At 45.9% G+C, this 144,179-nt stretch overlaps 3 protein-coding genes across 3 annotated transcripts; 2 read left to right on the forward strand and 1 right to left on the reverse strand.

The window, feature by feature from the left end:
• Nucleotides 1-65,973: 65,973 nt before the first annotated feature.
• LOC109755074 (protein FAR1-RELATED SEQUENCE 5-like) lies at nucleotides 65,974-67,479 on the forward strand. The gene is made up of 3 exons (XM_020313959.3): nucleotides 65,974-66,784; nucleotides 67,052-67,148; nucleotides 67,467-67,479. Exons 1-3 carry the CDS (start codon nucleotides 65,974-65,976, stop codon nucleotides 67,477-67,479), a joined length of 921 nt encoding a protein of 306 aa, XP_020169548.3.
• Nucleotides 67,480-68,753: 1,274 nt separating this feature from the next.
• LOC109755073 (uncharacterized) lies at nucleotides 68,754-80,771 on the reverse strand. Its single transcript, XM_020313957.1, has 9 exons — nucleotides 80,298-80,771; nucleotides 71,813-71,920; nucleotides 70,961-71,096; nucleotides 69,981-70,559; nucleotides 69,691-69,896; nucleotides 69,404-69,604; nucleotides 69,202-69,333; nucleotides 69,011-69,123; nucleotides 68,754-68,940 (listed from the first exon to the last, which is right to left on the reverse strand). The coding sequence occupies exons 1-9, from the start codon at nucleotides 80,769-80,771 to the stop codon at nucleotides 68,754-68,756; spliced, it is 2,136 nt and encodes a 711-aa protein (XP_020169546.1).
• A 28,642-nt stretch (nucleotides 80,772-109,413) lies between these two features.
• LOC109755076 (probable galacturonosyltransferase-like 9) lies at nucleotides 109,414-111,064 on the forward strand. The gene has a single exon (XM_020313961.4). The coding sequence runs from the start codon at nucleotides 109,598-109,600 to the stop codon at nucleotides 110,663-110,665; it is 1,068 nt and encodes a 355-aa protein (XP_020169550.1). The 5' UTR covers nucleotides 109,414-109,597; the 3' UTR covers nucleotides 110,666-111,064.
• The last annotated feature ends 33,115 nt before the right edge of the window (nucleotides 111,065-144,179 follow it).

Here is a 144,179-nt window from a genome sequence, read left to right on the forward strand (position 1 = left end):
AGGTAGACTATGTCGGCGGCGGCTGCACATCGGGACTGGCGATCAGGAGGGTGCGGTGGCTTGCGTTGATGGGGACGACAGATCCAGAGTGGAGGCCAGCTCCGGACGCGGCGGATGGCGGGGTTCGTCGGTCGACGGGGTGCTGGACGCTGGTGCTATTGGCGACGAACACAACACAGAGCAGAGGAACTCAGGTACCAGCAGCACAGTCCGCCACCAGCTTCTCTCTTTCCATGTCGCGGACAGCCGCAGACTTTGCGGTTGGGCACGTACCGAGGACTGGAAGAGCGCACGCACGCTGCGGTCGTTTAGGACCCCACACCGGCACGTTGCCGGGACACTTGAGGAGCTGGCCTGCAAAGGCGCAGTACTGTGCGAGCACAGCCGCGCGGCCCTTCTCGATGGCGGCGGAGCCGGCGTTGGCGAAGGCGTACATGGTGGCCATCTGAATCAGGTAGTGGTATGTGATCCTGTTGACGATGGACAGGGGATGTACTGACGCCTGACAAGACATCGACGGCCAGCGTTGTATACGGTTTAACTCCATGCAATCAAGTTGAATCGTTGAATCGGTGACGAAGAGTTTGCTTGATAGCTGCTTGTGGATTCTCCCGATCAGAGAGAGTAGGCTGGTAGTACGAGTTACTCTGTATTTTCATTGGACGGAGCATACGCGGAATGTTGCGACGCCCGCCGGACAATGCGGCGTGTCCGCTTGAACCCGTTTGTGATGATGCAGTCAGCCCTGTGGCAGCTTTGCGGGTTTTTGTTTGACGGCAGAGCGGCGGGATGACCCGTCCATCTTGCAACCTGACGCAAGGGCGCGGCAGGCGCTGCTAGCCGGCGGTGCGGGACGCGGGAGGTGTGGCATGCGGTCGCTGCGCTGTTGAGACGTGGAGGTGGATTGGATTGGGTCTTCCCTCACGAAGACAATCTTCATGGTACCTGATGAAGACTGCCGCTATAGCTGCATGAGCGCGACCCCAAAAAAATGTAGATGTACATTTTTTTTTGCGGGAAGAAAAAATGTAGATGTACACGTACGCACAGGACGCTCTTGCTCTTAATGAAAAAACTAACTATACACATGAGTCTTTGTTTTGCCATAAAGATAATCCTATTTCGGGTACAATGACCAACCAAGATCATGTAAAAAATAGACTTTGTGTCAGAAAATTAAATAAACTCACAATGACAAAATAAATTTTCAATATCTCTAAGAAAAAGAATGAATTTGAGGTAACCTAAATTAATTATTAGGCTCCTTAGATTTCCCCAATTTAAAATTGTACCAGCAAAAATAAGGTTTGAAAATGCAAAAAATTTGTTGGAAATGTCATCAATGAGATTTTGTATAGTAAAAAACTCTCTTATTTTGTGCACAAAGACTACAATTAACATGCTAAAAATTGACACTAGCAGTAGATACACTATAGCTATAAATCTATGTATGAAATAATGCATGTCTTAGTAACTATTTTTGGCACTATTAAAGTTGAATTGTAAATTAAGCTTTCACTGCTTATGCTATTAGTGCTTCACCATATTGAAGTGATGGGCATGTACCCATGGAGTGTCTTAAACAATTATTATTACGCCAATGATTTTATTTCTCCCATTGCAACGCACGGGCATGTTGCAGTACAGCTCAAGGCAGATCGTAGATTACATGGCTAAGCAGCCCACCTGTTTTTTGTAATTGTTTGTTGTGTTATTTAAATTAAATTGGTTTATGTATTCTGCTCGAGCAGTCACATGTCATACTAATTTCAGAAGAACAATTTCTAATTTAATGGTTAATGTATTGTTGGTCTAAAATGAAAATCCCAAACAAAAACAGAGTCACAATTTGTATTTATGCGATGAATAATGAAAGTTTCAAATGCTAAATTTAAACTAAGATTTTTGGAATAAACTGTTGTCTCTAAAGCTTGTCTCATGTAAGCCATCAACTAAATGTATTATATTAGCATGAATAATTGTTAAGTGCAACCAGTGGTCAGTTTTATTTGATTTTGAATAAACAAGGTGGGCTATACATTATATGATCTCAGTAGCTTGATTTGAACCCCGTTGCAACGCACGGGCCCTTTTGCTAGTCTCTCCCTAATAATAAAGCATGGATTGACTTTATCGGGTTCACCGTCGTCCTCTTTTTTTTCACGTCTTCCGTACGTGGTCTCTCTGGGCGGTTCCGACGAGGTGGTACTATTGCCACGCTCGATTTCCTTGCGTTCGGTCTGTGTCACCAGCTCACGTGATCTCTTCATTGGGCCTTCACCCGGCCCACCAGTGCGTTAAATTAGTCCTTGCTCCAGTCCAATACGACTCGAAGTCCTGACTCCTGTTTTCTTTTCCTTTTTAAGCCCTCCACGACAGCCGGACACAAAAGAGAGGGGAGGGGCCTGATGCTTCTAAGATCGTCGTCTTCGTGCCCGCGGTTGGAGGCCATTACTCGGCGGCATCATCGATGGCACACATCTCGATCGTCGTCGCGCACGACGCGCTCTGCCCGGAGCTCTGTCCTCCCCTAAGGCGAGCGCGGGGTCGGACTTGCTTGTGCTCACGGTGTGCACAAGGACAGGGGAGATCCTGGCATTGGTCGCCGAAGCTGCTGAAGAACGACGAAGGAGGCGGGAGGCGCACTGGAGGTGGAGGCGGACGACGACGGGAACGTGACGGGGCAACTTCTTCGATTGAAGTTGGAATCGCCGGGGCGCAGCAGCGCTACCCGCGAGCGGAGGCAGAGACGAGCGGGAGGCAGAGCACGCTCCGAACTTGAAACGGAGGCTGTGCGCGCTAGACGACGAGCTTCGATGCGCTCCAGCCCTAGGCAGCTACGGCGTCAGGATCATCCAAGGCAGACGCGACTCCTTGAGCGGGTGCCCCTCGTGGCATGGCCCTCCATGGCGCACGGACGGAGGCCTCCGGCCAACAACGATCTCAGGATTGACCATCGGCGCCAGGGGCGCTCAGCACTAACCGACGTTCCACAACGAGTGGCAGAGGAGACGACGAAGCGCGCGAGCACGCCAGTATAACATTGTCCCTAAGCGGGGCAACAGCAGTCACTCAACCCAGGAACTGCACGATGCATACAAATCGAGACAATAGTTTAAGTTTGTCGGGTAGTGTACATGCATGATTTGCCTATTATTTTATTTGTACCATCACACCTCCTGTAAATCCTTATTGTTGTTGTATGTATGCCAGCTGCACCTTCATCATCTCCGTACTGGTGATAGAGCACAGTTTTTTTATTGGCGATGTTGCTGGTGTTGGCAAAGGCCGATTAATCTGAGAAAATTGGCAATATAACCGTATAAGGCAGTGTAAGACTTTTGGCAAAATTCCCATCAAGTCTCTGCTCTGCTGAAATTTTTTAGAATTCTGCCATCATGTCTTATTCTTCACTACTTACCTTTAGCTGATTTGCAATTTCCAGGTGGGTATCGGTTGATTCTGACCAGAAGTATCATGCTCGAAGAGATTTAGATGGTGTTGGTGCAAAAGCGTACAAGGTATGAAAGCTATTAAAATTAAATGATATTTTAACCTCAAGCCAATGCCATCTGTATTACACCAACTGTATGAGACCCTGCGGCTCCACATGATAGCATCTTCAACTGTATGCATGTGGATTTAACAACACAACATTTATCTAGAAATGCTAACAGGGAGTGATCGAGTGTGAATGTTTTTCTTTAGATATAATGTAACAAAGATAAAATATACCGTTTCAATCTAACTCATAATAACAAAAACATGAGAAAACATAATACTCCCTCCGTTCCTAAATATAAGTCTTTGTAGAGATTCCACTACAAACTACATACGGATGTATATAGACATATTTTAGAATGTATATTCACTCATTTTGCTCTGTATGTGGTCCATACTGGAATCTCTAAAAAGACTTATATTTAGGAATGGAAGGAGTATATTTTAGTATGGATATGTGGATTGCAAATAGGATACTAATCTTTATCTCGAACATATAAATGATTTTAATTACTGCCAATGTCGATATGGTCGCATTATTTATTGCAATGAAATTGGATCTGCTATTGTAGATTCGACTTGAGTCTCGACATATGTTAGTCATGTAATTGATTTGCCTGTTCGTAGGTTTTTTAGGTTTTTGAGTTTCTCCTTCGTTGCCACAAAATACATAATTTTTCAGCAAATCAATGTATAGCAACCGTGTATGCTTGAATCCTGTTTTTTTCTTTGAATTTTTAGAGTATGTTACTTCTTATGTTTTTATCGTTTGGGTAAATCACAACACCAACATTAACCTATTTTTTTACGACGGGGAGGAGGACAAGCAGCAACACGGGTGAGGTAACATGTTGAAATGGAGGACATGTGCCTATGTGTGTGCGCCCGGGGCGGGTGGATGGAGTGTTAGAGTCGTGTGATGTTTTCTTTTTGGAAAAGAGTCTTGCGTCATACTTCTGCGGATAGGAGCGTGTGATGTTTTTTCTCGTTGCAACACACATGCATGTTTCATATAGTTACTATGTTCTCATCAATGGCTTGATTTGAAGACCACGGTTTTGTTACCCGTTGCAACGCACGGGCCCTTTTTTGCTAGTAATAATAATATATATATATATAATAATAATAATAATAATAATAATAATAATAAAGCACGGATTGACTCCGTGGGTTCACCGTCACAATACGCTTCCGCCCAGTCGTAATACGCTTTTACGATTACGTTTTGGAATTAACCGATGTAGTACTAACGGAACAGTTCGTTTTTGCCTCCGTGGTACCAACATGGCAGACTTGGGCCTGCTTTAGTCCAGCCCATACATGATTATGTTATTCTCCGTGATCATCGTCCTAGGCCAGACATCTCGCTGGCTCCTCCGCAAGCCTAGCCCGGCCTCCCACGAAACAACCAGAAACAAACATTTGCCTGAAAAAACCTGCACGCACAAGACCCATTAGGGCTACCTCATAAAAAAAACACCTCACCTACGTGTCTCCGCACAATTTCAAAATCTCGTGTCGCCCGAGCTCGATCCCCCGTCCCTCTATAGCCTGTTTGATAAACACTTAGGCAGGGGAATGGGAGTTTGCACAAGGGTGTTTATGAAGGAATTAGTCATGGAAAGTAGATTTTTACTCTCATTCCCTTGTTTGGTATATGATGGGAATTAGCGTGGGATAAAACTCTGCTCACAGGGAAAGAAATAGGTGAGAATTGGCTTCCTCAACTCCCATTCCCCTTCCTACTTAAACTCTCATTCCCTCTAATCAAACAGTGGACTTTTAATCTCCTCACCCCTCAACTCTCATTCCCCATCTCGAATTCCCCCGAACCAAACACGCTGGGGAGGCACCGCCGCTGGCAGGGTCCCAACGGCTGCCGTGAGGCTCCCCGGTCAACGTAGCCGTCCGTCCGTGCTCCCAGCTCGACGATTCTCTGGCGGACCACCGTTCGTTCGTGCCTCCCCAGCGTTGCTCGCCGCCGCCCCAGATCGCCGCCGTACGCAGCGCCCCACCATGCCCCCGTCAGATCCCCTTCATCCTGATCACGCCAGCTGTTGCAGGTCCTATGCGTCATCGGCCCATGACGCTGCCCCAAGCTCCATGAACTATTTGCCGAGTGAGTGCTTGGAGCCAGAACGTCATCGAGTCCGACCTCGAACTCGACATTAACCATGGTCACTCACCCCATAAGGTTGCTTTATCCTCCTCCATTAAGGGTTGTGCTACGCCTGAAGAAGAAACATGATGCAAGTAATTGATTTGCCCAGTTGTATTACCTTGCAATGGCGCCTCTTCTGCCTCGCCTGCTCGGACAGCAATGTTCTGGGCGTCCTTGACCGTGGCAGAAAGTCTCAAAGGAGGACGCCGGCAAGCACAAGGCACTGTTGCCACAAGGGTCCAAGCTGCAGTCCCTTTCTCTCGGAAATAATCCGATGGTTTGCTCCTTTCAGTTTTGAGGGTGAGTTGATTGACAACAATAGGAAGGGGAGGTGAAGATGTGCGAGAAGCCGAGGATGATAACTCAGGAAGAGGACCTGGTATGCCATGTGAAACATTACGACAAGAGTCAAGTCATGACCTGCGAGAGAAAAAAAACGAAGAGGTGGGGACACCTAGCAATCAGCAGACATGAACAGTGGTAAACAAGTCCATGTAGTTAGTCACGTATTCCTTAATATTTAGGTTTGCTGTAGAAAGCTACCACGTCTATGTTTGTTAATGTTTTCTGTCCATTGGTGTTTCCCTCATTATCATCTTGCAGACTTTGTATCTATCAGTGCATGAATTCAGTTTCTACAATTTGTTTCATGGAAACTACAGACTTAATACTAGATCAAGAAATTGCATTTTATTCTGTCACCCAGAAGGTCTAGAAGACCAGAACTGATAGAAATATGACCTTTTGCACTTTGATCAACCTTGTGAAATAACCATTTAATGATTACTCTTTCTACTGCTACTAAAGATGCTTAGCATAAGATGATAACATAATACTAGGTAGTTCTGGTTATAAATTCGTCGCTGGCTTTGAATGATGTGGCTTCAGCAATGTTGTGAAGTAACCATTCAATGATTCATTTTTCTGCTGCTACCTAGATGTTTAGCATAATCTAGATAATAAAATACCGATTATGTAGGTAGTTCTGCAACCTCTCTTCCTCCCCAACTCCCTTTGGCTGATTGATTGTATCTCAATTTGAGCTGATCTGTTTTTATTTTACTACTTGGCATGTACTAATATCTCTTTGCATGTATTTATTGGCACTAATTAACCTTGATGCGATAGCAAGGTATCATGAATTCGTATGAGTGCAACAAATATGTACAGCAGATACAGATTTACAGAATATTTAACCAAAACACTTTGCCTCCTTTGTTCAGAATATGAAGCCATATTATAATAAAGATTTTTACGTCTTTTTATTTTCTTCATGCTAGAAATGACTCTTCTATTTTCACAAAGTCCCTAACTTATAGCTTTGTGGTTTACTTATCTTTTTACTGCAGTAACAATGTTTCAACACAATGCATATTTCCAAGTTTTTTCTTTCAAATAATTTGACGAGGAATGGATAGAAGAAGAACGTGAGTGCCATCAGGAATGGAGACCTCAAGCTACTGCAGTGACCAGATTTGAATATCTTCAAAGTTCACAAAGGTAGTTTTCAGAGATGGGGTTGAACAGTTGCTGTATATATATTGCAATGTTGGTCCGGTTTATCAGCCTCAGTCAGTACAAATTACTTGGTGTATTTGTGGGTCCACTTAGCATGAAGGTGCTTGAGCAAATTGAGAATCAAACAGAAATATCCCTCAGGCGTATCAGGTCAAGGAAGGTAGAAAACTTGTTACATAAGCTTCGGTTCAGCAGCTTCAGAACTTGTTCTGCTTCAGTTCAAGAACATGTATTAGTTTTAAATTCTCTTAGTGAAACCTCTTTACTTCAGAGCATCTGAATGGTGATGTATCCACTATAGTTAGGATTTAGCTCAACTTTTAAGGCTATTTTCTAGAGTTAGGCTAACTATATATGACAGTGTGTTTAGTGGTTCTGTCTTGCTTATGACAAAGCAGGATATTTTTGCAGAATAAAGTATTACTTGATGAGCTATTTGACCTCAGAAATACGGTAATGATGAATCAGGAACATCATTTAATCCTCACCCTAGATAACATGCTCTTTCTGTTACTATTGTTTATTTAATGGCTGACAAAATGAGCTGCAGGAGCAAGAATTGCAAGATCAAACAGAAAATCTGAGGAAGAAGAAAGTATCAATTGGCTTTGTTGTCAACGCCAATTCCCTACTCGAGTAGTGTGTGCAGCAAGAGATGGCATCACTTCATCACAGAAACATCTTGATCCTTCTCTTTTCTTCATGCGGTCAACCATTGACAGGTTCTACTATTCTATAGGGGTTGTTTGGTTTTTGCTGACACTGACCCTGCCAACGCCACGGGCGAGCCAAAATATTGGCGTAAAAATGAACTGATGATGCGAGGGCAGCGTTGGTGAGCCAAAACCTAGGCTACGATCCAAGCAACGCCCGAGCACTTGGTCAATGCCAAATATTTGGCGTGGCAGGCTGGGGCTCCCAACCAAACAGCCCCATAGTAAAAAAACAAACCATTCAGTTCCAAGGATATCTTGTTTTTGTGGTCAGTGAAGGAAGCCATTGTTTAAAGGATTATCAATTGTAGTTGAAAACCTGTACATCCTTTGCTGTTCTAGAAAATGGGTTTTAGCCTTGCAACGAAGAAGCAAAAAAAAATCTTTTCTTCCAGGCTATAAGCCATGCATGTTACGTATCCCTCGTGTCTTTACTAATGACCATCAGAATCATTCAGTGTAGTTACATAAGATACAATGATTTTTCACATCATGTCATGTACACAAAAAACATCTAGGCAACGGTTACTAACTTATTTACTGTTGGATTTTAATATTTATTTTACATTTCGTATCTATTTTGTTTGGAAAAAGTTGTTACTCATGGCAACATACGTTTGGGCCAAATAATATTCCAGAGTGGCCCTTAGGAACTCAAGCCATGATAACACCGTCATATTTTCAGTTTCCCAAACGGCCTTTTAAAAATGGAAATCCAATTTGGCTCTAGGGAGCATATCCTGCCCGCGAATTTTTTTTATTTTTTGCAAAAGTCAAAAAAAAAACATGTGTTCATTGTCACAACCAAATGCTAGCTACAAATATTTAGTGGGAAAGATTAAGCATTTTCATCTGTGCGAGAAGACAAATCAAACGTCAAATGTTACACTTAATTTTGGTTTTTTCATGAACGAAGCACTACTATCCCGTTGCGCATGAAAATTGTCAATCACTCTTGTAGTGTAATAGTGTTGCACTATCATGAACATATAAAAAATTCAGATTTTTTGAATTTTATTTTAAATTTACTGTTTATTCGGTAGCATATGCTCCTCGGAGCCAAAACAACTTCCTTTCAAAGTACTTATCTCATGCTAACATATGTTCCCGCAATAGATCCCAGAGATAGACCTCGTCAATGATTTCCACATAGGTTTGGAAGTTGGAACCAATCAAGAATTGTATCGCATGGATGCGCAAGGCAATCATCACGCTAGAGATCATGGCCACATCTGCATAACCAAATTTTGGCACATTGCGTGTTGTGTTCTTCCGTTGCAACGCACGGACATGTGTGCTAGTCTATCCCTAATAATAAAGCATGGATTGACTTTGTCGGGTTCACCGTCACAATACGCTTTCTTCTCATGTCATAATACGCTTTTACGATTTGTATAGACAAAATCATAATATAAACGAGGTGGTACTAATTTTAGCCGCAAAAAAAACGAGTTGGTACTAATTTACGTGATTGGGTCGAGATAACGTTTCGCGCGTTCTATTGGGCCTGGAGCTGCAGAATTGGGTCTTGGGCCTTGGGCTAAACAACAAGAGAACGCACGAGCTTAGAGCATCTCCAGCCGTTGGCCCCCCCAGGACGCATAAAAATTGCCCCCTGGGGGCGAGCCGGCGATTCGTTCGGCGCTGGTGGCGGTTTTGCACCCAGTCGTCGCCCCCAGCTCGCCCCCAGTCGCCGATTTTGGTCCAATTTTGAAGCCCCATTTCAGCGAAAAAGGTCCATATGGGCGAGAATAGGCCCATATTCGGCGTGGTTCGCCGTGGCTCGGCGTTCAATTATCAACATAAATATATTTTTTATTACATATTTCATCACAGAAAATTCAAATACTTCAACAAAATAGTACAACAACAAATAGTTCAATACAAATTATATAGTTCAACAAATAAAAACTAATATTTCATCACACGTCGCGCCCGGTGTCGCCCTTGAGCCTCCATAGGTGCTCTATCAGATCTTGCTGCAGTTGATGATGCACCTGTGGGTCTCGGATCTCCTGACGCATACTGAGGTAGGCAGTCCAGGTTGCCGGTAGCTAGTGATCAACTTGGGCAAGAGGACCCTGCCTGTGGTATGGTTCAGTGCCAAACACTGGCTCTTCCTGCTCGCTCTCAATGATCATGTTGTGCAAGATGACACAGCAGGTCATGATCTCCCGCATTTGATCTTTCGACCAGGTCTGAGCGGGGTACCGGACAACAGCAAATCGAGATTGGAGCACACCAAATGCCCGCTCGACATCCTTCCTGCAAGCCTCCTGAATCTTCGCAAACCAGGCATTCTTGCCTCCAGGCACAGGGTTTTTGATGGTCTTCACAAATGTCGACCATCTCGGATAGATGCCATCAGCTAGATAGTACCCCTTGTTGTAGTGCCGCCCATTGATCTCGAAGTTCACCGGAGGAGAATGACCTTCAACAAGCTTGGCAAAGACAGGAGAGCACTGCAGCACGTTGATGTCATTGTGAGTTCCTGGCATACCAAAGAAGGAGTGCCAAATCCAGAGGTCATGTGTGGCCACCGCCTCAAGTACCACACTGCAACCGCCTTTGGCGCCTTTGTACATCCCCTGCCAAGCAAATGGGCAATTCTTCCATTTCCAATGCATGCAGTCGATGCTTCCAAGCATCCCAGGAAATCCTCTTGCTGCATTCTGTGCTAGGATCCGAGCAGTGTCTTCCGCATTGGGTGTTCTCAAGTATTGCGGTCCAAACACTGCCACCACTGCCCGACAGAACTTGTAGAAACACTCTATACTGGTGGACTCGGCCATGTGCCCATAGTCGTCCTGTGAGTCACCGGGAGCTCCGTATGCAAGCATCCTCATCGCTGTCGTGCATTTCTGGATGGAGGTGAATCCAAGTTTGCCGGTGCAATCCATCTTGCATTTGAAGTAGTTGTCGAACTCCCGGATGGAATTCACAATCCTGAGGAAAAGCTTTCTGCTTATCCGATAACGGCGCCGAAATGTTCTGTCACCGTGAAGTGGAGCATCGGTGAAGTAGTCAGAGTAGAGCATGCAGTAGCCTTCGAGACGATGCCGGTTCTTTGCTTTCACCCGCCCCGGCGCCGAGCCACCTCGCCGCGGCTTTTCATTGCTCGCCAGCAGCTGGGCGAGGGCGGTGAGCACCATGAGATGCTCTTCTTCCTGGACGTCGGCCTCGGCTTCCTCCTCCAGCAGCGCGGTGAGCGCTTCCTCGTCATCCGAGTCCATCGCCGAGGCAGGCAAATCGCCGAACACCTTGCACCCGGTGGGCGTGCACCCGCCGCTAAACTGCCCCTACGCGGCCGGAAACGCCCAGCTGGTGTCGGAGGGGCTGCCGCGGCGAACCTCTGCTATTTTTCCGGCGGGGGATGGCTATCTACCGGTGAAGGGCGGCGGGGCGGCGCCGGGATATACCTAGTGGCGTCGAGAGCGCGGGGGGTGGGAGGCGAGTCCGGGAAGAAAATCTTGACTTTTCACCTGACGGCGTGGGCCAGCCGCGCTTTTCCCTTGCGCCGGAGCCCCCAAGCGCCCCCCAGCGCGCCGGGTTCGGCCTGCGGCCGCCGGGCGGAAAAAAGGGCCGAACCGGCGCTTTTCGTCGTCCTGGGGGCGCGACTGGGCCGTTTTTTTTGGCGCCAGCGCCGAAAAAGTTGCCTGAGGGGGCGTGTTGGGGGCGCGGCTGGAGATGCTCTTAGCCTTCAAAGAACAATGCACTGCCTGAATGCACAGGGACGCACGACGTACGGCGCAGCCGCCACGCGCTGCCGATCTTCATCTCCGACTTCTCTCCTGTGCCGTCCCCGCCGCTACCTTGTTCTCCTTCCCCTCCCCACCCAGCCCCAATCTTCCCCGGTGCCACCCTCAGCCTCCTCCACGTCCAACCTCCCTCCGGCGGCCGTGTCCGTTTTGGATCGGATCCGCGCAGGAGACCTACTCCAACACGTAGCCATGGGTGTCCGACCTGGACTCCACATAGAATTCGCTGGTATAAGATGAAAGCCTCGATTAGAAATCCAACTAAATTGCGTTGCAAGTCTGCAAGTTTGGAACTGTCCAATGTCGCCTCCGCCCACTTTGCCGGAAGACCACCCAATGTCGCCTCTGTCGACTTCGCCGGAAGACAATCCGCTGTCCAACAATGTTCCACAGTTCGCTGAAACTTCGTCGGCCAGTTCTCCACTTGAGGTATATGCCAAGGAGGATCAAAATCATGGTCTTTGGTTTTCTGCAACATGTTCATTGCTTCAAATATGTCTATGGTCTTATTTTACTACTGGTTGTGAATGTGGTGCATAACACTCTGATGTTGAAAACGTGGATCAGGTCATGTAGTATAAGTATAGAACATATAATGGTTATAGGATGGAAACTTTGTATTATTTTGCCGTCGTCTTTCGTTTCTGAAACTAGCTGCAGCAAGTAGCAATCTAAATTGATGCAAGCAAGTAATTAACGCCTTGATTAGAAAAGACAAGGTCAAGCTCGCCGATGTCTTCCATGGGTGCTGAGCAGGTAGCAAGCAGCACGTGTGGCATCATTGGCACGAGCGACACGCGTCTGCTAGCCACATCGGTTCGTTGCTTTGCGGCTGGAAGTACATTCACGGCTAGCGTTAGTGCATGTGGCTACTTGCAGCCCTGTCGCCGTCTGCGCTTACTGCACAGCGGTGCTCTTCCTCCGCTGTCGCGTGCTGCCACTCCAGCTCTGCATAACTCCTTCCTCTCCACTTCAATAGATGAGATGTCCGAACCTGTGGTAACCTGCTCCTTTTGCCCTTCCATGACGTGAGATCAAAATATTGTTGTTTTCTCTGGTGACTGCAGTTCGGGTCAAGCCAAAGAGGGGCTAATCTCTAACAATCTTTAGCAAGAACTCGACCCACTCATCTGGTCTAACTTCCACCGCTGAAATTTTGCATCCACATCTTTTGAAAGCCCTTGCTGAATTTGTATGGTAAGAGTGCTTCCTCCTGTTATATACATTCCATTGAGTACTAAATAAATTATTCTCCGGCTAATTCAATAGAATTTAATTAGGAGGGCAAGTAATTATGGGTGATAACTACTTAGTTTATTTTTGTACTCTTAGAGTCCTGTAGTATTTTGTAATTGGGCTCAGATTTGTTGTCTGAATCTAGATTTTTATTCTTAGAGTTTCTCCCCGTGAACACCATGTCGTCCGCCCATACTCCATACTTCGCCGGAACTCCGTCTGTCGGTTCTCCACTTGAGGTATGTATGAAGCTAACCTTGGAATTTCCGGATAGTCGTCTACACGCCCATGTTTTGTTTGCACCAGGTCAGGTCATACTCCTTTAGTACGGGTGTTTTTTACTTTTTTGCTGGGAGGCTTAGCGATGTAATATGACAATGTTCTTCAGTCAGCACTACTACAGCATGCTCCTCCCTTTACTTACTTGTATCTGTAGGGTGCCCAGTAGTTTGTTCTACTACTGAAAGTATTTTCTTCAGTTGCAGAAATGTAAGCTTGGGTACCAATTTTACACCAAATTTGTGTCGAACTATCGATAGTGAATGTCTAAACTTGAATGCTAGACCTACTTGTGGTTAATAGATCTTGTTGTTCAGGAGACTCAACTATGGATGTCGAAATGTAGATACTGGATGTCTAAACTTGAGTGCTAGACCTACTTATGATTAATAAATCCTGTTGTTCTCAAGAGTCAAGACATAACTATAGATGAACAATTTTGCAAACTTTGTCTATTGGCATAGACTCAAGCAAGCACCTCTTTGAGTTGTACTTGCCAGATTTAGGAGTTAGTTAATCCTCTTTGTTCCTATTGATGCACATGAATTTGGATATATGATTATTGGTTCATGTTTGATCTATGATATACACGTGAATAGGTCGAGAAGGTGGAGCTACAATTAAGCACTTGTTGTACTGGGTCGGTATATGACATATTATCTATTACCTGAGTCAACACACACTGCAGAGCATAGGGCTTGAACATGGGTAGCAGGCTGGGTGCACGCCCACGCATACACCTATAGCAAACTCGACGACCCATTTCTCAACTAATCATAATTCATAATGACATGACCTCTTCGAAGCATGCTATTTGCATAGTATCTTGAACGATGTTATGAAAGATAAAATCATAACTGTAAGAACTGAAGTTTGTTCAGTCCCTTTGTGCAACCAGTCATGCCATGGCTTTTCATAATTAGGTAACTAAATAGATTAATCATTAGGTAAAGATATATTGATATTTATTTGCAACGATTTCATCTTTCTTTTCACCTCCCTGTTCCTTGCTGGTGGTTTTGATTTTAATCAAGCAGTCCAAAAGTCTATTGGTAAACAATGTTGTGTTATGTTGCGTTTGTATAGCGGGTCTAATTAACAATTTGGGCTCTAGAAAAATGATAAAAATCATCGTGTTCCAATTCAATTAGAGGCTTATCTGATACCTATCATATTCTTCGTTCGTTATTCAGCTTGTTGTTGTGTGTATGTAGCAAAATCCCAGATGCTATAGCTGAAGCAGCTTTTGTTCGATCTTGCTCCTGTCCATTTTCTTCATTTTTATTATGACAACAACATTGTAGTTTAATTATGGCTGATGTGTACGCCAGAAATAGGTGGTCCGGAAATGGTTAATTAGATTAGAATGTAAAATTTTGTCATACCGTCACTATGCTTGTGCTGAAGTTCAATACATAGGGAATCAGCTGAGCTATTATTTGTCTTTCATTAGTTTATTTTTCTTCTTTCCATTGGATGAAGTGTAGATTCTTTTCCTGGTCTTTTGATGGTCTGCTAGAGTGTGTTTTGACAATGCTTTAGGCCATGTTTGGCTGCTCAGTTTTTTTAACCACGGTTTTAAATTCTTTGACGCGTTTGCCATCATGTAATGCAGTAGTTTCATAAACCGAAGTTCCAGTATCATGGTATTTTTGGAGTATTTGAAAAAGATCTCAACATCTCTTTTTTCTAAACCAAAACTAGAAAGCTTTGGTATTAGTAACTGAAGTATTCACAGCGCAGGCATTTGAATACTGATGTATTAAATTACTATAGTTTCAAAAAAATGTTGTATCTGTTTGGTTATGGCAAGTATCAATGTGAATTTTTTATTCTTGCAGTTGCTACACTGGTATTTTAAGTTATTTTTATTGCAGAAATAATATTCAATTTAGAGACACAGACATAGCAGAGGCGACCATGTTGTATCCAAGGTGGCATCCCCACATCATTCAAATTCCTTTTCTCTGTGATGCATAGATGAACTTAATTTGGCAGGTGTAGAGTGGTCGGCAGAGGATATTACTATTGTGGCATGGGTTCACTTCATATATACAAGTGCAGTGTTACCTTTAGAAATTTCATGGAAGTATTTGGTGGTGTTTTCTCGCTCCTGATTGTAGACAATCCTTACGAAGGATGGTGCATGGACCAGGCAGCCGTCACGTTCAACTCAACAAGATTATTTTTCGAAGTTTTAATCATTGCCTTGCGCAGGTGCGGTTCAATGATAACTCGTTTAAGGATTGACCACGTTTGAATGCACAGATGACGTGGATCTGTGGGGTCTTTAGCCATGTTTATGAGACTAGCAACGTGTGATTTTTTTTCTCCAATTGCAACGCACGGACCCTTTTGTTAGTTACCCTTACATATGTTCTCCTCCTATATTTTGGTCACGCTCCGCCACTGCACATGCGGATGGTCTCCTACGCTCGTCTAGAGAAAGTGATCACTCCCGGCCGGCGAGCGACGCCGTTTTTCCGGGCCAAAAGACGGCCATGCGTATCGCTTATACACCACCACACAGCTCCGCTTCCGATCCACACATCATCCTTCATCTGTTGCGACGCGGTTTCCATCCATTCGGTTCACCTGCGCGCCTCGACCTTCCAGTTTGAGCCAACGTTTGCGTATGAATTTGCAGCGAGGCCCAACACGTCTACGCATTTGGCATTTCTTTTTTGGGGTGTAGAACTATTTCAAGTATTCCATTCCCAGCACGTACGCTGTACTGGGTCTATATCTATACAATGCGTCATAATAAAGCAAGATGATATTCTTGATTTCGTCCCGCTTAGGTGATTTTTTATTTAAGATATAATATAAGCAAGGTGGTACTAATTCGGGGACGCTCTATGTACGGAGCAGGAGTTGTTTTTGCACGTCAAATCCAGTCCATTTACGCCCGTTCGTCACACACAGCCCACCTGATACTAGCCCGTTTATAAAAACCACGCTAAAAAATCACGGTCCAGGCTCTGTCCCGTTGAAGCCGGCAAGCCCATATATAAAAACAACGCTAAAAAAGCTTTCATCTGGAATTGAACTCCAGACCTCCAATGTAGCAATTCTAGATCACGTCCAACTGAACTAAGTTGCATTGCACTGAGAAGTATGGGTTAGTTCGTCTTTTAAATAGTCCCACATCGCTATTTAATAGCAAATCACTCTAATTTATATACGTATTCAAGTTTTCTGGGGCATCAGTAATACGGCTCAAGACTCAGTAAAGAATTCCCAACGACGTCACAAAAAGAAATAACGAGGGGTGAGATAAAAGAAAGACTACTCTTGGTACGGAAGAGACATGCATGAGATAATTAAACGAGTTTCATGAGACATGCATGCATAATTTAAAGGAGGAAATGATGGCCATTGGTGAGATCCTTAAAGAAGGAAATCAAATGACGTTGCATGATGCGCAAGAGACCCTATATATGGCCGGCTAAAGGGTCTAATTAACCTCTATATTTGATGGGATAATTAAAGGAATTCCTGAGCATTGCATAATTACAAGAGGACACTGACGTGCGTTTGGGGGTGGGGGGCCTCTATTGGGTGGGAATTAATTGCACCATGATAAATAAAATACTACTGTCCCTGATCGATGAAAAACATGCCTAAATTTACTCTTAAAAATAGTTGTTTTAGATTCTTGAATAAGCCGTCCAGATGGTACTGTCCCTGGTGGTCGTTTTTGTGAATGGGAAAACTGACATTTTCTTTCAAGCACATGGTGTTATGCTAGCACATACAATTCTCATTAAATTTAAGTATACATGAGTTTTCTCTCCCGTTGCAACGCACGGGCATATGTGCTAGTCTATACAATGCGTCACGAGAGTATGCGGCGACGTTGTTTCGGTCGGTGTGGTCCCCGCGTCCAATGCGCGCGCGGACGGGGTGGGTCGTGTCAAAGTGTTCTTGAAGACTAGAAGGAGGAACAAGCTCGGCCAAGCCTTTTGGCTCCTCTTTTGTGAGCGCGACTTCACCTTTTTTTTTCTATCACGAAACACGAAAGGCATGCGTTTGCGAGTTCCCTTCAAGATTCTCGCGGTTTTTGGTTATAAGCTCCACTCACAACAAGTAGTGTGCGTAGCACCGGCTGTAGCTAAAACATTGTTGTGATATGACGATTTTTTTAGGGTGCATTCACATCCTATTTCATCCTCATTGGTTATTACTTGGCAAATTCGACCCCTTAAATGCATACGGACGCATCTGACCAGTCAAGTCTTAATTTTTTTCTCAAAACCGGACACCTCAATTACCATACTTCAAATCCATACAAACTCATGCAACTAACAATGTCATCAGACTGCCAATGGCATGTTTGGCTATGGTGGAGAAGATCATCCACGGCTGCCTTTGCCCTTCACGGCACCCTTGTCGTTCTTGTCATGGAAGTATCGGTCGAAGACGCAATAGAGATCGAGCCGGATCCGCTCGTCACCGGAGTTGTCCGACCCGTCGTTGTCCTCCTTCTACTCCTTGGTGGCAGTCCAGCCATTGCACGGACCGCCCAATTCTGCTCTCGGGCGAGGGCGCGCGCCGGCGCGCGTTTCTCCACGGCCGCTTATTTGCAATGCGGACACGGATGGCTTCCTCCTCTGCGGCCGCCCGCGCCGCTGCATCAGCCGCCGCCATGTCATTAGCGAGGTGGGCCTCCGCCACCCTTATCCTCTCCTTCCCACGACGGGCACATCGGTCCCGGTGGGACTCATAATCCGTCGGAGCGGTGATGGGAAGGGGAGATTTGAAGGCTCTCGGGACCGCGATGATCCAGCCCCAGAGGACTCGAGCGCCCGATGCGCCGACGCTATGGAGTCGCGCCGGACAGATCCTGCCGTCGGTTGGGAGTTGTCCTCCTGGGAGCGGAGGAGTGCAATACGGACGACCATTGTCTCCTCTAACCTGCACGGGATGACATCCCAGTCGACGGATCTGGACTGTCGGAGTCAGATCCGCGGCCCGTCATGCCGGAGAAGGCCAGAGATCACCGCATGAGAGATTGGGTGGCGGAGGAGAGTGGAGTGGAGTGAAGTGAAGTGGCTAGGGTTTGGTATGGCGAGCGGATGGGGATGAATATATGTGGTGTCAGATGGGCCGGGTCCGACATGGCACACGCCCGGGCACCCTCATATATGCCCCATATTTGAGCTGGATATGAGAGGTGCCCGTCAGTCCGGATGTTCAAGGCCCGTTTAAGGTGCCGTTTGGATTGAATTTTTATGACCGGGCCGTTCACCCGGGCTTTTAAGACGGGTTTGGGGCGCTCGGCTGTAGATCTCTAAAGCGGCAGAGTTTGAGCAATTTCTTCAAATGTATCACCAAATTCGCAATATAGGTACTCATACATAACTTCAGAATGACTCATTGGAAAATTTATGGACGCTTCATGTAGACAATTAAAACATGTGTCCAAATAAATTGAATTTAAATTTGAATTGTTTTATTTTAAAACTTTATTATACTAGGTATTTGAATTGTAATTAGGACGCATAGTTTTTGCACCTGAGCTCAAATGAGCTCAAGAGCAGAAAGGCACTTTTGTTGTAATTAGAACTACTTTTATTTATTTGTGTGACCCCTAGGGGGGACAATTGTTATCAAAAGTGGGTGACCTGATTGATCCTGCCTCCAATAATTGGGATGAGGACCTGATTAGACAAACTATATGGCCCATTGACGCGCAACGGATTCTTTCAGTCTCACTTTCGCAACATGATATGACATATTTCATTGCCTGGAGTTATACGAAAAGTGGTATGTTCTTGGTACGATCTGCTTACTCTGTGGAGTGGAATCATCAGTATGGGAGTAAACTGAAATATGCTAATGGGATGGGGCGAATCACACATAATCCTATATGGTGTCAAATTTGGAAGTTATCTTGTCTGGCAAAAGTAAAAAAAAATATGGCGTACATTACATGGCACCCTTCCATGCTGGATAACACTCGCTGACAGACACATAAAGGTCTCGCCCTCTTGTCCTAATTTATCTCAAGGTTTAGAAGATACGAAACACATGATTTTCCTCTGTAGTAAAGCAAAGGAGGTTTGGAAGAAACTAGGGATGGATGAGATTATTGATAAAGCTTGTGAGGTTGATCGTGCTGGGGAGGCGATATTGGAATACCTTCTACTTCTTCCTGACCAAAATTTGAGTATTATGGGGTACCAAAATGTACGAGAAATGATAGCCATTTCAGCTTGGTACCTATGGTGGAAAAGATGAAAATTAGTGCACAAGGAATTAACTCAGAATGCAAATCAGATATCAATGGGGATCATAGCCCTCACATTCAATTTTGTAAATGCATCATCCAAAGGCGTCCATGAAAAAGGAGGGTTGGTACTGTCCTCCTAGGGGTTTTGTGAAACTTAATGTTGACGCTTCTTTTGATCATGACATGCTGAAGGGTACGATGGAGCGGTACCGAGGGACGATAAAGGTAGGTTTATTGCAGGAGGAAATGAAAAAATTGACTACTGTGCGGATGTTCTGATGGTTGAAGGTTTAGCACTCAAATTTGGCCTAACACTGGCGCAAAGGGCGGGGTGTAATGGCATAATCATCAATTCAGACAACCTGGAGGTGATAGAGACTATGCAGGACATAGGACAATCAGCGGGTGCGGCGGCGGCAATTTTCAAGGACTGCTTTCACTATGCATGTGATTTTGTCATGACTAGATTCGAACATTGTAATAGAGAGGCAAATAAAGTAGCTCATGAACTTGCTAGATTAGCTAGATTTTCTTTGACTTCACACTATTTTGAGGAGCCTCTAAATGAAATTGTAATTATTCTCACAAACAATGTAACAGTTATCTCTAATGAATAAAGTTTCGTTTTATTTCCAAAAAAAGAACTATTTTAGTTGGAGATGCCTTGACAAGCCAAACAGCTCGTTCCTCACCCCGTGGTCGGTAGTGACCGTGGATCACGGTCACCCGTGTGGGAGCGAATCAGCTAGTGGGGGAACTCTCTGTGCCCTCCGCTTCGCCACGCCGCGCCGCAGCACTTCCTCCCCCTCGTCTTCTCTGCCGGCCTACCCCGATCCGGTCGCCACGGCCACCGCCTCTCCCAGTTTCCACCTGCACGCCATTCCCTGGGGGCGACGCCGTCCGCTGCATGTTCCGCCACCTCTACCCCCGTCAACGGTGATGTCGGGCCTGAGTTAATCTATGGCTATGATTTGGGAATTTGTGGACGAAACTAAGAGAATTTTCTCGGGATTTGAGATGTATTGATAGTATAAAGGGAGCGGCAGTATTAGGGTTCTAGCCCATAGCATAGAATTTGGGAAATCAACATACCCTCTCGCCAGCCACATCCCGGCTGTTAAAGGCAGAGCTGAGATAGCTAGCTAACGGAAAAGGTAGAAAAGCAACAGTAAACGGTCACGGCCATCCTACGGTGGCGATCCACTCAACAAGGAGGTAGCCATCGTAGCCGTCCATCATCTGAACAGGTATGTGCCGGAATTGCTACAGCGGTAACTGAATCTTGGACAGGCTTGACTGAACTAGCCTGACATTGCTCCTCCCTTGAAAAACGATGTGTCCTCACAACGTTTGCTAATTCGCCCTCCATTCTTGAGTAGTGGCCTTGAAGAAAGTTGGGAATGTATATTTGATGAAATTTGCGTCTTCCCATGTGGCTTCTGCTTGAGACAAATTTTCCCATTGAATGTACCACTGCACGACAGGCATGTTGTGTCTAGGTACTTGCCTCACCTGAAGAACTTGTGCAGGCCCTGTCTTGATCGTCCCATCAGCGGATACCATGGGTAAGTTAGAGCTAGGGATTGACTTACTGCCGATGTGCTTTTTCAACTGGCTGACGTGGAAAACTGGATGAATTTGCACATGAGCAGGGAACTGCAACTTGTAAGCTAATTTTCCAATCTTCTGGATAATCATGAATGGACCATAGTACTTGTTCTGCAGTTTCAAGGCACCTCGAAATCCAAAGGCTGCTAACCTATAAGGAGCCATTTTCAGATACACCATATCTCCAATTTCAAAAACTCTTTCACTTATTTTGAGATCAGCATATTTCTTCATCCTGTTTTGAGACTGTTGCAAGTTTTCCTTCAAGTGATCCATCATTTGCTATTTAGTAGACAGAAAGTTATGTGCTTCCTCATCATCTGGACCTGGTACTGCTAATTCTGAGATCATAGGTGGGGAAAATCCATAAAGTGCTTGGAAAGGAGACATTTTCAAGGCAGTATGGTATGTAGTGTTATACCAAAATTTTGCCAAAGGTAACCAAGAACACCATTTTGTTGGTTGAGTTGTAGTCATGCACCTAAGATAAGTTTCCAAACACTGGTTAACCCTTTCTGTTTGGCCATCAGTCCGGGGATGATAAGCCGTGCTGTATCTCAATTCACTTTTCATACCAGCAAAAATGTCTTTCCACAGTTTGCAAGTGAAGATTCTATCCCTGTCTGATATAATGAGCTTAGGAGGGCCATGCAGTCGAATGATGTTGTCCACAAAGGCTTGAGCTGCAATTAGTACATTGTAAGGATGAGCCAGAGGTATAAAATGGGCATACTTGGTGAATCTGTCCACAACCACCAAAATCACTTCCTTGCCCTGAGAATTTGGAAGTCCTTCTATGAAATCCATGGAAACATTTTGCCATGCCTTGTCAACAATTGGGAGAGGTTGTAGCAACCCAGGCTGAAGATAGTTTTCATGTTTAGCCCTTTGACAGATGGGGCAAGATGCAATAAATTCTTCTACAGCAGTTTTTAACCCAGGCCAATAGAAGATGTTTTCGATTCTGTGATAAGTAGCTCTAGTGCCTGAATGACCACCAATAGGAGAACTATGCAAAGCAGTAATAAGTCTTTGTCTCAGATTAGCAAAGTTTCCCATTAGGATTTTTCCTTTATATCTAATTACTCCAGCAGTTAGTTTCTAATCAGACATACTATGATCCTGTTTCAATAGCAGTTTCTCAAGAATTTCCTTAGCTACTGGATCTTGACGATATCCTTCCACTAATTCCTGTGCCCAAACTGGAGTTGCTACAGAAATTGCCATACAAGATGGTAGAACTCTTGACAAAGCATCTGCCACTCTGTTTGCTACTCCTTTCTTGTACTGAATTTTAAAATTGAACTCCAACAGTTTCATCATCAGTTTATGCTGCACACCTTCAGTGATCTTCTGATCAGTGATAAACTTGAGAGATTGCTGGTCTGTCTTAATGAGGAGCTCATGCCCAATTAAGTAATGTCTCCATATTTTTAGGGCCTCCAGGATTGCTAAAGCTTCTTTTTCATAAGTGGAAAGTGCTGCATTCCTAGGACAGAGAGAAGAACTGTAGTAAGTCAGTGGCCTACCTTGTTGCATGAGTACTGCTCCGATACCTTTGCCAGAAGCATCAGTCTCCAATATGAAAGATTGAGAAAAATTGGGAAGAGCTAACACAGGTGCTGTGATAAGAGCTTGTTGCAATTGATGAAATGATGCATCATGCACATTTGTCCATTTGAACTGTCCTTTCTTGGGTAAATCATGCATAGGTCTGCAAATCACTCCATAACTTTTTATGAATCTCTTGTAGTAACCTGCCAAGCCCAAGAAGCTTCTCAATTTTTCCACATTATCAGGAATTGGCCATTCTACAATAGCTTTGACTTTTTGTGGGTCAGTTGCTACTCCCTCAGCAGAAATCACATGGCCCAAATACTCAACTTGTTGACCTGCAAAAACACATTTGGACAATTTTGCAGACAACTGATTTTCCTTGAGGATTTTGAGCACAGCTTCTATATGTTCCATGTGTTCCTCTAGTGTTTTACTGTAGATGAGTATATCATCAAACAAAACAAGCACAAATTTCCTCAGGTAGGGACCAAAAATTTTGTTCATCAAAGCTTGAAAACTGTCAGGAGCATTGGACAAGCCAAAGGGCATCACTAAGTATTCAAAGTGACCTATAAATGTTCTAAAAGCAGTTTTATGTATATCATCAGGGTGCATCATGATCTGGTGATAACCTGCTCTTAAATCCAGCTTGGAAAAGTATTTGGCACCTTGCAGTTCATCCAGTAGATCTTCTATCACTGGTATTGGGAATTTGTTTTTGATTGTCACTGAGTTGAGTTTTCTGAAGTCAGTACACAATCTCATTGAGTTGTCCTTTTTCTTTACTAAAATTACTGGTGCAACATAAGGACTCTGACTGTGTCTAATGAAATGAGCTGCCAGTAATTTCTTAATCTATTCTTCCATTTCCTTTTTCTGGTGTAAAGGAACTCTATAAGGCCTAGAGTGAGGTGGTTCAGTTCCAGGCTTTAAGGGAATGGTGTGATCACATTCTCTCCGTGGAGGTAATGTGTTAGGTTCCTCAAATAGATCTGCATACTGCATTAGCAATTTTTGTAATTGAGGAGGTGTTTTGAAACCAGCAGGAGCCTGTAAAATGATATTGTGCACTTGCAATAGAAAAGCTTCTGCTCCCTTTTCCAATAACTTGTTCATTGTTTCAGCAGGCACTTCTTTAACTTTCTCAGGTGTATTGAAAATTGCAGTAGTGACTGTTGTCTTCCCTTGCATGGTAAAGCTGAAAGAATTTTCTGGTATGTTGAAAGCCACTAGGCTCATCAGTGTAAACCTATCATACCCTAGTATCACATCATGGCCAGGAAGTGGTAAGACTCTGAAATTGTACTACAGTTTGTGCTTGGCCAACTGAAAATCACAGTTAGGAACTACTACCTTGGATACTAATTTGCCTCCTCCTGCAACAGTAACCATCCTGGGCTTTACTGGAAATAAGTGACAGTTTGATTTTACAGCAAATTCCTGACTGATAAAAGAGGAAGAACTCCTAGAATCTAATAGGGCTATGGCTCTCTTTCCATTGATGTGAATAATTACAGTTGGTGTAGAACTACCACTTTTTGTCCCATTGCATGGGCAGTAACATGGCCTGCTCTCCATCATCAGGCATTTCTTCCTGTTCTTGCTGAACCTCTTCTGCTCCAACTTCTTGATCAGCTTGTTCCTGCTACATTAAATGCACATTGGGGATTAACTTGCATTTATGGCCATGCACCCATTTATCTCCACACCTCCAACATTCTCCTACTTTCCTCATTTTTTGGAATGTAGTACTATTTGTATCAGTTTGTTTACTCTGAGCACTCTGATGTGCAGGTGTATTATAGTTGTTGTTTCTATTCTGATACACACTATTGTTTCTCTGATAAAAATTGACATAACTACTACTATTCTTCTTAGTAGCTGCAGTGTTAGGAGGATAATTGGGTTCTATTTCTCTTGCCAGACAGTAAGCATCAATGAATGATTGTGGCCTCAATGGTCGCAGTTGAAACTTAATCCCCTCTCTGAGACCATTGACATAGCACCTGACAAACCACGTTTCTCCTAGTTCAAGGTTTTCTTCCATGACCTCTGCCATCAGATCTTCAAACAGTTTTGTATATTCAGCAACTATGTTGTTGTCTTGTTTCAAGGAGTTGAATTTTTCAGTGAGGTCATAAGAGCCCTGTTGAGAAAATCTCTTGACTACTTCTGCTCCAAATTGCTTCCATGTCCACTGCTTCTTTAGTATTCCTGATCTTCTTAACCAAACATCAGCTTCATCAATGATATATAGCTGAGCTAGTGGTATTTTATACTCCTCAGGAGCAGCTGCCATTTGGAAATATTTGTTGCATTGTCTTAACCAACCCACTGGGTCTTCCCCTGAAAACCTAGGAAAATCCATCTTAGGGCCCTTAGTCAGAGATCTCATGAATTGTGCTTGCATGTCTTGTTCATAAGTCTTGTAGTACCCTTGCCACATCTGTCTTTCCCTGTTCTGCTGGAAGAATTGGTTGAACACAGGTGTGTGGGCATTGTGTCTTGCAGTCACTGGAGTACCCACTGTGCTGTGTGTTTCCTGTCTCCCTTGATTTCCAAAGCCAGGAGGCCCATTTGTTCTGTTTGTTCGAGTGGGGGTAGATTCTACGATTGCAATTCTTCTAGCTGCTTAGATTTTTCTTTCTCTGCTGCTAGCTGCTTTCTCAACTGCTCAATTCTGGTTTCTTGTTCAGGCACTTGATCTTGGTTCAAGGTAGGAGATTTGGGCATTGCATGAGACCCTCAAGGTCGATCCAGTTGTGGGGCTTGCTGAGTTGACTTGACTAAGGTCTGCAGAACATTGTTGATTGCTGACAATTGCTTACCTAGATCTAGCACCGCTTGTTCTACTGAACCCACAGTCAATGAAATTTCCCCCTGATTAGAGCCAATTGCTTGTACCTCCTCTTGTAACTTGGACACCTGTGATTGCATTAGAGCACTATCTTTTTGCAGTACTCCAACATCCTCACGCATTGCTAGCACTTCATGGAGATCTGAGTCATCAATCGTTTTGGTATGCCCCATCGCCTTGATCTGAAATCAGGGTGAGGAATTTTACTACTGAAAGTTCAGCAACCCTTCCCTAGACCACAGATCCTTCCGCCGCCGACCAATTCGCCGCCCTGGCACATGGATCGAAGCGTAGAGAACGGGATTTTACCGACTGAGCAAGGTGCTCAAACAACCGTCTCTGCTCGGCCGATCTGTGCCTGAATTTTCACCGCCGCCAACGAACACACACGCCAACCCCGCCACCAACGCTGCCTACAACACCTCGCCGCACGGGCGCGGGGGAGGAAGGTGGGAAGAAGGATGGACTCACTGATCTCGAAAAAAATTCCCATCCGGAGCGCCGCTGCCGAAAATCAATGGCTCTGATACCAATTTGTCAGGCCCGAGTTAATCTATGGCTATGATTTGGGAATTTGTGGATGAAACTAAGAGAATTTTCTCGGGATTTGAGATGTATTGATAGTATAAAGGGAGCGACAGTATTAGGGTTCTAGCCCATAGCATAGAATTTGGGAAATCAACATACCCTCTCGCCAGCCACATCCCGATTGTTACAGGCAGAGCTGAGACAGCTAGCTAACAGAAAAGGTAGAAAAGCAACAGTAAACGGTCACGACCATCCTACGGTGGCGATCCACTCAACAAGGAGGTAGCCATCGTAGTCGTCCATCATCTGAATCGGTATGTGCCGGAATCGCTACAGCGTAACTGAATCTTGGACAGGCTTGACTGAACTAGCCTGACAGGTGACCATCGCCTAGGCCCCACCTCATTGTCCTCCTCTTCAGAGGCCGCTGGCGCCTCCCCCGTTGCTCCCATGGCGTTAGGGTCAAACGGTCCCGGAGAGCCGACTGCTGAACGAAGCCTGAGTTCAGGTATTTTCTTGCCCGGTGGAATGAGGCCCGTCACCTGTTCGACGGAATGCCGAAGAGGAGCGAGACCAGCGAGGAGGCGACTGATGCGAGCGTCGAGGATCTCATCAGCGCCCTGACTGACGCCGTCCTCTAGGTCGTGCTGTCCTTTCTGCCCTCGCTCGAGATGCTGCGGACGTGCGTGCTCGCTCGGGGTTGGCGCCACCTCTGGAAGTCCACACCTGCCCTACGCATCATCCAGGGTGTTGTGATGTACTGGAATGCCGAGGAGATGAATAACTTCGTGAACTACCTTCTACTCTTCCGCGACCGCTTGCCCTTGGACGAATGTGAGATCAGTTACACCAATCCCTATGGCCTTGACAGTGAGGAATACAGTGAGATATTCCGGTTCGCTAATATGTGGATCCACTATGCCGTGTCACTCTGCCAAGCTCACGTTCTCGAAGTCTGCATCCGCAATGTGCCCGTCTAGCTGATGCGTGGCAATTCGACTCTCATGTCACAGCTTCTCAGGAGGGTGGAGCTTACAGGTGTGACTATGTGGAAACATTCTCTAGACTTCTCAAGCTGCCCCGCATTGGAGGATCTGAATCTGTGCTCTTCAAGAATTTATGGCCCCAAGATCTCATCCCAGTCAGTGAGACGTCTAAGTATCACTCAGTTTCGATTCAATGTGGATACTGGTTCCCGCTGTTAAACACCATCATATGCGGTACATATATGTATTATGAGATATCTGTTCGGTACATATTAGAGATAAGATTTGTATGGAGATATTCTTGTAACCATCTCCTCCTTTCTTCTCTCTCAAGATGTATCTTAGATTCTCTTTTATCTCTCTCTCGAACCGCATGTAAAGCTGAAGGAAATATGCCCTAGAGGCAATAATAAAGTTATTATTTATTTCCTTATTTCATGATAAATGTTTATTATTCATGCTAGAATTGTATTAACCGGAAACATAATACATGTGTGAATACATAGACAAACAGAGTGTCACTAGTATGCCTCTACTTGACTAGCTCGTTAATTAAAGATGGTTATGTTTCCTAGCCATGGACATGAGTTGTCATTTGATTAACGGGATCACATCATTAGGAGAATGATGTGATTGACTTGACCCATTCCGTTAGCTTAGCACTTGATCGTTTAGTATGTTGCTATTGCTTTCTTCATGACTTATACATGTTCCTATGACTATGAGATTATGCAACTCCCGTTTACCGGAGGAACACTTTGTGTGCTACCAAACGTCACAATGTAACTGGGTGATTATAAAGGTGCTCTACAGGTGTCTCCGAAGGTACTTGTTGGGTTGGCGTATTTCGAGATTAGGATTTGTCACTCCGATTGTCAGGGAGGTATCTCTGGGCCCACTCAGTAATGCACATCACTATAAGCCTTGCAAGCATTGTAACCAATGAGTTAGTTGCGGGATGATGTATTACAGAACGAGTAAAGAGACTTGCCGATAACGAGATTGAACTAGGTATTGAGATACCGACGATCGAATCTCGGGCAAGTAACATACCGATGACAAAGGGAATAACGCATGTTGTTATGCGGTTTGACCGATAAAGATCTTCGTAGAATATGTGGGAGCCAATATGAGCATCCAGGTTCCGCTATTGGTTATTGACCGGAGACGTGTCTCGGTCATGTCTACATAGTTCTCGAACCCGTAGGGTCCGCATGCTTAAAGTTAGATGATGGTTATATTATGAGTTTACGTGTATTGATGTACCGAAGGTAGTTCGGAGTCCCGGATGAGATCGGGGACATGACGAGGAGTCTCTAAATGGCCGAGACGTAAAGATCGATATATTGTACGACTATATTCGGACTTCGGAAAGGTTCCGAGTGATTCGGGTATTTATCAGAGTATTGGAGAGTTACGAGAATTCGCCGGGGAGAAGTATTGGGCCTTATTGGGCCATACGGGAATAGAGGAGAGAGGCCAAAAGGAAGGAGGCGCGCACCCCCCCCCCCACTCTCCCCTCTCGTTGCTATGCATCACCATGATCTTGCGTGTGCGTAGGAAAATTTTGAAATTACTACGTTCCCCAACAGTGGCATCCGAGCCTAGTTTTATGCATTGAGGTTATTTGCACGAGTAGAACACAAGTGAGTTGTGAGAGATACAAGTCATACTGCTTACCAGCATGTCATACTTTGGTTCGGCGGTATTGTTGGATGAAGCGGCCCGGACCGACATTACGCGTACGCTTACGCGAGACTGGTTCTACCGACGTGCTTTGCACACAGGTGGCTGGCAGGTGTCAGTTTCTCCAACTTTAGTTGAACCGAGTGTGGCTACGCCCGGTCCTTGCGAAGGTTAAAACAGCACCAACTTGACAAACTATCGTTGTGGTTTGATGCGTAGGTAAGAACGGTTCTTGCTAAGCCCAGTAGCAGCCACGTAAAACTTGCAACAACAAAGTAGAGGACGTCTAACTTGTTTTTGCAGGGCATGTTGTGATGTGATATGGTCAAGACGTGATGGGGTATAAGATGATCATGTTTTGTTGAAGTTATCGGCAACTGGCAAAAGCCTTATGGTGGTCTCTTTATTGCATAAGATGCAAGCGCCAAATAATTGCTTTACTTTATCGCTATGCGATAGGAATAGTTGCAAGAGCAATAGTTGGCGAGACGACCGTGTGACGACACATTGATATAGATCAAGATGATGGAGATCATGGTGTCATGCCGGTGACGATGGAGATCATGACAATGCTTTGGAGATGGAGATCAAAGGCACAAGATAATGATGGCCATATCATGTCACATATTTTGATTGCATGTGATGTTTATCTTTTATATATCTTATTTTGCTTTGATTGACGGTAGCATTATAAGATGATATCTTACTAAATTTCAAGATAAAAGTGTTCTCCCTGAGTATGCACCGTTGCCAAAGTTCGTCGTGCCCAGACACCACGTGATGATCGGGTGTGATAAGCTCTACGTCCATCTACAACGGGTGCAAGCCAGTTTTGCACACGCAGAATACTCAGGTTAAACTTGACGAGCCTAGCATATGCAGATATGGCCTCGGAACACTGAGACCGAAAGGTCGAGCGTGAATCATATAGTGATGTTCACCATTGAAAACTACTCCATTTCACGTGATGATCGGTTATGGTTTAGTTGATTTGGATCACGTGATCACTTAGATGATTAGAGGGATGTCTATCTAAGTGGGAGTTCTTAAGTAATATGATTAATTGAACTTAAATTTATCATGAACTTAGTCCTGGTAGTATTTTGCAAATTATGTTGTAGATCAATAGCTCGCGTTGTTGCTTTCATATGTTAATTTTGATATGGTCCTAGAGAAAACTGTGTTGAAAGCTGTTAGTAGCAATGATGCGGATTGGATCCGTGATCTGAGGATTGTCCTTATTGCTGCACAGAAGAATTATGTCCTTGATGCACCGCTAAGGGACAGACCTATTGCAGGAGCAGATGCAGATGTTATGAACGTTTGGCTAGCTCAATATGATGACTACTTGATAGTTTAGTGCACCATGCTTAACGGCTTAGAATCGGTACTTCAAAGACATTTTGAACGCCATGGACCATATGAGATGTTCCAGGAGTTGAAGTTAATATTTCAAGCAAATACCCGAGTTGAGAGATATGAAGTCTCCAACAAGTTCTATAGCTAAAAGATGGAGGAGAATAGCTCAAGCAGTGAGCATCTGCGCAGATTGTCTGGGTACTACAATCGATTGAATCAAGTGGGAGTTAATCTTCCAGATAAGATAGTGATTGACAGAGTTCTCTAGTCACCATCACTAAGTTAGTAGAACTTCGTGATGAACTATAATATGCAAGGGATAACAGAAACAATTCCCAAGCTCTTCGCGATGCTAAAATCAGCGAAGGTAGAAATCAAGAAAAACATCAAGTGTTGATGGTTGACAAGACCACTAGTTTCAAGAAAAAGGGTAAAGGGAAGAAAGGGAACTTCAAGAAGAACGGCAAGTAAGTTGCCACTCAAGTGAAGAAGCCCAAGTCTGGACCTAAGCCTGAGACTAAGTGCTTCTACAGCAAAGGGACTGGTCACTGGAAGCGGAAACTACCCCAAGTAATTGGCGGATAAGAAGGATGGCAAAGTGAACAAAAGTATATTTGATATACATGTTATTGATGTGTATTTTACTAGTGTTTATAGCAACCCCTCGGTATTTGATACTGGTTCAGTTGCTAAGAGTAGTAACTCAAAGCGGGAATTGCAGAATAAACAGAGACTAGTTGAGGGTGAAGTAACGATGTGTGTTGGAAGTGGTTCCAAGATTGATATGATCATCATCGCACACTCCCTATACTTTCGGGATAAGTGTTGAACCTAAATAAGTGTTATTTGGTGTTTGCGTTGAGCATGAATATGATTTGATCATGTTTATTGCAATACGGTTATTCATTTAAGTTAGAGAACAATTGTTGTTCTGTTTATATGAATAAAACCTTTTATGGTCATACACACCAACAAAAATGGTTTGTTGGATCTCGATCGTAGTGATACACATATTCATAATATTGAAGCCAAAATATGCAAAGTTAATAATGATAGTGCAAATTATTTGTGGCACTGCCGTTTAGGTCATATTGGTGTAAAGTGCATGAAGAAAATCCATGCTGATGGGCTTTTGGAATCACTTGATTATGAATCATTTGATGCTTGCGAACCATGCCTCATGGGCAAGATGACTAAGACTCCGTTCTTTGGAACAATGGAGCGAGCAACAGACTTGTTGGAAATAATACATACTGATGTATGCAGTCCCATGAGTGTTGAGGCTCACGGCGGGTATCATTATTTTCTGACCTTCACAGATGATTTGAGCATATATGGGTATATCTACTTGATGACACATAAGTCTGAAACATCTGAAAATTTCAAAGAATTTCAGAGTGAAGTGGAGAATCATCGACATAAAAATAATAATACTTCAAGCAGACTAACTAAGCAATTATGTCTTCTCAAAATAACATGGCCCAAGAAAGTTCATCCCTACAAAATCATATAGTTTGGTCATGCTTCATTTTCGTCACACATGAATGCTGTCATCATGCACAACCCCGATGACAAGCCAAGCAATTGTTTCATACTTTAGTAATCTCAAATTTTTTTCCAACTTTCACGCAATACATGAGCGTGAGCCATGGATATAGCACTATGGGTGGAATAGAACATAATGATGGGGGTTATGCGGAGAAGACAAAAAATGGAGAAAGTCTCACATCGAGGCTAATCAATGAGCTATGGAGATGCCCATCGATTGATGTTAATGCAAGGAGTAGGGATTGCCATGTAACGGATGCACTAGAGGTATAAATGTATGAAAGCTCAACAAAAGAAACTAAGTGGGTGTGTATCCAACTTGCTTGCTCACGAAGAACTAGGGCACTTGAGGAAGCCCATTGTTGGCATATACAAGCCAAGTTCTATAATGAAAAGTTCCCACTAGTATATGAAAGTGACAAAACAAGAGACTCTCTATCATGAAGATTATGGTGCTACTTTGAAGCACAAGTGTGGTAAAAAGCATAGTAACATTGTCCCTTCTCTCTTTTTATCTCATATTTTTGGGCCTTCTCCTTTTTTTATGGCCTTTCTTCTTTTTTTCCTCACTTGGGACAATGCTCTAGAAAATGATGATCATCACACTTCTATTTATTTACAACTCAATACTAGAACAAAGTATGACTCTATATGAATGCCTCCGGCGGTGTACCGGGATATGCAATGAACCAAGAGTGACATGTATGAAAGAATTATGAATGGTGGCTTTGCCACAAATACTATGTCAACTACATGATCATGCAAAGCAATATGACAATGATGAATGTGTCATGATAAACAGAACGGTGGAAAGTTGCATAGCAATATATCTCGGAATGGCTATGGAAATGCCATAATTGGTAGATATTGTGGCTATTTTGAGGAATATATAAGGAGGTTTATGTGTGATAGAGAGTATCATATCACGGGGTTTGGATGCACCGGCGAAGTTTGCACCAACTCTCAAGGTGAGAAAGGGCAATGCACGGTACCGAAGAGGCTAGCAATGATGGAAGGGTGAGAGTGCGTATAATCCATGGACTCAACATTAGTCATAAAGAACTCACATACTTATTGCAAAAATCTATAAGTCATCAAACTTCTCTTAGTATTCAATGCACTTATATGAAAGTTTTTATTATACCCATCTTGGATGCCCATCATATTAGGACTAGTTTCATAACCAAAGCAAACTACCATGCTGTTCTAAAGACTCTCAAAATAATATAAGTGAAGCATGAGAGTTCATCTATTTCTTCAAAATAAAACCACTGCCGTGCTCTAAAAGGATATAAGTGAAGCACTAGAGCAAATGACAAACTACTCCGAAAGATATAAGTGAAGATCAGTGAGTAGTCGAATAATTATACAACTATGTGAAGACTCTCCCATTTAATAATTTCAGATCTTAGTATTTTATTCAAACAGCAAGCAAAGCTAAATAAGAATAAAACGACGCTCCAAGCAGAACACATATCATGTGGTGAATAAAAATATAGCTCCAAGTAAAGTTACCGATGAACGAAGACGAAGGAGGGGATGCCATCCGGGGCATCCCCATGCTTAGGCTCTTGGTTGTCCTTGAATATTACCTTGGGGTGCCTTGGACATCCCCAAGCTTAGGCTCTTGCCACTCCTTGTTCCATAGTCCATCGAATCTTTACCCAAAACTTGAAAACTTCACAAGACAAAACTCAATAGAAAACTCGTAAGCTCCTTTAGTATAAGAAAATAAATCACCACTTTTGGTACTGTAATGAACTCATTCTAAATTCATATTGGTTTAATATCTACTGTATTCCAACTTATCTATGGTTCATACCCTCCGATACTACTCATAGATTCATCAAAATAAGCAAACAACACATAGAAAACAGAATCTGTCAAAAACAGAACAGTCTGTACTAATCTATATCAAACGTATACTTCTGGAACTCCAAAAATTCTACCAAAATAGGACGTCCTAGATAATTTGTTTATTGATCTTCTGCAATTGTAATCAGTATTTTATCATGTTCTGGTGATTTTTAACAATTGTTTTCCTGAACAGAAAGTTTTTGGAATTTTCAGCAAGATCAAATAACTATCATCCAAGAAGATCCTATAGGTCTTACTTGGAACAAACACTAATTAAAACATAAAACCACATCTAACCAGAGGCTAGATGATTTATTTATTACTAAACAGAACCAAAAAGCAAGAAACTAAAATAAAATTGGGTTGCCTCCCAACAAGCGCTAACGTTTAACGCCCCTACCTAGGCATGATGATTTCAATGATGCTCACATAAAAGATAAGAATTGAAACATAAAGAGAGCATCATGAAGAATATGACTAGCACATTTAAGTCTAACCCACTTCCTATGCATTGGGATTTTGTGAGCATACAACTTATGGGAACAATAATCAACTAGCATAGGAAGGCAAAACAAGCATAACTTTAAAACTTTAAGCACATAGAGAGGAAACTTGATATTATTGCAATTCCTACAAGCATATATTCCTCCCTCATAATAATTTTCAGTAGCATCATGAATGAATTCAACAATATAACCATCGCATAAAGTATTCTTTTCATGATCTACTTGCATAGAAATTTTACTACTCTCCACATAAGCAAATTTACTGTCACCAATAGTAGTGGGAGCAAACTCAACAAAATAACTATCATGTGAAGCATAATCCAATTGAAAATTAAAATCATGATGACAAGTTTCATGGTTATCTTTATTCTTTATAGCATACGTGTCATCACAATAATCATCATAAATAGGAGGAATGCTTTTATCATAATAAATTTGCTTATCAAAACATGGGGGACTAAACATATCATCTTCATCAAACATAGCATCCCCAAGCTTGTGGCTTTGGATATCATTAGCATCATGGGTATTCAAAGAATTCATACTAACAACATTGCAATCATGCTCATTCAGATATTTTATGCCAAGCAATCTATGTAATTCTTCTTCTAGTACTTCAGCACAATTTTCCTTCCCATCATTTTCACGAAAGATATTAAAAAGATGAAACATATGAGGCACCCTTAATTCCATTTTTTGTAGTTTCCTTTTATAAACTAAACTAGTGCTAAAACAAGAAACAAAAAGATTCGATTGCAAGATATACCTTCAAGCACTCACCTCCCCGGCAACAGCGCCAGAAAAGAGCTTAGTTGACGGGGTGTGAGCGCCGCTTACCTAGCCTCCCCGGCAATGGCGCCAGAAAAGAGCTTGATGTCTACTACGCAACCTTCTTGTAGACGTTGTTGGGCCTCCAAGTGCAGAGGTTTGTAGGACAGTAGCAAATTTCCCTCAAGTGGATGACCTAAGGTTTATCAATCCGTGGGAGCCGTAGGATGAAGATGGTCTCTCTCAAGCAACCCTGCAACCAAATAACAAAGAGTCTCTTGTGTCCCCAACACACCCAATACAATAGTAGATTGTATAGGTGCACTAGTTCGGCGAAGAGATGGTGATACAAGTGCAATATGGATGGTAGATATAGGTATTTGTTATCTGAAAACATAAAAACAGCAAGGTAACTAATGTTAAAAGTGAGCGTAAACGGTATTGCAATGCTAGGAAACAAGGCCTAGGGTTCATACTTTCACTAGTGCAAGTTCTCTCAACAATAATAACATAACTGGATCATATAACTATCCCTCAACATGCAACAAAGAGTCACTCCAAAGCCACTAATAGCGGAGAACAAACGAAGAGATTACGGTAGGGTACGAAACCACCTCAAAGTTATTCTTTCGGATCGATCTATTCAAGACTTCGTACTAGAATAACACCTTAAGATACAAATCAACCAAAATCCTAATGTCACCTAGATACTCCAATGTCACCGCAAGTATCCATGGGTATGATTATACGATATGCATCACACAATCTCAGATTCATCTATTCAACCAACACAACGTACTTCAAAGAGTGCCCCAAAGTTTCTACCAGAGAGTCAAGACGAAAACGTGTGCCAACCCCTATGCATAGGTTCATGGGCGGAACCCGCAAGTTGATCACCAAAACATACATCAAGTGAATTGATGTCTACTACACAACCTTCTTCTTGTAGACATTGTTGGGCCTCCATGTGCAGAGGTTTGTAGGACAGTAGCAAATTTCCCTCAAGTGGATGACCTAAGGTTTATCAATCCGTGGGAGGCGTAGGATGAAGATGGTATCTCTCAAGCAACCCTGTAACCAAATAACAAAGAGTCTCTTGTGTCCCCAACACACCCAATACAATGGTAAATTGTATAGGTGCACTAGTTCGGCGAAGAGATGGTGATACAAGTGCAATATGGATGGTAGATATAGGTTTTTGTAATCTGAAAATATAAAAACAGCAAGGTAACAAATGGTAAAAGTGAGCGTAAACGGTATTGCAATGCTAGGAAACAAGGCCTAGGGTTTATACTTTCACTAGTGCAAGTTCTCTCAACAATAATAACATAGTTGGATCATATAACTATCCCTCAACATGCAACAAAGAGTCACTCCAAAGTCACTAATAGCGGAGAATAAATGAAGAGATTATGGTAGGGTACGAAACCACCTCAAAGTTATTCTTTCCAATCAATCCGTTGGGCTATTCCTATAAGTGTCACAAACAGCCCTAGAGTTCGTACTAGAATAACACCTTAAGACACAAATCAACCAAAACCCTAATGTCACCTAGATACTCCAATGTCACCTAAAGTATCCGTGGGTATGATTATACGATATGCATCACACAATCTTAGATTCGTCTATTCAACCAACACATAGAACCTCAAAGAGTGCCCCAAAGTTACTACTAGAGAATCAAGAAGAAAACGTGTGCCAACCCCTATGCATAGGTTCATGGGCGGAACCCGCAAGTTGATCGCCAAAACATACATCAAGTGAGTCACGTGATATCCCATTGTCACCACAGATACGCACGGCAAGACATACATCAAGTGTTCTCAAATCATTAAAGACTCAATCCGATAAGGTAACTTCGAAGGGAAAACTCAATCCATTACAAGAGAGTAGAGGGGGAGAAGAAACATAAGATCCAACTATAATAGCAAAGCTCGCGATACATCAAGATCGTGCCAAATCAAGAACACGAGAGAGAGAGAGAGATCAAACACATAGCTACTGGTACATACCCTCAGCCCCGAGGGTGAACTACTCCCTCCTCGTCATGGAGAGCGCCGGGATGATGAAGATGGCCACCGGTGAGGGATCCCCCCTCCGGCAGGGTGCCGGAACAGGGTCCCGATTGGTTTTTGGTGGCTACAGAGGCTTGCGGCAGCGGAACTCCTGATCTATTCTGTTCCCCGATCGTTTTAGGGTATATGGATATATATAGAAGCAAGAAATACATCAGGGGAGCCACGAGGGGCTCACGAGTGTGGAGGGTGCGCCCAGGGGGGTGGGCACGCCCCCCTGCCTCGTGCCTTCCTCGTTGCTTTATTGACGTGGACTCCAAGTCTCCCGGGTTGCTTTCTTTCCAAAAATAACTTCTCCAGAAGGTTTCATTCCGTTTCGACTCTGTTTGATATTCCTTTTCTTCGAAACACTGAAACAAGGAAAAAACAGGAACTGGCACTGGGCTCTGGGTCAATAGGTTAGTCCCAAAAATAATATAAAAGTGTTTAATAAAGCCCATAAACATCCAAAACAGATAATATAATAGCATGGAACAATCAAAAATTATAGATACGTTGGAGACGTATCAGCATCCCCTAGCTTAATTCCTGCTCGTCCTCGAGTAGGTAAATGATAAAAACAGAATTTTTGATGTGGAATGCTACCTAACATATTTATCCATGTAATTCTCGTTATTGTGGCAAGAATATTCAGATCCATAAGATTCAAGACAAAAGTTTAATATTGACATAAAATAATAATACTTCAAGCATACTAACTAAGCAATTATGTCCTCTCAAAATAACATGGCCAAAGAAAGTTCATCCCTACAAAATCATATAGTTTAGTCATGCTCCACTTTCGTCACACAAGAATGCTCTCATCATGCACAACCCCGATGACAAGCCAAGCAATTGTTTCATACTTTAGTAATCTCAAAAAATTTCAACCTTCACGCAATATATGAGCGCGAGCCATGGACATAGCACTTTGGGTGGAATAGAATATGATGATGGGGGCTATGTGGAGAAGACAAAAAAGGAGAAAGTCTCACATCAACGAGGCTAATCAATGAGCTATGGAGATGCCCATCGATTGATGTTAATGCAAGGAGTAGGGATTGCCATGCAACGGATGCACTAGAGCTATAAATATATGAAAGCTCAACAAAAGAAACTAAGTGGGTGTGCATCCAACTTGCTTACTCACGAAGACCTAGGGCACTTGAGGAGGCCCATTGTTGGAATATACAAGCCAAGTTCTATAATGAATAATTCCCACTAGTATATGAAAGTGACAAAACAAGAGACTCTCTATCATGAAGATTATGGTGCTACTTTGAAGCACAAGTGTGGTAAAAGGATAGTAACATTGTCCCTTCTCTCTTTTTCTCTCTTTTTTGGGCCTTCTCTTTTTTATGGCCTTTCTCTCTTTTTTTTGGGCCTTCTCTTTTTTTCTGGCCTTTCTCTCCTTTTTTTTATTCCTCACTTGGGACAATGCTCTAGAAAAATGATGATCATCACACTTCTATTTATTTACAACTCAATGATTACAACTCGATACTAGAACAAAGTATGACTCTATATGAATGCCTCCGGCGGTGTACCGGGATATGCAATGAACCAAGAGTGACATGTATGAAAGAATTATGAACGGTGGCTTTGCCACAAATACTATGTCAACTACATGATCATGCTAAGCAATATGACAATGATGAACGTGTCATGATAACGTTATGGTGGAAAGTTGCATGGCAATATATCTCGGAATGGCTATGGAAATGCCATAATAGGTAGGTATGGTGGCTGTTTTGAGGAAGATATAAGGAGGTTTATGTGTGAAAGAGCGTATCATATCACGGGGTTTGGATGCACCGGCGAAGTTTGCACCAACTCTCGATGTGAGAAAGGGCAATGCACGGTACCGAAGAGGCTAGCAATGATGGAAGGGTGAGAGTGCGTATAATCCATGGACTCAACATTAGTCATAAAGAACTCACATACTTATTGCAAAAATCTACAAGTCATCAAAAACCAAGCATTACGCGCATGCTCCTAGGGGGATAGATTGGTAGGAAAAGACCATCGCTCGTCCCCGACTGCCACTCATAAGGAAGACAATCAAATAACACCTCATGTTTCAAATTTTTTGCACAACGTTTACCATACGTGCATGCTACGGGACTTGCAAACTTCAACACAAGTATTTCTCAAATTCACAACTACTCAACTAGCACAACTTTAATATCATTATCTTCATATCTCAAAACAATCATCAAGTATCAAACTTCTCTTAGTATTCAATGCACTTATATTAAAGTTTTTATTGTACCCATCTTGGATGCCCATCATATTAGGACTAGTTTCATAACCAAAGCAAACTACCATGCTGTTCTAAAGACTCTCAAAATAATATAAGTGAAGCATGAGAGTTCATCTATTTCTTCAAAATAAAACCACCGCCGTGCTCTAAAAGGATATAAGTGAAGCACTAGAGCAAATGACAAACTACTCCAAAAGATATAAGTGAAGATCAATGAGTAGTTGAATAAGTATGTAACTATGTGAAGACTCTCCCATTTAATAACTTCAGATCTTGATATTTTATTCAAACAGCAAGATAAAAAAAAGAAAAAAAAATGACGCTCAAAACACATATCATGTGGTGAATAAAAATATAGCTCCAAGTAAAGTTACCGATGGAAGTAGACGAAAGAGGGGATGCCTTCCGGGGCATCCCCAAGCTTTGGCTTTTTGGTGTCCTTAGATTTTCTTGGGGGTTCCATGGGCATCCCTAATCTTAGGCTCTTGCCACTCCTTGTTCCATAGTCCATCGAATCTTTACCATAAACTTGAAAACTTCACAACACAAAACTCAACAGAAAACTCGTAAGCTCCGTTAGCGAAAGAAAACAAAATACCACTTCAAGGTACTGTATTGAACTCATTATTTATTTATATTGGTGTTAAACCTACTGTATTGCAACTTCTCTATGGTTTATAAACTATTTTACTAGCCATAGATTCATCAAAATAAGCAAACAACACACGAAAAACAGAATCTGTCAAAAACAGAACAGTCTGTAGTAATCTGTAACTAACGGAAACTTCTGGAACTAAAAAACTTCTACGAAAATAGGACGACCTAGATAATTTTATTATTGATCTTCTGCAATTGGAATCAGTATTTTATCACGTTCTGGTGATTTTTAACAATTGTTTTCGTGAACATAAAGTTTCTGGAATTTTCAGCAAGATCAAATAACTATCATCCAAGAAGATCCTATAGGTCTTACTTGGCACAAACGCTAATTAAAACATAAAACCACATCTAAACAGAAGCTAGATGGATTATTTATTCCTAAACAGAACCAAAAAGCAAGAAACTAAAATAAAAATTGGGTTGCCTCCCAACAAGCGCTAACATTTAACGCCCCTAGCTAGGCATGATGATTTCAATGATGCTCACATAAAAGATAAGAATTGAAACATAAAGTGAGCATCATGAAGAATATGACTAGCACATTTAAGTCTAACCCACTTCCTATGCATAGGGATTTTGTGAGCAAACAACTTATGGGAACAACAATCAACTAGCATAGGAAGGCAAAACAAGCATAACTTCAAAACTTTAAGCACATAGAGAGGAAACTTGATATTATTGCAATTCCTACAAGCATATATTCCTCCCTCATAATAATTTTTAGTAGAATCATGAATGAATTCAACAATATAACCAGCACCTAAAGCATTCTTTTCATGATCTACTAGCATAGAAATTTTATTACTCTCCACATAAGCAAAATTCTTCTCATTCGGAATAGTGGGAGTATCATAAGAGACTTGAATACTATAAATTGTTTCCACATTAAAAGAGTAATGTTCAGAGAAAGGGTACTCATAATCATGACAAGTTTTATAAATATAATCATCACTACTCTTTATAGCATAAGTTTCATCACAATAATCATCATAAGTAGCCACTTTGTTCTCATCATAATCAATTGAAACCTCTTCCGAAATAGTGGATACATCACTTAATAAAGTCATGACCTCTCCAAATCCACTTTCATAAATATTATAAGATTCAACATCCTCCAAAATAGTGGGATCATTAATTCCTAAAGTTGACACTCTTCCAAACCCACTTTCATCAATATAATCATCATAAGTAGGAGACATGGTATCATCATTATAAATTTGCATATCGAAACTTGAGAGGCTAAAAATATCATCTTCATTAGACATAGCATCCCCAAGCTTGGGACAAACATTAATTGCAGCAAATATATTCTCAAAAACATCATATTCTTCAAACATAGCATCCCCAAGCTTGGGCCTTTTCATATCATAAGCATAATCACTCTCATCATTAATAGTATGGATAACACCAATAGTATAGCAATTGTCATATTCCAAGCAAGTGCCAAAAAGATTTTCAAGATCATAAAAGAAGTATCATTATCTTCCCAATCATAATCATCACAACAAGCAATAGGCATAACGAGATCATCATCAAGTCCATCATCTTCCATAATTATTTTTGATTCATTTTCATGAGGCACAACAATAATAGGAGCAACATTATTCAGGAGAGATATCTTTTTACCTCTCTTTCTTTTTCTTTTCTTCTTCTTCACCACATCATGTGTGGGTTCAATCCTCTTTTTGGAGCTCCTTATTAATGAGATTGGTTGAATAGAAGGCTCCTCCTCGTTACCTGATTCATCATAAGAAATGATAGGAGGATATTGGGAAGTCTCTTCCCTTTCATTAGTATTCTCTTCATCTTCTATTTTCTTTCTTTTCTTTATGTAATTGGCAATATAAGGGTTTTCAATGCAATTCACCGCACAATACATATAAATTTCCTCCAGATCAAAATCAAGAAATTTATCGAGATTAAATTTTGGAATACCCTCAGTTATACATTTCATTTCTTCATAACCCAAAAGAAGACGAAGTTCTTTATGATGCTCAAGGGTAATCAAGTTATCACAATTTTTGGACACGACTTGATCATGAAACAAATAGCATTGGAGCTTGAAATGACCATGTTCATAGCAAAGTTCACAAGGATGGCGATAAATATTGAATCTTTCAGCACAAACATCTAGCCTTTCTTGCAATAATTTAGTTTCTAAATGTTATGCCTCTTGCAATATCTATCTTCCCTATTTGGTGTGTACTTGCAAACCCAATGCACTCCACAAAAATTGACATGTTTATAGGAGACATTTTCATCATAACTAGTGCAATCATCATTAGTACTATGGATATTCAAGGAGTTCATACTAACAACATTGCAATCATGCTCATCATTCAAAGATTTAGTGCCAAAAATTGTAATGCATTCTTCTTCTAACACTTTGGCACAATTTTCCTTTCCATCATACTCACGAAAGATATTAAAAAGATGAAGCGTATGAGACAAACTCAATTCCATTTTTTGTAGTTTTCTTTTATAAACTAAACTAGTGATAAAACAAGAAACTAAAAGATGGCGCCAGAAAAGAGCTTAGTTGATGGGGTGTGAGTGCCGCTTACCTAGCCTCCCCGGCAACGGCGCTGGAAAAGAGCTTGATGTCTACTAGTGGATGACCTAAGGTTTATCAATCCATGGGAGGCGTAGGATGAAGATGGTCTCTCTCAAGCAACCCTGCAACCAAATAACAAAGAGTCTTTGTGTCCCCAACACACCCAATACAATGGTAAATTGTATAGGTGCACTAGTTCGGCGAAGAGATGGTGATACAAGTGCAATATGGATGGTAGATATAGGTTTTTGTAATCTGAAAATATAAAAACAGCAAGGTAACAAATGGTAAAAGTGAGCGTAAACGGTATTGCAATGCTAGGAAACAAGGCCTAGGGTTTATACTTTCACTAGTGCAAGTTCTCTCAACAATAATAACATAGTTGGATCATATAACTATCCCTCAACATGCAACAAAGAGTCACTCCAAAGTCACTAATAGCGGAGAATAAATGAAGAGATTATGGTAGGGTACGAAACCACCTCAAAGTTATTCTTTCCAATCAATCCGTTGGGCTATTCCTATAAGTGTCACAAACAGCCCTAGAGTTCGTACTAGAATAACACCTTAAGACACAAATCAACCAAAACCCTAATGTCACCTAGATACTCCAATGTCACCTAAAGTATCCGTGGGTATGATTATACGATATGCATCACACAATCTTAGATTCGTCTATTCAACCAACACATAGAACCTCAAAGAGTGCCCCAAAGTTACTACTAGAGAATCAAGAAGAAAACGTGTGCCAACCCCTATGCATAGGTTCATGGGCGGAACCCGCAAGTTGATCGCCAAAACATACATCAAGTGAGTCACGTGATATCCCATTGTCACCACAGATACGCACGGCAAGACATACATCAAGTGTTCTCAAATCATTAAAGACTCAATCCGATAAGGTAACTTCGAAGGGAAAACTCAATCCATTACAAGAGAGTAGAGGGGGAGAAGAAACATAAGATCCAACTATAATAGCAAAGCTCGCGATACATCAAGATCGTGCCAAATCAAGAACACGAGAGAGAGAGAGAGAGATCAAACACATAGCTACTGGTACATACCCTCAGCCCCGAGGGTGAACTACTCCCTCCTCGTCATGGAGAGCGCCGGGATGATGAAGATGGCCACCGATGAGGGATCCCCCCTCTGGCAGGGTGCCGAAACAGGGTCTCGATTGGTTTTTGGTGGCTACAGAGGCTTGCGGCGGCGGAACTCCCGATCTGTTCTGTTCCCCGATCGTTTTAGGGTATATGGATATATATACGATGAAGAAATACGTCAGGGGAGCCACGAGGGGCCCACGAGGGTGGAGGGCGCGCCCAGGGGGGTGGCGCGCCCCCCTGCCTCGTGCCTTCCTCGTTGCTTTCTTGACGTGGACTCCAAGTCTCCCGGATTGCTTTCTTTCCAAAAATAACTTCTCCAGAAGGTTTCATTCCGTTTGGACTCCGTTTGATATTCCTTTTCTTTGAAACACTGAAACAAGGGAAAAAACAGGAACTGGCACTAGGCTCTGGGTCAATAGGTTAGTCCCAAAAATAATATAAAAGTGTTTAATAAAGCCCATAAACATCCAAAACAGATAATATAATAGCATGGAACAATCAAAAATTATAGATACGTTGGAGACGTATCATGAATCAATCGAATAACCCATTGTCACCATGGTTATCCCCCGCGAGACATACATCAAGTGTTCTCAAATCATTAAAGACTCAATCCGATAAGATAATTAACCTCAAAGGGAAAACTCAATCCATTACAGGAGAGCAGAGGGGGAGAAACATCATAAGATCCAACTATAATAGCAAAGCTCACGATACATTAAGATCGTATCACCTCAAGAACATGAGAGAGAGAGAGAGATCAAACACATAGCTACTGGTACATACCCTCAGCCCTGAGGGTGAACTACTCCCTCCTCGTCATGGAGACCGCCGGGATGATGAAGATGGCCACCGGTGAGGGATCCCTCCTCCGGCAGGGTGCCGGAACAGGGTCCCGATTGATTTTTGGTGGCTACAGAGGCTTGCGGTGGCGGAACTCCCGATCTCTTCTGTTCCCCGGTGGTTTTAGGGTATATGGAGATATATAGGCGAAAGAAGTCGGTAAGAGGAGCCACGAGGGTGGAGGGCGCGCCCGGGGGGGTGGGCGCGCTCCCCTGCCTCATGCTCTCCTCGTTGATCCCCTGATGTGCACTCCAAGTCTCCCGTATTGCTTTCTTTCCAAAAATAACTTTTCCGAAGGTTTCATTCCGTTTGGACTCCGTTTAATATTCCTTTTCTTCGAAACACTGAAACAAGGGAAAAAACAGGAACTGGCACTGGGCTCTGGGTCAATAGGTTAGTCCCAAAAATAATATAAAAGTGTTTAATAAAGCCCATAAACATCCAAAACAGATAATATAATAGCATGGAACAATCAAAAATTATAGATACGTTGGAGACGTATCAGTGTGCTCCCACCAGCAACAGATCTCGCCGCGGGGGCGGCAATCCTCGCGCACGTCCTGATGCCCCTCGGTGCCAGATATGTGGCAAGTTCGGGCACACAGTAAAAGATTGCTGGTACCGCTACGAAGAGGACGACGATTCCTCTCAAGATGATGACAAGGTGGCGGCGGCTGCAGATGGCTCCTACGGAATCGACACCAACTGGTACGTCGACAGCGGCGCCACCAACCACATCACCAACGAGCTCGAGAAGGTGACCATGAAGGAGAAATACCGCGGGAAGGACCAAATCCACACGGCTAGTGGTGAAGGTATGGAGATCAGTCACATTGGTCATTCAAGTTTTAGTACCCCTTCTCGTAAAATCTATCTTGGAAAATTTTGCATGTTCCTACTGCCGACAAAAGTCTTCTCTCTGTCCATAGAATTGCTCTTGATAATCATGTCTTCCTTGAGTTTCACCCTTACTTCATTTTGATCAAGGATCAGGTGACGAAGAAAATTCTCTATCGAGGTAGATGCGTCCGTGGACTCTACCCATTGATTCCGGAGCTTAGGAGACTGGATGAACAAGCTTGTGGTGCTATCAAGCTTTCGGCCACACGATGGCATGATCGTCTAGGACATGCTTCTTTTTCTCTAGTTTAAAAATTACTTAGAAAGAGTAAGCTCCCGTTTGTTGGTGAGCGCAATATTGAAACTATTTGTGATTCATGTCAATGAGGTAAGAGTCATCAGTTACCCTATCCTATATCCACTGGTGTGTCTACCAAACCATTGCAATTAATTTTTTCAGATGTTTGGGCTCCTGCCCCCAACTCAGTAGGTAGACATACGTACTATGTGAGTTTCATTGATGACTACAGTAAATTTTCCTGTATTTATCTTCTTAAGAAAAGATTCGCTGTCTTTCAAGTTTTTAAGAACTTTCAAGCACTCGTTGAACGCCAATTTGACAGCAAGATACTTGTTGTCCAATCAGACTGGGGCAGAGAGTATGAGAAATTAAACTCTTTCTTTCAAACTCTCGGCATCTCTCACCATGTGTCGTGCCCCCATGCTCACCAACAAAACAGCTCTGCTGAACGCAAGCACATGCACATTGTTGAAGTCGGTCTAGCTCTCTTAGCTGGCGCCTCCATGCCTTTGAAATTCTGGGATGAAGCCTTTCTCACTGCCGTTCACATCATTAACATGCTTCCTAGTCGTGTTATCAATAATGAAACTCCAGTAGAACGGCTACTCCACACCAAACCTGACTACACGTCTCTTCGTGTTTTTGGGTGTGCATGTTGGCCCAATCTTCGTCTGTACAATCAACGCAAACTTACGTTTCGGTCAAAGCAATGTGTATTTCTTGGGTATAGCGCCCAACACAAAGGTGTCAAATGCCTAGATGTGTCTACGGGGCGAGTTTATATCTCCCGTGATGTTGTTTTTGACGAACCAAAGTTTCCTTTCGCTGATCTTCATCCCAATGCCAGTGCCTTACTTCGCAAAGAAATTCTACTCTTGCCTTCTTCTCTCACCGGCCTTGATCATGGGGGAATTACTTGTGCTGATTCATGCCGACTAACCCTCCCAATGGTGCAACCGAGTTCTCTGGTGATGTTGCAGGAACAACCAGCGAAAAAATGATGAAGAAAATGGCCCCCAAGTGCCATATTGGCTGTGTCCAGATTTGGGGAACAAATCCTCCTTGGGATCGGCGCCGAACCAGCTGCAGTCCAGAAGATCCGCGCCGGGATCAGCGCTGGCAGACGCGCCAGACCTGCCATCGACGGAATTTGCCGCGCGTGCGAACCAGCCCTTGGCTGGCGGCTCGCCCGATACCACGCAGCGGCGTCCCAGTGGAGCGGGTGGCGTGCGCTTCCCCGACCAACTGCACTGCTACAAGCGGCGGGCCCAGGCGCGGGATCCAGCACTGGCCCGACCAGCCAGGAGGGCGCGGGCTTCGGTGCTGATCCTCGTGGCCCCGTGCAATCATTGGATCATGATGAGCCGGCCGGTGCGCCAGGATCTTCTGCGGCTGATACAACTTCGCCATCAAGTGCTGAAGCCACAAAGGATCCGGTGCGGGTGCCAGGCGAATCTGCCTCGGGATCGCTTGCACCAGGGACTCCTGTGCGCGGCTCCGGATCTTCTGCGCCGGCTGATTCAGCAGTGTAGTCTAGGCGGCTCACACGGTTACAAAAAGGTGTAACTCAACCCCTTAATTACAAAAATCTAAGCAAATATGGCCTCGTTTGCTCTACAGATGAACATGTTGAACCAAGAACTCTGGATGAGGCACTTTGAGATGAAAAGTGGAGAAAAGCAATGATGGAAGAATATGTGGCACTGAAGAAAAATGAAACATGGCATTTGGTTCCCCCACGGCAAGGTAAAAATCTTATAGATTGCAAGTGGGTGTTCAGAGTTAAGAGAAAATCTGATGGAACTATTGATAGATACAAGGCTAGGCTTGTTGCAAAAGGCTTTAAACAGAGATATGGTATTGATTATGAGGATGCATTTAGTCCAGTTGTAAAAGCTGCCACCATTCGCCTTGTTCTGTCTATTGCTGTTTCTAGAGGATGGAGTCTCAGACAGCTAGATGTACAGAACGTGTTTCTCCATGGTGTTCTGGAAGAAGAGGTGTATATGAAACAGCCTCCTGGGTTTGAGAGCAAGTCTAATCCCTCGTTTGTGTGCAAACTTGATAAAGCACTCTATGGCTTGAAGCAAGCCCCAAGGGCGTGGTATTCCCGTCTTAGTCACAAGATGCAATCACTTGGTTTTGTCCCTTCCAAGTCAGATACCTCACTGTTCATTTACAATAAGCTCAATACATGCATATTTGTTCTCATCTATGTTGATGATATTATTGTTACAAGTTCATCTAGTGAGGCCATTGCATCATTGTTGAAGGATTTAAGTACAAAATTTGCTCTCAAGGATCTTGGAGATTTGCATTTTTTCCTTGGGATTGAGGTGAAGAAACACAAGGATGGACTTCATGTCTCTCAAGAGAACTATGCAACCGATTTGGTAAGAAAGGCAGGTCTGCAAGGTTGTAAACCCTCCTTCACTCCATTATCTAGCTCAGAAAAGCTATCTCTCACAGAAGGGCAACTCTTGAATCAAGAGGACAGTACAAAGTACAGGAGTTTGGTAGGTGCACTACAGTACTTGACTCTAACAAGGGCCTGATATCTCTTTTGCTGTCAACAAGATATGTCAGTTTCTGCATGCTCCTACCACTGTGCATTGGACTGCTGCAAAACGCATTGTCAGATATGTCAAACATACTTTGAGCATTGGTCTTAGTTTCGGCAAGTCATCCTCAACTCTTGTTAGTGCTTTCTCTGATTTCGATTGGGCAGGCTGTCTGGATGACAGGCGCTCCACTGGTGGATTTGCAATATTTTTTGGACCAAACTTGATTTCATGGTGTGCAAGAAAACAGGCCACAGTGTCTAGGTCTAGCACAGAGGCAGAGTACAAGGCATTAGCAAATGTCACAACTGAAATCATATGGGTTCAATCAATGTTAAAGGAACTTGGTATCCGAAGTTCTCAAACTCCATGTCTGTGGTGTGATAATCTTGGTGCTACCTACTTATCTGCAAATCCAGTCTTTCATGCTAGAACAAAGCACATAGAGATAGACTTTCATTTTGTTAGAGAAAGAGTTGCATGGAAACAACTTGATATTCGGTTCATTCATTCCAGAGATCAAGTTGAAGATGGGTTTACTAAAGCCTTGCCTATCAGAAGCTTTGAAGAATTTAAGCATAATCTCAACCTGATGAAGTTGTGATTAAGGGGGGGTGTTAAACACCATCATATGCAGTACATATATGTGTCATGAGATATCTATCCGGTACATATTAGAGATAAGGCTAGGAGGTAGTTTGTATGGAGATATTCTTGTAACCATCTCCTCCTTTCTTCTCTCTCAAGATGTATCTTAGATTCTCTCTTATCTCTCTCTCAAACCGCATGTAAAGCCATCTAGGGTTTTGGTTCCCCTGGTATATAACGTGAACATGTCGCCCTCGACAAGGGTAAGACGTTTATCGCTCGCACACCCGCATGCGTATTTCTGCCCCATGTCTTGTATACTTGCAACTAGCTGATGTTTCTGGGACTGCTCCTCTGCTTGAGAGAATGTCGTTGTTGGTAACAGCATTTATCAAAAGAATCTTTGAATTCAAAGAGTTGAAGTCTCCTTTTGATGTGGTATATTCTGCTTGTGGATACATATCTTATTGGGCAGGGTTACTGTCGGGTGAAGATCGCGAGGCGATGGAGCGTGGATCGAAGATGCTGAGGATCAACGCCACGAACATGATGAGAATCTGTGCAGCACCGAGAGATGCGACGCGGAGCGGGTGAAAGTTGGAGAAGATCAGGTGGCCAAGGGCGGGATGTAGTGCTTCTTCCCTCCACCCGCGCTTCCTTTGGCTCCTGTACCCCGGTCATGGCGCATGAAGTGGGCGTTTTGGTAAAAACTAGTTTGGTTATGTGAGTGGTTCATGCTCCTGCGCGAGCTTTTGTGTGGATGGCCTATCTGAATCAGGCTTGTAATGGCTAAAACTTTTCTGGTCGTAGCTTCTTAGGTGTCACTGGGTTTTCGCCCCATGGAGGGCTGCACGATGACGGGTGCTCACCGTGGGTTTCCCAGTGATGCGTTGAACCCGCTTCCCCTTTCTAGGTTTCCTGGGTCTTTCGAACTGATGTTATTTTCGTTATGAGAGTAATGGAAAGGGGTAATGCCCGGTTAAAAAAAACAGCATTTATCAGGCTTGGTCGCGGTGGTTTTGGTACCTGTACACATGAAGCTTACGTGGATTGTGATGAATGTTTTCCTTATGATGGTTATTATTATGGTCACGATGACTATGGTGCCTCCTTTGCTAACTATCGTGGCAGCAATGACTCTGTGCTTAAGGCTTGTCAGGCGCCACCATTTTAGAGTTGACGACTATTGATCCTAATGTGGTATGCTTGCTTTCTGCTTTAAATCCCAAAGTCTCCGTGTGGCTAGTATTGCTTTTGATGTGCTATACATGTGTATTTGTCATCAACTATACATAAACTCGCATTTTCAAAATCTCCTTACAGTTTGCATTGTCACCATGTAAAGTATTTGGGTAATCAAATTTTCATGACCAAACCTACTACTCCCCCCGATCCATATTAATTGTCGCTGGTTTAGTACAGTTAATATGGATCGGAGGGAGTAACTCTTTCATGATACTGAATTCGTGTATTGTTGTTCAGATTCATCACTTGCCTGCATGCTTTCCATTCAACTAGATCGGTGTGTTTGCTTTCCATTAGATACGGAACTAGATGATCAAGTATATGGGGATGTGGTGTAATCTGCTTGCACAGAATAAGCAAGTAGTGAGACCTGGCAAGTGAGCAACCAAAAGAAAATATCAGTGTGATGTATTGTAGTGCACATCTTGAGTGATCTGTTACTTGTGGTTCCTGGTTATAGTGATTATAGCACTGATCTGTATTTTAATTGCAGTGCATAGTATAATTATAGCACCGCTTATTTCAAAAATACATAGAACGCATAGTTATTATATCCAGCAAGAAGCCCTTACCCATAAGTCCAAGCATGTTACTATTGATTGAGATTTTACCACAGGAGGATCGTGTAAGATTCTGACATGCCAACGTTTAGCACCATGCTACCAGGTTATATTGACTTATACTCCCTCCGTTCCAAAATAGATGACTCAACTTTGTACTAACTTTAGTATAAAGTTAGTACAAAGTTACTGAAGTTAGTACAAAGTTGATTCATCTATTTTGGAACGGAGGGAGTACTTGCAAACCAATGTTTTGGCCCCAAATTCAGCACTTCTGAAGTAAGCAATTTTCGGCGCAAGCCCATTTGAGTTGATGCGTACTTTGCCAGTCCAACATGGTAGCAGGGCTCTGAGCAAATTTTGGGAATAGGGTGATACTTTCTTACTGTTATAAAGGACTCAGATGTCAAATATTAGAGACCCAATTATAAAACTGAAAGTGCAAGTACCAAGTCGATAAACAAAAAGCGTCAGAGGGACCGGTACATAGTTTTAAGAAACGATTGTGGGTCAATATTGAAATTTTACGCACTTTGCGCTTAATAAGTTTTTATACTCTTGGAATTTTCAATATCAGACTTTTTGAAGTGTAGGATTGTAGCGACCAGACCTCAGACGGTCAAGTCTCTGTGCATCAGTGTCATCCCTGGATCGGTAATGCTGACACGCACAGTACTCGAAGGATTTATAACAGAGTAGCAATCACACACTTATTACAACAAATGTCTCAAAAGAGAACTTATTACAATAAATATGGCTTAAGGCCATCTAAAAACGATAACAGCGGAAGGCTTGGAAGATAAGTGAGTCCATCAACTCCAACGGCATCACTGAGTATAGAACCATGACCTAAGGCACCTTACTCGTTGTCTGAAAATTCTGCAACATGAAACGTTGCAGCCCGAAAACGGGTCAGCACATGGAATATGCTGGCAATGTTACACATAGAGAGTAATGAACAGAGTAATGCTATACTACATGCATATCTGGCTGGTAGAAGGCTCTATGGTTACAGTTTTGCGTAAAGCCAATTTTTCCCTACTTCAAAGGAATAAATTTTATTTAAATATCATGGTGGTTGTTAAACATTGAGAAGGTTCCTCCAACTCAATCCCAATTAAGAACATGATTAACCCCAATCAAATTAAATTAAGTAACATGATGATGAGATTCACATGATAATCCAGGTACTAGATACTCAAGATGTCCATAACCGGGGACACGGCTAACCATGATTAGTTTGTACACTCTGCGGAGGTTTGCGCACTTTTCCCCACAAGACTCGATCTCCTCCGTTGGATTTCTCGAACTACATGGTGTTTGAGAAACGGATGACCGAGACACAGTCTTTCAGAAGCGTTAACTCTCTACTCCGGGTAGACAGTACCACCTACATCCCCTACATCTGCTAGTCTACCTCTTCAAGAGCTCACACAACCTACTCAACTATGCTAAAGCCCATAATAGCTTGTGGCTGCACACGGAAGTTTCTAGCATGATAAACCAAGAAAGAATTTGAGTTCACTCATCATAGACATCTCAAACTTCTCCGACATTAGCTTCCCAAACTTTTCACTAAAATGAGGGTTAGTAGAACCAAATATAATATCATCAACATAGATTTGGCATACAAATAGTTCTCCATTGACCCTTTTAGTAAAAAGAGTAGAATCTATTTTTCCAATTTCAAAGCCTTTTTCAATAAGGAACTTGGTCAAGCATTTATACCACGCTCTGGGAGCTTGTTTAAGACCATAAAGGGCTTTGTGAAGTTTGTAAACATGATTAGGTTTATTAGGATTAACAAAGCCGGGAGGTTGTTTAACATAAACTTCCTCCTCTATTTCACCATTTAGAAAAGCACTTTTAATGTCCATTTGGTACAAGGTGATATCATGGTGATTAGCATAGGCAAGTAAGATGCGAATGGACTCAAGTCTAGCAACGGGAGCATAAGTATCACCATAGTCCATACCTTCGACTTGTGTGTAGCCTTGGGCGAAGAGACGTGCTTTGTTGCGAACTACTTGTCCATCTTCATCTTGCTTGTTGCGAAACACCCATTTGGTACCAATGATGTTGTGGTTGTTGTCGGGCTTCTCAACTAATGTCCAAACTTGATTTCTCTCAAAGTTGTGTAGCTCTTCATGCATGGCATTTATCCAGTCCGGATCTTCCAATTCTTCTTCAACCTTCATAGGTTCAATGCTAGATATGAATGAAGAGTGTTCACAAAAGTTAGCTAAACGAGTTTTAGAGCAAGTGATTCTCCCGGTTTGGATATCATTGTAGATTTGCTCGATGGGATGATCTTTAGCAATTCTTGCTCGAACTCATGAAAGCTTTTGCTTGGGTCTTGGTTGAACATCTTCTTCATCTTGTTCTTCTTCTTGGCCTTCTTCATTGTTGACGTTGTTATTCTCTTGTCGTGGTAGAGAAGGAGGTTGTTGGCGTTCGTCTTGCTGCACTTCCTCGTTTTCTTCATCTTGGTGTGTCCCACTTGTGGATGCTTCTGTATCAACTCTTGGTTCACCTTGTCGTGAGGTAGAAGCTTCCACTTGGACGGACGAGGTACTCTCCTTCACCTCCGTTGGACGAATCTTGCCAATAGGCAAGTCTAGAATTGCTTCCGAGGGATCTTTGTCTCCTACATCAATTGGCAATTGCTCTACTTGCGAGCCGTTAGATTCATCAAACTTCACATCTACCGTTTCTTCAACCTTTCGGGTGAAATTATTGTAGACACGGTATGTGTGAGAGTTTGAGCCATAACCAAGTAGGAAACCTTCATGAGACTTAGGAGCAAATTTAGAACGACGATGCTTATCAAGAATGTAGCACTTTGAGCCGAATACTCGAAAGTATCCAACTTGGGGTTTGTTACCAGTGAGAAGCTCGTATGCCGTCTTGCCGAGTAGCTTGTGAAGATACAAGCGATTTGTTGCATGACAAGCTGTCTCAACCGCTTCCGTCCAAAAGTGCTTCGGCGTCTTGTACTCATCAAGCATCATTCTCGCCATTTTGATGAGCGTCCGGGTCTTCCTCTCAACAACTCCATTTTGTTGAGGTGTGTACGTAGCCGAGAACTCGTGTGAAATCCCTTCTCCGTCAAGAAAGGTGTCCACATTTGCGTTCTTGAACTCCGTTCCATTGTCACTCCGAACCTTCTTGATCTTCACTTCAAATTGATTTTGGGCCTTCCTAGCGAAGTTTTTGAAGATCTTTTGGACCTGCGATTTATCATCGAGAAAGAACACCCACGTAAATCTTGAAAAATCATCAACTATAACTAGACCAAAAGAATTTCCACCGAGACTTTTGTAAGCGTTGGGACCAAAAAGATCCATGTGAAGTAGCTCGAGTGGCCTCCTTGTGGTCATGATGTACTTCACGGGATGCCTTCCTCCAACCTGTTTACCTGCTTGACAAGCGCTGCAAAGTCTATCCTTGTCAAATATGACATCGTTAACTCCAAGAATATGATTTCCTTTAATAAGCTTGACAAGGTTTCGCATACCAACATGACCTAGTCTTCTATGCCACAACCAGCCTTTAGAGGATTTAGCAATAAAGCAAGTTCTAGGTTGAACCTTTTTAGTGAAATCAACAATGTAGAGATCACCTCTACGTACACCGGTAATGACCATTTTATGATTATCTCTACGAAACACTTGGCAATCTACTTCAGTAAATAGGACATTGAAACCGAAATCTGCAAGTCTAGATACTGAAAGTAAGTTGTATCCAAGAGATTCAACGAGCATGACATTTTGTATGGAGCTATCATGTGAGATGGCCACCTTACCAAGGCCAACCACCTTACCCTTTGAATGGTCACCGAAAGTGACATACTTTCGAGGACCATCGTTTTCAGCAAGCTCACGAAACATATCTTTATCTCCGGTCATGTGATCGGTACATCCACTATCAAGAACCCATTCCTTTCCTCCTGCCATATATCCCCGAAGATTTGCCATAAGACCAAAGTGTCTCATTGCATCATCAAGATCAAAGTCACTATCATCATCCTCATCATAGTATCCATGTTCAACATCGTCATGTGGTGGATCAATTCCTAGAGAGGGTGATTCGTTAGAGTGAGTTTGACAATGATCCTTTTTATGAATTTTAATAGCTTCGGAAATAATATCACTAATAATTCCAACATCTCCTTTGGCACGCATGAGGTTGGTAAGCTCAAATAGACAATCACCAAACATAGGGTCACTAGAATTCATCTTACTCAAGGCAATAGACTTATGGAGAATTTCATCTAAATTTTTCAAGGAATAATCTGGAAATCGTTCCTCAAGAAATTTCCATATAGTGTAGGCACACTCAAGAGTAGGCAAACATCCAATCAAGTTTCTAGGCAAGCCTCTAGTGATAAGATTAACAGTTCTAAGATTGCGAATCATGTCAATTGACTCATCAAGGGTAGGATGCATAGGATCAACATGAGGTGCACAAGGGCTAGCAATGTACTTGTTCAAATGATATTGATTGGAAATCATAAGCCTCTCATTTTTTCACTCATGAAAATACTCTCCATCAAGTATAGGCACTCTATGTCTAAGACTCCCCAAAGTAGACTCATCCATCTTCCTCCAATGGTGTTTAAACCAAAGCAATGGAGACCAAAGCTCTGATACCAATTGAAAGGGATCGAGAAGAGGTGTCTAGAGGTGGGGTGATTAGACACTAAGTACCAAAAGTTGCAGTTTTTAACTTCTTTAAGTTAGAGTGGAGTTTAGGCACAAGTTTAACACTCACAATACATATCAAGCAAGCATGCAAAGAGTATATGAGCAGCGGAAAGTAAAGCATGCAACTTGCAAGAATGTAAAGGGAAGGGTTTGGAGGATTCAAACGCAATTGGAGACACGGATGTTTTTGTCGTGGTTCTGATAGGTGGTGCTATCGTACATCCACGTTGATGGAGACTTCAACCCACGAAGGGTAACGGTTGCGCGAGTCCATGGAGGGCTCCACCCACGAAGGGTCCACGAAGAAGCAACCTTGTCTATCCCACCATGGCCGTCGCCCACGAAGGACTTGCCTCACTAGTGGTAGATCTTCACGAAGTAGGCGATCTCCTTGCCCTTACAAACTCCTTGGTTCAACTCCACAATCTTGTCGGAGGCTCCCAAGTGACACCTAGCCAATCTAGGAGACACCACTCTCCAAGAAGTAACAAATGGTGTGTTGATGATGAACTCCTTGCTCTTGTGCTTCAAATGATAGTCTCCCCAACACTCAACTCTCTCTCACAGGATTTGGATTTGGTGGAAAGAAGGTTTGAGTGGAAAGCAACTTGGGGAAGGCTAGAGATCAAGATTCATATGGTAGGAATGGAATATCTTGGCCTCAACACATGAGTAGGTGGTTCTTTCTCAGAAACAGCAAGTTGGAAGTGTAGGTTTGTTCTGATGGCTTTCTCCACGAATGAAGAGTGGGTGGAGGGGTATATATAGCCTCCACACAAAATCTAACCGTTACACACAACTTGCCAAACTCGGTGGGACCGAATTGATAAACTCGGTCGGACCGATTTAGCAAATCTAGTGACCGTTAGGATTTTCGGTGGGACCGACATGCAACTCGGTAGAACCGATATGGTTAGGGTTAGGGCTTAACGTAATCTCGGTGAGACCGATTTTGGTAATAAGCTAACCAGAGAGTTGGTCAGGCAAACTCGGTTTGACCGATTACACAAACTCGGTAGGACCGATTTTGGTAATAAGTTAACCAGAGAGTTTGCATTGTAATCTCGGCAGTACCGATTTCTCAAACTCGGTGAGACCGATTTTGATAATGGACATACACAGAGAGATTACGATCCCATCTCGGTGAGACCGAGATCCCTATCGGTGAGACCGATTTGCCTAGGGTTTGTGGCAGTGGCTATGACATCTGAACTCGGTGACGCCGGATAGAAAGAATCGGTAGGGCCGAGTTAGACTTATGGTTTAGGACATATGTGGATGTGAGAAAGTAGTTGAGGGTTTTGGAGCATATCACTAAGCACTGTGGAGCAAGAAACTCATTAAGCAACACCTCATCCCCTCTTGATAGTATTGGCTTTTCCTATAGACTCAATGTGATCTTGGATCACTAAAATGGAAAATGTAGAGTCTTGATCTTGGAGCTTGAACCAATCCTTTGTCCTTAGCATCTTGAAGGGGTTCCACATCCTTTAGTCCATGCCACTCCATTGTTGAACTTGTCTGAAACATACTAGGTAAAGGTGTTAGTCCAACAAGAGATATGTTGACATTAATTACCAAAATCACCCAGGGAGCACTTGTGCTTTCAAGTGTGTATAGAAATTAAACACATATTCGTTTCCTAGGCATGCATAGCTTCGGGATTGATAGGACTGATTACTGAATTATCTGGTGTTGGTTCAGTTGTATTTGTATCACCTTGATGTAATTGTCAGTCCTTGTCCAGATAAGTGCAAATGATTGGTGCTGATTTGGCTGTGATATGTTTCAGGACAAGGGAAGTTCAGAAATTGATAGAGACTGTTAAGGTCAGGAAGCAGATAGTGCTCATTATTTCGGCCCTACAACCAGGCTTCATACATCTTGTCAATGACCTTACTGGTAATCATGTCATACAGAAGTGCTTGTCAAACTTTGGTGCATAGGAGAACAAGGTACATAATAGTACTTCTGATCAGATCTGTCATTTATGGAAAGAGCAGATGGAATTCTTGCATATCGTGGCCACAAGGGAAATTAAGCCTCTTCACACGGCCATGATGGCATGTTTGATGTGGGAGACCATGGGCGTCTCTATGTTCATGTGGCCTATCAATATCTATGATGTTAACCCAGATCATGTCGCTGTGCATTTCCTTCCATGAAAATAGCTTTTCTTTGTCCATGTGATTATTTGGGGATTTTTTGCCCATTAAAATAGCTTCTGATGCCAACACGGAGATGTTATTGATGCATGTGAGCTGCTCTAACTGAACGTATTTTAGAATTGTGTACCCCAAGATTTGGAAACCATGTAAATGAGTTACTTGAGGACTGTAAGATCCCCTATCAAATTATATCATTTGGAGCCAACTCATGTTCCTTCAAACGCTTGCAGGGTTGGATTGGATATTCACATAACTTTATATCATATACTTTGGGCATTGCTGAAACAACTGAATGTCAAAGCTACATGCTTTTCTTTCGATTGTTGTAGCCATCCTTCATCTCCAGAGCCATGGGGTATTTTCACATGCCCAGACCCAATGATTTCCCAATGATAAACTGCCTTTTACTTCTGTGTATAGTCCACTCTGCTTATTTCAGCCCCTGCTAATTGATGCTAACTATGTTGGACATATTTTTTGGGCACCCAGGTGCCTATGGGCTGTCCTACAATCTGTGTGGATGTATTTAGCTGTGGCGTGTATGGCAGCTGCAGCAGCTTGTCAATTAGTTCTTAGTCAAGGACAGGTAATTTGCCTCTAACCCTTTGCAACCATGTAATGCACACATGTTATCCAAAAGATTTTGTTTGTAGGTTCTTGATTTTTCACTCTTGCTTCACAGGCACCAATTCATGCTGCCACTTAATTCAGGTCATGGTACCATTGATATTTTTTTCATTTCACATTTTGAAAACCTTTTTGACAATAGCCACGCAAAAAAAATCATAGGCGGTTGTCTATCTGCTTCTTCCATTGTGTTATTTTCTCACTTTTGCTTGATTGCGAGAACTAGAGACCCTTATATATAGAAAAATGTACTAATGCACACAGGAAAAAGGAAAGAAGAGGATGCCGGGAATGTGTACTATAACTTTTTTCCTCGGCTCATGTTAAAAAAAACTCAGAATACGGCCCTCTCTTCCTAAATATTCTATGCACTTTTCTCATTTACGCTCTTACAGGAGGCTGATATCAAGTGAAATTTGTGTCATGTGATGCGTTGCGAGCTATGTTCACTGTCCAAGTGTCCATGCACAATTTAAACACCCTCATATTACTTTTAAGCTTCTACGAAAGTACCTACATATTTATTTGATTTGATCCAACTGGTTTTTGTCATATCATACATTGGTTATGAAAGTTGCAGCCTTTCAGTTTTATCATACATACCGTACTGATTTGTTCTCATGGAATAGCGATGCCTTTCAGTTGTACATTAGTTACGAACTTTGCAGCATGTTGTGTTTTTCGAACTGTGTTCACTGTCCATGCACATAGAGCAGAACCTCTCCTATTTAATTTGCCTTTATTGTGTTTCTTCATGGCCCTCTCCTCTGTTTAATGCTGGATATAATGCACAGGCTGAAGTGTGTTGATTCTAATTTTTCTAGTTATATGTGTGGTGTGAAGATGGTCATTCTTCAATTTGAAAGTAAATAAGCGGCCTCCATTAAGGTCTACCGACAATCATGTAGGTGAGTCCATTCATGTATATCACCTTCCCTTTTCCTTTTTTGTCCTTTTTATTCTTGATTTAGTATTTGACACAAGTGCTTATTTAGGCAATGCATAGTCTTAACGTGAGAAGGTGCCGAGATACACGAGGGGTTGGAGCAGGACTGCGGGAGGAGGTAAGGACATGTTTTGTTTTAGATCCACCTGATTAATCCCAAGTTTTTGCAAGGTCTGCTTCTTATGCAGAGCTTTCTTTCGATGAGCAGTCTAGCCAATTAATTACAGTTAGTCCTTTTAGTTAGATTTAGTATTAGGTGAATTATTTGCTTCTGTGTCGATGAACAAATGAGTCTGATTTAATTTTGCTTTAGATTATTATTGTTTTCGATGTTGGTTTGAAGTTAAAAGTGAGAAAGAGATTACATGACAGGGATTTGGTGTGACAAACTTTTATTTTGTCTTGTGTTTAATCCTATTTAGCTTTTGTAGATAACTCTATGATAGCATCTGTACTGACAACAGTTAGATCATGTATGTCGTAGAATGTTGAGTGCATGAATTAACTTGATGGCCACAATAATTTGTATAGCCGGAAGAAATAGTGCTTATATTCGAATCACCTCCTTTTAGCTAAGAGTAGTAGGCAATCTCATTTTAGCTAAGAGCAGCAGGCAAGTGTGAGTCAAATAAAAGGAATGCAAGAACTCAAATTTAGCCTGATAGAAGGTTGTTTAAATCATTCTGCTTTACTTGATGGGAATTGCATAATGTAGATAGTCATAGTGGAATGGGCTTATTTTCTTCCATAATGTACTTCATCAGCATGGTCTCCAACTCCTCATCTTGAAACATCAACTTGGAGATTTCTAGAGAAAAAAATACTTGTAATAATTTCACAGATTTTACATGATCAGTAGAGTAGGAAGGCTTGCAAGAATTCGTAAGATAGTTTTGAACTCTTCTCAAACCGTAAGGATCATATACCGACGCAAACAATTTATGTATTGTTTTGTACCAGTTTGGATTACTCTGAGCAATTCTCTCCGGAGTTGAGAGTACTCTGAGCACTGCCCATAGCATGCCACGACGACCATTTGCACTACAGGAGGCTCGCGACGCAGGTCATCTCTCTCCTTTCTCCTCCAGCTTCCCTCCCTTTAGGTCTCATTGTAGCTTTTATATATGTGCGAGAGGCTTGATCATGGGCATAAGCACAACAATTTTCCATTTCATTGGTGCGTGCGCAAGAGAAATGAACTCGGAATGGTTTCTTTTCTAACGTGATTTGCTTCATTCCTAGATATAGCTCATCATCTGTGCCCTCTTTTTGGTCCATGACGTGGATATTCCTATTGAAACAAAGGTCTGGAATTCACTGTTTGATGGATTAGTAGTCAGTTACCGTATTCCTCATTTTTCTGTTTGCCTGGTCTCCCCTTGCTATGCTGAATGAAGTTTGCTTGCCAGCTTTTCGTTTAGTTTACTATGAGAAGTTACATGCATGAGGCATGATAGATGCATTCCTTATATTTTCTTTCTCTCTGCTAACTTTGACTTCCTTTTTCTTTCATACATTGCTCCTTCTACAGTCCTCATATGAGAAGTTGGGGTTCCAGCAGCATTCTCACAAATAGGTACTATTCATTTCCTTCAGAGAGATGTCGGTTGATTTTGCGTTAACTGGATTTGGAAAGCCAGGTGCAATATGAAATGGAAAGGTGTTCGCTTGGCTTCTCTTGGCTGACAGGCTGAATATGAGAAATATGCTACGCAGGAGGCACTACAGAGTTGCTAATGACTATACATGCCTGCTGTGTGATAATCCTCCCGAGGAACCCTGGCAATTCTCTGGGGTGACTTGGCCAAACTCTGAATGCAGACTTGAGATGTTGCACATGGGAAAACAAATTTGGCACAAACCCCTGTTCATGGAAACTTTCATTGTTGGCGTATGGAGGATCTGGATGAAAGAAGAAATGACAAGTCCTTCAGAGGAATGCCCATGCAAGCATTATCCAACAACAACAAATCTGCTTATTCATGCATGCACACCCTCAGAAGACCACAATCGGCCTAAGAGCCTAAGAAATCTTCTCTGCTCAAACTATGTATGCTTATCTATACGAGGCATCTCTGCCTATGTTGCTTGCTTTTTGAAAGCATTGTAAATGGATATCAAAACTTCTTATAATGCTATGCATCAGCATCGTATCTAAGTATATGTTTCCTTATGACTAAATATTCTGACGAGCTTGCTTCCAATGCTTGGTTTGCTCTCGCCCTTTGCGCCATTGGCGCAACGGGTCATCTAGTAGCAATAAAACCCGCATCACTACTAGGGTTTTTCCTAATAGTGTCGGGTTCCAAATCTGCATCTAGAGATATCAGGATTCATATATGCTAACCAAAGAAGGCGCAGAAAAATAATTTTTCATGCAGCAGAGAGTTCAAATCCTCTTCAAATCTTGAAACAATCAGGTCTAAGAGCATCTACAGCTGGGCCTCTCGTACCCGTCTCAAACGCCCGGACAGGCGTTACAAAAAGTCGACCCAACCGGACCTCTCAAACTGCGGACAAATGTCCGGACTGACCGACACTCCTCATATCCAGCCCAAATATAAGGCGGATATGGGGCGGTCCGGGAACACCCTAGCGCGTCCGCCTGTCAGGTCCGGCCCACCATAGACCACACAAAAAACCCCAATCCGAGCGGCAAGCTCAAAGCCTAGCTCACTATGTCCCCCTCTCTCACGCCGTCCACTCCTCTCCCTCACCCTCTCCGATCGCATCCACCACAATGAGCAGCTCCGGCAACGACTTCGGCTAGGAGCTCGACTACAAGGAGGAGATGGCCCTCCGCATTGCGCTGGAGCGGGCCAAGGTGGAGACCGGCGGCAGCTCCGGATCTGGAGCGTCGCCGCACATCCCGCGCTGGCACAGCGCGGACGCCGGAGCTGGACCCTCCCGGCCCGCGCGCAGCGACGTCCTGTCCGCACAGTCTGCGACGGCCCCGCGTCGTCTCCTTCCCCCGTCGGTCGCTTCTACATGCGGCCAACACTGGGTGCTTGTTCCCGCGCCTCTGACCCGCGCGCACTAACGCGCTGTCCGCATAGTCTGCGCCGGCCCCGCGTCGTCTCCTTTCCCCATCGGCCGCTCCCACACGCGGTCAACGTTGGGTGCTTATGCCCGCGCCTCCGGCCCGCACGCGCACTCCGAAGTCGAAAGCGCGTGCCGCACGCCGCGAGAGGCAGCGTGCACGGGAGAGGAAGACGGCGGCGTAATCCGCAGGCTGCCGCCGCAGGACGGAGCCGGACGCCGACGAGGACACGCGTCTCCTCACCTAGGTGTACCGCCGCTCCCTCACGACGGCGGAGACGGACGCTCGCCGCCTTCCACGGAAGAACGCCAAGGCGCTCCGACTAGCTATTGAGCAGTCGGAGCGCAAGGCGAAGGAGGCAGTGTCGGAGAAGGCTCGGGTGGCAAGGCTGAAGCGGGAGCAGGACGGGGACGGTCTGTCGTATGAAGGGGCTCATCGTCCTCCCTGACTTCGACTCCGACAGCAGGGACAACTGCACCTCGTCGTCCGACGACCAAGACACTCTGCCAGCCGTGGACGCCCACAGCTGCGCCGGCGACCGGAAGGGCAAAGGCCCGGCGAGGAAGTGGTGATTCCGGCCCCCCTCCCCCTCAATGTTTACATCGTTTTTACTTGTAGAAGTTTATGAACTTGTCCGTGGACGAACTATGATCTTCTGGATGTGGTGAAGTATGTTATGTCCGTTTGCAGCCGATTTTGTGTTACTTTGCAGTTTAATTTTGTTGTCCGTCGTTAATCACGTGGGATAAATTAACGTGTGCATGAATAGTATGGATATAAGGCGCCAGGATATGAGATACGTAGATACAGAATGGCATATATGGGTGGTGCCCGGTCAGTGCATGTGGACACGCCCGGGTGCGGCCACGAATATTTGAAGGGCTGAATTTGTTTAAGTCTGGCTGCAGATGCTCTCGTAGATATCACGCGATGCCCCGCCACGGTATTGCCCCGTGCGGTGCAAGTGTACCAGTACCGGCAGGCAGCAGCTGCTACGTCACATTATTTCGTTGACGTTGCCGTTGGTATCACGTGGCCATCGTCACTCACTCTACCCCCAGCGCGGCCAGCCGGCCACAAATCGCACGAGCAAGGGTAACATGGGTGAACAGTAGCCGTTGGCAGAGGGATCAGACTAATCAGGTCGGCCCTTTGTCTTGCACCGGGCCGTGGCGTTGGACGTATGCGTCCGTATCCCGCGCGGCGGCGTGCGTGATCGTCCCGTTGCAACGCGGTCCGGGAGTGGATGGAAGAGGGAAAACGGCAATGTGATTCATGGTGGTCCAGTCCAAACGTGCCCGTCCTTCTCACGACAGACTATAGGAGGACCGAGGTCAAGTCCTTGGGGCCTTTGGCAGTCTGCGTGACAAACATGACCGGGAATGTGTGTCGCGCGCCGTGCCATGCCACGTTGCCCGCTGCCGTTTCCAGACCACGTATGCATCCGTTGAACCAGGAAAGAGGCAGCACAGGCAGAAGTAGCTTGTCATCGGCGCAGATCATCCGCCGGAGGCCCGGGATGCGTACACAGATGGTACGCGCCGTTCGGTCAGCCAGCTAGACTCCTCTAGTCTAGAGAAAGCGGTCAGGCAGCCAGCCGGTCACACCCGGCGAGCGACGCCGTTTTTCTGGGCCAGAACACGGCGGCCATGCGTAGACACGCACGGCTCCGCTTCTGATCGACCGTCACATCCCTGAACCGCTGCGACGCGGTTTCCATTCGCCGCTTGGTGACAGACGCACCGCTACGCGCCTCGGCCTTCCAGTTCTGAGCGAACGTTCGCATACGATCGAATTTGCAGCGAAGCAGCGAGGCCCGACGCGTCTACGCAATTGGGGACGGTGTACAACTCTCTCGACCATTCCGTTCCCAGCACGTCACGCGCGTACGCGGCGACACTGTTTTGTTTGGGTCGGTTTGGTCATCTCGTCGATGTGTGCGGATGGATGTGTCAAATGTTCTAGAAGGAGTAAGCTCGGCCAAGCCTTTTCGGGTCCTCTTTTCTTTTGTGAAAGCGACACGTCTTCTTTTTCCATCGCAAAAGGAAAAGGAAAAGGGGCTTGCTTCGATAGACCCCCAACAAACCGTAGAAGGACAGAATGGTCATACGAAAGAAGGGTATGCCCACCTCGTATTATACAGTTGTGGGTGGTGGACGTAGACCGCGTGCATGCAAAAAACACAAACAAACTGCCAGCACGATCTACTCGCCCGCCCACCCCGTCTACTCGCCCGCCCCATCCGATCGCCGCCCTCCGACCCCGTCCGACGCCGCCCTCCGACCCCGTCCGACGCCGCCGTCGCCGTCCCAACGGCGTGCGTCGCCCCATCTCACCGTCATCGTCCACCACCCGGACGTGAAGGCCCGTCTACTCGCCCGCCCCATCCGATCGCCGCCGCCGCGGATCGCCGCCCTCCGACCCCGTCCGACGCCGCCCTCCGACTCCGTCAGACGCCGCCGTCGCCGTCCCAATGGCGTGCGTCGCGGCATCTCACCGTCATCATCCACCGCCCGGACGTGAAGGGCCCGACGTGCCACGCCGCCTCCACACCACTCTCCCCACCCCCCGTCGCGGATCCTGCCAAACATCCGGTCGGTGGCTAGTCGTGCACGTCGCCGGCTGCTAGATTCAAGGCGGGGACAGCTGCCGTCGTCGAACGCCGGCGACGCCTACACCGCGGGGCAAGGTTTGTCATCTAAACCTAGCGGGCATGATGGATGGAAGTTAGGGCTAGTTAAGTGGTGAATTTAGGATGTAAGTGGAGGGCAGGCTTAATTTAAAGAACGCTATATTTTTTTCATGACGACATCACACAATATGCACACACCGCTGGGCAACCTCAACTAGTTGTTTCACACAACACTAAAAAGTGTTGTTTGAACCATTGCATTAAGAAAAAATTCATGGTAGCTGCTGGGTTCATGGATTACACGTCTTTCTCTTTTTTTGCAAACCAACATGAGTTTTTGTCCTTGTTGTAATCAACACTTCAAATGTTTTGCAGTTCTATGAGTTAGGCGTGTTGACATGGAGAAAGAATCCGCATTCGGGAGGGACGAGAATAATACTGATAAGGTGACTAAGACTGATAACGAAAATTTGAACGAAGATGATGAGAGCAGCGACAATGATTCCGTCTCGTCATATGATATCTTACCTCCGGATGATTTTCATAATAATGAACATGGCGCAAATAGTGAAAACGTAAGTGGCGTATATTTTGATTTTATTTTTGAATTTGCAAAGTATGGCATGGCTAACTATATATCTTTGTGTACAAATTTGCAGGAAGATGTGGATGTTGACAATGTGCAACATAGTTGGCAGGAATCATTTGCAGATAACTTGAGCCAGGTTAGTTGATAGATGTTGTACATCGATCAATACTATGATTTAAATGATAGTAATTGACATATATATTTTCAAATGAATGTTGTAGGAGTCAGATGGTCCTAGCGTTGATCACGATGAGGGAGAGATCGATATTGAGGAGGCTCAAAGGCAGCTGAAGATGCTTGAGACACATTGGAAGGTCATGGCTATGACCTTTCGGTCGCAAGGGGATGCATACATATTCTACAACAATCACGCCAGAGAGCACGGGTTTAGCATCAGGAAACAGAAGGTGAAACGAGGTGCTTCGGGAATGATACGGTACCGGCGGTTTCTTTGCTCCACGGCAGGGAGAAGGCAGAGCAAGTTCATAACCATGGAGGGCCGCAAGCGCAGGCTTAGACCAGAGACTCGTTGCGACTGCGGTGCACATATGGTGGTGAAGCTGGACAGAGAACGTGGCGTTTCGTTCGTCGCATCATTCGTGGATGATCACAACCACGCGATGGCTCGGCCCGACGAGGTTTGTTTTTTGTGGTCACACAGACGGATTGGAGATGGCCAGAGGGCCGAGATATTGGCGATGGAAGCGGCCGGGATAAGAAAGCATATTAAAATGGACAACTTCATCAGCAGATACGGTTCATACGATAAGTGCGGGCTTATCAGGAGGGACATTTACAATCTTTGTTGCAGAGAAAAAATGAAGCTCATTGCAAAGGGTGATGCAGAGACGGCAGTTGGCATTATGAGGAGCAGGAAGGAGAAGGACCCTGAGTTTTTTTGAGTATGTGCGTGACAAGGAAGGGCGACTGAAGAGTATGTTCCGGTGTGATGCACAGTCGCGGAGGGACTATCAGGACTACGGAGATGTGGTCGTGTTTGATAGCACGTATAAGATGAACAGATACGGTATGCCGTTCGTCCCCTTTGTCGGAGTTAACAACCACCGTTGCACCATAGTGTTTGGTTGTGCCATCATTGCTGACGAGACGGAAGGGACATACGTGTGGCTGCTGCAGACATTTATGAAGGCAAACTGTCAGGTGAAGCCAAAGTCAATAATCACAGACGGTGACGCTGCAATGATCCGGGCTATTCGGACTGTCCTTTCAGATGTTTTCCATCGTCTTTGCTCCTGGCATATCGAGAAAAATATGCAGAGGCACCTGCATTACAAGTCACTGGATGAGTTCAGATCGCTCCTGTACTATGCCACCTCTCAAGCGAACTTTGAGCAGAGATGGAAAGCTTTCTATGATAAGTGGAAGACGGATAGAACTGAAGAGTGGCTTGACAGGATGTACAGGAAGAGTAGACTTTGGGCAGCTTCATATCTTTCCGATGGTTTTTTCCTTGGTATGCGAAGTAACCAGAGGAGTGAAAGCCTCAATTCCTGCCTTCACCTTCACCTGGACTACGGTATGACAATTGTTGATTTGGTGGTGCATTATGAGAACTGTATAGTTCGCCTGCGTGAGAACGAGGCGTACGATGACTGCGAGCCATTCCAGAAGGAACCACCGTCGGTTACTGAATATAAGGCCCTTGAGGAGCATGCCGCCAAAGTATTCACACCTGCTAATTTCTACATCCTGCAAGATGATTTGCATAAGATGGGTCAGCTGGAGATATTTGAGACGCTCGTGGGAATTGGGCGTCAGACATTCATGGTGACATGGAAGGATAACCACAAGTTCAGGTACAATGTTGTTTATGAACCAGGTAACTCAGAAGAAACTATTACATGCAGTTGTCTTAGGATGGTTCGGAAAGGGCTGCCATGCAAACACATTCTGTTTGTTCTCCATCATCTGAACTTAACTGAAATACCAAAGTGTTTTGTCCTGCATCGGTTGTCCAAACATGCGAGAGATGGGTTGCCTGTGCAGCGGAAGAGTGATATGTTTGGATGGGGTTGGTCAGGGCCATTGGAGAGAGAACGGTATAGTGCAATAACCATTAAAACCGCAGAAGCTGCTCATGTTGCAGCAAATGATCCCTTCTTGTTCGACAAGTTGATGAAGTGTCTGGACAACATAATAGCGCAGAAAAAGATTTCAGAGGAGGAACTTATAGGAAGTAGAAGGTATGCTATGCTTAAGAAGGAGGCAAGTCAGGCCAACAAGTTAAGCCTGGTATTGGTGATCCTCAGAAAGTTTCGACGAAGGGTGCACCTAAGAAGGGGCGGTCGAAGGGTGGCCCCGACGTTACAAAGAATGGTAGGCCAAAAGATTTTACAGAGAAGAAAAGTGGTCATTTGTGCAGTTTGTGTAGTCTCCCGGGTCATAACAAGGCTACATGTAGTCTGAACAAGAAGTGAGTTGCTACCTTTTTGTTTTGTTATGTTGCCAATTTGATTGCACCGACTATATTTTCTCGCCCAATTTTTTTATATTTTGTTCAGGAATCGGGCGTAGAGAAGCAGCTTGGTTGGTTAGAAGAATAAAAGTGGTCGCACGAGTCATGTCTAAATAACCTATGCTATTTTTATTCGCACATGTGTGCCAGAAAACTTGATTTGTACTGTTACGTGATGATTTGTACTGTTTATATATGCAGTTTCGAAATTCTGTTTATTTTTTTATGATGATTTGTACACCTGATTTGTATTTCTTGTACTGTGATAAAATGCGGCCGGACGCTGCTATTTTGTACTGTGATTCCCTTTGTACTGTTATGAAATGTATGCGGCCGGCCGCTGCTTCTGTCCAAAATAGCAAGTTCGAAAAAAAAATGCCCAAATACCTCTGCCGGGCCCATAGTAGCAGGCAGAACCTGCCCAAATCTAGCCCGAAGGCGACTAGGGCGGCCGATTCAGCCCACTAATGGGCCCAGACACGGGGTCCAACGGGGCTGCGGGTACTAAGTAGAGAGGAGCTCGGTGGAGGGGGCGGAGGCAGGTATTTAAGCCGGTCCTCGACAGCCCCCGCTTCCGAGGTGGGACTAAACACTGAGTTCAGCGGCGCGCGGGGGAGGGGAGTGGGCGTGGGCCGGGGGAGGGGGCGAGTGGTGGCGTGCCTTCATTGGGCCAAACTGGGCCGGCCCGAGACAACGCAAATTAGGCCTCCTGAGCCTTGCGGCGACCGCGTGCAGCGTGGGGCGCAATGGGGGCGCCATCTTTAGTACCACCTCGGAAGCCGGGGGGCGCGAGGACCGGCTTAAATAGCTGCCTCCGCCCCCTCCACCGAGCTCCTCTCTTATCACCGCCCGCAGCCCCGTTGGACCCCGTTGCCAAGCCCATTAGTGGGCTCTATCAGCCGCCCGAGTCGCCCCCTTCGGGCTTGAATGGGCCCGGCTGCGGTGGTTGGGCATTTTTTTCTAAGTTTTTTTTTTTTGACAGAAAGCAAAGCAGCCGGCGTCCGCATTACATCACAGTACAAAATACAAAACATTATAAAAAAGCAGCGCCAGGCCGGCCACGGCGGCGTAATCATCACACTATATAACAAGTTGAAAAATCATCACCTACAATGATGCAAATAAGAGTGTCACCGACAATAATGCAAATAAGAGTGACATTGAAAAATAGATATTGTAGCAAATACCGACCACGGCACATTTATTTAGTTGCGGAACATGCTAAACCATGCCGCATTACAATATAGAGATGTCTTATTATGAAAATTGTATCAAGTACCGACAACGGCACGTTTATTTAGTGGAGATAATAGCCAACACCCCATCCTCCGACTCATTTCTTCTCCATGATCTTGAGGATCTTCTCTTTCACTACTTCCTTCGTGTTGCACTCTGAAAAAAGTATTTCAGCTAGAATGTGTCCCCTTGAAGCATTAACCTCATCTTGATCAAACTCAAATGTCCAATCATCTCCATCCCAGTTTTGAACGCATTTCACCACGAAAAGACCACGAGAGACTCTGCAAGAAACCACAAGTCAATTATTGATGGATCAGACAAGTACATACTAATTCAACATTTGCAACATACCCGTCTGTTTGTGACGGCATACCGTACTCCCTTATTGGCCAGGATGATACGTCAGGATGTTCCGTTTCAATAAGAGCATTCACCTCCTTTGTATCATTTGCTATTTCTGCCCTCTGAAATAAAAATGACAAATCCATATGAAGTACATTTCGAATAACTATATATTGTTTTATGTAACGTTGCAAGCTTACCAGCTTAGCAATCTTTGCAAGAACTCTTTTGCTGCATTTACCAGTAGAGTTTAAAACTTGAAACTCTTTTTTCTTGTTGTGCTTAAGAACTGTTATCCAATGATTTTCTTCCACATGAAAAGGAAAGTATGCCTACAACAAAGTTTATTCATGTTGGTGTACACACAGATGTACTACGAATGATCATACTAAACTGAAGTACCTTATCTTTGATGAAATACTCTTCAGTAACTCTAGACACCATTTTAGTTTGGTTTGCGAAGTGATCCATAAAATGCCTCTTAGAGTTGTTAACCTTTCCATCAGCACGAAGAATAAGCCAGTGGGACACCCAAGATGATAATATGTGACGGTCAGCACGAGGATTATGGGTCTGCATATGGTTGCAATAACTATTGATGACCTACAAAATAACATAACAGCATTACGCCTATTAGATAATTTATGTAAATGACATGTACAACTTAATAAATTATTGCTAATACTTACACCGCCATGCAACCACTTTTTCGAAATGATGGCTTCAAGCATTTCAGGTGTACATGTTTCCCCACCAATTCCCGTCATGTGCACGACAGTTTTGCTGCAAAGCTTCTCCGAGTCTGCCAGTGTCCGGATATAAACCTTCGCGGCCTCTATGTGATCCTCATTAATGTAATCAGTATTAATCATAGCAGCTCTTATACCAAACAGACCTAAAATAGTAAGAAACAATGAGTTAATAAAGTGTGCATGCAAGGACAGAAGTATGTTGCAAGAATAAATTACCTAGCACTTACTTTTCTTTGCACGTTTACGTCCACCGTTCTGCTGGTAAGGTGAAAGACAATATTTTGACTGTTTCCTCTTGTGCTTCCCATCATTCTCCTTCCCATCATTCTCTGGAGTGCCATTTTCTTTCGCATTTTTAATACGGGTGTTCAGACTATCCATACTAATCTCCTTAGATTTATCGGCGCTAGACCCGTCTGACACTTCATTCATATTCTTGGGGGTTGAAGTAATAGCCGGAAAGTCATTCGTGTCTACCGTCGCAAGAGATGGGTTGGGTGAATTACCAGTGTCCTCAATAACGAAGGGGTCGCCTTCATCTCCTATACCAGGTGTGTTGTGATGCACACCTTTCTCACGCGCCAATTTATTCCCGTTCCCAGTGGTGAAGGATGCGTCCACCCTGTTGTCCATATCTTCTTTTGCAGGAGTTGATTTTACATCTGTCCAATATTTTGATGATTTGTATTTTGATGGACCATACTTCCCCACCCAGTCTTCACTATGCTCCACAAACTCAATGTCATCATCAGACCCCTTGTTTGGCTTGATACAAGACCTTTCTTCTCCAGCTTCTCCACTACTATCTGCAATGACACATCGAAAGCATTAACTACATGCATAAATTATGAATAATCCAATGTAAACTGAACATCACTCATATTACCTCGGCACATTTTTGAGGGAGAAGTCTAATTTCTTTTTGCATATCTTTGATGCATTTCATCACTTGATCTAATGTACTATCCCTGCTCGATGAAGCCTCATCTCTATTATCTTTCTTTTTTTGCGCACGATCTTCTTGCTCTAATTCTTCCTCCGCCTTTCTTCCTTGTTGAGCAAATAATGTCTGCCTGTACTTCTCACTTATCACGTCATCAATTTGTGACAGGTAAAATCAATATAAATTTCTCAACATATAAATATTAACATAAGTGCATGCAGTACGAAATAGTAACATATTAATAGTAACTTACCGTCCCATTACCACGGCCGTATGACGTGTCGTACGCGTCACGCTTCTTAGCCTCATCTTCTAACCAATTAAGCATCAACGGATATTCATGAGCCAATGGATCAAATGCCTCATCATCCAGTGGCTGCACTTTCTCCCAAAACAAGTACTGCATGAACATGAAGTATATTAGCAATTTTTTCACAAACTATAGTTCGAAAGAAACAAATATAACATAAGATTTACCTGTAGGAGGGCAAGGTTTCCGATCGGCCAAGTAAATTTTGTAAGATCTGATAAGGTCTTTGTGAAGCCTTCAACGCAAACGCATAAAGTAAACGTGTTCCAGTTAAATGCTTTGATGGCCTCCACATCGTGCACTAACTTGTAATAAGCATTAGGAACTTCTTTCGTGGACTGCGGTGCAAGAACCGTGCCTAGAAGAACCAGAACAATTCTACGGAGAAAATCATCATCGTACGTGCCACTGGCAACGATGTTCTCAATCAGCTCGTCTATCATCATTTCCCCCGTATTGGAATCTAGAAAGCGACTAGGCACCTTCACCTTCGCCTTTAACCCCCCTTTTCCTCGCGCTTTCATGGCATCTTTGCCCTTGTTCTGTAGCCCGAAAATGTCAAACACATCTTCGGTGCGCAATGATATCGCACCATTTTTTGATGGCATGATGAACCTTTTTCTGTCCAACGCATATGATTTAATAATGAACTTGAGCAAACATTTTCGCATGTGCCGGCCCAGGCGTGGCATAGCCGGTGCTCGTCACGTGCCAGCCGTGTGCTAGGCGACACGACGGCGGCACGGGGATGCCGTGCCAGTAGATATCGACAGTATGCGGCTCGGTGAGGCTAGAGGGCCACAGACCGCCCGGCGCGGCGCCGCGTCCACCACCGCTGCCGATGCGTCCACCGCCGCTGCCGCCGCCTCCACCGCCGCCTCCCGCCCGGCGACTGCTCCCTGCGCCTCCACTGCCTGTTGGGGAACGTAGCAATAATTCAAAAAATTTCCTACGTGTCACCAAGATCAATCTAGGAGATGCTAGCAACGAGAGAGAGGAGTGCATCTACATACCCTTGTAGATCGCGAGCGGAAGCGTTCAAGAGAACGGGGTTGATGGAGTCGTACTCGTCGTGATCCAAATCACCGATGATCCTAGCGCCGAACGGACGGCACCTCCACGTTCAACACACGTACGGAGCAGCGACGTCTCCTCCTTCTTGATCCAGCAAGGGGGAGGAGATGTTGATGGAGATCCAGTAGCACGACGGCGTGGTGGTGGAAGTAGCGGGATTCCAACAAGGCTTCGCCAAGCGCTGCGGGAGGAGGGAGATGTGTCACGGGAGGGAGAGGGAGGCGCCAGGGCTTGGATGCGGCTGCCCTCCCTCCCCCCACTATATATAGGGCCAAGGGAGAGGGGGCGCAGCCTTGGCCCTTCCTCCGAGGAAGGGTGCGGCCAGGGAGGAGTCCATCCTCCCCAAGGCACCTAGGAGGTGCCTTCCCCCTTTAGGACTCTCCCTTTCCCTTATCTCTTGGCGCATGGGCCTCTTGGCGCTGGTGCCCTTGGCCCATATAGGCCAAGGCGCACACCCCTACAGCCCATGTGGCCCCCCGGGGCAGGTGGACCCCCTTGGTAGACCCCCGGACCCCTTTCGGCACTCCCCGTGACGTCCGGGATCTCATCCGGGACTCCGAACAACTTTCGGGTTACCGCATACTAATATCTCTACAACCCTAGCGTCACTGAACCTTAAGTGTGTAGACCCTACGGGTTCGGGAGACACGTAGACATGACCGAGACGACTCTCCGGCCAATAACCAACAGCGGGATCTGGATACCCATGTTGGCTCCCACATGTTCCACGATGATCTCATCGGATGAACCACGATGTCGGGGATTCAATCAATCCCGTATACAATTCCCTTTGTCTATCGGCATGTTACTTGCCCGAGATTCGATCGTCGGTATCCCAATACCTCGTTCAATCTTGTTACCGGCAAGTCTCTTTACTCGTTCCGTAACGCATGATCCCGTGGCTAACTCCTTAGTCACATTGAGCTCATTATGATGATGCATTACCGAGTGGGCCCAGAGATACCTCTCCGTCATACGGAGTGACAAATCCCAGTCTCGATTCGTGCCAACCCAACAGACACTTTCGGAGATACCTGTAGTGCACCTTTATAGCCACCCAGTTACGTTGTGACGTTTGGTACACCCAAAGCATTCCTACGGTATCCGGGAGTTGCACAATCTCATGGTCTAAGGAAACGATACTTGACATTAGAAAAGCTCTTAGCAAACGAACTACACGATCTTGTGCTATGCTTAGGATTGGGTCTTGTCCATCACATCATTCTCCTAATGATGTGATCCCGTTATCAATGACATCCAATGTCCATGGTCAGGAAACCATAACCATCTATTAATCAACGAGCTAGTCAACTAGAGGCTTACTAGGGACATGTTGTGGTCTATGTATTCACACATGTATTACGGTTTCCAGTTAATACAATTATAGCATGAACAATAGACAATTATCATGAACAAGGAAATACAATAATAACCATTTGATTATTGCCTCTAGGGCATATTTCCAACAGTCTCCCACTTGCACTAGAGTCAATAATCTAGTTCACATCACTATGTGATTGTAATGAATCCAACACCCATGGGGTTTGTTCATATCTCGCTTGTGAGAGAGGTTTTAGTCAACGGGTCTGAACCTTCCAGATCCGTGTGTGCTTTACAAATCTCTATGTCATCTTGTAGATGCAGCTACCACGCGCTACTTAGAGCTATTCCAAATAACTGCTCTACTATACGAATCCGGTTTACTACTCAGAGTCATTCGGATTAGTGTCAAAGTTTGCATCGACGTAACCCTTTACGACGAACTCTTTTATCACCTCCATAATCGAGAAAATTCCTTAGTCCACTAGTTACTAAGGATAAGTTCGACCGCTGTCATGTGATCCATTCCTGGATCACTCTTGTACCTCTTGACCAACTCATGGCAAGGCACACTTTAGGTGCGGTACACAGCATAGCATACTGTAGATCCTACGTCTTAAGCATAGGGGACGACCTTCGTCCTTTCTCTCTCTTTGTCGTGGTCAGGTCTTGAGTCTTACTCAATACTCACACCTTGTAACACAGCCAAGAACTCCTTCTTTGCTGATCTATTTTGAACTCCTTCAAAATCTTGTCACGGTATGTATTTGAAAGTACTATTAAGCGTTTTTCGATCTATCCTTATAGATCTTGATGCTCAGTGTTCAAGTAGCTTAATCCAGGTTTTGCATTGAAAAACACTTTTCAAATGACCCTGTATGTTTTCCAGAAATTCTACATCATTTCTGATCAACAATATGTCAACAACCTATACTCATCAGAAATTCTATAGTGCTCCCACTCACTTCTTTGGAAATACAAGTTTCTCATAAACTTTGTATAAACCCAAAATCTTTGATCATCTCATCAAAGCGTACATTCCAACTCCGAGATGCTTACTCCAATCCTTAGAAGGATTGCTAGAGCTTTGCATACTTGTTAGCATCTTTCAGGATTGACAAAACCTTCTGGTTGTATCACATACAACCTTTCCTCAAGAAAATCGTCGAGGAAACAATGTTTTGACATCCTACCTGCAAGATTTCATAAATAATGCAGTAACTGCTAATATAATTCCAACAGACTCTTAGCATCGCTACGAGTGAGAAAATCTCATCGTAGTCAACTCCTTGAACTTGTCGGAAAACATCTTAACGACAAGTCGAGCTTTCTTAATGGTGACACTTACCATCATTGTCCGTCTTCCTTTTAAAATCCATCTGCACCCAACAGCCTTACGACCATCAAGTAGTTCTTCCAAAGTCTATACTTTGTTTTTATATATGGATCCTCTCTTGGATTTTATGGCCTCGAGCCATTCGTCGGAATCTGGGCCCACCATCGTTTCTCCATAGCTCGTAGGTTCATTGTTGTCTAGCAACATGACTTCCAAGACAGGATTACGTACCACTCTAAAGTAGCATGCATCCTTGTCGTCCTACGAGGTTTGGTAGTGACTTGATCCGAAGTTTCATGATCACTATCATAAGCTTCCACTTCAATTGGTGTAGGTGCCACAGGAACAACTTCCTGTGCCCTGCTACACACTAGTTGAAGTCATGGTTCAATAACCTCATCAAGTCTCCACCATCCTCCCACTCAATTCTTTCGAGAGAAACTTTTCCTCGAGAAAGGACCCGTTTCTAGAAACAATCGCTTTTGCTTCTAGATCTGAAATAGGAGGTATACCCAACTGTTTTGGGTATTCTATGAAGATGCATTTATCCGCTTTGGGTTCGAGCTTATCATCCTGAAACTTTTTCATATAAGCGTCGCAGCCCCAAACTTTTAAGAAACGACAGCTTAGGTTTCTCTAAACCATAGTTCATACGGTGTCGTCTCAACGGAATTGCGTGGTGCCCTATTTAAAGTGAATGCGGTTGTCTCTAATGCCTAACCCATAAACGATAGTGTAATTCGATAAGAGACATCATGGTATGCACCATATCCAATAGGGTGCAGTTATGATGTTCGGACACACCATCACACTATGGTGTTCCAGGCGGTATTAGTTGTGAAACAATTTCCACAATGTCTTAATTGTGTGCCAAACTCGTAACTCAGATATCTCTATGATCATATCATAGACATTTTATCCTCTTGTCACGACGATCTTCAACTTCACTCCGAAATTACTTGAACCCTTTAATAATTCAGACTTGTGTTTCATCAAGTAAATATTCTCAGCATCTACTCAAATCATCTGTGAAGTAAGAACATAACGATATCCACTGCGTGCCTCAGCACTCATTGGACTGCACACATCAAATGTATTCCTTCCAACAAGTTGCTCTCTTGTTCCATTTCACTGAAAACGAGGCCTTTCAGTCATCTTGCCCATGTGGTATGATTTGCATGTCTCATGTGATTCAAAATCAAGTGAGTCCAAACGATCCATCTGTATGGAGTTTCTTCATGCATATATACCAATAGACATGGTTCGCATGTCTCAATCTTTTCAAAAACGAGTGAGTCCAAAGATCCATCAACATGGAGCTTCTTCATGCGTTTTATCCCAATATGACTCAAATAGCAGTGCCACAAGTATGTGGTACTATCATTACTATCTTATATCTTTTGGCATGAACATGTGTATCACTACGATCGAGATTCAATAAACCATTTATTTTAGGTGCAAGACCATTGAAGGTATCATTCAAATAAAAAAGTAACCATTATTCTCCTTAAATGAATAACCGTATTGCGATAAATATAATCCAATCATGTCTATGCTCAACGCAAAAACCAAATAACAATTATTTAGGTTTAACACCAATCTCGATGGTAGAGGGAGCATGCGATGCTTGATCACATCAACCTTGGAAACACTTCCAACACATATCGTCATCTCACCTTTAGCTAGTCTCCGTTTATTCCGTAGCCTTTTATTTCGAGTTACCAACACTTAGCAACCGAACCGGTATCTAATACCCTGGTGCTACTAGGAGTACTAGTAAAGTACACATTCATATAATGTATATCCAATATACTTATGTCGACCTTGCCTGCCTTCTCATCTACCAAGTATCTAGGGTAGTTCTGCTTCAGTGACCGTTCCCCTCATTACAGAAGCACTTAGTCTCGGGTTTGGGTTCAACCTTGGGTTTCTTCGCTGGAGCAGCAATTGATTTGCCGTTTCAAGAAGTATCCCTTCTTTCCCTTGCCCTTCTTGAAACTAGTGGTTTTACTAACCATCAACAATTGATGCTCCTACTTGATTTCTACTTTCGTGGTGTCAAACATCGCGAATAGCTCAAGGATCATCATGTCTATCCCTGATTTATTATAGTTCATCAAGAAGCTCTAGTAGCTTGGTGGCAGTGACTATGGAGAACCATCACTATCTCATCTGGAAGATTAACTCCCACTCGATTCAAGCGATTGTAGTACTCAGACAATCTGAGCACATGCTCAACGATTGAGCTTTTCTCCCTTAGTTTGCAGGTTTAAGAAACTTGTCAGAGGTCTCATACCTCTTGACGTGGGCACAAGCCTGAAATCCCAATTTCAGCCCTTGAAACATCTCATATGTTCCGTGACGTTTCAAAACGTCTTCGGTGCCTCAATTCTATACCGTTTAACATTACGCACTGAACTATCATGTAGTCATCAAAACATGTATGTCAGATGTTCGCAACATCCACAGACGACGCTCGAGGTTCACACACCGAGCGGTGCATTAAGGACATAAGCCTTCTGCGCAGCAATGAGGACAATCCTCAGTTTACGGACCCAGTCCGCATAATTGCTACTATCAACTTTCAACTAAATTTTCTCTAGGAACATATCTTAGTAGAACCAAAGCATAAGCTACGACATAATTTGCAAAGACCTTTTGACTATGTTCATGATAACTAAGTTCATCTAATTATTTAATGAACTCCCACTTAGATAGACATCCCTCTAGTCATCTAAGTGATACATGATCCGAATCGACTAGGCCGTGTCCGATCATCACGTGAGACGGGCTAGTTATCATCGGTGAACATCTTCATGTTGATCGTATCTACTATACGACTCATGTTCGACCTTTCGGTCTCTTGTGTTCCGAGGCCATGTCTGTACATGCTAGGCTCGTCAAGTCAACCTAAGTGTTGTGCTTGTGTTCCGAGGCCATGTCTGTACATGCTAGGCTCGTCAACACCCGTTGTATGCGAACGTTAGAATCTATCACACCCGATCATCACGTGGTGCTTCGAAACAACGAACCTTCGCAACGGTGCACAGTTAGGGGGAACACATCTCTTGAAATTTTAGTGAGGGATCATCTTATTTATGCTACCGTCGTTCTAAGCAAATAAGATGTAAACATGACAAACATCACATGCAAATCATAAAGCGACATGATATGGCCAATATCATCTTGCGCCTTTGATCTCCATCTTCGAGGCGCGGCATGATCACCTTCGTCACCGGCATGACACTATGATCTCCATCATCGTGTCTTCATGAAGTTGTCTCGCCAACTATTACTTCTACTACTATGGCTAACGGTTAGCAATAAAGTAAAGTAATTACATGGCGCTTTCATTGACATGCAGGTCGTACAATAAATTAAGACAACTCCTATGGCTCCTGCCGGTTGTCATACTCATCGACATGCAAGTCGTGATTCCTATTACAAGAACATGATCAATCTCATACATCACATATATAATTCATCACATCCTTTTGGCCATATCACATCACATAGCATACCCTGCAAAAACAAGTTAGACGTCCTCTAATTGTTGTTGCATGTCCTACGTGGCTGCTATGGGTTTCTAGCAAGAACGTTTCTTACCTACGCAAAAGCCACAACGGTGATATGCCAATTGCTATTTACCCTTCATAAGGACCCTCTTCATCGAATCCGATCCGACTAAAGTGGGAGAGACAGACACCCGCTAGCCACCTTATGCATCAAGTGCATGTCAGTCGGTGGAACCTGTCTCACGTAAGAGTACGTGTAAGGTCGGTCCGGGTCGCTTCATCCCACAATGCCGCCGAATCAAGATAAGACTAGTAACGGTAAGCAAATTGAACAAATCATCGCCCACAACTACTTTGTGTTCTACTCGTGCATAGAATCTACGCATAGACCTGGCTCATGATGCCACTGAAGGGTAACGTAGCAATAATTCAAAAAAAATCCTACGTGTCACCAAGATCAATCTAGGAGATGCTAGCAACGAGAGAGAGGAGTGCATCTACATACCCTTGTAGATCGCGAGCGGAAGCGTTCAAGAGAACGGGGTTGATGGAGTCGTACTCGTCGTGATCCAAATCACCGATGATCCTAGCACCAAACGGACGGCACCTCCGCGTTCAACACACGTACGGAGCAGCGACGTCTCCTCCTTCTTGATCCAGCAAGGGGGGAGGAGAGGTTGATGGAGATCCAGCAGCACGACGGCGTGGTGGTGGAAGTAGCGGGATTCCAACAGGGCTTCGCCAAGTGCTGCGGGAGGAGGGAGATGTGTCACGGGAGGGAGAGGGAGGCGCCAGGCCTTGGATGCGGCTGCCCTCCCTCCCCCCCACTATATATAGGGCCAAGGGAGAGGGGGGGGGCAGCCTTGGCCCTTCCTCCAAGGAAGGGTGCGGCCAGGGAGGAGTCCATCCTCCCCAAGGCACCTAGGAGGTGCCTTCCCCCTTTAGGACTCTCCCTTTCCCTTATCTCTTGGCGCATGGGCCTCTTGGGGCTGGTGCCCTTGGCCCATATAGGCCAAGGCGCACACCCCTACAGCCCATGTGCCCCCCTGGGGCAGGTGGACCCCCGGACCCCTTTCGGCACTCCCCGTGACGTCCGGGATCTCCTCCGGGACTCCGAACAACTTTCGGGTTACCGCATACTAATATCTCTACAACCCTAGCGTCACCGAACCTTAAGTGTGTAGACCCTACGGGTTCGGGAGACACGTAGACATGACCGAGACGACTCTCCGGCCAATAACCAACAGCGGGATCTGGATACCCACGTTGGCTCCCACATGTTCCACGATGATCTCATCGAATGAACCACGATGTCGGGGATTCAATCAATCCCGTATACAATTCCCTTTGTCTATCGGCATGTTACTTGCCCGAGATTCGATCGTCGGTATCCCAATACCTCGTTCAATCTTGTTACGGGCAAGTCTCTTTACTCGTTCCGTAACGCATGATCCCGTGGCTAACTCCTTAGTCACATTGAGCTCATTATGATGATGCATTACCGAGTGGGCCCAGAGATACCTCTCCGTCATACGGAGTGACAAATCCCAGTCTCGATTCGTGCCAACCCAACAGACACTTTCGGAGATACCTGTAGTGCACCTTTATAGCCACCCAGTTACGTTGTGACGTTTGATACACCCAAAGCATTCCTACGGTATCCGGGAGTTGCACAATCTCATGGTCTAAGGAAATGATACTTGACATTAGAAAAGCTCTTAGCAAACGAACTACACGATCTTGTGCTATGCTTAGGATTGGGTCTTGTCCATCACATCATTCTCCTAATGATGTGATCCCGTTATCAATGACATCCAATGTCCATGGTCAGGAAACCATAACCATCTATTGATCAACGAGCTAGTCAACTAGAGGCTTACTAGGGACATGTTGTGGTCTATGTATTCACACATGTATTACGGTTTCCAGTTAATACAATTATAGCATGAACAATAGACAATTATCATGAACAAGGAAATACAATAATAACCATTTGATTATTGCCTCTAGGGCATATTTCCAACACTGCCGCCTCCCCAGCCAAACCAACGCCGGCCGAAACATCCGCGTCCATGAGGCATTGCGCCGGAGAGAGGAGAGGCGGGGTCGGGGACGGTTTCTAAGAGGAGAGGCGGGGTCGGGGCGTTTTCTGTGAGACGAGCGCGGGTCGGGGGCAGCTTTATGGGAGCACTCGTCGGGGGCATTGGACGGGCGCGCCCACCGATAGGCGTCGGGGCACGCGGGGCAGGCGAGGCGGCAGCCGGCAGCGCGGCAGCGGGGGGGGCAGGAGGCATCGGGGCACGCGGGGCAGGCGAGGCGGCAGCGGGCACCGAGGGGCAGGCGGCAGCGCCTCAGTGGGGGCGGCCGACGCGACGCGACGCGGCGGAAGCGGGGGCGGCCGACGCGAGGCGGAAGCGGGCGCCGCAGGCCGGCGCGGCGGGCGAGGCGGAAGCGGGCGACAGGCGGCAGCGGGGGTGCAGCGCGGCAGGCGGCAGCGGGGCCCGTAACCGCGCCATGCATGCATGCCTATCCGCGCGTACATAGCGGGGTGGGCGCGCTGGCGGGCGCGTAATCAGCGTAGGACGTGGGGGCGTGGGGGTGGGCGCGCTGGCGGGGCGACCCGGCCTAAAAAAAACAAGGCGCGTATATGAATATGTAGACGTTGCGATTGGGACAGCGGGCGGCCTCTTTTCGAGTTTTGCCCATCGTGCCCTCCGTTATGAAGGGGTATGGGACAATTTTAGCCGTCCTTGTGTTGGAGGGGGTCTACGGAAGCGGAAGTGAAAGGAAAAACGGTTCAGGCTTGGTGAAGTTTCTAGGTTCAAGAGTGATTTTGTTTTAGAGCACTCTCGCAGAGAAAACAAATATTCAAACAGAACATAAATTTGTTTTTTGATTCAAAAGTTGTATGCACGGCCCCATCTAATGTAATTAAGGATTAAACACATGGCCGATGCTATGCGTTGGTCGACCAACGCCACCCCCGATCGATGGCCTTCCCCGCAGTCCAATTAAGCCCGCCTTGGCCGTCTTCCTACTGCACCCCGCTTTGGCCTTTCGCACTTATGCACGTGCACCACCCCATTTGCATGCACACAGCACAGGCGCCGCGCCCATCGCCTGAACGTCCTTCCGACCACCCCCTTTCCCGCGTTGATGTCCTCCTTGCCACCGCCCACACCCGCAACTCGCAGCTCGTCGGACGTAGTCCATTGCCGCCGTCCTTAAACTGGCATCGTAGCTGCACGGATCTGTTGTAGGTCGCAACAACTCATCTCGTCGGTCACTGCTCCCCGTCGTTGCCTTGCAGCCCCGTCGCAGCAGCATACTCTCGTGCTTGTAGCAACTTCTATCGTCGCTTGCACCTCACCACACCATTGTTCGCAACATGGGCACGACTGCTGTTGTGGCTCACCTCCAAAAGGCCGCCGACCACCAGTCGCAACACCTCTCTTTGTCGGTTGCAGTTGGGCGTCCTTCCGGTTCCAGCTCACCCCGCGCCAATCGCAGCATATCGGGTCTCCGGTTGTAGCTGGGTGTTGTGCCGGTTATAGGTCGGTCCGCGGCATCTCGGGCCTCCGGCTTACAGTTAGGCGTTGTGTCGTTGTGCTGGTTACGACTTGGCTCGTGCTGGTCGCGGCTCGGTCCGCGCTGATCGTAGTAGCTCATGTGTCAGAATCCCCATCTCGTGGCAAATGTTGGATGGGCGCCACAAGCGCTTGCAACAGCCCACCAAGCGCAGCTTGCAGCAACACCACAACCCTCGCAATGTGTCGGCTTGCAGGCAGTAGCTCCTGATGTTGCTCATTTTCTCTATATCACCGCCCCTTTGACAGCATTACTTGGAGCAGCCAGAGGTCGTCCCTCACAGCGAGCGCGACGATGCTTCGCGGCGGTGGTGGGCGCCTCTCGCACGGGACGGACAGTGGGGACGGGCGGTATTGTGGGCCCCGTGCGAGGGCGCATGGGGAAGGTGACCGGCGAAGGCTCAGATCGGTCACCCGAGTCAGATCCTTTTTCCTAAACACACGGAGGACCAGCCGAGTTTTCCTTGACCTGAAGGTCAACGCTTGTGCATCAAAGCCTCTTGCCAAAGCTGTATTACTTCGGCTGCCAACTCCGTTCACATTTTTATTTCCTTGTAATTTCGCATGGTGGCAGCAGGGAGACGTGACCAGTAAATTGCAAGTGATACCATTCGTGCATGCTCTCTAGCATGGCGACCTAGTCCCGGGCATCATGCAAAAAAGGGCCATTTCGTAAAATATTTTTAGATTGGGGTCAGGGCTTCTTTGATTCAAAGGAGTTTTATAGGATCTCTGGAGGATTGAAATCCTTAGAATTTTTTCCTATGTTAGTCCTTTGATTCATAGGATTGAATCCCATATGATTTTTTTCTATGAAATCTTTTGTACTACATTTCAGAGGAAATCTAATATCCACTCCAACATCTTTTTACAATTTATTTGTTTTTCCCGTGCCATCAAACACTCATTGCTAATCCTACAGGATTCAAGTGGCCATGCCACTCCAACCCTACAAATTTTTTATTCCTACGTTTTCAAAATCCTACGAATCAAAGAAGCCTCATTTTGCGTTGAAGTTTCATATAAAGGTCAGTTTTGTTCATTTTCACAGTACGTGTCCGTTTGCGAGACCAGCCCGGCTGGCAGCTGCCCTGCTCCGCTGCCGGGCGAGCCCACGGCCCAAAGCAAGGCGTCCAGCTGGCTCGCAGTCGGCAGTTCTCCCTTTTCCAGTCGGTTTCAGTCCCAAGGGGATCTATCCAGCTGCCCTTTCACGCTACCTGTTCCCCACTTCCCCGTGGGCCCGGTCACCACGGCCCCACGGCGACCTCCGCCGTCGTGCTGACGTCACCACGCCTCGCCACGCGAACACTCTAGCTGCTTCCACCGTTTACCCTTCGCAGCAGATGACTCACTTATTTTGCCATGATCCCATGTGGAAATGCCATTCTTTTACTCCGACGCAGATAAAAAAATGCAAGCGGATCCGACACAAATCCCCTCGGAAACCACCTCACCTGCTTGATTCCAACTGATCATTAAAATTAAACAACTCCAACTCGAGTAATCTCAGACATAACTAGCCTGACAGCCTCCACAGTCCGTACACGTGCACGCGCAGCCACATCCAGGCCCCCCGGCCTGCCCCAAGCCAGGTCGCGGCCCACGGCTGGCTGCTCCGGCCCCAGACGCCCTGCGCCGGAAAGCTATCTCTGACGGATGGGACCGGCCGCAACGTGAGCTGTCGCCGCCGCGCGTGGGGCAGTTCTAGGGGGTACAAGCTACAGCGCCCGTAGCCATAGGATTCCTACGCCGCGACCGAGCGCAGCGATGGATAGATGATGGATTAGATTGGATCCAGCGAGGCCTTTACGCCTGACACCGTTGTTAATTTTTCCTGCGAGCCTGCAAAAGTTGCGCGGCCATCTGCTGCTTGGCTTGACCTGGCTTTGGCGTGCACACGCGCAAGGCGGATTTAAAATGGGATTTAGCCGCACAAAGATGCTTGCTTAGTCCACGGGTTTCCGACTTTCATGACCCTTTCCTCACTGTCTGCCGATTTTGCACCTCAAACTCTTCCCAGTAAAAAATAACAATCTTTTTCCGTTTGTCCATGATGATTTTTTATTCGGCAACATTTGCGTATTTTTCCTCCTTTTATTTACACACACACTGGCTGTTTTTAATGCCATTTGCAAGATTCTGGTTCTTGGCATACATTTTTCTACACACTTCATATGGTTTTATATGAACTATTCTCCATGTCGGTATAAGCTGCAACTGTCACATTAATCTTGTTTAAGCACACTTGTGAGACTCACACGATTCCTTTGTTTTCTACCTGAAAGATATATTTAGCAACTTGCATTTGTTTTACAAAATAACATTGCACGAACTGCTCTCAAAGATGCCTTGACGGCGGAAGCGGTAGCCATGAAATTTGACCTCGAATTGGCGCAGTCTATCGAACATTGTGAACAGCTTATTGTTAATTTTGAAAACAAGTGACTGGGTCGTGAACATTGTGAACAATGTTGACATGCCTTCCCTTCTCTTTGACCTTGCCATGGATATCCTAGCTGTCCTTTTTGATAGAGCTGTTGAACAAGGACTAATAACAGGGCTAGCCAAAAATCAAAAGGAGAAAGTTGTGGCTATCTAGCAATATGCAGATGGCACTATCTTGCTATTCCAAGATGATTTAGCCCGGGCTAGAAATATTAAAAGAATATTCAGTTGGTTTGAAATTATGTCTGGACTGAAAATTAATTTTCACAAAAGTGAAGTGATTTGTGTGGGCATGGGACAGGAGAATTAAAATGTTTGAGGAAATTCTGACATGTGGGAGAGGCTCTTTTCCTATTGAGTATTTAGGGATTCCCATGGATGAAAAAAGATTAAAAATAGTGACTGGAATTCTTCCATTGGGAAAATGCAAAAGAGAATGAGGGATTGGTTAGGGAGATTTCTTAATATTTCTGGAAGGACTACTCTTATTAGTTCATCTTTAACTAGTTTGGTTCTTTTCATGAGTTCCTTCTATGGGCTTCCTAAAGGTGTCAAGAGGAAGCTTGATAGACCTAGAGCTAGTTTCTTGTGGAGTGGAGAGAAGGAGACATAGAAGTATCATTCGGTTGCTTGGGGGAGAGTATGTACGCCAAAAGACTTAGGTGGTTTGGGCATTTTGGATCTTGATATTATGAATATTGCTTTGCTTGCTAAATGGTTGTGGAAAATGTTTAATGAAGTAGGCTTGTGGCAAAAGATCTTATGGGATAGATACATTGGCAACTCAATACTTGGGCAAGTGTAGGGGAAATAGGGGGACTCACATTTTTGGCAAAGCCTGCTGAAACTCAAAGACCTCTTCCTGGCTTGCTGCAAATTTTGCGTGGGGTGCGGCAAAAAAAAACTAGATTCTCGAAGGATAGATGTTTGGGCAACGAAAGTTTGTCCTCACCTTTTTCTAGGCTTTATAATATCTCCCAAAACCAAAATATTACAATCCATGACCCTTCCTCCTTCAATCTGTCTTCTCTGTGTTTTAGAAGAGCTTTGGTTCGGATAAAGCAGAATAATGGCAATCTTTATTGAACATGTGCGATCAAGTTTCATTGAATAATGATGAAGATAGACTATCCTGGTTGCTTGATCCTTCGGTAGTCTTTATTGTTAAATCCTTCTATTCTGCAATGCAGATTGGTGAAAAGTGCCCTAACAGATTCCTATGGAAGGTCAAAATTCCACCCAGGATAAAAACCTTTTTGTGGCTTGTCTTGAAAGGAAGCATTTTAACAAGGGATGTGTTACTGCATTGGGGGGGGGGGGATGTGAAGAAGAATGCTTCTTCTGCAGAAAAAACAGTCTATAAATCATCTTTTTTTCCAATGCCTCCTGGCCAGATACATGTGGAGTATTGTGAGTTATAGTGTGGGCATTCCCTGTAATTTCTATGACATGAACACCTGCTTGAATGTCTGGATGAGTAGGATGGGGGCTGGGAAAAGGAAAATAGTTTTTGTTGGGGTTGGTGCTATCTTTTGGGGTATCTGGAAGGCTAGGAACTAAGCTTGCTTCCAGGAAAAATTGCCAACTGATCCTGGTGTTGCTCTTTTCAAAATGTCACATTGGAAATATGAATGGAGGTTCTTTGCAGGTGAAGGAGGACGCAAAGCTAGGGCTACATCGGTGTGCAAAACTTCTGGATCGAGTCGCTAGTGAAAATTTTAAAGCACGGCGAAGCTAGGCATCTTGGATTCTGAGGTTGCAAGGTGGCTAATTTGAGAAGGAACTACATATCTCTCCCGTGCTACGTGTGGCCTTTTGTGGCTTAGTTTCCTATGTTGTTTCTGCGCAGTCTTATATGTGTTGGTTTAAACAAATATTAGACTGTTGAAACTCTGTAATTCCGCGAACTTCTCTACCTCGTGCTTGAGATGAGGAGAGGGGTGCGTGTGTGTGAGTTGTCCTCGTGGTAGTTTGTTTGGGTGGCAGGCTGCATTTTGGCCGTAAAAGGATTCTGGCTTCATTAATATACCAGGGAGGGGGGGGACCCTTTCATTCAAAAAAAAAACTTGTCGTCTTTGATGATTGTTATCATAAGGTTTGTGAGTTCATACGGGCTATTTCTGAAATAGTGAAGCAAATTATATAGTGCATGATTTAGTTAGGTTCGCTAGATATTCTTTATGTAATAGTTGGGTGGAGGAACCTCCAATCAAAATTATCCTTGAATCAATCGATGATGTAACTCTTGCTGCAAGCTAATAAAGAGGGATGCTTGTTTCAAATAAAAAATAATATGCGATTTACACTTACGTCTCTCTTAAAATTCGCATGTATTTTTTCCACAAAAGAATTGTGGGTAGTTTTCATTACCAAAGTGCGATGTAGGGGGTCGTACACCTTTTAAAACAGTTGTACTCTCTCTTATCCAAATTAATTGACGCTCCTTTAGTATAACTGTGTACTAGAACGTCAATTAATTTGAATCGGGGGGAGTAGCTGTTTTTTCAGACTCAATATGGGTATATAAAAAGGACACAATGGATATGTAAAAATATCAGCAACAACATGCTCAATCATGTGTAACCTCAAACCAATGATAAAGTATTGCTAAATGCTATTAGCCAAAATACAACAACTAAATGATCTATTCCACATATCAAGTTTATTTTCTTCATTTACATACAGAGGTCGTATGTCATAGAAGTTTAATACTTTGATACACAACAATGGGGGTGGGGGTTCTGTCTACCTAGGTATGGAATTTAGAGCACCTTACTACACATTGTTTCTTCCAGTGTCGCGGGGCTTTCGTGTTCCCTTTCCTCTTTAGCGACAATGTCGTCAAGCTTTCATGTTCCTTTTCCTCTTTAGCGGCGATGACGTGCAGCTTTTGTGCCCCCTTTCCTCTTCAGTGGTGTTCTTGCGTTATCCTATTGCACCGGTGGCTACACGTTTGACACATCATCTCAGAATGAGGGGAAAGGATGTGCATCCGTTATGGTGTAGGGCACATGAATTGTGTGTACTAAATACATTACGCAATAGTGGGCCACAATCATCAACCACACCTAGAAAATTTCAATGTTAATTGCATAGTATTATTAAACTCTAGATTTCCTAAGAAAACAACACACTAATGATAATATGTGTTGGGGATATAACTGTTGGGGAACGTAGTAATTTCAAAATTTTCCTACGCACACACAGGATCATGGTGATGCATAGCAACGAGAGGGGAGAGTGTGTCCACGTACCCTCGTAGACCGAAAGCGGAAGCGTTAGCACAACGCGGTTGATGTAGTCGTACGTCTTCACGATCCGACCGATCCAAGCACCGAACGTACGGCACCTCCGAGTTCAGCACACGTTCAGCTCGATGACGTCCCTCGAACTCCGATCCAGCCGAGCTTTGAGGGATAGTTTCGTCAGCACGACGGCATGGTGACAGTGATGATGTTGCTACCGACGCAGGGCTTCGCCTAAGCACCGCTACGATATGATCGAGGTGGATTATGGTGGAGGGAGGCACCGCACACGGCTAAGAGATCAAGAGATGAATTGTTGTGTCTAGGGGTGCCCCTTCCTCCGTATATAAAGGGGGAGGAAGAGAGGGTCGGCCAAGGGGAGGAGGCGCGCCCAAGGAGGGCAATCCTACTCCAAGTAGGATTCCCCCCTCTTTCCTAGTCCAAGTAGGAGAGGGGAAGGAAGGGGAGGAGAAGAAGAAGGAAAGGGGGGCCGCCCCCTAGTCAAATTTGATTTGGGCTAGGGGGGCCGCGCGCCCCTAGCTGGCCGCCTCTCCTCTTCCACCACTTGTGCCCATGAGGCCCAATAACCCCCCGGGAGGTTCCGATAACCTCCCGGTTCTTCGGTTTTTATCCGATAACCCCCGAAACTCATCCGGTGTCCGAATATAACATTCCAATATATCAATCTTAACGTCTCGACCATTTAGAGACTCCTCGTCATGTCCGTGATCACATCCGGTACTCCGAACTACCTTCGGTACATCAAAACACAAAAACTCATAATACCGATCGTCATCGAACTTTAAGCGTGCGGACCCTACGGGTTCGAGAGCTATGTAGACATGACCGAGACACGTCTCCGTAGCGGAACCTAGATGCTCATATTGGCTCCTACATATTCTATGAAGATCTTTATCGGTCAAACCGCATAACAACATACGTTGTTCCCTTTGTCATCGGTATGTTACTTGCCCGAGATTCGATCATCGGTATCTCAATACCTAGTTCAATCTCGTTACCGGCAAGTCTCTTTACTCATTCCGTAATGCATCATCCCGCAACTAACTCATTAGTCACATTGCTTGCAAGGCTTATAGTGATGTGCATTACCGAGAGGCCCAGAGATACCTCTCCGACAATCGGAGTGACAAATCCTAATCTCGAAATAAGCCAACTCAACAAGTACCTTCGGAGACACCTGTAGAGCACCTTTATAATCACCCAGTTACGTTGTGACGTTTGGTAGCACACAAAGTGTTCCTCCGATAAACGGGAGTTGCATAATCTCATAGTCATAGGAACATGTATAAGTCATGAAGAAAGCAATAGCAACATACTAAACGATCAAGTGCTAAGCTAACGGAATGGGTCAAGTCAATCAGATCATTCTCCTACTGATGTGATCCCGTTAATCAAATGACAACTCATGTCTATGGCTAGGAAACATAACCATATTTGATCAACGAGCTAGTCAAGTAGAGGCATACTAGTGACACTTTGTTTGTCTATGTATTCACACATGTATCATGTTTCCGGTTAATACAATTCTAGCATGAATAATAAACAATTATCATGATATAAGGAAATAAATAATAACTTTATTATTGCCTCTAGGGCATATTTCCTTCAATAACTATTGGGTATAAACCACCCAGGAGGGGCCGGGTCATACCACTGGCGACTTATCGATGAAGATGGCGGGTCATAGCAAGCCTATTGACGGCCCAAGACCCAGAGGCGACTTAAGGCCCAAGAGGATGAACCGCCATATGTATGACTTGTATTGTAAGGCAAGCTTAGTTGGTCACCGAGCCGGACACGTTGTGTATGAGCCGGCCGGGACTCTGTAAGCCGTCGGGCATCAACCTGTGTATATAAAGGGGTGACCCAACGGCGAGTTAAGGGCAAGAAACAAGAGATCGAGAACTAGGTCAAGCGTATTCGCTCCCTGGTAATCGAAACCCAAGCAATACAATCCCAAACTGGAGTAAGTTTGTACCTCCACCGTGAGGGGCCGAACCAGTATAAACTCTCTGTGTCCTTTATCCCGATTAGCCCCTTTAAGCTAACCTAGTTGTGATGGCTCCATGACTAAGTCCTTTCGCTAGGACATCTGTTGTGTTAAGTCCACGACAGTTGGCGCCCACCGTGGGGCCTGCGCACGGTGGTTTCGAGTTCTTGAAGGGCAGCTTCGCAGGGATCAAGGGATATGCTGTGGGCCGGATGACCAAGAGTCGTCGCGGCAAGCTCTACATCGACGACGCGGGCTGGGGCCCCGAGGCCGGCTCAATTGAGTACGGGTACCGAGTCCCCTTTGGCGGAATCCACGTCTTCATCGGCAAGATCGGCGAGTCGGGCCCTGAGCCGGACACCTGCAGAGACATCATCGAGATGGCTCAGCGTGCACGACCCACCAAGGTTCAACCCGCCGTGAAGCACGCCTTTGTTGGTTTTATCCATGGGGCGGAATTTGAGGAAGGATATGTGTCTGGTGGTGAGACGACCGTCTACTCTGATGGTGAATCGTCAACTGGTGAAACCAATTCAATGTATCAACCGCAGGACGGCCGGCCTCGGGGCTGTTCCGATGGCGACAATATTCCGGACCCCTATGAGCCGCCGAACAGGGTGGCGATCTTCTTGGCCGGTACACATCCGGCGCTCGGTTCAACGACCGCCGCGGCTGTGACCTCTAGCTCAACGGCTGCGGCGGCAGCTGGTGCTAGCGGCCCTGTGTGCCCACCGGCTCAGGTTTTGACAGAGTTGTTGGAGGCTTTGGCGACTTTGATGGGGATGGAGATAACCCCGGATACTCAAGAATAGCATAAGGCGGATGTTGCGAAGCTACGAGATGAGATAGCTCAAGCTAAGGAGGAACTGGCAGTGGAGAATGCTAGGATGGCCACGGAGCGAGCTGCTTTGGACGCTCAGGCACAACGGATTCAGGCGGACTCTTTCCGGCCCACCTTAGATAAAAATGCTTCAAATGAAATCATGAGAAGGAGACACCAGAGCCATTTACCTTCGGTTTACGATGCGAGAAACCTCTTCAACATGCCCGGGGCAGGGACCAGTAACCCGCCTGAGGTGAACCAGGCGGTCGAGGAGCCCGTGACCGGAGCGCCGGTTCAGCCACGCACTATGGATCCGCCTCGTTTGTATGTTACTCCGCCTCAGCATGTTCCGACACTGCCGGGTCATTATTCTAACCCTTTGGATAATACGATAGCTACGGCAACGCGATTGGCGGCTCTCCCAGTTGAAGGCGAGTCTCCGGCTGCAATAGAGACGCGGAGAGCCAGAGAACTTCTTCAGACAACACTAGATCAACAGGCGGCTTATCCGTACAACTGTGAAAGGATTCACTCAACCCCTCGACCGAGCCGGAGTTATAACAGGCACATTGACTCGCCAGCAGTTTCAAGCAGTGAGCAACACCGTAACCAGCCTCATGGGTATGACCCGGCGCGCGGTGGTGTCGATGCCCAGACTTTGGTGGATCAGGGCAGGGCGCGTCGGGAGGCAGAGCTCGCGGCTCAGCTAGCGGCTCAACAGCAATCCCTGGTTTATCCATCAACATCTGTGGAGGCAGGGGTGACCTCTAGAACCCTGGGTGTGCCATGTCTAGTGCCGGTTCTATGCAACGAGCGCTTGCCTAAGTATTTCAAGGGCCCTCGAAAGGTGCCTAATTACACAGCAGATCAACCCCCGGAGGCTTGGATCGAGAGCTATGAGATGGCTATGGAGATGTTGGATGTTAGTGATGCTGCATGTGCTAAGTATTTCACCATGATGTTGGATGGGTCGGCTCGTACCTGGTTGAAAGGGCTACCCGCTAACTCCATTAGATCATGGGCAGAGTTGAAAGCTCGTCTTATCCAAAAATTTAAAGACACGTGCAAGCAACCTATGTCGATCCTGGATTTGGATTCTTGTGTCCAAGGTGAGGGCGAGTCAACAACCAATTGGGTGCGCCGAATCTTAGCTGTTATACACTCATCAGACAGTATCAATGCCAGTTCAGCAGTCCTGATGTTGGAGAAGAAAAATTGTCGTCCCCCCCTTAAGCAGAAACCGGGGCGACTTAAACGCCACTTCAATGACATGGGATCTCGTCAAATATGCCGACCCTGGTAGTACCAACGACCCCAACTCTAATGAGGAGAAGGTTGGTAAGGGGAAGAAGAGTGGCAGTGCGAAGGGACAGCAGCATAACGCGGCGGGTCACGGTGGCAAAACGGTAAGCGCAAAGCTGAGGGCGGTTTAGACTTTGTGGCCAACACCAATACGCAGAACAATAATCAGCGTAAGAAGGGAAAGCCGCCCCGGCTTGGTGGGCCAAAGTTCAACCTGGAGGTGATGATGAATCAGCCTTGCCCAAAGCATGGTACGCACGAGAAGCCGGCCAATCATCTATGGAAGGATTGCTTCATCATGTGGGAGTTCTCCTGAGGAAGGCCGTGAGATTCTACGAGAGATTCATGAAGGGGATTGTGGTCATCATGCCGGATCTAAGTCTCCCATAGCCAAGGCTTTCGGTCATGGGTTTTATTGGCTGATGGCTCATGCTGATGCAGAAGATTTGGTCAGTAAATGTGATGGTTGTCAGAAATTTTCAAGACGAGCTCATGTGCCGGCTCAAGAATTGAGGATGGTTCCAATCACTTGGTCGTTTGCAGTCTGGGGGCTTGATATGGTTGGACCTTTCAAAAGGCCCAAAGATAAAAAAGACCCACCTTTTGGTGGCGGTTGACAAATTTACAAAGTGGGTTGAGGCAGAGCCGGTCAGTAAGTGTGACGCGGCGACGGCGGTTCAATTCATCAAAAAGGTGATTTTCCGTTTTGGTTATCCCCACACCATTATAACTGATGATGGCACTAATCTGTCCAAGGTTGCTAGGAAAGATTTTTGTCAATGAGAGCATATTCGCCTTGATGTATCATCAGTGGCTCACCCCCAGTCTAATGGCCAAGCCGAAAGAGCCAATCAAGAAATTTTGAAAGGCATCAAGCCCCAGCTTATGGTCCCTTTGCAGAGGACGCCGGGTTGTTGGGTAGAGGAATTGCCCTCAGTGCCATGGAGTCTCAATACTATCCCCAACAGATCTACGGGTTACACGCCTTTTTTCGTGGTCTATAGAGCAGATGCGGTTCTTCCTAGTGACATCCGTCACGACTCGCCCCGTGTGGCGGCTTATGTTGAAGCTGATAATGAAAAAAGCACGTCAGGATGCTATTGACCTGTTGGATGAGGAGCGTGACCTTGCGGCGGCTTGTTCGGTGATTTACCAGCAAGATCCGCGTCGTTATCATAGCCGCCGGGTTAAAACCAGGACCTTTCAAGAAGGCGATTTGGTGCTCCGGCTTATCCAGGATCAGACTGATATGGACAAGCTATCCCCACCTTGGGAAGGACCCTTTGTGGTCAGCAAAAATTTGAACAACGGGTCATACTACCTCATCGATGTTCGAGACCACAAGGACTCACGCATGTCGGAAGTGGAGACCCGCCGACCGTGGAATATTGCTCATCTTCGGCCTTATTACACTTGAGCCACCGGCTCTTGTGATGTACATACTTATATCAATGTATATATTATGATGAATATAATAAAGCCGGCATCCCTGATAATTCAGGGCCTCTGTCGTTTCATTTATGAGAATATGAGTCTTTATTGCCACTTCATACGATCACTTGGGGGCTTCCTGCTTATTGAGCATAGCTATGACTACCCTCTTGATCCGGCTTGTACGCCATGATTACAAAATACTTGGGGGCTTCCTGCTTATTGAACATAACTATGATTACCCTACTGGTCCGGCTTATATGCCTGAAATGAAATATTACTTGGGGGCTTCTTGTTAATGAACAGAGCTTTGTTGACCCTTGTAATAGGCTTGGACGCTAGGTGTATTCACCAAAAAGTCCGGGTTATCCTGCCTTTGTTTGCCTGCCACTCCGACCAGGTAATCCTGGAATGACTCGCTGTACTCTTGACAATCAATCTTTTAAAGACCTTGAATTTTTCAAAGTTAAAACGGTGATTGGTCATGTGAGGTCTGGCTTATGAGGGTTGAATTAAGGTTTAACTCAGCGGCTGCGTGGCCCTTGAAAAACGCTTGACATGGAGGCTTGGCAGCCTATGAATGCCTTGTTTTTTGTGTTTTCTGCTTTATATTTGGTTTGAACATTTTTTAGGTTCATCTTTTATGCCATGTTGATACATGGCTGAAAACTGATTAGAGCCATGTTGCCTTATGATTCATATACGAATTTATCCGGAGTTTTATTAACCCGACTTGGTTTTGGACTTTAAGTCGCCAGTGTATGATGATTATGTGCTTGGAGTGCTGTGCTCCAAGCTTTGGGATGTTACCCATTGCCGCATATGGTGTGATAAGCCGGCAGTATGAATAAATTGAATAGGGCGTTGTGCTCTGTCTTTGGGCTGTTACCCTTACTGCATGATGTATGATAAACCGGCAGTGTGAACAAATATCACAGGTATGATTTTGTTCTGATTATATGAGGTTTTCACAAACCGACCCTGGTTATGGACTATTTAGTCATCAGTGGTTTTATATGGGGTATTATGACCCGCCCTGGGGTAAACCGCCAGGGCACTTGTAATCTGCTTATGTGCAGGGAATGATGATAATAATGGTTTGCATAATCGATGATACTATGAAGCATAAGTGGCGGTTCTTTAAATGATGGATCGGCAGTGTTATGCAAATAAACACGCGCGATGGCGTGATAGAGCAGAATTGTTTAACTAGCCTATTACAAGGCATCTGGCGGCCCAAAAGGACAAGACGAAGATGATCATAGTGCCCCGAAGATGGAGATCAAAGGAGCATAATGATATTGGCCATATCATGTCACTATTTGATTGCATGTGATGTTTATCATGTTTTTGCATCTTATTTGCTTAGAACGACGGTAGCAAGTAGGATGATCCCTTATAATAATTTCAAGAAAGTGTTCACCCTAACTGTGCACCGTTGCGAAGGTTCGTTGTTTCGAAGCACCACGTGATGATCGGGTGTGATAGATTCTAACGTTCGAATACAACGGGTGTTGACGAGCCTAGCATGTACAGACATGGCCTCGGAACACACGCAATACACTTAGGTTGACTTGACGAGCCTAGCATGTACAGACATGGCCTCGGAACACGGAGGACCGAAAGGTCGAGCATGAGTCGTATAGAAGATACGATCAACATGGAGATGTTCACCGATCTTGACTAGTCCGTCTCACGTGATGATCGGACACGGCCTAGTTAAGCTCGGATCATGTTTCACTCAGATGACGAGAGGGATGTCTATCTGAGTGGGAGTTCATTAAATAATTTGATTAGATGAACTTAATTATCATGAACTTAGTCTAAAATCTTTACACTATGTATTGTAGATCAAATGGCCAACGTTGTCCTCAATTTCAACGCGTTCCTAGAGAAAACCAAGCTGAAAGATGATGGCAGCAACTATACGGACTGGGTCCGGAACCTGAGGCTCATCCTTATAGTAGCCAAGAAAGATTATGTCTTAGAAGCACCGCTAGGTGATGCACCAATCCCACAGAACCAAGACGTTATGAACGCTTGGCAATCACGTGCTGATGATTACTCCCTCGTTCAGTGCGGCATGCTTTACAGCTTAGAGCCGGGTCTCCAAAAGCGTTTTGAGAAACATGGAGCATATGAGATGTTCGAGGAGCTGAAACTGGTTTTTCAAGCTCATGCCCGGGTCGAGAGATATGATGTCTCCGACAAGTTCTTCAGCTGTAAAATGGAGGAGAACGGTTCTGTTAGTGAGCACATACTCAGAATGTCTGGGTTGCACAACCGCTTGTCTCAGCTGGGAGTTAATCTTCCGGATGACGCGGTCATTGACAGAATCCTCCAGTCGCTTCCACCAAGCTACAAGAGCTTTGTGATGAACTACAATATGCAGGGGATGGAAAAGACCATTCCTGAGGTATATTCAATGCTGAAATCAGCGGAAGGGGAGATCAGAAAAGAACATCAAGTGTTGATGGTGAATAAAACCACCAAGTTCAAGAAGGGCAAGGGTAAGAAGAACTTCAAGAAGGACGGCAAGGGAGTTGCCGCGCCCGGTAAACCAGTTACTGGGAAGAAGTCAAAGAATGGACCCAAGCCCGGGACTGAGTGCTTTTATTGCAAGGGAAGTGGTCACTGGAAGCGGAACTGCCCCAAATATTTAGCGGACAAGAAGAAGGCCGGCAACACCCAAGGTATATGTGATATACAAGTAATTGATGTGTACCTTACCAGTACTCGTAGTAGCTCCTGGGTATTTGATACCAGTGCGGTTGCTCATATTTGTAACTCAAAGCAGGAACTACGGAATAAACGGAGACTGGCAAAGGACGAGGTGACGATGCGCGTCGGGAATGGTTCCAAGGTCGATGTGATCGCCGTCGGCACGCTACCTCTGCATCTCCCTACGGGATTAGTTTTAAACCTCAATAATTGTTATTTAGTGCCAGCTTTGAGCATGAACATTGTATCTGCATCTCGTTTAATTCGAGATGGCTACTCATTTAAATCCGAGAATAATGGTTGTTCTATTTATTTGAGAGATATGTTTTATGGTCATGCCCCGCTGGTCAATGGTTTATTTTTGATGAATCTCGAACGTGATGTTACACATGTTCATAGTGTGAATACCAAAAGATGTAAAGTTGATAACGATAGTCCCACATACTTGTGGCACTGCCGCCTTGGTCACATTGGTGTCAAGCGCATGAAGAAGCTCCATGCAGATGGACTTTTGGAGTCTCTTGATTACGAATCATTTGACACGTGTGAACCATGCCTCATGGGTAAGATGACCAAGACTCCGTTCTCCGGAACAATGGAGCGAGCAACCAACTTATTGGAAATCATACATACCGATGTGTGTGGTCCAATGAGTGTTGAGGCTCGCGGAGGATATCGTTATGTTCTCACTCTCACTGATGATTTAAGTAGATATGGGTATGTCTACCTAATGAAACACAAGTCTGAAACCTTTGAAAAGTTCAAGGAATTTCAGAGTGAAGTTGAGAATCAACGTGACAGAAAAATAAAATTCTTACGATCAGATCGTGGTGGAGAATATTTAAGTCATGAATTTGGTACACACTTAAGGAAATGTGGAATAGTTTCACAACTCACGCCGCCTGGAACACCTCAGAGAAATGGTGTGTCCGAGCGTCGTAATCGCACTCTATTGGATATGGTGCGATCTATGATGTCTCTTACCGATTTACCGCTCTCATTTTGGGGCTATGCTTTAGACACTGCCGCATTCACTTTAAATAGGGCTCCGTCAAAATCCGTTGAGACGACACCGTATGAATTATGGTTTGGGAAGAAACCTAAGCTGTCGTTTCTAAAAGTTTGGGGATGCGATGCTTATGTCAAGAAACTTCAACCTGAAAAGCTCGAACCCAAATCGGAAAAATGCGTCTTCATAGGATACCCTAAGGAAACTATTGGGTATACCTTCTACCTCAGATCCGAAGGCAAGATCTTCGTTGCCAAGAACGGGTCCTTTCTAGAGAAGGAGTTTCTCTCGAAAGAATTGAGTGGGAGGAAAGTGGAACTTGATGAGGTGATAGTCACCCCTTCCGAACCGGAAAGTAGCGCAGCGCGGGAAAATGTTCCTGTGGTGCCTACACCGACTGGGGAGGAAGTTAATGATGATGATCATGAAGCTTCAGATCAAGTTACTGAACTTCGTAGGTCCACAAGGACACGTTCCACACCAGAGTGGTACGGCAACCCTGTCCTGGAAATCATGTTGTTAGACAACGGTGAACCTTCAAACTATGAAGAAGCGATGGCGGGCCCGGATTCCGACAAATGGCTAGAAGCCATGAAATCCGAGATAGAATCCATGTATGAAAACAAAGTATGGACTTTGACTGACTTGCCCGATGAGCGGCGAGCCATAGAAAACAAATGGATCTTTAAGAAGAAGACGGACGCAGATGGTAATGTGACCATCTACAAAGCTCGACTTGTCGCTAAGGGTTATCGACAAGTTCAAGGGGTTGACTACGATGAGACTTTCTCACCCGTAGCGAAGCTGAAGTCCGTCCGAATCATGTTAGCAATTGCCGCATACTATGATTATGAGATATGGCAGATGGACGTCAAAACGGCATTCCTTAACGGCTTCCTTAAGGAGGAGTTGTATATGATGCAGCCGGAAGGTTTTGTCGATCCTAAGAATGCTAACAAAGTATGCAAGCTCCAGCGCTCAATCTATGGGCTGGTGCAAGCATCTCGGAGTTGGAACATTCGCTTTGATGAGATGATCAAAGCGTTTGGGTTTACACAGACTTATGGAGAAGCCTGTGTTTACAAGAAAGTGAGTGGGAGCTCTGTAGCATTTCTCATATTATATGTGGATGACATACTATTGATGGGAAATGATATAGAATTCTTGGAAAGTATAAAGGCCTATTTGAATAAGTGTTTTTCAATGAAGGACCTTGGAGAAGCTGCTTATATATTAGGCATCAAGATCTATAGAGATAGATCAAGACGCCTCAATGGTCTTTCACAGAGTACATACCTTGACAAGATATTGAAGAAGTTCAGTATGGATCAGTCCAAGAAGGGGTTCTTGCCTGTATTGCAAGGTGTGCAATTGAGCACGGCTCAATGCCCGACCACGGCAGAAGATATAGAAGAGATGAGTGTCATCCCCTATGCCTCGGCCATAGGGTCTATTATGTATGCCATGCTGTGTACCAGACCTGATGTAAACCTTGCCGTAAGTTTGGTAGGAAGGTACCAAAGTAATCCCGGTAAGGAACACTGGACAGTCAGTTCTATCACTTTAATAGAGCCGCCTTCTCGGTCTCCCAGCTAGTTCTATCAGTGCTGAAGTTTTGTTTCAACTGTTCAATGTTTTCTAAGGCAGTCTTCAGCTCTGATTTGGCTTTTGAAGTCTCAGATTGCTGAGTTTGAATATTGGCCCTCAGATCTTTGACTTGGGATTCCTTTTCATTTAATTTAGCCTGCGACATGAACCACATGGAAGGAATTATGATCATGATTATTTTTAAAGTCCCAAGTATAATACACGTATTCTCCTTGGCACTTGGGGGCTAATGCCTATTGCTCTTTTTACGACAAGTTTTTATGATGGCCCGGGCAAAATGATATGATCCGGCTTATAAAGGCTACATAATTGGATTTTATTCAGCCATGGTGATCAGTCCCGGTTTATTCATACTGATTAAACCGGCCCTTGGGGGCTACAGATGCAAAGTTGATCACTGCTAATTGAAGTCCCGGCTTAACTTGATAGTTTAAGCCAGCCCTTGGGGGCTACTAGTGATGATGTTCATCTATTTGTGACTATTTGAAAGTCTACAGTATATTCAATTCTATCATAGGCTATAGACTTGGCGGCTGATAGAGATATATTTATGCGGAGGATTTTGTTGGATTACCTCAAAGCGCTCTTTCATCAAGTTGACCAAGCCGGCTTCAAAACCACGGCTGGTATACAGACGGTTTAAATAACCGGAGTGAATCTCTTGGGCGTTGAACTGGGTGTAGCTTTGCAAGTCTACCTTCCACTTGCCTTTATCAGCAGCAGAAAATTCTTCCTTGGCGCTCTGCTTGGATAAGGCAGTAGGGTTACCCGGCGCTGTATAACCAAGCCCGGTAATGATGACATCGTCAGCTTTCTCTTCAGTGGGCTTGATGGGACTTGGTGGCTTAGTAATGACCAGCTCAACGTCTATACGATCTATGGTGACGTCGTGCTCTTCTGGTGGCGGGTCATCAATGGTGTTGGAAATATGCCCTAGAGGCAATAATAAAAGGTTATTATTATATTTCTTTGTTCATGATAATCGTCTATTATTCATGCTATAATTGTATTGTCCGGAAATCGTAATACATGTGTGAATACATAGACCACAACGTGTCCCTAGTAAGCCTCTAGTTGACTAGCTCGTTGATCAACAGATAGTCATGGTTTCCTGACTATGGACATTGGATGTCATTGATAACGGGATCACATCATTAGGAGAATGATGTGATGGACAAGACCCAATCCTAAGCATAGCATAAAAGATCGTGTAGTTTCATTTGCTAGAGCTTTTCCAATGTCAAGTATCTTTTCCTTAGACCATGAGATCGTGCAACTCCCGGATACCGTAGGAGTGCTTTGGGTGTGCCAAACGTCACAACGTAACTGGGTGACTATAAAGGTGCACTACGGGTATCTCCGAAAGTGTCTGTTGGGTTGGCACGGATCGAGACTGGGATTTGTCACTCCGTGTGACGGAGAGGTATCTCTGGGCCCACTCGGTAATGCATCATCATAATGAGCTCAATGTGACTAAGGCGTTAGTCACGGGATCATGCATTGCGGTACGAGTAAAGAGACTTGCCAGTAACGAGATTGAACAAGGTATTGGGATACCGACGATCGAATCTCGGGCAAGTAACATACCGATTGACAAAGGGAATTGCATACGGATTGATTGAATCCTCGACACCGTGGTTCATCCGATGAGATCATCGTGGAACATGTGGGAGCCAACATGGGTATCCAGATCCCGCTGTTGGTTATTGACCGGAGAGGCGTCTCGGTCATGTCTGCATGTCTCCCGAACCCGTAGGGTCTACACACTTAAGGTCCGGTGACGCTAGGGTTGTAGAGATATATGTATGCGGAAACCCGAAAGTTGTTCGGAGTCCCGGATGAGATCCCGGACGTCACGAGAGGTTCCGGAATGGTCCGGAGGTGAAGAATTATATATAGGAAGTCCAGTTTCGGCCACCGGGAAAGTTTCGGGGGTTACCGGTATTGTACCGGGACCACCGGAAGGGTCCCGGAGGTCCACCGGGTGGGGCCACCCATCCCGGAGGGCCCCGTGGGCTGAAAGTGGAAGGGAACCAGCCCTTAGTGGGCTGGGGCGCCCCCCTTGGGCCTCCCCCCATGCGCCTAGGGTTGGGAACCCTAGGGGGGAGCTTCCCCCTTGCCTTGGGGGGCAAGGCACCCCTTCTCCCCCTTTGGCCGCCGCCCCCCCTTGGAGATCCCATCTCCCTGGGCCGGCGCCCCCCCAGGGGGCCTATATAAAGGGGGGAGGGAGGGCAGCAACCTACAGCTTTGGGCGCCTCCCTCCACCCCTGCAACACCTCTCTCTCTTGCGGAAGCTCGGCGAAGCCCTGCCGGAGACTCGCTACATCCACCACCACGCCGTCGTGCTGCTGGATCTGCATCAACCTCTCCTTCCCCCTTGCTGGATCAAGAAGGAGGAGACGTCGCTGCACCGTACCTGTGTTGAACGCGGAGGTGCCGTCCGTTCGGCACTCGGTCATCGGTGATTTGGATCACGGCGAGTACGACTCCGTCATCCACGTTCATTGGAACGCTTCCGCTCGCGATCTACAAGGGTATGTAGATGCACTCCTTTCCCCTCGTTGCTAGTATACTCCATAGATGCATCTTGGTGAGCGTAGGAAAATTTTAAAATTATGCTACGGTTCCCAACAAATGGTAGCCTCAACGGTTGGATGAGAGTCCTCTGGCATTTGCTTTTCCGGCTTAGAAGGGTCGGAATCTTCAGCCGGCTTGTTCAGTTTTGCCTTCTTGCTGGGCTTGGCCACGCCACTGAAAATAAGAAATACAAAGATGTCAGCATATCAATCAGGCATGAAGTTTCAAATGATTGAATACACCCTTACCTAGGCACGGTCTTGAAGGCTGGGATTTGAGTTCCCGTTGAGTCGCCGTAGGAGGAATGAGATGTTCCCTCATAAATTGAATCAGACGGATTAAGAGGTTGACGAAAAAGACCCGCCTTGGGATAATCTAAGTCAGAAATTTTTGAAACCTCCGCTTGACGTTTGCGAGGTGCTGGGGTGTTCGGTAAGCCGGAGGATAAAACTCCACCGCCGCTGTTCCAGGTTGTGTGGCGAACTTCATGTTGCTACTTCTTCAAAAGAAAGTTGGGATCCAAGTAAGCTAAAGGGTGAGAAAATCTTACTTTCCGGCTTGCCTGTCGAGTTTTCTATGTTGGCAGGGGTTCTGAGCCGGAGGAAAGAGTAATTACCTCTTCATCATTTGCACGGCTGGCCTCCGCATCATCCTGATAATGGTCATTGTCAATAAGATGTACAAAAAATGAGCCAAGGGAATCAAGTTGTACCTCCGACTCATTATCATCATCATTCTCATCCAAGTTGAATAACTCGGCGAGATTGGTCTTTTTCTTGGCAGGCTTCTTGATAGCTTTGCTCTTTGTCCAGGTCTCCTTGACTGGTTTATCTAACTTCCTCTTCCAGAAGGAGGAATCGGTCTGTACAAATAAAATGGGTTATAAGAAGGCAATTTGAATGAAAGACAGTGTTTAAACCGAAAATAGCTTAAAGGCTTACAGCTGGTGGTGGATTGAGAGCTCAGAAAGGATTCAGTCCAACTTTGCTGCAATCTTCCAGACTCTCATTCAGGAGAGTTTTTGTCATTTCATTGTTGTCTTCTTCAGTAATTTCTATCTCACAGTGGCGAAGTGGATCTTTCAAATCACCGGTGTACTCACACATTAAGCCGGGTCGACGGCTTAAGGGTAATATCCTCCATGAGACCCAGCATCGGACAAGGTCAATTCCGGCCAAGCCATTAGCCATAAAAGCTTTGATTTTTGAAAAAATGGGCGCGTATTTGGCTCGTTCCTTTGTGCTGATGCGGTCTGGCTGAGGGTGCCTGTTGCTAAGTCGGCTGGCGCGATAACCCGGTAGAGGATTTTCCCCTTCTGGAGAAGTGTCTCTGCAATAAAACCAGGTTTGGTTCCAGTCTTTGGGATGACTGGGCAGAGTGGCAGCTGGAAAAGTGGCTTCTTTCCGCCGCTGTATGGAGATGCCGCCTAGCTCTAGGCTGGGCCCGTATGTGAACTCGTTCTGCCGGTTTAAGTAATAGAACTCTCTGAATAGTTCTACGGTGGGCTCCTGTTGAAGGTACACCTCGCAAAATACTTGGAAGTTGCAGATGTTTGAAACAGAGTTGGGTCCGATATCTTGTGGATGGAGCTTGAAAAAATGCAGCACGTCGCGGAAGAATTTTGAGCCGGGAGGGCTGAAGCCCCGGTTCATGTGATCAGTAAAGGCAACTACTTCACTGTCCTTGGGCTCAGGACGAGTTTCATTGCCTGGAACCCTCCAATGGATGACATCTTTTTTGGCTAGGACGCCAGTCTGAATATATTCGTTCAAGTCTTCCTCGATGACCCGGGAAATGACCCAGTTGCAGGCAGTGACAGTCTTGACCATTTTTTAGGAAAAAGGCCTAAAATAAAGAAACATTACCGGCTTAAGATCATGCTATTAAACCAGACCATTGATTCAAAGGTAAAATGCTATAAACGGCTAACATATTAAGCTGGAGGATGAACATTGAAGTACATAGATATTCATATCGGCGGCTTAAAAGGGGACTAATGGTACCTACCAGGTTAAGGATTCTGCTGTTAAGCCGGACAGAGTTTAAAAGTCAAGTATATTGTGCCGAACCAAATTATAAGGATGAATAAGCAAGCATGGTTAAACCGGAGAAGTATTGTCGGGTCATGCAAGTTATGAAGCGTATGATGGCGGTTTAAACAAGGCTTAGTGTTATATGGTGGATCACGGTTTATGGTATAAGCCGCCATGGCAGTTATGGTACTTCAAATTTATCAATGAAAATTTTGCTAAGTGATGGACAAACAGATTTCACAGACTGGAGCTATGACTGTGGATCTACAGCAATGCAGAAAAGGCAGTAAATTCTAAACCTAAGGTGGCGGCAGCAGAAAAGTTCGTGTGCTCCGATGGGATTTTCTATGAAAAGGAAGTATTCTGATGATAAAAATGAAGGCTAAACTACTACCGCACAAGGTTCATGACCTATTCAGATTAAAAGCTATTTGAGTTGAAGGAAACAACGAAGAACAGATCTGAGTTAAAACGAGAGGAGCACTTACAGACGATGAAGGACAATGGTCGCTCGCCGGAGTTCTCTGGTCCGGTCAGGTCGATGCAGCAGCCTGAGTTGGTGAAGTGGTCTAAGGTCGCGGCGGCGGAGCTCGGGCGGCAGAGGAGACGCAAGAGAAAGACGAAGGCGACAAGGCAAGGGGGGGGATGAAAAAGACCCCCGCACCTATGAAAGAACATGCGGTGCCCCCATGTTTGGTTTTGGTAATTAATGACAATCTCTATGGACTAATGGTTGCCTTGAGTTATATTTGAAGGATTTGTCCATAGGCTTGTCTTGAAGTCCATGTGTTGGTTTCAAGGAGTTTATGTGTTGACCAAGGTGCTATTAAGGAATTATCCAAAGATTGGTCATGTGAGAGTTGAGCTTATTGCAAGCATGTCTTGGAGAAGAAGATTGGGTGATCATTCATGTCTACCTTCAAGACATCATCCAAATGAAGAGAGTTGGAAAGATTCAAGGTTGATCAAGATTAAGTCAAGAGTGAATCAAGTTGATCAACTCACAAAGCGTACAAGATTTACCAAGGGGTCAAGTGATCCCATGGTATGGTAAGCATTGTCCATTTCGCTTTGTATGCTAACCCATGGTATTCGAGAGAGTTCTTTGTGGGGTTAGGTTGCGGTGTGCAAGTTCAAGTGGAGGATCACGAAGGGATCAAATGCTTGAAGCTTGCCGTCCATTGTGGTAACAATGGATTTGTGAAGATGTGCGGAAGAGTGGCTCACCCATAGTGGAGTATGGGGGAGCAATCAACTAGTCTTCGTCGAGCCAACGCAATCAAGATAGGTGGTCCAACTTGAGGGACTCAAGATCGTCATCATCTAGCTCAAGTGGACCATGTGCAAGGCAAAGGTTTGCCCTTGATAGGTTTTCTATTTTACCGGTCTCATGGTGGTAGTTGGGAGACCGGGTTATAGGATTGATTGTCGTACTATCAAGGGGGGCTCTCGATGAGTAGCTTGATCGTATCGTTCGTAGAGAGCTCAAACCATTGCATCCTTGCATCATCTTTCTTGGTTCTTGTTTGGTTCTCTTTGTGAGATTTGGAGCTTATGGTCATCTTAATGACAAGCTCGAGTTCATCAAAAACGGAGCTCACATGCTTCTTCTATGATGTTTTCGATGTTGGAGGTTCTGCCGGTTCTTCTCTGTTGGAGGTTTCTCTCCTCACTGTTTTGATGCTACTCGTTGTCTTGTACCCAACAAGCTTGAGTTTGCTCAATTCAGAGCTCATTTGCAGAAGTTATGGAAGTTCTGGTTTTATTGGATCCGTCTGGTGTCTTTAGCTGCGTTTTGCAGGCATCCAAGTGCTAAACCCTCTGTGGCGTGCGGTAGTACTGCTCAAGGGAGCGGTAGTACCGCAGGGGCCAGCAGTAGTACCGCTCCTAGTGAGCGGTAGTACCGCTGCCTCTAGCCCAGAACGCTGGCGCGCACGGAAGTAGGCGCGGAAGTAATTTCTTACTTCCGCACCCTACGCGGTAGTACCGCTCCTGGTGAGCGGTAGTACCGCTGCCTCGTGTCCTGGTGCTGTTGTGTGCGGTAGTAGGCGCGGATGTAATTTTTTACATCCACCCTTACGCGGTAGTACCGCTCCCTGTGAGCGTTGTACCGTGCCGACTTTTTCTCGTAGCTAGCTCCAGCGGTTGTAGGTGCGGCAGTTATTTTTTACATCAGTGGACACGCGGTAGTACCGCAAGGGCAGGCGGTAGTACCGCTCCTGCAGTAGTACCGCCCTGTTGCCCCTTTGCAGTGTTGTTTCATTGGGCTTCTGCCGCCCTAGCGGCAGTACCGCTCGTAGGAGCGGTAGTACCGCTCGTAGGAGCGGTAGTACCGCTATGTGTGGGCTGTGAGCATAACGGTTGGATTTTCCCCCTCCTATAAAAGGGGGTCTTCTTCTCCAATGAACCTTATCCTTTGAGCTCGTGTTCTTCCCCCATTGTTGACCTCCTTCGAGCTTGCTAACTCTCAATCCCTCCATGGATTCTTGCTAGTTTTCGAGGGAAAAGAGAGAGGAGATCTAGATCCACATTTCCACCAATCACTTTCTCCTCTTTGTGAGGGGAACCCCTTGGATCTAGATCTTGGAGTTCTTGGTGTTCTCCTTCTTGTTCTTCCTCTCATTTTCCTCCCTAGAATTAGTTGCTTCGGTGGGATTTGAGAGAGAAGGACTTGGGCACTCCGTGTGCCCTTGCCATTGCATTTGGTGCATCGGTTTGAGTTCTCCACGTGATACGTGGAAGTTACAAGTTGATAAGCTTATTACTCTTGGGTGCTTGGTACCCTTGAGCTTGTTCCTCTTGGGTGCTTGGGCGCCCTAGACGGTTGGTGGTGTTCGGAGCTTAATCATTGTGGTGTAAAGCTCCGGGCAAGCGTCGGGGTCTCCAATTAGGTTGTGGAGATCGTCCCGAGCAATTTGACGGGTTACGGTGACCGCCCCCAAGGGTTGCCAAAGTGTACGGGTTCGGTGACCGCCCCCAAGGGTTGCCATTTGTACGGGTTCGGTGACCGCCCTCAAGTGTCCCTTAGTGGAATCACGGCATCTTGCATTGTGCGAGGGCGTGAGGAGATTACGGTGGCCCTAGTGGCTTCTTGGGGAGCATTGTGCCTCCACACCGCTCCAAACGGAGATTAGCATCAGCAAAGGTGTGAACTTCGGTATACATCGTCGTCTCCACGTGCCTCGGTTATCTCTTACCCGAGCCCTTTACTTATGCACTTTACTTTGTGATAGCCATATTGTTTCTTGTCATATATCTTGCTATCACTTAGTTGTTTATCTTGCTTAGCATAAGTTGTTGGTGCACATAGGTGAGCCTAGTTGTTGTAGGTTTTGTGCTTGACAAATTAACCGCTAGGTTTATTCCGCATTTGTTCAAGCCTAAACCGTAATTATTTTAAAGCGCCTATTCACCCCCCTCTAGGCGACATCCACGATCTTTCAGCCTATTTATAAGAGGGTGGATACAAGGAATACGCGGGAATCGAGAAGGCCGAGATCATCATGTGGCTATATGGACGCCTCGATTTTCGGGATGATTATTAAGATAAAGATCAGTTAAGATGTTCCGAGCCTCGTGCGAAATTAATGCAAAATGACGTCATGGCGGGTTAACATAATTCTGTGAGCTGACATCATGGCGGGTTACAACAAACTCGTTAAACTGGCGATGCAAGATTTTGACAAGTCAGGTAATGGAGATTGATATGAACAAGTTCAAATCAACCTGGAGCCTGATGTTGGGGATATAACTATTGGGTATAAACCGCCCAGGAGGGGCCGGGTCGTACCACTAGCGACTTATTGATGAAGATGGCGGGTCATAGCAAGCCTATTGACAGCCCAAGACCCAGAGACGACTTAAGACCCAAGAGGATGAACTGCCATATGTATGACTTGTATTGTAATTTGTAAGGCAAGCTTAGTTGGTCACCGAGTCGGACACGTTGTGTATGAGCCGGCAGGGACTCTGTAAGCCGCCGGGCATCAACATGTGTATATAAAGGGGTGACCCGGCGGCGAGTTAAGCGCAAGAAACAAGAGATCGAGAACTAGATCAAGCGTATTCGCTCCCTGGTAATAGAAACCCAAGCAATACAATCCCAAACTGGAGTAAGCCTTTACCTCCACCGCGGGGGGCCGAACCAGTATAAACTCTCTGTGTCCTTTGTCCCGATTAACCCCTTTAAGCTAACCTAGTTGCGATGACTCCACGACTAAGTCCTTTCGCTAGGACATCTGCCGTGTTAAGTCCACGACAATATGTCAAAATGTTTTTCAACACAAGTTGGAATAGTTGAACAGTAGAATCCTACTTACCTCTAATTTCCATCTTGTTACAACAAGTCAATGCGAGCAACAATATGCAGTTAAAACTGGCAAATATTATGACTCATCCAACATACATAAAGTAAAAAATGACAAATATAGGTGAGGATATCCATCTTTATTCAAAAGCACATGGCATGGTCTAAAGTTGAATTGTAAATGCCAATTCTTCCGAACAAACCTGACATCAATGTCACTGTAACAACAAAATATTGTTGCCGAAAATATAATGACATAAGTACGTAGTAACAGACAAATTATTTCACCATATAGCAGAGATAGAAAACACATAAGTCAACATATTCAACTTGATATACATATTAATTTAGAAAGTTTGTGTATGGTGACAAAATCATTTAATGAAGAAAAACAAAAGTTCAATTAATTAATCTGGTTACTTCGCAAGCACGACAAAACCAAGTTGACACATGTTGCCATATTATGTATAATACATGAAAAATGGTTTAATTTGATCCCAGAAAGGCACACAATGAAATCAAAATGCACCAGTAGACAAGCATTTGATTTTTTGAAATTGAAGTTTCTATTCTTCTATATAAAATATAACTTTCCATTTTCATGTCCTTAACTACTATCAACTCACATCATCATCATGTAACATGTTGCTACTACTAGAATAAACATGGACACTGGTAGTACAACTATGCAAACATTGTGAGACCATAGAAGCATGCAACAACTAATAGCCTAATATGACGGCCAATAGTTTTTTTTGGAAATGAGGTAGATAGCACAGCTAGAAGTGAACAGTGACTCGTCACCATAAAACACGGTGATCGACAAAAACTTTAATGAGTCTCCAAATCACGCACAAAGACACCTTTCATGGTGATGTTTTAGGCTGGCCATAGTGGGGGTAACATAAGTAGTGTCATGCACTTGGGATTCAGAAACATGCATATGTGGCAGTCAATTAAAGAAGAGAGAGATGGTTATAGTAACATATGTAGATACCGTAACATAATAAATGTTATGCTACTGTGTGTCATGCATGACAATAAATGAGACCACCTATGATACTAATCTATGTTACTACTATGCACTATGGATGTACTAGTATCATACACTAGTATCATATGCATGATACTGGTATATGATACTCCCCACTATGACCAGCCTTAAGGGCCACACACAAATATGTCGTGGTGTTTTAGCATGTACTTTGTTTGGAATCTTGAGTGTGTATACAATTTTTTTTAGCTCTAAGACTACCAGAGAAAGAACGTCTCAGTTACAACAAAATGTCAACGTGAGAAATAAATGCAACAAGAAAAATTAGGAAACATATTTTGGCACATCCAATGGATATAAAATAATAATAATTATAGGCATGGTCGTGTGGATATCGATATTAATTTGCACATGAGATGGACGAAAGTTGACCAAACAAATCAAACACCACCACCATTGCTACAACAAAATAATATTGCTACAATATAATGGAATAGGCAATGCCAAATAAAATATCTCACCATATCACAGATATATGAAGCACATCACCGAGATACACATGTGAACATCCACTTTAGTTCGCGAAAGCCGCGGGCCTACTCAAAAATTCATTTAGTAGCGAAGAAAAGCCTAAAGATCAATTAATACGAAACATGCAATTGACTTTATAGACCAGACAGAACAAAAAAGATATGTCAATGGCGGAAATATGTCATTAGTCTAAAATGGACAAATATGATTTTGTCAATGCCAAGAGATACACAACATGAGCTCAAAAATCAAAATGCAAAGACCCACTCTCACCATTATACTAGTGGTATTCTTTTTGGCAAAACCTCAGTGCATGCTTTTCTATGGAAACCAGAATCTTCATGTAGTAATGTTGTAAGTAAATGTTTTGAAATGAAAACAATTAAAGCATGCAACAGCTAATGGCGTGGCCGAATTGAAAAGTAGACGGATGGAAGTGACCGAGCAACCTTCCAGCGTCTACGCGCTGATTATTTTAGGAAAACGTTTACTCGTACGCGTTTCCCGAACGCGCACGAGACCCCCCTTTATCACCGGAGACCTCCCCCAAAACCCACCACCATTCCCATCCCATACGCGCACCGCACCGCGGCGCCGATACATACGCCCGCCCTCGCCCCCCGCATCACTGCTCCACCACCACGCGGGACAGCTCACCACAGCCTGCGCCGCACAGAGCGAGCGAGCGCCGCAAGAATCCAAGAACCGTCGGCGGCGGCGGCGATGAGGGCGGCCGGGGCAGCCGTGGCGCTGCTCTTCTTCTTCCTCCTGGCCGTCCCCGGCGAGGCGGCGGCGGCGCTGCCGAGGTTCGCGGAGGCGCCGCAGTACCGGAACGGGGAGGGGTGCCCGGCGGCGACCGCGGCCGGCGTGTGCGACCCGGGGCTGGTGCACATCGCCATGACCCTCGACGCGCACTACCTGCGGGGCTCCATGGCGGCCATCTACTCGCTGCTCAAGCACGCCTCCTGCCCGGAGTCGCTCTTCTTCCACTTCCTGGCCGCGGCGCCCGGGGACGGCGAGCTGCGCGCGGCGCTGGCGGCCTCCTTCCCGTCACTGCGGTTCGAGATCTACCCGTTCCGCGCCGAGGCCGTGGCCGGGCTCATCTCGGCGTCCGTGCGCGCCGCCCTCGAGGCGCCGCTCAACTACGCGCGGAACCACCTCGCCGACCTGCTCCCGCCCTGCGTGCCCCGGGCCATCTACCTCGACTCCGACGTCCTGGCCGCCGACGACGTGCGCCGGCTCTGGGAGACCCGCCTCCCCGCCGCCGCCGTCGTCGCCGCGCCCGAGTACTGCCACGCCAACTTCTCCCGCTACTTCACCCCGGCCTTCTGGTCCGACCCGGCGCTCGGCGCGCGCGTCTTCGCGGGCCGCCGCCGCCCGCCCTGCTACTTCAACACCGGCGTCATGGTCATCGACCTCCGCCGCTGGAGGGCCGGCAACTACCGCCGCCGGATCGAGCGCTGGATGGAGATCCAGAAGGAGAGGCGCATCTACGAGCTGGGCTCGCTGCCGCCGTTCCTGCTCGTCTTCGCCGGCGAGGTGGAGGCCGTCGACCTCCGCTGGAACCAGCACGGCCTCGGCGGCGACAACGTGCACGGCAGCTGCCGCCCGCTCCACGACGGGCCCGTCAGCCTCATGCATTGGTCGGGCAAGGGCAAGCCGTGGGACCGCCTGGACGCCGGCAGGCCCTGCCCGCTCGACCACACCTGGAAGTCCTACGACCTCTACATCGCCGGAGACGCGAGCAGCGCCGCCTCGCCGGCTTCCGGGCCGGCATTGTCCGCCTGGTAGAGGGAGCCCGTAGCTGCACTGACTAGTTACAGTAATTCTTTTGTTGGTTAGGCGGTTCTTGGCAATGGCAGCGCTGCGGCTGCCGTTGCCGTCGGCTGTACAGGGCGGCGAGGGGGGAAGGAAGGGAGGGTCGCCGGCGATTGCTGCGCGAGGAGGAGGGAGGAGAGTGGTGGATAGAGAAAAAAAGAAGAGCTTGTTCTTTTTGGTAGAAAATCAGATTGGTTATGTGGGGGGATTTGGATTCTTTTTGCTCGAGGTGGACATTCTAGGGGGTTGCCAATTCGCTGGATTGGTGGCGATGTACAATTCGTTGATAGTGCTAGGAAAGACTGGGATTTTGTTCTGTTGTTATTGACGATTCTTTCATTCATAATAAGACTATGTGTTCTTGATCTGAAACTCTGGTCTCTGCATTTTTGGGTTGCGTCAAATTCAGTTGAATTGAGTGGATTCTCACTGTATGTTGTATCTGGTTCTGATGTGGTTTCTCCTTGGAAGGCTTACACTATCGCTCGAATGTCAATCTGATGAAGAACATAGCTGAGTTCTGCATTTTTGTAGAATTCAGAACCAGGGCAACCATGTCCTTCAGATTGATGGAGGCATGGGCTGAAATGTTGAACTGAAAAAGAGCAATTTTCGCCGGCAAAATTGGCTGTTCCTGATGTACTACATTCTCCTGTGATTGCACAATTCCTCTGTTATACTACAACTCTGTTCATTATTTCTCTTCTGCAGGAAATCAATACTACACACAAGGGGCTTGTGACTGGGGAGGTTCAAAGTTTCTCTTCAAAATCTCCTGTGCCCAATCAATTTCCCGCCTGGTTTAGTGCTACTATTTGAACTGCCCATCAACTACATTTGTTCTTGAGCAACACATCTCTAAACAAGTGAACATATCATAATTTAGGATGTCAAATCATTTTGCTTGCACCACAATCAAAGTGGCCATTTGCTGTTTAACTTATCCGCTCGCCAGCTAGCCCAGGCCACTAGTACAATCATCCCAACTGATGAGGAGCTCCTGCTAGCTCATAGCCGAAGCCTTGAAGCACCTCCAACCAAATGGAAGACTCCCATAGCTCCTCCATAGTTTATGCACACATGTCAAAGCTCACCCACCTTTACACAAGCACAAGAAAGGTCCAGCCAGGAGGCAGCCAGCCAATGATGAGCTAGGGGAGCTGCAACTGCAAGTCTAGTGCAGTTTCCAGTGCAGCTAATCATCGGTGTCTTCTAATCTTGCTTCCTCCTCTCGCTTTGCCTTTTGGCCTCCTCCGTGCTGTGCACTTTGTTTGAAATGTGATGAATCGTGAACTCCTCCCCTCTCTCGTCTCCACCAACTGGGCATCATCGGCCACCCCCCCTTTTTGATAGCCCTGCATGATTGATTATAAAGGAAAAGGAGAGAAAAGCCATTGTTCTTGGGAAATCCGGTACCTGCAATGATGGTGCATTTCGTGGTGGCGTTGTAGGAACACGTCGTTTTCGCCTAGTGCTGTTTTCATGTGAGAGATGCTTTCTGGCCGGCGATCCATGAACCATCCGCCTACTGACGAAGGAACTGGATCCGATCCGTTCTGACCTCCGATCAGAAACATCGACCGTCGCAGCGGTCGGTAGCATCTCCTTTTCGAGACGAGAAATTAGGCGGTGGCGTATCTGTCCAGAATCTAACGGCGAGCGGAGGCCGTCGTCGGCGCAAAAGTTACTGCGGTGATCCGAGTGGAGGGTGGGCACTGTTCCTACTATCGGACCATGGACTGTGGCAGCGGCCGGATTTGGCCGCCATTACTGGCGTTGGTGCCTCCATTATTGATGGTGGCCACCGGATTCAGGTGGTGCGGCAGGCGGCAGGAGGTACACGCGCGCAGTAAACTCGGTCGATGGCCGACGGAGGGAGGGGAGGGGAGGGGGAGGGCCGTCGGCGCGCGGCGACGGCTTCGGATTCGGCGGCATGTCGTAATGGCACGGGCTGGTGCTGGACCGGGAGTGCCTGTCCTCTTGCGGAAGCGAGCTGCCGTCTGCGCTGAAATCAAATCGTCGTCGTAATGGAACGTGGCAGCGCTGGGTTACGTCCCAAGATTTACTGGGAGGTGGCCGTGGTGAAGGATGGATCGACTGTTCACGCCTTCCTTTAATTTGTAGGAATTTTGTAGGAATTTTATAGGATAGGATTTGCAAAGAAAAAATTCGCGCTTTGGTTTATAGGAACGGATTCCTATGGATAGGAATTAGTCCTTCACATTTTGAAGGAAAAAAAACATTAATCTAGAGTCAATGAAAAAATTCCTATCTTATACACCAAATGACATCTCTTTCTTTTTAGGAATTGAGATGCATGTCACCTCACTTCTTGTGATTTTTTCTATTCCTATAAAATTCCTATCCTATGAACCAAAGAAGGCCTCTGTTCTGAGAGTAAAAGATGCGCAATGAAATTTGCGCCAGGTCAAATTTGGTACTACTCTCTCCATTCCAAAATATAGTGCATCTTTGGTTCCCGTGCTTCAACTTTGACTATAAATTTAACCAACTATGTCCATCGGAGGGAGTACTGTAGTAATGCGCAAAAAAAACGGAGTGTATCTGTTTGGAATTACTCGTCCAAGAAATGAATGTATTTAGATGTATTTTAGTTGTAGATACATCCATTTTTGTGACAAGTAATTTCATACGGTTAAGTTTCTTTGAAAGCACGCAAGCACATAAACCTTTGTGAAAATGTCCAAGCCTCAAACACGCACTCTTGCATGTACATTTGCCCGCTGAATTTTTTTGCTGAAAAATCGTTGTGTTGTTCTGCTAGAAAGAGAGGTTTCATTTCATCGGGCATGATCCACACCACACTAGAACTGCCCCAGACTAGCAGCTACGTCCATCGGACCACTCTAGCCAACACATACACACGGTGCGTTGGTTTGTGGGGATTCAGATCAGACCATACTTTTGCTAACTCGTGACTGACCCTATTTTGAGTGCGACGAATCTTTACGAGCTTTATCCTTTTTCATGAGTGAATCCACTTGCCTCCTGGCTTCTGGAACAAGGACGCATTGCATTGTGCGTCGTCATGTCCCTCTCCAACAATGCAGCAGAGATGAGATCATTGTCAACGCCATGGAGCAACCTGAACAGCAGAGACTTGCTCTGCTTCTTTGATGGTCAGACATTCTGATAGTGTGGCGAAATGAACATGTGATGTGCGGGTTAGTGGCGAAAGAAAAGTAGGAGTCCGTGGCGCCTGAAGTGTTCGGCCGGCCGGCCGGCTCTGCCTCCCTGAAACGAGTTTCAAAAGGAGGAAGGGGTCCTTCAGAATTTGGTCGCGCCTGAAGAAGTGTTCGGCCAGCCGGCCGGCTCCGTCTCCCTGAAGTGCCCACATCGGCACTGCTTTTTTTTTTCGAGGGAGACATCGGCACTGCTAATGTCCAATAGTGATAGGTCGTTAGTGTTACTAATACAGCAGTAAAAGATGTACAGCTGATGCACGTATTTGCTTTTTTATGATTTTTTTTTTGTAAAATGCAGAGATACATATAAGCCATAACCTCAAGTACACATTGTAGCATGTGCATTTGCTTTATGATAAAAATGTACTACAAAACAATCATGAAAAACTACCCTACATTGGTTTTGGCTAGCAAACTTCGCAAATTCATCTTTTTTCCGAAAGGGAGGATAACCCCCGCCTTTGCATGCGCTGAACGATGCATACAACCATGTTTATTAAATTATTCAACAGGGACTGACAATATAAATACAAGGATCAATACAAAGCCATCTTTCTGGTGACCTATGTCGCTACACTTACATGCTTGACGATGTGCCTTGACCGCATCAATGCACACCATCTAATCCGGTGGCTTCACAAAGTTGCCGTTGGTGCGAGCCGAGAGCACCAACCGATCTAGCAGACCCACAACGTGCACCGCATGCGCGCGCTCTAGGATCGTGCGCCGTCGTCTCTTTTTGAATTCATGACTAGCCCTATTTTGAGTGCGATGAGCCTTGAGGAATCAGTAGCTTTATCTCTTTTTGCAGAGCCGCTCGACTCTTGGCTTCTAGAACAAGCACGGAGTGCCTCGTCAATCGTCCTGTCCTTCTCCGGATCAGATATCATTGTCAACACCATGGCCCATGGAACATTTCTCACATCAAGGATCACCGGTGAAGTCGTCTACTGATCAGTGCTCCCACACGTGTGGAAAGCTCGACCTGTAAGAGGAACATGTCATGTGCAGAGTAAGTGGACACAGAGGGGATGATTAAAGGTGTAAGTGGAACGACTTGCGAAAGGAAGAGAAAATTCTTCAGAATTCGGTGGTGCCTGAAGTATTCGGCCGGCCGGCCGGCTCCGCTGTCCTAAAAGGCGCACGTAATAAGCCGTGCTAATGTCTGGTAGTGATGAGCCGTTAGTATTTGATTTGAAGGCCATGCAGCACTCGTTGTAGTGCATATTTTTTCGATAAAGAACATTTCATTCAATTGATATATCGAGGCGATACAACCATATTGAAGAATGCCCGGCCTCTGCATAGCGCGATGCACACAGCCAACATGTCCAACAAGCCTAAAAATAAATATCGTTTTGCAGCAAAAGTAAATCGGTCCAGCCTAGGGTGGGGCAACTCCTATCCGGAGATTACACCGCCATCCATGTTGGGAGAAAACCTCCCTGGTTGTATGCTCCAGCCGTGTAGACGCCATCATAAAAATGTCTCTGTCCTCCGGCCTCTGCATGATAGACCATGTACGGAGCCATCGCGTACACACATGGATAACCTGCACAGGAGATGAAACACATTTATTATTAAAAATCACATCATTTCTGGTAAGCCACAGTGCCCAACATAAGGCAGCCGCTCCCACGAGTAGATGTGCAGAAAATTGTTTATCGATACCCCGCAACCAATTGCCGAACATGTTACGCGCACAACGTGGGGGATATAGATTTGAAGCTACTTGAACTATGGCCCAGACTACATGAGTAAACTTACACTCAAAAAATAAGTGTTTGATGGACTCGTCATGTTGGCAAAAGACACATGTCTTGCTACCTTACCAGTGGCGTCGTGCCAAGTTATCTCTAGTTAAGATGATCCCTTTGTTTAGAAACCAGAGAAATATCTTCACTCTTAGGGGAATTCTGAGCTTCCACAATTTCTTGTTATCACCGGTACATCAGTGTGGGTCATTGCATCATACAAGGATTTGACTGAAAAGGTATCATTCTGATGCAAATTTCATCGGAACTTGTCTGGTTCGCCTGACAGCTAAATGGCCTCCGGACGATTGAGTAATTCATTCCATGCTACCAGACGAGGCCCAATAAGGTCCATAAGGAAAGAAATATCAGGGTTTTCTTGTCCCAATGCTTGTTTGATCGACGGTCCTATACAAGCTAGGGTATTGCACCATAAGTGGAGTGGCCCCCAGCCAGGTGTCTTCCCAGAATCGAACCTGAGAACCATCCCTAACCGAGAAAGTACCAAATTGAAAAAAGAATTCCTTGGCCTTCATCACGCCACTCCAAAAATGTGAATCACCGGGTTTCCAATTAACCTGAGAAATGGCTTTAGACCCCACATACTTGTTAGGAATGATTTTCTGCCATACTCCATTCTCAGTGAGTAGTTTGTATACCCATTTACTCAAGAGAGCGATGTTTTTAATCTCAAGATCCTGAATTCCAAGGCCCCCTTGACTTTTAGGTCGGCATAATATACTCCACCTAGCCAGCCGATATTTCTTGGATTCATTATCACACTGCCAAAAAAATCTGGATCTAAAATAATCGAGACACTGTAGAACCCCTTTAGGTAAGTGGAAGAATGACAACATGTATAGAACCATGTTGCTGAGGACGAAATTAATCAGAATCAACCGTCCCCCATACGACAAGAGTTTGGCCTTCCAGCTGGCTAGGCGTTTCTCAAGTCTTTCTTCCACGTGCTTCCACTCAGCGATAGTTAAATGCTGATAGTGAATAGGAATACCTAGATACCTAATCGGGAACTGGCCGAGCTGATAGCCGAAAATCCCAGCATACTCAGATGCGTACTCTGCAGCATCGCCGAAGCAGAAAAGCTCGCTCTTATGGAAGTTAATTTTGAGACCAGAGAGTTCCTCAAATGCACATAAAAGTAATTTGAGGTTTCTAGCTTTATCTAGGTCATGATCTAGAAAAAGTATAGTGTCATCCGCATATTGTAGAATAGACAGTTCTTCTTCTACCAGATGAGGGATCACGCCACTAAATTGGCCGGCCACCTTAGCCCGCTCAACAAGGGTAGCTAACATATCAGCTACAATGTTGAACAAAATATGGGAAGCAGGGTCCCCTTGGCGAAGCCCCTTCCTAGTCTGAAAGTAGTTGCCAACATCATCGTTGATTTTGATAGCCACACTACCTCCAGAAACAAAACTCTCTACCCATCGACACCATTTTGGTGAAAACCCCTTCACGCGCAAAGTTTGCAAAAGAAAGGGCCATTTGACTTTGTCATATGCTTTTTCGAAGTTTATTTTGAAGATGACTCCATTCAACTTTTTACGGTGGAGCTCATGCACAGTTTCATGCAGCACAACAACTCCATCTAGTATGTTGCGTCCTTGCATAAACGCTGTTTGAGTGGGTTTGACCACGTGGTCAGCCACCCCGTTCAACCTATTAGTTGCCACCTTTGTGAATATCTTAAAGCTGACATTTAGAAGGCAAATCGGTCTATATTGTTGAATACGACTAGCCTCCTTAGTCTTGGGCAGAAGAATAATTTCCCCAAAGTTTAAACGGGCAATATCAAGGTTTTCAGCATGCAGTTGGTTAAACAACTGAACCAAATCCCCCTTAATTATATCCCAAAAACATTGATAAAACTCTGTCGGAAAACCATCTGGTCCCGGAGCCTTGTTGTGTTCCATTTGAAACACCGCGGCTCGAACTTCCTCTTCAGAGAACGGAGAGGTTAAAAACTCATTTTCTGCCTCTGAAACTTGAGGTATATCATGAGTAATAGACTCGTCGAGCGCAAAAGGGCTTTGAGGTGAAGGTCCAGAAAGCTCTTTGTAGTACTTAGTAATGAAATTTTTTAGCGGTGCATTCCCCTCTATACGGTCTTCGTCTTGGTCAAGAGCGAAAATACGTTTCTTTCTATGTCTGCCATTGGCCAGTATTTGAAAGTACTTCATATTATCATCAGCTTGAACAAGCAAGTCGGGGTAACACACCCACACTTTCTTAACCAGGTCATGGAATCCCTCTCTAGTGAGCCATCCCAGTTCAAATTTAAACTGTGGACGGTTAGAGCTTGGAGTTGTTTGTCCAAAATCAGTTAGCAAAGGAGCATGATCCGATAGTGCCTCGATTCTTTCTAGTGCGTGTACCGATGCAAGGGGATATTTATATTCCCAGTCGATGGTCACTAGCACCCGGTCAAGTTTTTCATAAGTAGGGATTGATCGGGCCCAGGCGTACTGACGACCAGACAAAGTGAGCTCCCGCAGGTCTAGGCTATCAATAAAGAGCATTAAAGAGGAAAGGCCAACCTAGTGTCAAACTGGTCATTGTTTTTTTTCCTGTTGATATCTAAGGATATTAAAATCCCCCCGGTTAACATGGGATGGGGATTGTCCCGACAGGTATTAACAAGCTCTTTAAGTAGAGCGGACTTAAACTCCTCTTGAGCAGCGCCATATACAGCCACTAGACTCCAAAGAAAGTTGTCGGACTTGTTTTGAAGGTGAAATTTGATGTGATATTCACCCTTCGAAGTGGATAAAAGTTCCAAGCATGTCGAGTGGACGCCAAGCAAGATTCCACCAGACCCCGGATGGGGGTAAAACGTGCCATTCATAATCATAACCACATAAAAAGTGGTGAAGAACACGTGTCTGGAAATCACGTTTACCTGACTCAGTGATGGCCACAAAGTCCAAGGCATGATCCTTTACATAATCGGCAATGTGTTTGTGTTTAGCCAAGTCAGCAAGACCTCTACTATTCCAAAACACACCTCTCATGATGAACCATTTTTATGTTTAGGTACCTTTGCCCTCTGGCATCCTCTTTTCTTCTCTGAAGTAGACTTGTTTTTTCGTACCGACGCGACAAGCTCACATAGCATGTTGTCGTGTACAGTATCCTTCAAGTCTATTTTGGTTGTGTCTTTAACTAGATGGGAGAGAAGCTTGCCATCATGATCGGCATCAGCATCCACATCCTCCTCATCCGACACGAGAAGATCAAAAAAAGTAGGCAACCTAGGAGCAACCTTAAGCCGGTCGAACTCCATTTGTTTAAGGGCCCTAACAGAAACTCTCTTTCTCATTATGTCCTAACAAACACCCAAGCTAGCAATATTTGCAGAAACTCTAGAGTTATCGAAGGACAAAAAAGATTTGTGGAAGGAAGTACCTTCATAGTCGAGGTTGCGAGCTGTCGTCCTAGTGCATATACATTGGAGAAAATAATGTGGCATCGTTGTCTGATGCTTCTTAGCTTGCTCTGTCTGGATTGGGCGTGGTTTCAAGAGCCAGCACCATAGCTCCAGATGGCACACCGGCCGCAACGTTGCGAGCACATCGGAGCATCAGGATTGGTTAAGGCCGGCGGAGGCAGTGGTTACGGACACCATCTAGGGAACCAGCGTACGTACAAAATTTGTAGAGAAAAATCAATTATGCAATGAGTGGGCCGGCCTGCTCAGAACCGATGCAGGCGAGCGATACCTATTGCTCATTATGGGCGATGTTTATTTAACAATTGTGCGTGTTTCTGGACTACGCCTCATCCAGTACGAGGGATGACTGCAGGCTTATAGCTGCTAGTTTTGCGAACGCGTGCTTCTAGATTCGAGCACACGTGCACATGGTATGGACAGTGAAATAGAAAAAAAAATCTTTTTACAACAATATTGCTTAGTTTTCTGTCTATGCCATTTTTTGGTGATTAATTGGCATTCATGGATCTGTGAGAGAAAAAAAATCAGTATTTTAAAATGCTTTCAAAAACAATATTTTTGAAGCACCAATTTTGGTTTTTGTCATTCAATAATGTAATTTTGCATGCATGTGAAACAGTCCTCAATGTTTATCTAAAAATTGTTCAGATTTTCAATTTTTTACTATTTTTTTATTTTATTGTTCATCATGCACATGGGATTATCAGAAATTCCATGTCCATGGTGTAGTTTTGGAACTTTAGACCTTTGCCGATCGACAGGTTAGCATGCCTTGGGCCTTCTGTTTCTTCTTTGTCGAAGGCAAGTGTGAATTCGCTCTCAGGAGCTCCTATTGGACGCTCGACGGTTCCACGCTCAGGAGGCAGCCCCACTGGGTTGCCCCATTGTTGCACGCGGAAATAGGGTAAAGTTCGCGCTAGTGGTTTTGGAACTTTAGACCGGGAGCACCTATACGGCGACTCGCGCACTGGGAAAGAAGGCAGCACCCGCCCCCTGGCTTCCACGCGCGACCTTGGGCCAGCCCAGATGCGTGACAGGGCTCCCCTATTATTTTTTGCTTCTTTAAGAAAGTTCGGCATTTGAAAAAAATTTAGAACTTAAAATAATGTTCACTAATGCAAAAAAATTCATGGATTCAAAAATATTCACAATTTTATAAAAGAATTTTTTTATTTTTTATGGACATTTTTTCTATTTTAATCAACAAAATTTGAAGTTTGGATCAACATTGTTTGAATTTTGATGTAAAAAATTTGAATTTTGGGTGAACATTTTATGAATTTCAATGAACATTTTTCTGAAACTATTGAACAAATATTATAATAAATGAACTTTTTAAAAATTGATGAACAAAGTTTGAATTCGACAAACCTTTTTTTAATATGGTGATAGTTTAAAAATTCATGAACATTTTAAAATTTTGATGAACATTTTTTAATTTTTATGACCAAATTTTGAATTCAGTGAACAAAAATTGAATTCCAAAAATGTTCACTGATTTGAAAATATGTTTGAATTTCATAACATATTCACTGAGAGAAAAAAAAGTGTTCCCAAATTTCAGAAAATGTTTCTGAATTTGGAAAGAAAAAACGAAAAATAAAAAACCAAGAAAAAGGAAAAGAAAAAAAGAAAAGAAAACCGAAAATTAAAAGAGAAAGATAAGACAAGAAGAAAAAAAATCATGTTTGCGAAAGTTCTAGAACTAGAACCTTCCCAAAACCGGAAACGGCCGCCTACACATCGTGAAGCGGCGGTGCGCGCGCGGTCGCTGGGATATTGACCCGTGCGATCTGCCCTTTAGACCTATGCTGATTGGCGAATAGGAAAATTCCTTCAAAAAGTCAGTTTGAGCAGTAGCGTTACCTATCGGCAAGGATCTCGTCTTTAAGATCCGAGCCAAGCACAACTATTTTTCCAACCTTTCTACTATACAAAATTGAATACTAGACCTAATACATCTATAGATCCCAACATAGAATGGCAGCATTGTCAGCGCCCACTCTCTCTCTCTCTCTCTCTCTCTCTCTCTCTCTCTCTCTTACACATCAATCCACCATTTTATTTCACCTTGACTAAACTAAATAATTTATACCATTTGAAATACAAGTTCATTTTTGAAATAATTTATATATTTGAACTCCTAGCACCAAGACCTTTAGAACGAAACCAATATTGGATACATTTCAAGCACGTTTAATTTCAACATTTCACATTTCATATATTGAACAAACCTATTTCACTAGAAAAAAAATTGTGAAACAAACTTTTTCAGTAGAAATATGTGAAACAAACCCATTTCACTAGAAATCTATTTAACCCAATTATATTTCAAATACGTGAAACAAACATTTTCCACACAAACTAAAAATGTGCAATTGAAATATATGTGATTTTATGAAACCGACTGTTTTACAAATGTGTAACAATTTATTTCAAAAGAGTGAAATATGTTATTTCAAAAATGTGTAATTGAAATATATGTGATTTTTGTGAAATAAGTTAGTGGAAAGTGAAGTGTAGGTTCTGAATTGTGAAATAGTTACTACAGAAAGTGAAATTTAAATGCATCATTGTGAAACTGATTATTTGGAAATGTGCAACAGTTTATTTCAAAAGAGTGAAATATCTTACTTAAAAAATGTGCATTAAAAAGGATGTATTTTTTGTGAAACAAGCCAGTGAAAAGTGAAATATAGGTTCTGAATAGTGAAAGAGTAACTACAGAAAGTGAAATTATAATGTATCATTGTGAAATTGATTATTTCAAAATGTGAAACATGCGCTTGAATTTAAACATGGTTGAAAAATATCCAAGATTGATCTCATTTTAAGGTTTTAATGCAAGGAGTTCAAATGTGAAAAAAGTTTCAAAAACTAATACATGGTTTAAAAGATATGGATGTTTGAAATTAGATAAAGTGAAAGAAATGATTGAATTTATTGTGTGGGAGAAGAGAGAGAGTGCTCTGCCACATTGCTGCCAATATTCTTTAAACATGGGAAAAAATATATAACAAAGAAAGAGAATATATGCAGTTAAATGGCACTAGCTGATTGGCTAGAGCGTTGCCGGTACCGGTAGTAACCGCGCAATTTTTCAGTTTAGAAATTCCTTCGCTTTCTTCTGTTACCGCCAACCGTTCTGGGCCTGGCCCAGCTGAAACCTCGACCGAAAAGGTTCGATACGATCTCGACCCGGGTTTCGCCTCTGGCTTTATATAGATAGACACGACTCACCGCCATCGGTATCTTACAACAATTCCCGAATCCATCGCACGACCACAGTCGATCGTCGGCAAAGAGGGATCCACCAGGCGCTGGCGACGCGCAGCCGAGCCGAACGGCCGGGAGGGTGATTTTTCGCCTCGGCGGTGCACGATCGGCCAGGAGGGCATTTTTTCGCGGGGTGGGTGCACCACCACCAAACCAAACCCATGTCGGCGGCGGCGGCGGCCACCGGCGAGGAGATTCCACCGAAGGGCAAAAGGAAGCTGGCGGCGATCGAGGAGAAGCCGCGCTGGCATTGGGCGGACCCGCTCCCGAAGCCCGGTACCACGACTGAAGATGCAGAGCTGCGGAGGAGGATCAAGACGGCGCTTCTGGGCTTCCCGGGGTCTGGAGCGTTGAGCGCAGCCGAGTTGGAGCTATCGATTGATAGAATCATGAAGGAGTCCAAGCCCGAGACCAGGTCTGTGGCCGCCCCAGGCATGGTCCGGTTCTCGAATGAAGAGATCCGTATCTGGTTGTCCATGATGAAGACCCCCACCGTCGATGATATCCTCGGCGTTGAAGCTGGCGGGGTGTTCCCGCCGGGTTGGATCCACCAGAGAGCTATATTATTGGATAAGCAATGCCAACGAAAGACGGAGGGTGGCGAAATAATCTTGGTGGACAAGATCCGCATCGATTTGATCACAAAGGGCTACGTTGAGTTCCGGGAGGAGTACATGAGCCCTGACTCGGACGCGGACGATGAATGCTACGAATCTGAGGAGGAAGTGACTTCTGTCCTCCGGAAGGAATAAATGAAAAGATGTTGTGCGGTACTGCCGTTGTTCTGAGAAGATTTGGCTCGATGAATCCAACCAAGGGGAACCGCTTTGTCAACCCTAACTTATATAGATATAATTACAGTTTTGCTAGAGCATATCTAGATGTGCCATAAATATTGCACATCTAAGAGCATCTCCAGCCGCGCCCCCAACAGACCCTCCCCAGGCGTTTTTGCCGCGCCGGCGCCGAAAAAACGGCCCAGTCGCCCCCCGAGAAGCCCGTTTTTCGCCGGCTCGGGCCGAATCTGGTGCCGGCGGACCCAGGCAGAACCCGGCGCCCTGGGGGGCCTGGGGCGCCGGCACAAGCGAAAAGGCGCGCGTGGGTCCGCCCTATCGGCGAGTCGAGCGCCTCTTCCCGCCGTTTCTCCCCGCTTTTCCCCAGTCCCCTCTCATTTTCTCCTTTCCTCCCGCCATTCTCTCTCCCGCTCGCCTCCCAGCCGGCCGCCATGGCACCGAAGAAGTACGCCGTCCCCTGCGCCGGGGCAACCGCGACCGCCTCCGTCGCCCAGCCGAAGCAGAGGAAGCCGAGGGCGCCGCCGTCCAAGCCGCCGGGCATGACAAACGCTGATTGGAGGGTAGAAGTACAGCGACGGGAGGCCGTCACCGCCGACCGGCGGAACAGGGCCCTCGCCAAGAAGGCCCGTGACAACGCGGCACGCGCGGCTGCGGGTGCCGCTGCCGCTGCCGCTTCCGCGGACCAGGCCGAGGCCGAGGCGGCACGCGCGGGGATGATGAATCTCCCCGGCAACCACGCGCCGTACGCGCCCTGGGGCCAGCAAGGTGTCGGGTCTCCGACGCCGCAGCCATGGGGATCGCCGGGCTACGCCGACGGGGACGTGCACGGTGGGTTCAACCCAAATGTCACGTTCCCCCATGGACACCCGGCCCAGCGCACGCCCTCGCCCGCCTTCACCGGCGTGCAGTACCCTTCATACAACTACTCGCCGCCCGCGTACGCGTCCTCCCCGACGCCCCCTCTCCGCCGTTGCGCACTGCCCTTCTCGCACCTCGGCGACGCCGACGAGACCGAGACCGACATGGATGACATCATCGCGGAAGGATCGGCCGCGGCCGCCGCGTCTCCCGGGTTCACCGCGGATGAAGCGGTGGATCTTAGCGGCGGCATGGACGGCGAGCTCGGCTACGTCTACGGCGACGAGGAGCAGGAGGAAGAGGACGAGGAGGAGCCGGCGAGGAGGCGCAAGAAGAAGAAGCGGACGGCCAGGTCAGCCGAGCCGCGCATCAAGTGGGCGTCCAAGGAGGAGGAATGCCTCGCCGAGGCATGGAAAGTCGTCTGCCTCGACCCGACCACCGGCGCGAACCAGAGCATCGACACGTACTGGGCGCGCATCAAGGCCGAGTTCGACGAGCACAAACTCGTCGACCCCTACTTCAAAGGCGTCTACATGCAGCGCGGGTCGAAGGCGATGGCGAACCATTGGGGGCGCATCCAGGGGGCGTGCAACAAATGACATGGTGTCGTCGAGGAGGTGGCCGCTCGCCCGGAGAGCGGCGCCAGCATTGAGGATCAGGTATGCCACGCGGTCTCCCGTCTCTCTTCGCCGTGTGCGCCCGCCAACTGTTTGTTCGTCCCCGCGCAGTTGCTGCGCATGTTCGGCCTGTATAGGCAGAGCAACAACGACGCCGAGTTCAAGTACCTCCACGTTTACAAGCGCATTGACAAGTGCGACAAGTGGGCGGAAGTCCGGCGCACCCTCGAGAAGGCCAAGGAGACATACAAGCCGGACGCGCCGGCTCCGGGCGCGTCAGAAGGGCGGCCGGACGGCAACAAAGGTGCCAAGAAGGGGAAACACGCCGACGCGGCCACCGCTCGCGTGCAGGAATCCATCCAGCACTGCCTCGCCGACGCACAGGCCCGGGCCGTCCTTCATGAAGAAAAGACCGAGGCGCGGTGGTCGGCGTTGACGTCGACAAGCGCCGTCAAGCTTGACCTACTCCGGACCAACGTCGCCGCGAAGAAGAGGAACACCGACCTGGCTTTCCTGCTGGGCGGGGCGGACATGCTCCAGAGCACCAACGAGGCGGTCAAGGAGTGGTACAGGGCGCATGTCGGCCTCATCCTGGACTAGCTTCCCTCGACGACGCCGCCCACGCCCACGCCCACGACGACGCCGCCCACGCCCACGCGCACGCCGATGCCGCCAACAAGCCCGACCGATGATGCCGCCGGGACTGCCCGCAGCGCAGAAGCCACGCCGCCAAGCATAGAGACCCCGTCAAGCCCGCGCACGCCGACTCCGCCGACGCCGGAGGCCGACCTCGCCGTCTGATGCGCGTTTCTGTTCTGATTTTTGTACGCCGAACTTTTCATCGATCGCCGATCATCGCTTGATCGCCGGATTGTGGCGTTTATTTTTGGGCGCGGGAATGAACTACGTTTGAATTTGCCAAGGCTGGGGGGGGGGGCGCCTGGGGCCGTGGCTGGGAGCTAGGCCGCCCCCCGGGGCCGAACTAGCGCCGGCTCGCCCCCAGGGCGCAGTTTTTCGGCGCCCTTGGGGGCCGAACGGCTGGAGATGCTCTAAGTCCTATATCATTGATCTTACGCGAAGATTCGTGTGGATTTTTTTTTCTATGCTTGCTTGTGTCACTTAGATGTGCAATAACTAAGGCACATCTAGATGTGCCCTAGACAAACCCCACTCCCCCGTTTCTAAATACTAGTAAGTGTGCACGTGCAATGCAATTCAAACCATGGGAATAAAACTTAGTGGGATATTTAAGTGATGAGTTCATAGTTCAAACGTGGGCAAGGGTTATGTGGGTGTCAGGTTTGGCAAAATAGTGTTTAAAAAATGGTTTGGCAAAGCAGGAAGTGATATATCCTAGTCTATTATAACTGTCAGGAAAAATAAGAAACCAATGAAAAAAGAACTTCATATTAATAGGTATTTCATTATTGAGAATATACATAATATAGATTACATCAACCATAGAGTTATGAATTTACATTTCATATGATACGTTTCCATAGAATTTACATATACATGAATAAAAGGTCGAAAAAAACAGAGGTGCATCATGTCAAAAACACAAGTGCTCGTCATCGTTGCCTTGCTCTGCAACAAATAATAGTAAACAAAATGAAAAACACCATTCCGATATTTGATTTTGAAACAGTGGGCATAGGTACCTGTTCATTCAGAAGAATATGATACAATTTATTGCCTTGATTGATCACCTCAATTTCTTATTTCAACCTCCCTGTTATAGTGATGATGTTCCTTGTACTTACCATGTGACTGCTCAATGCTTCTAAAATCCCAACACAATGAAGAGAATGAAACCAAAAGCTATGGACAAAAAGAAGTAGAGAACAAATATGTACGGTACTTCTTAATAAGACAACAAAATTTATGAGGCCAGGTTTTAGAAAACATTTTGAGATAGAATATCATTTTGGCAACCTTGTTCATATGTTTAGTACAGAGTATGTACCTGAAACAGATTGCCTTTCACCACACCTTTTTTCTCCATCGATGTGCTTCTCTGTAAATGAAAGCCTCTGGACAAAACAGCACCCATATTTGAGAAGCATGGAGGATAGTTTCTGTAGAAAACACAAAAGGGGCAATCTTATTATCACGGTTTCTATTCGGAGTATTGTGATCAGTTAAAATAACCAATAGCAAAGCCTTTGTAGCGTACTACAGTAAGAAAAAACGTGGGGGCCAGGCCACGAGCTGGGAGATGACATTTGCGGGAGGCAATGGAAAGCTCCAAGATGATCGCTTGCAGGAGGGCTGAATCACAGCACTAAAACACTCCTTAGATGAATTACATATTAGAAGCATTTTTAGATAACAAAAGAACCCCTGTGGTTCTCTAGGAATTTGGAACATCAGCTTATTAATACCAATTCGGCAACTACAATCAGTTTATTCTCTTGAAATATCCTCCCCTGTGGTTGGCTCATACTGCCCAGCCATATTTTTAGAAAATGATGCTAAGTTCTGAAATTAGCTACCACATCTGGAAATGCCATCTTATGGACTCTTGGAGTACAATCCAATTTCAAATTAACCAACAACAGCTTAGGCATTGAGTGACCAATAACAATTCGTGCAAGTATTTTTATATTTCATCATAACAATGACAGTGGAAAAGGTTCAGTTAAACAACTCTAGAGATTTATTTTTCTGCAAGGAAACAACTCACCTCTCCAAGAAGCAACCATGTCGCCTCCTTGAAGTCCTCGAACTGCAGCCTCCACTTTGCCCATAGAAGGAGCAGCAGCAGCAGCAGCGCCGTCTCGAAGACTTTTTTTTGGAAACTCGTCCCGAGCATAATCTATAGTTTCACTCCTGCCCACACATAGACTGACATGCTCAACACACGTTAGTCTTGCTAATCTACAGTTTCTGGCAAACGTGCGTTGAATGAGTTTTCCGTACACTCGAAGAAAGCACTGAAATTTCCATGACTGGATCACTATCATCTAAGGAGCAGGTTGCAAACTCGGTAGGACTGAAAATATCGTCCCCAGTCGATAATGTGAATAGTTGACTGGAAAACCTGTACTGGACACGTGACATGGTCTGATGAGCATTGCAAATTTAAAGACATTCTAGAATAATTGTAGCGGTGTCGAGAAGTGCCTAGTGCTCATGAATAGAACCCCAAACATGAAGTATAAATATCAATAATTTAGCAGATAAATTTAAGACATAGATGCTCCGAGTTTCTTCATTTGTGAGAAAAATGATATTGCAAGGTAGATCATTTTATTGTACAGTAAGCTCTCGAAAAGCACCTAAATTTCAGTGTACAATCCGAATTGCTAAGAATACCTATAAAAGTATAGGCATGGAGTGTTCAGAATTGACAAGTGACACAGATAAGAGTAAATCAACGAAATGGAATGATTATCATGCTGAACTTACCTGGATTTCATCAAAAATGTTTCCCAAGGATACCAGGACCCAGCTCAACTGAAAGGGGCTGCATGTGCATATATAGTATACGTGTTAGAAGAGCAAACCGTATCTGAAGGGAAGAATAAAAATTGTAAAAATCGGAATTGGAAAATTCACATTAATAGTTTTGATAGGTCACCACCGCATATTATTGTTATATTCACACCATTTGTTGTTTGTTCACTATCAAATAAGCTAAATCTGACCAAAGGTATTGATCTGATAGGAAAAAAGAGCCAGATCTGCAATGCTACATGGCTAACAAGATTAAGCTTAGAATTGTGACTGTACAATGCAAATAACTTGATAGAACTGTGCAAAACGACATCCTAATTCTAAAATTTGTAACACTGCTTTTCCTTCTAGCAACTAAAATCAACCATGCGTATTTATTCAACCATGATAAACTTTCAGTCCTAAACAACATTATCCATGCTGAATCTGAATCACAAACATTGCATGCAGAAATTGACAGCACTACTCGAGTTCTCTTGCTTTCCTGAATTTGACAGTACCTGAACAAAGCAAGCCGCACGCACAGCCTGCTGGCAGCCGCAGGCACGCACCTCACACACGCCGGCCAGCTGCGCGATCCTCTGGCGGACAACACTCATGCACAACACGCCGACATCATCACGCACGTAGCAGCGGAGCCCCAAATCCGCCGGCCGCCGAGCGACCTAGCTGGCTCCGGCCCTGCACGCCCTAGTTGGCCCCGTTGTTGAGCGCCCTAGTTGTGGCCGCCGCACAGCACTGCGCTGCAACCACAATGCGAACGCCTAGGCTGCCGCACGCCTCTTCTAGCCGGTCGTCGACGCACTGCCTGCCGCGCGCGGCATTGCGCTGCCACCACAACGCGAACGCCCAGGCTGCCGCACGCATCCTATAGCCGCCCGTCAACGCACTGGCTGCCGCATGCGCTAGATGTCACCGCCGAGGCGCCGGGGAGGAGTGAATGCATTTGTGACCTGCCTCGATCTGGTGCGCCCTCCGCTCATCCTCGAACTCCCTCTTCGCCGCGCGCCATGGCCAGCGGTCTATCCCCGAGACCCCGACAAGCCGTCGCATCCGAGAGAACCTCCACGCCCTCTTGATCCTCCACGCCGAACGAATCAAGTTGCGACGCCCTGCACAGAGCACACGGACGTCGTCTTCTCCGACACCATCCGTAAGCCGCCGTCGTCGATTCATCGTGCTCCTCCTTCTCTGGTCTTGCCGACAGCACGAACCTCCTCATGGTTATCCCTGCCTCCTTTCCCCTCTCTCTTAGTCCTCGTCCTCGACATCAACATGTAGCCGCTGCCCCGCAAGCTCCGTCTCTGTTTGCCGCCATGGCCGACGAACTCGGTTATGTCAAGCCTCCCCTGGCCCGACGTGTTCCAGGGGCTACGTAGACACCGCCTAGATGGCTAGCCGCTCCATGAGCCAGCTCCCGACTCGTATCGACGCCTACTCCCCCATGTCTGACAGAGCTATCAGGCGAGACCGCAGAGGAGCGGCAGACGATTATCTATGATACACGGCCGGCGGCTAGAGGTGTGTGGCGACGTCATGTAGCGGCGCGGCAGCGAGGATGGCATGCGCCTGGTGGGGCCGCGACAGCGTCGGGTTGGGCGGCGTTCGCGAGAGGTGCCGGCTACGGGCGCGTGGTACTTCCTTTTTCTCGGGGAGAAGGAGGTGGGGAGCATGCCCATAATTTTAGAAGTGACACGACGCCGGATAACAGAGTTTTCGTCCGCTCGAAAAAAATGCTAAACACACTATGAACGTGGATTGATGGAATATTAACTCTTAGATCAAATTAAGTGATTAGATCGAGAGGCCGCAATTCCTCCATGTTGTTATGTGTAGATTAGGCTGGGTGCACTTAGTGATGAATATGTTTGCTTGTTTAATAGTAGTATAGAAACCTCCTCATGGTTATCCCTGCCTCCTTTCCCCTCTCTCTTAGTCCTCATCCTCGACATCAACATGTAGCCGCTGCCCCGCAAGCTCCGTCTCTGTTTGCCGCCATGGCCGACGAACTCGGTTATGTCAAGCCTCCCTTGCCCGTTTCTGTGGCCCGACGTGTTCCAGGGGCTACGTAGACACCGCCTAGACGGCTAGCCGCTCCATGAGCCAGCTCCCGACTCGTATCGACGCCTACTCCCCCATGTCTGACAGAGCTATCAGGCGAGACCGCAGAGGAGCGGCAGACGATTATCTGCGATACACGGCCGGCGGCTAGAGGTGTGTGGCGACGTCATGTAGCGGCGGGGCGGCGAGGATGGCATGCGCCTGGTGGGGCGGCGACAACGTCGGGTTGGGCGGCGTTCGCGAGAGGTGCGGGCTACGGGCGCGTGGTACTTCCTTTTTCTCGGGGAGAAGGAGGTGGGGAGCAGGCCCGTAATTTTAGCAGTGACACGGCGTGGGGACGCCGAATAACAGAGTTTTTGTCCGCCCGAAAAAATGGTAAACACACTATGAACCTGGATTGGTGGAATATTAAATCTTAGATCAAATTAAGTGATTAGATCGAGAGGCCGCAATTCCTCCGTGTTGTTATGTGTAGATTAGGCTGGGTGCACTTAATGATGAATATGTTTGCTTGTTTAATAGTAGTATAGAAACCTCCTCATGGTTATCCCTGCCTCCTTTCCCCTCTCTCTTAGTCCTCATCCTCGACATCAACATGTAGCCGCTACCCCGCAAGCTCCGTCTCTGTTTGCCGCCATGGCCGACGAACTCGGTTATGTCAAGCCTCCCCTGCCCGTTGCTGTGGCCCGACGTGTTCTAGGGGCTACGTAGACACCGCCTAGACGGCTAGCCGCTCCATGAGCCAGCTCCCGACTCATATCGACGCCTACTCCCCCATGTCTGACAGAGCTATCAGGCGAGACCGCAGAGGAGCGGCAGACGATTATCCACGATACACGGCCGGCGGCTAGAGGTGTGTGGCGACGTCATGTAGCGGCGGGGCGGCGAGGATGGCATGCGCCGGGTGGGGCGGCGACAACGTCGGGTTGGGCGGCGTTCGCGAGAGGTGCGGGCTACGGGCGCGTGGTACTTCCTTTTTCTCGGGGAGAAGGAGGTGGGGAGCAGGCCCGTAATTTTAGCAGTGACACGGCGTGGGGACGCCGGATAACAGAGTTTTTGTCCGCCCGAAAAAAATGCTAAACACACTATGGACGTGGATTGGTGGAATATTAACTCTTAGATCAAATTAAGTGATCTGATCGAGAGGCCGCAATTCCTCCGTGTTGTTATGTGTAGATTAGGTGGGTGCACTTAGTGATGAATATGTTTGCTTGTTTAATAGTAGTATAGAAACCTCCTCATGGTTATCCCTGCCTCCTTTCCCCTCTCTCTTAGTCCTCATCCTCGACATCAACATGTAGCCGCTGCCCCGCAAGCTTCGTCTCTGTTTGCCGCCATGGCCGACGAACTCGGTTATGTCAAGCCTCCCCTGCCCGTTGCTGTGGCCCGACGTGTTCTAGGGGCTACGTAGACACCGCCTAGACGGCTAGCCGCTCCATGAGCCAGCTCCCGACTCGTATCGACGCCTACTCCCCCATGTCTGACAGAGCTATCAGGCGAGACCGCAGAGGAGCGGCAGACGATTATCTGCGATACACGGCCGGCGGCTAGAGGTGTGTGGCGGCGTCATGTAGCGGCGGGGCGGCGAGGATGGCATGCGCCGGGTGGGGCGGCGACAGCGTCGGGTTGGGCGGCGTTCGCGAGAGGTGCGGGCTACGGGCGCGTGGTACTTCCTTTTTCTCGGGGAGAAGGAGGTGGGGAGTAGGCCCGTAATTTTAGCAGTGACACGGCGTGGGGACGCCGGATAACAGAGTTTTCGTCCGCCCGAAAAAATGCTAAACACACTATGGACGTGGATTGGTGGAATATTAACTCTTAGATCAAATTAAGTGATCTGATCGAGAGGCCGCAATTCCTCCGTGTTGTTATGTGTAGATTAGGCTGGGTGCACTTAGTGATGAATATGTTTGCTCGTTTAATAGTAGCATAGATAAGTCATTTTAGAGATTCTAATATAAGTACAAACGGAGCAAAATAAGTGAATCTACACTCTAAAATACCTCTACATTCATCTGTATGTAGTCCATATTGAAATGTCTAAAAAGACTTATATTTAGGAACGGATGAAATATAATACTCCTATAAACTATCTCTGCTACTGTTTATCTATACATTTATGCTGCCTATGTTGGGAACGTATCTGGTGCACCGGACCTTGTTGCACATTCAAAAATATATTAAAATATCAAGGAAAATAATTAGTGCATTGACCGAAATCACTAGTTGAGGAGTACTCATTACAAAGATCACTCCCACCTCCCGGGTTGCGACAAGTGGCGCGCTGCATGTGCGCCACTTGTCACAACCGGGAGTTTTCCTTTTTTCATAGATCCGTTTATTTAAAATATTTTATCTCTTAAACCATGTGTTCAAATCTTAAACCGTTTCCACCGTTGGATTCCATTCCTCGCGTCGAGATCTTCAAAAGTAGATCCCATGTTGATAGGTTTTGACGAACTTTTTTTTCACGAAAAAACCGGATGAAAAAACCGACCCAGGAGCATGGGTTTTTTCGCTTTCCGAAAGAGGCACACCCGTGCCTCTCGCGAAAGCACAACCGTCCCTCTCGCGGAAGCAAAACCGTGCCTCTCGCAGAAAAAAAATAGAAAACACGTTTTTTTCGTTTCCGAGAGGCACGACCGTGACTCTCGCGGAAGCACAACCGTGCCTCTCGTGGAAAGAAAAAACAAAAATGCGTTTTTTTTCGTTTCCAAGAGACACGACCGTGACTCTCGCGAAAGCACAACCGTGCCTCTAGCGAAAGCAAAACCGTGCCTCTCGCGGAAGAAAAAAAATAGAAAACCCATTTTTTTCTTTTCGAAAGGCACGGCTGTGACTCGCGAAAGCACAACCGTGCCTCCTGCGGAAGCAAAACCGTGCCTCTCGTGGAAGGAAAAAACAGAAAACGCGTTTTTTTCATTTTCGAAAGGCACGGCCGTGACTCTCGCGAAAGCACAACCATGCCTCTCGCGGAAGCAAAACCGTGCCTCTCGCGAAAGGAAGAAAAAACAGAAAACGCGTTTTTTTCGTTTCTGAAAGGCACGGCCGTGACTCTCGCGAAAGCACAACCGTGCCTTTCGCGGAAGCAAAACCGAGACTCTCGTGAAAGAAAAAAAAACGCGTTCTTTTTGCGAAACTTTTTTTGAAACTTTTTTTACCCAAAAGCTAAGGAAGACCGGTGGAAAACCAAAACATCGGAAAAACCCGGAAAAAAACCGTTTAAAAAGTCGAAAACGTGTGCGGAAAAATAAAAAAAATCCGGAGGGAGCGCCCAGAGCGGACACATGGCGGGCGGCTGAGAGCGCGCCAAGTGGCGCTGATCGTTGCGAGGCTCCCTATGGAGTGCTGTTAACTAGTTGCTCTCTGCCTTGACACAACATCATTATATGTTGTCACAAGAATTCAAATCAAAATTCGGAACATTGCTAGAGATACAAAAATGATAAATTTGAAATCAATGTGTTAATGGGCCAAAACTGAAGCCCAACTTGTGTTACGCACTATTCATTGTCAAATTTATCATTTTTGTATCTCGGGCAATGTTTTAAATTTTGATTTGAGTTTTTGTGACAACATGCAATGATGTTGTTTCAATGCACTAAATTGTATCCGGATTTTTCCTAACATTTTTAATATGCAATGGGGGACCCGTGCACCAGTAGCACCAATTGCCCTGGTGCACTAGATACATCCTCGCAAATGTTTGCCACTGATCCGAATTCCAAACTAGTACTCCAAAGAAACCATTTGTTGAAGCTTATTAGGACAATGTCCATGTGTTGTAATAGAAGATAAATGCGATTGTGTAAATAAATGTCTATCAAATCTTGCCCGTGATTTACCTATAGTTTGATGAGACGTCAGGTAAGTAAATTAAAGTGAAACTGATTCAGAAGGTAAGTAAAAAGAATTGCAGGAAGAAGGCAAGTAAATTAATATGATTGATTATCATATGCAGACACTAGTAGAAAACGACCTTACGTTCGCATCATTAGTCCCGTTTGATTATGGCCCGGGACTAATGTGACCATTAGTCCCAGTTCCAACGGCTAGGGCACGGGCATCATTAGTCCCGGTTCGTTTTGTACCTCTAGTCTCGGTTTGTGACACAAACCGGGACTAAAGGGGTTGTGGCAGGCTGGCGTCAGGCTGGGGCCCCCACGAGCACCTTTAGTCCCGGTTTGTATCACAAACCAGGACTAGAGCTACACCTTTAGTCCCAGTTTGTATAACCAAACGGGAATAAAGATGCCCCTATATAAACCCTTCGTCCAGCCCGAGCCCATTCTCTCTGTTTTCCCCTTTCCTCTCCTCTGTTCTTCCCCTTGCTCGAGCTCATCCTCCGTTTTTGCCAAGATTTGTCAAGATTTGAAGGCACCCCATCCATCCAAGTGTTCACAAAGGTTAGCAACTTTGTCCTTTCATCTCTCATTGCTAGATTAGCTCCTGCAATGCTCTATAAGTATAGTGATTTGTGGGTTTTAGTTTGGGACTAATTATATGTTGGAGTTTATTTGATTTATGTGCAATTTGAGCTCAAATTAACTTCTTAGTTTGCATATGTAGGTGTGGTTTACTTAGTGCCTTACCGTCCCCGTCCTAACCACCGTCGATCGCCCGCACCGCCCCGTCGCCGGCGCCACCTTCGTGAGCCTCTTGTTCTTATCCTTTTTATAAAAAAAATCATGTTTGTATGATTTAGATAGTTACTTGTATAATTTTCTTACCTGTATGGTTGTTTGTTATACATAGTGGCATGGTTTTGATATCAGTCCCCGTCGGCCCTCGTCCGGTTTATGATTCGGATGTGGTATATGTATATTCTCTTTATAACTATTTGTTGAATTTCGTGTTTATGACAATTGTGCCCATCAAGTTGACATAGATATTTTTATTTAGGAGGTATGTGAACCGGAAATTCCAACTGACCCTCTTGTCGAGAAGTTAAATTTAGTTGAAAAAGAAAACAAGTATTTGAATGAAAAATTGAAAGAATTGAAGAAGAGAAGATGAAACTGGAGTTGTATGTTGCCGATGTCGCCGATGATCACAAGATCAAGATGGATGCAATGCGCTTGAAGATTAGAAAGATTAGAAAATATGCCGTAATAAAGAGGCTTGGTATCACTATGCTGTTGGATCAATTGTTACCTTAGTTGCGATCTTGATCGCATTTGTTGTTGCATTTAAATGCTTTAGCTAGAGAGTTTGTATGTTGTTTTATGAGAATAAGTGTGTATAAATTTTATGTATGAACTTGTATTAATTTGGTCTTTTCGGTGTTGTGCAATGAAGATGAGCCGACAATGGATGTACGATGACCGACGCTCTCCCCGGTTCATTGATGGTGTGCATACTTTTCTGCTTGCGGCCGAGGCAAACAAGCGGTCGGATGGTTTTATGTGTTGTCCATGTGGTGTCTGTAATAATGATAACAATTACTCTAACTCAAGAACCATTCACGTCCACCTTTTTACGTCCGGTTTCATGTCCAGCTATAACTGTTGGACCAAGCACGGAGAAAGAGAGGGGTTCTAATGGAAGAGAATGAAGAAGAAGAGGATGATGACAGCTATCCTCGCCATGGGTTCCCTGAATACGATGGTACTACAATGGGGGAAGAAGCTGAAGAAGAGGCATCAGAGGAGCCCGCTAATGATCTTGGTCGGGCCATTGCTGATGCAAAGAGAAATTGCGCAAGTGAAAAGGAGAAGTTGAAGTTGCAACGCATGTTAGAGGATCACAAGAAATTGTTGTACCCAAATTGCGAAGATGACAAGAAAAAGCTGGGTACCACACTGGAATTGTTGCAATGGAAGGCAGAGAACGGTGTATCCGACAAGGGATTTGAAAAGTTGTTGATAATGTTAAGGAAGATGCTTCCAAAGGACAACGAATTGCCCGACAGTACGTACGAAGCAAAGAAGGATGTCTGCCCTCAAGGATTAGAGGTGCAGAAGATACATGAATGCCCTAATGACTGCATCCTGTACCGAGGTGAGGAGTACGAGAATTTGAATGCATGCCCGGTATGCGGTGCATTGTGCTATAAGATCAGCTATGATGACCCTGGTGATGTTGAGGGCGAGTGTCTCAGGAAGAGAATTTCTGCCAAGGTGATGTGGTATGCTCCTATAAGACCACAGTTGAAACGTTTGTTCCAAAACAAAGAGCATGCCAAGTTGATGCGATGGCACAAAGAAGTCCGTAAGAAAAACGGGAAGTTGAGAGTACCCGCTGACGGCCCTTACGAACCGGGACTAATGGTTGATTCTCCACTAGTGAGAAAGGATGGACGAAGAGGTGGTGGAAAAAAATGAAACGTGAAACCTTAGATTTTTTTGAAAAAGTGGAGATAGAAATAGAGATTCATGTGCGCTAGGCAAAAAAAAATAGATAAAAGAACAAGAGGCCGCCAAGGCCTTTAACCATTAAAGTGTCACATATATGTTTGGCTGTGTCGTATTCAAGGCTCCGCAGACCTAAGAAAGGTTCGAACTCTGGGGCATGTGCGAAGAACTCAACCTCTTCAGCCAACCAGTTCGTCGTCCCCACGGCCTAGCTCAATGAACAAGAAATGAGAGGGACACGACAGTTTACCCAGGTTCAGGCCCCCTTGCGGTGTAAGACCGTACTCCTGCTTTGGGGTGGATTAGCCTCGCGAGGGGCTGAGGATGAACTAGTACAGAGGAAGAACAACCTCAGGAGGTCTGTTCTTGTGTGAGTGTGAGCTAGTGAGGGTTTGGATCCCATACCCCTCATCGGTGGTGGCTGAGCTATATTTATAGTGGCCTTGGTCCTCTTCCTCCAATCGAAGGCGGGAAGGGATCCCACAGTGGCCAATTTTGAAGGGTGACAAGTAGTACATCCTATCCTGACGAAAGGTGGTCTTTGCCTGCAAAGCTTCTGGTCGTGACGCCGTGGTGGGCTCGGCGATGACATCCTTCCTGGCGGTCTTGGTCTTGTTGCACGGGAATGGAAATCTTTGGCTGATTCCTCGGGACCCCGCGCCTGCGCTTGCCTCCTTAGCACCAAAGAGGAAATCTTCTGCTCTGCGCCCGCTGGCACCCGCTTGGCCTTGTTCGTCATGGCTTGCGTCACCTCAACCTCACGAGGTGGGCGCCTGCATAGGAATCTCCGCTCCTCGGGAGCCAGCCTGGGGAGGCCGCTCCCTCCGGATGTCTTGGTGTCATCCGCCTCACGAGGCTTGGCCCCTCGCGAGGGTCTTGTCTTGCCGATGCTGAAGATGGGCCGTACCAGGCCGTCGACGGAGCCACGCTGTGGGCCGCAAGCAGGCAAGTCCGGGTACCCTGGTTCCCGGAACGCTGACAGTAGTCCCCGGGCCCAAGGCGCGCTCGGACTTGGCTTCGAGGCGAAGCCAAAGGGCAAGGGCAACGCGCCGTGGGCCCCAATCGCCTGTGGACCGAGTCGATGCGTGGCGCTTGATGGGACGTGGGCGTCTCCACTTCCCCATGCTGCCTCGGCAACCGCCTGACTTGACAACTGCCTGTTGCATGCAGAAAAACCATCATTACTTGGAATCGTGGGAGGCCAGCGGTTGGCATCCCTCCGGCTATAAATGGGGGAAGGGGTGGAGCCCCCAGCCCATCCTCGTCTTTTCGCCGCCTGCTCCTCCTTCCTCTTTGCTCCGACGTCTTGCCGAATTGTCTATGGCGCCAGTGAGAAGGTTTTCCACTGCGGAGAAGGGAAAATCCCATCAGGTGGAATTTGAGTTGCTCCCGCCGAAGAAGAGGCCTGATTGCTCCCGTGACACCGTCGCGGAGCCCATGGCGACGCGGCCTTGGCATGAACGGGCTCTGCCGGGCTTCCCTGTCCCCCGTGTATGCCTGCGCGCAGAGCCCCGCGCATAGGAGCGGCGGCCAACGATGCGAGGAGCAGGGTCGCGGAGGAGAACTTGCAGTGGCCGCACGGCCACCCCACTCGCGGACCCACGCTGAAGGCACGAACTGTGAGTTTGTGGTGTGGGCGGCAATGCCGCCGCGCACATGGATCCGGCTCCCGCGGTCCCTTGCAAGGGAGATACCACAAAGGGGGCCACTGAGTTGTGGCTGCAGCACGATGGATGCTGCGGCCAGGCTTCAGAAGCGGAAGTCGAGGCCGTCAACTCCGGCGACGTCTTCATGACTCGAGGATGGGGCGCGATCGCCCGTGCCTCCCCCCAAGAGGGAGGCCACGCCATCCACTTCGAGTACGACAGGGTGTCAACGCTCTTCTTCAAGGTCTTCGGCGAGGATGGTCGGCACCTGGAATGCTTCTGACAGGAGCAGCGCCTCCTCGGGGCATGCCTCGAGCGAAGATGACAGCTATGAGCCGCCGCGTCACCACAGCCAAGCCTAGTGGAGGAAACTTCCAGCGTGACGCGTGGGCGACGTTGTTTAGGCCACGGTCTTCGGGAGATCCTTTCGTTTGGTTTTGTCCCTGTAGAAAACCATGTAGGGCCCCGCAGGGGTATGTAAAAACTATGATGCTTTTGCCTTAATGCTGATTATTTCCAATCAATGCCGCATTTACGTTTCTCGTTGTGGCACGGTTCCCCCTTTCATCCTCATGGTAGCTTAGTGCTCTACGCCAGCAGGACCTAGTCCCCAGGGAAGCTTTAGTCATTGCTGGTATGCCAGGTCACGATGCCGTGATCAAGGCCGGGAGATGAGCGGCCCAAGGTCCAGTAAGAGCCCCTGAGGCGCGATGCTCAAGGGGTCGCCTTTGGCACGCAAGCGGCTCCCGAAGGATTGAAAGGGAAACATCCTTGCTCGAGCGAGATCGCAAGAGGCAGAACGCTGATCGTGAGGTTTATGCCTGCGCGTATGGGGTGACTTATCTTGGCGAGCCTGCGGTGATCCTTTCATTATGAGGACAACTTCTTGTGCGACATCAGGCTATGTCCTTCTGACGGTGGCACTCCCAGGCAGGACTCGTGCCAACCCCCTCTTTCCCGCTCATCTGGATGCTCTACGTCCTCCGGTCCCGGCCCTTGAGCGAGGCTCAGCCGCCGCTGGTATGCTAGGTCGCGATGCCGTGGTCAAGGCCAGGAGGTCAGGGCTCGAGAGCCGGTAGGATCCCTTGAGGTGCGATGCTCAGGGCCCCCCTTTAATGTGCGAGCGATTTGTGTGAAAAAGGAGTGCCTGGCCTCGCGAGGATGCCTTGGAGGGGTCGCGACTCGAGGTGTTGGCGGGTCCGCTCGTGCTCCGGAGGTCCCTGTGGCACCCCGGCTCAGAGCGACCGGTTTGCCTTGCATTCCCAGCCCAGAGATCAAGTCTTCTGGCAACACGCAACAACTTGGTACAGAAATACAACTGCTTTATTGGTACTACCAGAACATAGAGTTTGATATTACAAGTAGCGAGGCCAAGAGGCACACTTGGTGCTGCTGAACATATGTACATTATTTAGTAGACATGAGCAGGGGCCTCGACATCATGATAAGACTACGTGGCAGCGGAACGACGATGTAGAAAGACTCCATCTCACAGGGACACTGATGTGGACACGGTCTAGACTGCGATACGATATGCAACTCCAAGGTATGACTTCTCCTGAAACTGGCATGACATGCCAGGTCAGTACATTGAATGTACTTGCAAGCTCACACAAACAAAGCAACAATGGCAAACAAGAACAATGATATTTAAGCAGGTTTAATGCAAGAATTAACATGTTACTCATGAAGTGATCGTGCTCATAACAGGGCCTTTCCAACCCGCTTACCATCTCGGTTACCTCGTAACCACGAACCTCATCATATCAAGGTGATCACTCCCGGATCACAAACGAAACCACCTCGGTGGTCCTCACAACTTAACCGACATAACCAGTGCCACAAGTATTCATTTAGTGCGCAAGTTTAATATTTTCTTGTTGATCCACGGTGTGACCTACTATGAACTTGTGTCCATGACCGAGGACGCTGCTATCGATAGATTATACACACTCTGCAGAGGTTACCACACTGTACCCACACCACGGAACCCATGGCCTCGGACTCCCATTCGGGTGGACGAACGGCGTTCCGACAGAACCAGGCTATTGCCATGACACTCTCCCGGCCACTCCGACCAACTCCCCTTTGGGCTAAGTCATGGGTGGCCCCGATGCCACTCCGTACATCCAACGGCCCCCGTCGTGACAAAACAATCGTCCCAAAGGGGATATGGTACCAAAATAACTACGGGCACACAAGGTTATACCTGCCTACCGGGCCAGGGTAGTGCCAGCGCATAACCTTCCCTAGTTGGAGGTACCGGCGAGAGGCATAACAATAGATCGAGAAAGGTCCCCCTCATAAAGGCAAATGTGGTTGCACTTTGGGAAGCTCGATTTGGTGGCACCATGACTCGATCAACAACATGTTCAAGTTGGTTTATTATCAGGTTTCAACTTGCAAAAATTTCACCGAGTCATAGTATGCCATGAAAATGCAATGACAAATATTGCATTACTTTCAACATAATCTCAATATTAAGTTATTAACTAAATCAAGCATAATGTCATATTACTCTACTACATAAACTTAACCATCCAACTATAATGCTACTGATAACAGAATAATCACAGCAAGAACATGCAACTAGCATCAAATGAATTTATATGAATTTTCTATATGCATTTAAAATAATGATATTCAAGTGAAACCATAGTTATTGAAATGGCATTCTTGCAAATATTTGTGATGGCTTGCCTTAGTGCAGAGGAGGGTCACACTCCTCCTGGTTCTCCTCAAGGCAAGTTTCTTACAATGAAAATGATTAAAATAGCAAAAATAAAATGTCATATAACACTGTTTAATTCACCAGAAAATAATCACAACAAGCAAAAATCTCATCTTTTGCATGCTGATAGAAAATTTTAACACAAAACCAATGCAAAAAGAATCATGTCATTTGGACTTATAAAATAGGAGTTATAGCTGGTCAAAGTTTAGTCAATTTTCTGATTATAAATTTGATTTTTCAGAAAATCAGAGAGGGGGGTGATGTCGAAGGCGTAAACCAGCGGGGCGTCTCCACTCATACTGCTTCGGGAGGCGGCTGAGTGGCTGACAATGGGCCCCCGTGGTCAGGTTTAGAGGGAGAGGGAGAGAAACAGAGGAGGAGGGGTGGCTCGTCGCCGGTGGTTCTCCGACGAGGAGAGCTCGGCGGCTGCCGTGGAAGGGAGGGATGGACGCACAAGGTTACGACGCACCTGGACGTACCCAAAATGTGGCGAGAGGTGGTCGGACAAGGTCGGCATGCTCGTCTCCAGCGGCTGCAGCGGGCGGAGCACGTCGGAGAGGAAGACGCCGACGACGTGAGGCCGTTCCAGGGGCTCCAGAGGCACCAGCTAGGACCAGTGGACCACCAGGAACACGCTTGAGCAGTCGGTGGAGCTCGAGAGGCAGTGGAGTGGGAGGGGGCAGAGGACTTGGATCGCCGGCGACCGGCGGAGGGGAAAGGCGGCCAGTGGCCCGCCTGGCCCGTCCACGGCTAGCTGAGGAGGTGTGGAGGTTAGGTGCGTGTGATTTCGTGCTCGGAGAGGGGCGGATCGAGCTCTATTTAAAGGTGGAGGGGAGCGGGGTCTTGGGCTCGCCGGAGGGCTCTGGAAGCAGCGCTCGGCAACGGCTGGCACTAGCGAGAGGGGCGAAGGACTCCACGGCTCACGCGGCCACTGTGGGAGGGCGCAGACGAGCACAGGACGCAGGTGGAGACGAGCACAGGGGCACGGGTGCACTTTGCACTTGGCCTCGTTGTGCCCGTGCTCGCTGCGGCGAACTACGGGATCAGCGAGCGGCAGGGAGGGGTCAAGGGCGACGGGACGAGGGTGGTGGCATGGTGCGGCAGGCTGAGGCGAGCTCCGACGCGGGCACGGGCGAAACAGAGCCGCTGGCGTGACGTAGAGTGCGTCGACCGCATGCCAGGGGCCTTGTCCTCGCGCGGTCACCGCGTGAACTCTGGCATCATGTGACCTGGGCTGTGCAAATAGTTGGAGATATGCCCTAGAGGCAATAATAAAATAGTTATTATTATATTTCCTTGTTCATGATAATTGTCTATTGTTCATGCTATAATTGTATTAACCGGAAACCGTAATACATGTGTGAATACATAGACCACAACATGTCCCTAGTAAACATCTAGTTGACTAGCTCGTTGATCAATAGATGGTTGTGGTTACCTGACCATGGACATTGGATGTCGTTGATAACGGGATTACATCATTAGGAGAATGATGTGATGGACAAGACCCAATCCTAAGCATAGCACAAGATCGTGTAGTTCGTTTGCTAGAGCTTTTCTAATGTCAAGTATCATTTCCTTAGACCATGAGATTGTGCAACTCCCGGATACCGTAGGAATGCTTTGGGTGTATCAAACATCACAACGTAACTGGGTGACTATAAAGGTGCACTACAGGTATCTCCGAAAGTGTCTGTTGGGTTGGCACGAATCGAGACTGGGATTTGTCACTCCGTATGATGGAGAGGTATCTCTGGGCCCACTCGGTAATGCATCATCATAATGAGCTCAATGTGACTAAGGAGTTAGCCACGGGATCATGAGTTACAGAATGAGTAAAGAGACTTGCTGGTAACGAGATTGAATGAGGTATGGGGATACCGACGATCGAATCTCGGGCAAATAACATACCGGTGGACAAAGGGAATTGTATACGGGATTGATTGAATCCCCGACATCGTGGTTCATCCGATGAGATCATCGTGGAACATGTGGGAGCCAATATGGGTAACTAGATCCCGTTATTGGTTATTGTCCAGAGAGGTGTCTCGGTCATGTCTGCATGGTTCCCGAACCCATAGGGTCTACACACTTAAGGTTCGGTGACGCTAGAGTTGTAATGGAAATTGTATGTGGTTACCGAAGGTAGTTCGGAGTCCCGGATGAGATCCCGGACATCACGAGGAGTTCTGGAATGGTCCGGAGGTGAAGATCGATATATTGGACGAAGGGTATTGGAGTCCGGAAATGTTCCGGGGGTACCAGGCTATGGCCAGCATGACCGAAAGGTGTTTCGGGAGCCCCGACAAGTGTTGCAGAGCCTCATGTGCCAAGGGGAGGGGGCAAACCATCCCACTAAGGGGCCGTGCGCCCCCACACCCTTTCCCATGTTGCTTGAGGAGGTGGGGCGCCTCCACCTGACTTGGGAGGCAATCCTCCACCTGGCTTGGCTTGGGGGGCAAGTCTCCCTAGGGTTTCCCTAGGGAGATCCAATCTGCCTTGGCCGCCGCCCCCTAGGGGAAACCCTAGGGCGCCTCCCCCTCTCCCCTTCCCCCTATATATAGTGAGGGGGTGGGAGGGCAGCCGCACCCTTCCCTGGCGCAACCCTTCCCCCCTCCAACACCTCCTCCTCCTCCGTAGTGCTTGGCGAAGCCCTGCCAAAGAACCGCAAGCTCCACCACCACGCCGTCATGCTACCGGAGCTCTCCCTCAACTTCTCCTCTCCCCTTGCTGGATCAAGAAGGAGGAGACGTCCTGGGCTGTACGTGTGTTGAACGCGCAGGTGCCGTCCGTTCGGCGCTTGGATCGGATCTTCCGCGATTTGAATCGCCGCGAGTACGACTCCATCAACCAAGTTCTTGTAACGCTTCCGCTTAGTGATCTTCAAGGGTATGAAGATGCTCTCCCTCTCTCTCGTTGCTAGCATCTCCTAGATTGATTTCGGTGACACGTAGGAATTTTTTTGAATTATTACTACGTTCCCCAATAGTGGTATCAGAGCTAGGTCTATGCGTAGATTCTATGCACGAGTAGAACACAAGTAGTTGTGGGCGATGATTTGCTCAATTTGCTTACCGTTACTAGTCCTATCTTGATTCGTCGGCATGGCGATGAAGCGGCCCGGACCGACCTTACACGTATGCTTACGCGAGACAGGTTCCACCGACTGACATGCACTTGTTGCATCAGGTGGCTAGCGGGTGTCTATCTCTCCCACTTTAGTCGGATCGGATTCGATGAAGAGGGTCCTTATGAAG

Source organism: Aegilops tauschii, chromosome 7 (genome assembly GCF_002575655.3).
Source record: "Aegilops tauschii subsp. strangulata cultivar AL8/78 chromosome 7, Aet v6.0, whole genome shotgun sequence".
Taxonomy (NCBI): domain Eukaryota; kingdom Viridiplantae; phylum Streptophyta; class Magnoliopsida; order Poales; family Poaceae; genus Aegilops; species Aegilops tauschii.

What these genes read in the sequence shown, in the direction of transcription:
- LOC109755073 (XM_020313957.1), bottom strand. Translation starts at nt 80,771, where the DNA reads ATGCATGGCGCGGTTACGGGCCCCGCTGCCGCCTGCCGCGCTGCACCC. An exon ending in CGACACGTCATACGGCCGTG is followed by an intron (nt 70,560 to 70,960) that starts GTAATGGGACGG and finishes GTGTCATTGCAG; the next exon opens with ATAGTAGTGGAGAAGCTGGA. An exon ending in AGTATTTCATCAAAGATAAG is followed by an intron (nt 69,334 to 69,403) that starts GTACTTCAGTTT and finishes ACTTTGTTGTAG; the next exon opens with GCATACTTTCCTTTTCATGT.
- LOC109755076 (XM_020313961.4), top strand. Translation starts at nt 109,598, where the DNA reads ATGAGGGCGGCCGGGGCAGCCGTGGCGCTGCTCTTCTTCTTCCTCCTG.
- LOC109755074 (XM_020313959.3), top strand. Translation starts at nt 65,974, where the DNA reads ATGCCGTTCGTCCCCTTTGTCGGAGTTAACAACCACCGTTGCACCATA. An exon ending in CAATGTTGTTTATGAACCAG is followed by an intron (nt 66,785 to 67,051) that starts GTAACTCAGAAG and finishes CTCATGTTGCAG; the next exon opens with CAAATGATCCCTTCTTGTTC.